The sequence below is a fragment of the Aegilops tauschii genome, chromosome 7 (genome assembly GCF_002575655.3).
Source record: "Aegilops tauschii subsp. strangulata cultivar AL8/78 chromosome 7, Aet v6.0, whole genome shotgun sequence".
NCBI lineage: Eukaryota > Viridiplantae > Streptophyta > Magnoliopsida > Poales > Poaceae > Aegilops > Aegilops tauschii.
This window is the reverse complement of record NC_053041.3, coordinates 67,936,462-68,079,967: the sequence shown is the minus strand read 5'-3', so window position 1 is coordinate 68,079,967 and position 143,506 is coordinate 67,936,462. Positions and strand designations below refer to the sequence as shown.

At 46.0% G+C, this 143,506-nt stretch overlaps 8 protein-coding genes across 12 annotated transcripts; 3 read left to right on the top strand and 5 right to left on the bottom strand.

Moving 5' to 3' along the window:
* Window positions 1-67,592: 67,592 nt before the first annotated feature.
* Window positions 67,593-69,781, top strand: LOC109775801 (taxadien-5-alpha-ol O-acetyltransferase). Its single transcript, XM_020334502.4, has one exon. The coding sequence runs from the start codon at window positions 67,758-67,760 to the stop codon at window positions 69,498-69,500; it is 1,743 nt and encodes a 580-aa protein (XP_020190091.2). The 5' UTR covers window positions 67,593-67,757; the 3' UTR covers window positions 69,501-69,781.
* A 1,738-nt stretch (window positions 69,782-71,519) lies between these two features.
* LOC109775794 (uncharacterized) lies at window positions 71,520-74,407 on the top strand. Its single transcript, XM_020334491.4, has 2 exons — window positions 71,520-72,001; window positions 73,363-74,407. The coding sequence occupies exons 1-2, from the start codon at window positions 71,666-71,668 to the stop codon at window positions 74,314-74,316; spliced, it is 1,290 nt and encodes a 429-aa protein (XP_020190080.1). The 5' UTR covers window positions 71,520-71,665; the 3' UTR covers window positions 74,317-74,407.
* Window positions 74,408-75,233: 826 nt separating this feature from the next.
* Window positions 75,234-78,707, bottom strand: LOC109775800 (uncharacterized). 2 transcript variants are annotated; one of them, XM_040396454.3, is made up of 6 exons: window positions 78,464-78,707; window positions 78,152-78,346; window positions 76,631-76,895; window positions 76,337-76,536; window positions 76,057-76,244; window positions 75,234-75,949 (listed from the first exon to the last, which is right to left on the bottom strand). In XM_040396454.3, the coding sequence occupies exons 2-6, from the start codon at window positions 78,262-78,264 to the stop codon at window positions 75,657-75,659; spliced, it is 1,059 nt and encodes a 352-aa protein (XP_040252388.1). In that variant the 5' UTR covers window positions 78,265-78,346; window positions 78,464-78,707; the 3' UTR covers window positions 75,234-75,656. The 2 variants fall into 2 exon arrangements, with proteins under 2 accessions (XP_040252388.1, XP_020190090.1); XM_020334501.4 differs by having other exon boundaries at window positions 78,152-78,344; window positions 78,429-78,702.
* Window positions 78,708-89,371: 10,664 nt separating this feature from the next.
* LOC109775799 (protein CHAPERONE-LIKE PROTEIN OF POR1, chloroplastic) lies at window positions 89,372-93,002 on the bottom strand. The gene is made up of 5 exons (XM_020334498.3): window positions 92,794-93,002; window positions 92,550-92,692; window positions 90,185-90,567; window positions 89,664-89,740; window positions 89,372-89,574 (listed from the first exon to the last, which is right to left on the bottom strand). The coding sequence occupies exons 1-5, from the start codon at window positions 92,985-92,987 to the stop codon at window positions 89,424-89,426; spliced, it is 948 nt and encodes a 315-aa protein (XP_020190087.2). The 5' UTR covers window positions 92,988-93,002; the 3' UTR covers window positions 89,372-89,423.
* Window positions 93,003-95,275: 2,273 nt separating this feature from the next.
* On the bottom strand, window positions 95,276-99,251 carry LOC109775797 (protein IQ-DOMAIN 9). Of its 4 annotated transcripts, none has more exons than XM_020334496.4 (6): window positions 98,858-99,251; window positions 98,023-98,179; window positions 96,672-96,812; window positions 96,345-96,572; window positions 96,105-96,218; window positions 95,276-95,975 (listed from the first exon to the last, which is right to left on the bottom strand). In XM_020334496.4, the coding sequence occupies exons 2-6, from the start codon at window positions 98,095-98,097 to the stop codon at window positions 95,553-95,555; spliced, it is 981 nt and encodes a 326-aa protein (XP_020190085.1). In that variant the 5' UTR covers window positions 98,098-98,179; window positions 98,858-99,251; the 3' UTR covers window positions 95,276-95,552. The 4 variants fall into 4 exon arrangements, with proteins under 4 accessions (XP_020190085.1, XP_020190084.1, XP_020190083.1 ...); XM_020334495.4 differs by having other exon boundaries at window positions 96,672-96,815; window positions 98,858-99,231; XM_020334494.4 differs by having other exon boundaries at window positions 96,672-96,815; window positions 98,678-99,230.
* A 12,374-nt stretch (window positions 99,252-111,625) lies between these two features.
* Window positions 111,626-115,752, bottom strand: LOC109775796 (E3 ubiquitin-protein ligase GW2). The gene is made up of 8 exons (XM_020334493.4): window positions 115,127-115,752; window positions 114,948-114,999; window positions 114,820-114,865; window positions 114,587-114,668; window positions 114,334-114,490; window positions 114,147-114,240; window positions 112,930-112,996; window positions 111,626-112,393 (listed from the first exon to the last, which is right to left on the bottom strand). Exons 1-8 carry the CDS (start codon window positions 115,322-115,324, stop codon window positions 111,830-111,832), a joined length of 1,260 nt encoding a protein of 419 aa, XP_020190082.1. The 5' UTR covers window positions 115,325-115,752; the 3' UTR covers window positions 111,626-111,829.
* A 1,247-nt stretch (window positions 115,753-116,999) lies between these two features.
* LOC109775793 (ethylene-responsive transcription factor ERN1-like) lies at window positions 117,000-117,491 on the top strand. The gene has a single exon (XM_020334490.1). The coding sequence runs from the start codon at window positions 117,000-117,002 to the stop codon at window positions 117,489-117,491; it is 492 nt and encodes a 163-aa protein (XP_020190079.1).
* Window positions 117,492-130,670: 13,179 nt separating this feature from the next.
* Window positions 130,671-132,680, bottom strand: LOC109777507 (uncharacterized). The gene is made up of 2 exons (XM_020336132.3): window positions 131,785-132,680; window positions 130,671-131,703 (listed from the first exon to the last, which is right to left on the bottom strand). Exons 1-2 carry the CDS (start codon window positions 132,508-132,510, stop codon window positions 130,978-130,980), a joined length of 1,452 nt encoding a protein of 483 aa, XP_020191721.1. The 5' UTR covers window positions 132,511-132,680; the 3' UTR covers window positions 130,671-130,977.
* Between the last annotated feature and the right edge of the window lie 10,826 nt (window positions 132,681-143,506).

Sequence of the window (143,506 nt, the reverse complement as noted above, 5' to 3'; positions counted from 1 at the left end):
TCGATTCTTACAACCATATATTTGTGATCGTGATCATCATGATCTTAGTTTGTGCTCTGGAAAACAATCGTTCAGATGTGTTGCAATGTATCAAAGTGGGGGATGTGTCCCAATTAAGTCTTCACTAGAACGTGCCCTACATCAAGAGTCAGTGGTCCAACCATAGGCCCTTTCCGCCGTGTGGGTTTACCTCGGTTATTAAGATAAATAAGACAAAAACATTGGGCATTTAATGACTACACCTCATGTATCCCCAGTGATTGGATCCATGCTACCATACTAAACTTTATGTTACTTGTGTTTAGAATAGCGGTTTAACTTCTCCCTGCCCTTAGCCTCCTCGTGCCTCGAACTCCATGATCCTAGGTACCTGCAGTGATGAAGAAAATGAGAGAGATAAAAGACAACTATGATGCAATTTTATTTCACACATACATGACGTTAGTTCAAATTCATTCCATCGACCCCTCAAACAAATACATCGAGTTGCAAGGCTATGCCTCAAACCATGACCTTACCAAATTACTCACACATGGCGGATAGATAGCAAGAAGAAATCAATGACTGAACACATCAAGATGAATGCTTTATTGATAATATGTTTTACAATGGTTGTCGGTGCGATACACGGTTACAAGTATAACTAACTTGGAGGTGGTTTGTTGCAGTGGTGAAGATGGTGGTGGCTATGGAGATGAGATGGGAAATAGAGGCAACTAGGGTTGGTGAATGGCTTCTGTTGCAGAGATGAGTTTCTAGTCGATGCTCTATTGCGAATTTGACAAAGGCCCCATTATGATAGTTGTCAGGATAGACCTCCGAGAGCCGCAGGTGTATGGTACGAGCGCTTGTGTGCTTGTACCAGATTTGGGCTTGCGCTCTGGTCCACCTCCCACTTGATATCTCTTACCTCGAGTTTACTCCTTTCCATATATATGCTTGATTTCGTCCATGTTTATCCTAATTTACCATGGAAACAAAACAAGAGAGGAACTTTGAATCCTTTGCATTCATTAATCATTAGTAGCAATATCAGAGCAAATATCTTGGATTTTATGAAATAAATCGGTTTAAACTAGGGTGTGATCAGCATAAAAATAACAATCATCATGAACATTCTTGCATCATACACCCATGCGACCGGTCGTTCGTCAACTCAATGCATATCTAAAAATGCTAATGCTTTTAAATCTTGAGAAGGAAAAGATTTATGCAATTTTTGCCATTTATATATTATTTAAAATATCCTTTAAAAGAGATCAAGACAAGATCAAGACATTAATGTCAACGTTTGACCTTTTATACTATCACATGGCAAGTTGAATAGTGTCCGCAATATTATGACAAACAGTGAGATATGCTTCAATTAGATAGCACTTAATGAGTCATATATGTAACGTAGGTATATATATTTTTGGTGAGGTATATATTACAAATACAAACAAAATATACATTCGTTGTGCACCGAAAGTGCATAGACATATCACTTCTTATTAAATGCATCTATGAATGATAGAATTTTTGGTGCTCTAATGAAGGCAGTAGTAATCCACCATGTGAGTAGTCAACTATAAGAATAGGGGCAACGTCTGTTGACATGTATGCACTAGGTTAAATTGAACCTGCATCTATACTGCACACCATGAGTGTACAAGCTAACCACTACTCTCAAGATGGAAATTGACTTACCATGTGTTAGCAACAACCCTGTCACACTATTATACCGTGGCATACTAGTTAATCATTTTCCAGCACATGTTGCTCATTACACTTATTAATTGCACAAGACTTATGTTTTGATTGTTATTACCAGATATGAAATTGTGAGTCTCGATACGTCATAAATTGGATACGATATTTCATGTAATTGATACTTTTCACTATCATTTATAATATAATTAAGCATGCTTTACCATTACAAGAAGATTTGCTATATGGTGATGCTATAAGTAGCATGGCCCCCTCCTCACCCTCTGCATTCAGACACTCTTTTGGTTTGATACATCTCATAGTTTTATCCAAATCTCAACAGTTTTTCCCTCAAATAACCTCAACTTTCAACCATGAATCCAAGAGTCAACCAGGAGTGGACCCCCTCTGAGGTAGAGGGGGCTAGATCAATCATCGATGGGCTCAACAACAATTACTACAATGATGGCACTAGCCATGGTAAGAACAAGAAGCATGAGATGATGGACAAGCTCCAAACATGGTTCCCTAGGAAGAGCATGCAACAGGTAACAAACTTGTATGTTGATCTTGGTGCAGGGATGCATATGTTGCAGTGTCCAAAGAAGGAGTGCCATGTTACCAATAGTGATCATGGTGTCAATTACACCGTGGATGGCCCAGTGAGTAAAAACTTTGGATTGCAAGAGGAGGCCGCAATGGAAGGAACCGACTTTTTGTTTGGTTGTCCATTGGATATTAGGCAAACCATGGATAGTCAAGAGGAGGTGCCGACGGTGGAGCCGAACAAGGTGGTGTTGGAGAATAAGACGTGCATCCACCAACCAGTGCTTGCACCACGTGCCAAGGGGTTTTGGACCCCTAATGAACATAGGTTATTCATGTTTCATCCTAATTTTCCATGAGACTATTAATATTTTCATTCATTTTGATTATTCGTATGGAGATGTCAGATGTGTTTTGAAACAAAGCATATTAACTAAGCATTATGTGGATTTTCATTCTCATGAGACGGCAGGTTTGTTTTTTATTTACACTGTACTCATAGTGCCTATTTGACATTTACCAGAAGCAATAATACCAGGATGTATATATTTTGTTTGGGAACATCCAAGTTTATTTCACTGTAGTTCTTCCATTAATAAGTGAATACCATTGACTCTTGTCCTTACAACCAAAAGTGATGAAGTTATGATTGCGAGTATTATCATGGGCTATTTATATCTATTATCAACATGACCTTGGTAATTTTGAAGTTCCTTATTCGTCTTTAATCATCTGATGTCACATCTTATACAATAGCACCATAAAAGATAAAACAAACATCATTGTAATGATTAGCATGAGGGCTAATGTTTGGTTAAAGTTTTAATTCTCCAACTATTGCATTTTTATTTTTTACCGATATATTAAATAATCAATGTGTCCTTGGTCAAGAATATAACCTAACTATTCATCTTAAATATGTTTCATGTTTAATCTAGGCTCTTTCTCCATGGCTTGAGCGTATGTGGCCATGGCAAATGGAAGGACATATCAAAGCACTTCGTCACTAGTAGGACTCCGACCCAGATTTCAAGCCATGCACAGAAGTATTTCATGAGGCTAAAGAGCAAAGGGTCAGGAAGCCAACGCTACAGCATCAACGACGTGGAGCTCGATGATGCTAACCCATGGAAAATGGAGAATAGCTTTAACTTCTGCCAAGCACTTGCCTTGCAATCTACAGTTGGTGCTAATAACCAAAATTCAAGCTTCGATTTGCAAACTGCTTCGAGTCCATTTGTCACCATGAACAATATACCCTAGTTTGGAGATGTCGTTGTTGAAGAAATGGATATTGTATTCAGTATGGCGTGAGAATCATATGATGTTGTCCTCACAGTAGGGGCAAGTGAACTTTGTTCCTACTAGTATACAAATATTACTTTAAGTTCCTTCAAAGAATTTGTATGGACCATTTATAAGATGTTATGATTTAAGTTATATTTGCATATGTTTTTGGAGAGTCGATAAATTTTGTATTACTATTTAGAGAAAATTCTATTTTTCAACCCTCAACTATTAAAGAAGTCTAGATTTGGTCCCTCGAATATAAAGCCATAGAATTTGCAGCTTGAACTCTTCAAACCAAACTAGGTTTTTTTTTAGGAAATCAAACTAAACTAGTTTGGCTAAAGCAGATTCTTAGATGATGTGGCATGGTTTTGACTGGGCGTGTCCATGTGGAAATGTATCTATTTTTCCACGGCGTGGTCATTTTGTCAAACACTTGTGCGTGTTATTTGTTGTTGCCTGCGGCACACCACCTCCGTCTTGATTCAATGTTGCACTTGCAGGTCATCGGCGTCGAGTCACGCGACATGGAGTGTCAGTGTGGCAACCGGGCGAGATGGCGTTCACACACACGCCGGCGCACCAGCTCGCACGCAACCAGTCGTGCCAGCTGGGTATAGGGGAGCGTTGTGATCCTGCTCATCATGCAAGTTGGTTCCATGAGGCATGTGGCGGCCTGGGGTGCCGGCACCACCAAACCCAGAGATCTCATGCAGCCCGTGGTGCAGCCAAGCCTTCACGTCGTTGCAGGCACCTTGTCGACATCAGCGTCCACTAGCAGAAAAAGGGCCATTTGTCCCGGTTCGTAAGGCCCATTTGTCCCGGTTGGGGAACCAGGACTAAAGGGTCGGTACTAAAGCCCTATACCTTTAGTCCCGGTTTTTACACCAACCGGGACAGATGGGCCTTCACGTGGCCTCTGTGGTGAGCTCAGGCAGGAGGGCCTTTGGTCCTGGTATTAGCACCAATCGGGACCAAAAGGCATCCACGCGTCAGCAGCTGGCAGGAGCTGAGATTTTTTTGAAAGGGGGTGGGTTTAGGGGGTTTTGAGGGGTTAATTTAGGTGTTTCATATGTTGTGTTAGCTAGCTAATTAATAGAGAGGTGTCCTTTCTTATCTCTGTGCTTGGTCGACGCTATGTACTATACATATAGAGAGGACTCGACACGCTAGCTAGTAAGCAAATGAAGGAAACCATTAAGTACAGAAGATGGTCATGAACATATGCATACAGAGAGAAGTGATATCAACCTCTCCTTCTCCGAGAGATTGGTCAAACAACAAGTTTTCGTATATCTATCCGACGTTACTGGCTACATATATAGAATATAAGATCTCTTACAATATAATCCCCTAATTATATATGAACTCAGGGTCCACATGGTATTCTCCGTCTTTATTGATCACGTGGTCAAGAAAGAATGCCGCCAATTCCTCTTGAATTGCTCGCATGCGATCTGGTGCTAGGAGTTCTTCCCGCATCTGAAACATCTATTAATTTGAAGAAGGGGTCAATGCATATATATGAATTAATGAAACTCAACACAAATGATGGTAATAAAATAAAATTGTGAATATTATTGCTTACGCACTTCATATTGTTTTTTAGAGTATCCCCTCTCACATGTCGTGTGGCGGATGGACTCGCAAACGTAGTATCCACAGTAATTATTCCCAGCTTCCTGCCACAACCACTTTACAAGAAATAGAGGTCAATCAAACTGATAAGCAAGCATACTAAATGGTATTAATGAAACTAGCGCTTGAATCACTAGGAGATGCACGGAACTAGCTAGTAGTACTTACTTTCGGGTGTCTAACTCGCAGCTTCCCCGGCAGTCCCGGAGCTTTTGCGGTGAATTTTTTCCAAACCCTGCCAGACAAAGAAAACAATTACTTGATATCAGGAAGTGAACAAAGTTGCCGATATGGCGCGATAATGATCGATTTAACTTACTTCTCGAGCATTTCAGTCATGTCCGCATACTCCTGGGGATCTTTTCGTCTCGAGTCTAAGATGGTTACTAGTCCCTGCTCAAGCTTAATCTCTAGGAGAATATAGTGGAACCTGCGCACGCATGCATAACTCATCAATTACATTACTATAACCTCAACTAATAAGGAAAACCGAATATGCACAAGACAGTAACACTCACTTGAAGTTGTAAGGAAAGAGTATTATATCTTTGTTTTGATTTATTACCAACGATCGTTGCAAGTTGGCCTCGGTATCTTTGGCTTGAAATTCAACCGTAAATTGATCAATGAGATTTGTGTTAATGAACCCAATATTACCGATTTGTCTTTTCTTCAATTCGGCGATCTTCAATCTGCATAATATAGTGAGGGTAATTATATATACATGCAATGAAAGAGCTGAGCTATATATAGAGACTTAATGACAGTACTTACAGACAGTAGCAAGTGACCGTTAATTTATCAAGGGCCTTTTGATTGAAAAACTGGAAGAACTCCTCAAATGGAACAGAAAACAAATCAATTCCAACGAGGTCATGCTCCTCTTTAACTCTCAGCGTCAAAGTATTCATCCCCCCAGACTCTCTGCAGGTTTTCATGTACCAATCATGGAATCTTCGCATCATCGTTGTTAGAGATCTTTCATCTTTGACGAGAGGCTTCCCGTAATGATATTTGTGTTCGTCCTCCTCCAAGAAATCATAATGTACATCATTGGGCAGGTAATCTCCAAGATTGGTATTGGGCAAAATCTCTGAATGATTAGCGACGATATCTGTCGGTGTACAAAAGTAGGGGCTCTCCTTTTGACCCCTTTACTTGTGCACGGGCAGTCGGAGCCTTGCCCACGGCCACACTTAGCAGGGCAGAGGAGGGAAACCGAAGCGCAAGGCAACCAAAGCAATGCCAAGACCAAGAGACAAAAAGATCAAGAGGGCGAGGTGGACTCCTTCGGCAAGACCCTTGCCAGGGCAGCCTCCACAGCCCCGGCAAGAACCCGGCCGGGGCAACTTGCCTAACGCCAACGGAGCGTGCCTCCCTTGAGCCCGAGCTTTCCAATGCCGCCAACCACATTGGGACCAAGGTTCGGGAGGCACCTCCGTGGTGGCATGCAGATCTTTGTCAAGATCATAAATACACAAGATCAGATGAGGACCAGAAGACAGCGACCCTCAGCGGAATCCTAGCCGAGGAAATCCACAAGACCCCCGGCAAGACCCTTGCCGGGGACGACCACGGTGCCGCGGCAAGACCCTTGCCGGGGCCCCGGCAAGGCCCTTGCCGAGGGCATCAGCGGGACCACCGCCAGGCCCATGCCTGCCAAGACACCACCGCCGTCCCCATGCAGCTGCTAGCTCAACCAGCTGGGCAGGCACCTGCGTGGCGACGAGCGGCCTGTACACCGACTCAGCTAGCACCTGCGTGGTGGCATGCAAATCTTCCTGAAGGCTCCACCACCGCACCAGCCCAGCAGCCAGCCAACGTGGCACAGCTACGCCTCGTCAGCTCGGACGCGCGTCGGAACCAGGCGAGGCGGCGACAGCTGGTACGTGCTTCCTTGCCGTCCCCGATAAAGCAAGAGGGGCACGTCGGCAGCACATTAAATGCATTTGTCCGACGGTGCCATAGGATAGACTCATCCACTGTACACATTTCCACCTCCTGTGTGCCACTGTGGCAACCCCTTTTGTCTATACAAGGAGGCCCGAGGCGTCCAGGAGGAGGATTCGGACCTTTTGGGCGAGTTACACCCCGTAGCTAGCTCAAGAACACAAGAACACTCAAATACATCCACCAAAGCAGGACTAGGGTATTACGCGTCTCCGCGGCCCGAACCTGGGTAAACGATCTGTGTGCTTCCTGTCAGACCCGCTCTTTGCACAACCCCGCGCCCGCCAACCGTAGAAGGGGTCTCAGTGATTCCATAGGTGTCGATTCCCCCGACAGCTTTGGCGTGCCAGGTAGGGGGCGCAGTTGTGAAAATCCGGTCTAGCGGTTAGCCTAGCAGTTCTTCATCACCATGGCTCCCAAGAAGAAGACGATCACGGTGATCGGTTCATCCGAAGCCGGACGGCCCGTACCGGTGCGGGCGAGTAGCGGGCCGCTCGCGGACAGAACCCGAGGCGCGGCCCGCGAGCACCAACATCGCTCTGGCAGTCAGAGCCTGGCGAGCAGCGTCGTTTTGTGCGCAAGATGACGGGCCGCACGTCGCCGAACCCAAGGACGGAGCTGGGCCCCCCGCAGGCGGCGCGGGGCCCTCCAGGGTGGCGCCGTGCCACCTACAGGTGGTGCAGCAACCTCCAAGATGCCTACGTTGGCGCCCACAAAGCGCTCTTCCCAGGGTGTGCGCGACGAGCAGCGTCACCACGCTGGTGACCCCGGACGCCGCCGTGGGAAGAGTCATGTGCATCATTCGCGGAACGAAGGAGGCCAGCATGCCCGCCGAAGTGCTGGCGAAAATGGCGCACAGCCGCCAGGCCGTGATAGAGCTCCTTCTAACGTGGTTAGAAGTCGGAGCGCGTCACGGTCCACGCAACTTTCGCCGCCACCCACGCCAGCAGAAGCTTTGGCGCGCGCGCAGCTGCTCCTCGACTTCCCTCCTGCCGCGGAAAAGCTCGACGAGTGGAGAGCCACCATCCGGAGCCTTGTCGGTGTCGCCAACAAATATGAACCGCGACCGGCGGGGCCCTTGGGCCGACGGTCCGTCGAACCACCGCACGCCAGCGGTGGAGGGGCCGGGGGTGCTGCGGCCACGGTGCACTCTCCTCCTCCACGCCAGCAACCGCGGGTGTTGATCCATCGTGATGACGCTTGTGATAATATTTCCATAGCGTCGTCCGACCCATGGACCCACCGCGACCAGCGCTAAGTTCTTCGGGAGCGAGCCCATGAAGACGCTCGAACCACCATCGAGCGCCGGCGTGATACACGCCACCAGTCGGATAGGCGGGCGGGGCCCGCTATGGACCACCCGGCACCGGGAGGCTCCGGCGGCCTACCTTACGAGGTGGGTTGCCCAGCCTTTACCCGTGAGCTGCGGCAGTTCCAGTGGTCGTCCCACCACACGTTCAAGCCCGGCGTCGGCGAGAAGTACAACGGCAAGACCCACCCGTCGGAGTTCCTCAGCATCTACACCATCGCGATGCAAGCCGCTGGAGCTCGCGACGACAAGGTGCTTGCCAATTACTTCCCGTTGGCCCTGAAACCCAATGTCATGTCCTGGTTGATGCACTTGCCGGCGGATTCCATTTCTTCTTGGTCGGATCTGTGTCATGAGTTCGTTGGTGCCTTCACCGAAGGCCACCAAGCTCATGGCCAGGCGAGCGATTTGCACATCATTCCCCAGAAGGATGGTGAGAACCTGTGCAAGTACATCCAGAGGTTCAGCTAAGTGCAATACAACATCCCAGATGTTCATCCCGCCGCCATGATCAGCGCATTCCATCAGAATGTGCACAACCGCAAGATGCGTGAAGAGTTGGCAATGAACAAGGTCAAGGATGTGGCTGAACTTTATGTTCTGGCCGATAGATGCGCCCGAGCTGAAGAGGGAAGGAAGTACCCCGGCGAGGACACCGGCGCAGAAACCGACTCTACGGACGAAGACACTGCCGCCCCGACGAAGAAGGGCCGGCTCCGCAACTGGAAACGCAAGGGCAAGGCCGTGCTTGCCGTCGAGGGATCCGACGACACCGGCGCCGCCAAGAAGGCCAAGGCAGACGACCCCGGCAAGGAGATTGTCGGGTGCGCCGCTTGCCGGGCCTTGGCGGCTGCCGACAAGCCAGGGGGCTCCGACAAGCAGTATTGCAAGATCCATCGCACCAAGGGCCACGACCTCCAGAACTGCCGACAAGTTGAGCTGCTTGCTGAAAAGCAAAAGGCCGAGTATGAGAGGCGGGACAAGGATAAGGGTCAGGATGGTGCCGAAGGATCCAGCAAGAAGCGTGGTGGCCAAGGAGGCCGCCGTGGCAAGGATAACCAGCAAGAGAGGCCCGCTCGGGGCCGCGACAAGAAGCAGGAAGACGATGATCATGACGAGGATGACGAGTCCGGCGAGCATGAGTTCTAGAAAGCTACGGAGGCCTTGTGCCTCGACAGTGGCGCCTTGCTGCATACCTCTCACCGCCAGCTCAAGCAGTGGGCGCGTGAGATCACAGCGGCGGAGCCATCGTTCGACGCTCAGAAGCCACTGAAGTGGTCCAGCACGCCTATCATCTTTGACACCGAGGACCACCCTGATCGCACAACTGCGTTCGGGTGTTTGCCATTGTTGGTTTCACCAACGATACGCAACCTCAAGGTGACAAAGATGCTAGTTGACGGCGGGGCCGGTCTGAACTTGATGTCGCCCATTGTGATGAAGAGGCTGCAAATTCCTGATGGAGACCTCGAGGAGACGGGCACTTTTCAAGGGGTCAATCCGGGAAGGAGTCAGCCGAAGGGTAAGATCACGCTGTCTGTGACGTTTGGAGGCGAGTGGAACTACAGGACGGAGAGGATTGTCTTCGATGTAGCCGAGATCCCCTTGCCCTACAACGGGATCCTCGGCCACCCGACACTAGCCAAGTTCATGGCGGCGTCACACTACGCCTACAACACGCTGAAGATGCCTGGGTCGATGACCATCATCACCGTCCCCTGCGACAAGAAGGATGCGCTGATCTGCGCCGACCTACTCTACCGGGAAGCAGTTGCAGCGACTGCCGCCAAGGCACTTGCTCCTGCCGCTGAAGCTCCAGGAGGGAAGAAGAAGACTGGCAAGACCTCTCACACCCACTCCGGAAAGCGCACATCTTCGGAGTGTTGTGCTACCGTCGAGGACGTACCAGAGAGCTCCACCGGTAAGAGCAACAAATCCAGAGCTGCACCGCCAGAGACCAAGAAGGTGTCCGTCAAGGAGGATGGCACGGGAGGGGCTTTCACCATAAGCTCCACCCTTGATAGCAAATAGGAAGGCGCGCTCATCACTTTCCTGCGGGCGAATGTCGACGTGTTTGCATGGCAAGCATCCGACATCCCCGGCATTCCCAGGGAAGTGATTGAGCACCATCTTGCTGTCTGTCCTCATGCGCGGCCCGTCAGGCAGAAGGTCAGGAAGAAAGCTCTGGAACGGCAGGAGTTCATCATAGAGGAGATCAGGAAGTTGGAAGTGGCAGGCTTGGTGAGAGGAGTGCTCCATCCGACGTGGTTGGCCAATCCGGTGGTGGTGCGCAAGGCAAATTGGAAGTGGAGGCTGTGTATTGACTACACAGATATCAATAAGGCTTGTCCTAAGGACCCCTTCCCATTGCCGCGCATCGACCTGATTGTTGATGATGACCCACAAGTATAGGGGATCTATCGTAGTCCTTTTGATAAGTAAGAGTGTCGAACCCAACGAGGAGCAAAAGGAAATGATAAGTAGGTAACAGATAGTTTTGTGATAAGATAATTTGTAACAAGCAACAAGTAACAAAAGTAAATAAAGTGCGACAAGCTGGCCCAATCCTTTTTGTAGAAAAGGACAAGCCTGGACAAACTCTTATATAGAGAAAAGCGCTCCCAAGGACACATGGGAATTATCGTCAAGCTAGTTTTCATCACGTTCGTATGATTCGTGTTCGGTACTTTGATAATTTGATATGTGGGTGGATCGGTGCTTGGGTGCTGTCCTTACTTGGACAAGCATCCCACTTATGATTAACTCCTATTGCAAGCATCCGCAACTACAAAAGAAGTATTAAGGTAAACCTAACCATAGCATGAAACATATGGATCCAAATCAGCCCCTTACGAAGCAACGCATAAACTAGGGTTTAAGCTTCTATCACTCTAGCAACCCATCATCTACTTATTACTTCCCAATGCCTTCCTCTAGGCCCAAATAATGGTGAAGTGTCATGTAGTCAACGTTCACATGACACCACTAAAGGAGAGACAACATAGATCTCATCAAAATATCGAACGAATACCAAATTCACATGACTACTAATAGCAAGACTTCTCCCATGTCCTCAGGAACAAACGTAACTACTCACAAAGCATATTCATGTTCATAATCAGAGAAGTATTAATATGCATATAGGATCTGAACATATGATCTTCCACCAAATAAACCAACTAGCATCAACTACAAGGAGTAATCAACACTACTAGCAACCTACAGGTACCAATCTCAGACTTAGAGACAAGAATTGGATACAAGAGATGAACTAGGGTTTGAGAGGAGATGGTGCTGGTGAAGATGTTGATGGAGATTGGCCCCCTCCCGATGAGAGGAGAGTTCGTGATGACGATGGCGATGATTTTCCCCTCCCGGAGGGAAGTGTCCCCGGCAGAACAGCTCCGCCAGAGCCCTAGATTGGTTCCGCCTCGTGGCGGCGGAGTCTCGTCCCGAAAGCTTGCTTATGATTTTTCTTCGGACGAAAGACTTCATATAGCAGAAGATGGGCACCGGAGGCCACCAGGGGGCCCACGAGGAAGGGGGCGCGCCAAGGGGGGTAGGGCGCGCCCCCCACCCTCGTGCCCAGGGTGTGGGTCCCCTCTGGTATTTTCTTCACTCAGTATTTTTATTGTTTCCAAAAATAACTTCCGTGGAGTTCCAGGACTTTTGGAGTTGTGTAGAATAGGTCTCTAATATTTGCTCCTTTTCTAGCCCAGAATTCCAGCTACCGGCATTCTCCCTCTTAATGTAAACCTTGTAAAATAAGAGAGAATAGGCATAAGTATTGTGACATAATGTGTAACAACATCCCATAATGCAATAAATATCGATATAAAAGCATGATGCAAAATGGACGTATCAACTCCCCCAAGCATAGACCTCGCTTGTCCTCAAGCGGAAGCCGATAACGATAAATATGTCCACATGTTTAGAGGTAGAGGTGTCGGTAAAATAAAATACGGACATGAGGGCATCATGATCATTCTTGTAACAGCAACATATATATATATATATATATATATATATATATATATATATATATATATTGTCATATGATTTCTTATGCTCAAGTAATAATCTATTCATAATGTCAAGTATGAATCAGAAACTTTATTGAGAACTAACAAACTGTATTCTCAGTCATTGAGGCAATTGCAATTTATCATAACATCAGAAAGAGTCTATGTAAGAGCTTTTCAGCAAGTTCACATACTCAACTATCATTTAGTCTTTCACAATTGCTAACACTCACGCGATACTTATGGTTACGAAGTTTTAATCGGACACACAAAAAGATAGGGGCTTATAGTTTCGCCTCCCAACCTTTTACCTCAAGGGTAATGTCAACAATAATAGTTCATGCTAACTTACATCTAATTGGATATATATATATATATATATATATATATATATATATATATATATATCAGGATCTTTCCAACGCACTGTGCTTGCCAAAGGATAAAATGAAAAAGAGGAAAGGTGAAGATCACCATGACTCTTTCATAAGGGTAACAGGTAAAAGTAAAAGATAGGCCCTTCGCAAAGGGAAGCAGAGGTTGTCATGCGCTTTCATTGTTGGATGCATGAAATCTTAATGCAAAAGAACGTCACTTTATATTACCACTTGTGATGTGGAGCTTTATTATGCAGTCCGTCGCTTTTATGTCTTCCACATCACAAGATCGTATAAAGCTTATTTTCTCCCACACTAATAAGTCATACATATTTAGAGAGCAATTTTTATTGCTTGCACTGATGACAACTTACTTGAAGGATCTTACTCAATCCATAGGTAGATATGGTGGACTGTTATGGCAAAACTGGGTTTAAGGGTATTTGGAAGCACAAGTAGTATCTCTACTTGGTGCAAATAATTTTGCTAGCATGAGGGAGAAAGGCAAACTCAACATGTTGGATGATCCATGACAATATACTTTATCTCAGATATAAGAAAACGTAACCCATTACGTTGTCTTCCTTGTCCAACATCATCTCTTTAGCATGTCATACTTTAATGAGTGCTCACAATCATAAAAGATGTCCAAGATAGTATATTTATATGTGAAACCTCTCTTTCTTTATCACTTACTATTAATTGCAACGATGACCAAAACTATGTTTGTCAACTCTCAACAACTTTTAATCATCATACTCTTTCTATGTGAAGTCATTACTCTCCATAAGATTAATATGATCTCTTTATTTCTTTTTATTCGTTCTTTCTTCTTTTATTCCCTCAAGATCATAGCAAGATAATCAAGCCCTTGACTCAAAACTAATCTTTATTATATAGTACACGGACTCGATTACAAAAAGGGAGAATAAAGCAAAACTCAAAACTAAATCATACCAAAAACTTTATTCTACTAGATCAAGATATTACTAAAAGGATCGAACTAAGAAAAACTATAAAGATAGGAGTGTGATGGTGATACGATACCGGGCACCTCCCCCAAGCTTGGCAGTTGCCAAGGGGAGTGCCCATACCCATGTGATTATATCTCCTTTGCTGGTGAAGAAGATGGTGGTGATGATGGGTAGTCGCACATCGAGCGTAAGAGATCCTCCAACTTGCCGATAATGCCCTTGAGTGCAACGATATGCTCCTTCAACAAAATATTTTCACGTGTGAGATACTTGTTTTGTATATGAGCTAACTCAATCATCTTGAAAGCTTCGATCTCAGTTGGGGTAAGCAGATCGTGATCAAGTTGAAGGATGTCTTCTGCTGCCGGAACTTGGTCTTCCGTGGCCTTCTTGGTCCCTTCATCCTTGTTGATCTCCATGGGTTCTTCCCTCTTCAGCTCTATCTTCATTAGCCAAGCATCGTTGTCACCATTGTTGGATGAGGGGGACGACATGATGCCTGGCCTTGACAACCCTGACAGAAAATAGCTCGAAACAAGAACAGAGGATAATTGCGTGGTACGGTGGTCAAAACCTTCGGGAGATTATATAATGAATTTTTACCGACCAAAATACGTATCGTGCAAGAAAACAGAGTCTGGAGAGTGCACGAGGTGCCCACAAGGCAGGGGGCGCGCCCTCCACCCTCGTGGAAGCCTCGTGTCCTTCCCGGTCTGCTTCTTATTTTTCTATTTTTCTAAATATTCCAAAATGAAGAAAAATTGCCAGTAGAACTGTTTTGGAGTCGGTTTACTTACCGTACCACATACCTATTCCTTTTCGGAGTCTGAAACGTTCTGGAAAGTGTCCCTTATGTATTCCTCCGGGGTTACGGTTTCAATAATATTAGTTTCAACGATTACAGGATTACTTGAGATATAATGTTTGATTCTTTGATCGTTCACCACCTTCGGATTTGTGCCTTCGAAGTTGTTGATTTTTATGGCACCGGAACGATAGACCTCCTCGATAACGTAAGGACCTTCCCATTTGGAGAGAAGTTTTCCTGCAAAAAATCTTAAACGAGAGTTGTATAATAATACATAATCACCTACATTAAACTCACGCTTTTGTATTCTTTTGTCATGCCATCTTTTAACTTTTTCTTTAAACGGTTTGGCATTCTCATAGGCTTGGGTTCTCCATTCATCAAGTGAGCTAATGTCAAATAACCTCTTCTCACCGGCAAGTTTGAAATCATAGTTGAGCTCTTTAATAGCCCAATATGCCTTATGTTCTAGTTCGAGAGGTAAGTGACATGCTTTTCCATAAACCATTTTATACGGAGACATACCCATAGGATTTTTATATGCAGTTCTATATGCCCATAATGCACCATCAAGTTTCTTGGACCAATTCTTTCTAGATCTATTAACAGTCTTTTGCAAAATTAATTTAAGCTCTCTATTGCTCAATTCTACTTGACCACTAGACTATGGATGATAAGGAGATGCAATTCTATGATTAACATCATACTTAGCAAGCATTTTACGGAATGCACCATGAATAAAATGTGAACCACCATCAGTCATTAAATATCTAGGGACTCCAAACCTTGGGAAAATAACTTCTTTAAGCATCTTAATAGAGGTGTTATGATCAGCACTACTAGTTGGAATAGCTTCTACCCACTTAGTAACGTAATCAACAGCAACTAAAATATGTGTATATCCATTAGAAGCAGGAAACGGTCCCATATAATCAAAGCCCCAAACATCAAATGGTTCAATAACAAGTGAATAATTCATAGGCATTTCCTGACGTCTACTAATATTACCAATTCTTTGACACTCATCACAAGATAAGACAAACTTACGGGCATCCTTGAAGAGAGTAGGCCAATAAAAACCGGATTGCAATACCTTATGTGAAGTTCTATCTCCAGCGTGGTGTCCTCCATAAGCTTCGGAGTGACACTTGCGTAGGATCTGTTCCTGTTCATGCTTAGGTACACAACACCTAATAACACCATCTACTCCTTCTTTATAAAGATGTGGGTCATCCCAAAAGTAATGTCTCAAATCATAGAAAAACTTTTTCTTTTGCTGGTATGTGAAACTAGGTGGTATAAATATAGCAACAATGTAATTAGCATAATCAGCATACCATGGAGCAATACGAGAAGCATTTATGACATTTAATTGTTCATCAGGAAAGCTATCATCAATAGGTAGTGGCTCATCAAGGACATTTTCTAACCTAGACAAGTTGTCTGCAACGGGGTTCTCAGCTCCCTTTCTATCAATAATATGCAAATCAAATTCTTGTAGCAAGAGAACCCATTTAATAAGTCTAGGTTTAGCATCTTTCTTTTCCATAAGATATTTAATAGCAGCATGATCAGTGTGAATAGTTACTTTAGAATCAACAATATAAGGTCTGAACTTATCACAAGCAAATACAACTGCTAAGAATTCCTTTCCAGTAGTGGCATAATTTCTCTGGGCATTGTCTAGAGTTTTACTAGCATATTGAATAACATTTAATTTCTTATCAACTCTTTGCCCTAGAACAGCACCTACAACATAATCACTAGCATCACACATAATTTCAAAGGGTAAATTCCAATCAAGTGGTTGAACGATAGGTGCAGAAATCAACGTGTTCTTAAGTATTTCAAATGCTTCTACACAATCATCATCAAAGACAAAAGGGATATCTTTTTGTAATAGATTAGTCAAAGGCCAAGAAATTTTTGACAAGTCCTTAATGAACCTCCTATAAAAACCGGCATGACCAAGGAAACTTCTTATACCTTTGATGTCTGCTACCTCTTGAGCACTGCGTTGGTTTTCCCTTGAAGAGGAAAGGGTGATGCAGTAAAGCAGCATAAGTATTTCCCTTAGTTTTTGAGAACCAAGGTATCAATCCAGTAGGAGGCCACGCACTAGTCCCTCACATCTACACAAACAAATAAAATCCTCGCAACCAACGCAATAAACAGGTTGTAAATATCTTCACGGTCACTTACGTAAGTGAGATCTGATAGATATGATAAGATAATATTTTTGGTATTTTTATGATAAAGATGCAAAGTGAAATAAAAGGCAATAAAAATAGCTAAGTGTTGGAAGATTATATGATGGAAAATAGACCCGGGGGGCATAGGTTTCACTAGTGGCTTCTCTCGAGACCATAAGTATTACGGTGGGTGAACAAATTACTGTTGAGCAATTGACAGAATTGAGCATAGTTATGAGAATATCTAGGTATGATCATGTATATAGGCATCACGTCCGCGACAAGTAGACCGACTCCTGCCTGCATCTACTACTATTACTCCACACATCGACCGCTATCTAGCATGCATCTAGAGTATTAAGTTCAAAAGAACAGAGTAACGCTTTAAGTAAGATGACATGATGTAGAGAGATAAACTCATGCAATATGATATAAACCCCATCTTGTTATCCTCGATGGCAACAATACAATACGTGCCTTGCTGCCCCTGCTGTCACTGGGAAAGGACACCGCAAGATTGAACCCAAAGCTAAGCACTTCTCCCATTGCAAGAAAGATCAATCTAGTAGGCCAAACCAAACTGATAATTCGAAGAGACTTGCAAAGATAACCAATCATACATAAAAGAATTCAGAGAAGATTCAAATATTGTTCATAGATAAACTTGATCATAAACCCACAATCCATCGGTCTCCACAAACACACCGCAAAAGAAGATTACATCGAATAGATCTCCACGAGGATCGTGGAGAACTTTGTATTGAGAACCAAAGAGAGAGAAGAAGCCATCTAGCTAATAACTATGGACCCGAAGGTCTGAGGTAAACTACTCACACATCATCGGAGAGGCTATGGTGTTGATGTAGAAGCCCTCCGTGATCAATGCCCCCTCCGGCGGAGCTCCGGAAAAGGCCCCAAGATGGGATCTCACGAGTACAGAAGGTTGCGATGGTGGAATTAGGTTTCTGGCTCCGTATCTGGTAGTTTGGGGGTACGTAGGTATATATAGGAGGAAGTACGTCGGTGGAGCAACGTCGGCCCCACAAGGGTGGAGGGCGCGCCCAGGGGGTAGGCGCGCCCCCTACCTCGTGCCTTCCTGGTAGCTTTCTTGACGTAGGGTCCAAGTCCTCTGGATCACGTTCGTTCCAAAAATCATGTTCCCGAAGGTCTCATTCCGTTTGGACTCCGTTTGATATTCTTTTTCTGCGAAACTCTGAATTAGGCAAAAAACAGCAATTCTGGGCTGGGCCTCCGGTTAATAGGTTAGTCCCAAAATAATATAAAAGTGTATAATAAAGCCCATTAAACATCCAAAACAGAATATAATATAGCATGGAACAATAAAAAATTATAGATACGTTGGAGACGTATCAAGCATCCCCAAGCTTAATTCCTTCTCGTCCTCGAGTAGGTAAATGATAAAAACAGAATTTTTTATGTGGAATGCTACTTAGCATAATTTCAATGTAATTCTTCTTATTGTGGCACGAATGTTCAGATTTAATATGATTCAAGATAAAAGTTTAATGTTGACATAAAAACAATAATACTTCAAGCATGCTAACCAAGCAATTATGTCTTATCAAAATAACATAGCCAAAGCAAGTTATCCCTACAAAATCATATAGTCTGGCTATGCTCCATCTTCCCCCACACAAAATATTCAGATCATGTACAACCTTGGTTTTAGCCAAGCAATTGGTTCATACTTTTTAACGCGCTTCAGCCTTTTCAACTCTTACGCAATACATGAGCGCAAGCCATGGATATAGCACTATGGTGGAATAAGGTATAATGATAGGGGTTATGTGGGAAGACAAAAAAGGAGAAATTAAAGTCTCACATCAACGAGGCTAATCAACGGGCTATGCAGATGCCCATCAATTGATGTCAATGCAAGGAGTAGGGATTGCAATGCAACGGATGCACTTAGAGCTATAAGTGTATGAAAGCTCAAACAAAAAGAAACTAAGTGGGTGTGCATCCAACTTGCTTGCTCACGAAGACCTCGGGCATTTGAGGAAGCTCATCATTGGAATATACAAGCCAAGTTCTATAATGAAATTTCCCACTAGTATATGAAAGCGACAAAATGAGAGACTCTCTATCATGAAGATCACGGTGCTACTTTGAAGCACAAGTGTGGTAAAAGGATAGTAACATTGTCCCTTCTCTTATTTTCTCTCTTTTTTTTATTTGGGCCTTTTCTCTTTTTTTGTGGCCTCTTTTTTTTAGTCCGGAGTCTCATCCTGACTTGTGGGGGAATCATAGTCTCCATCATCCTTTCCTCACTTGGGACAATGCTCTAATAATGATGATCATCACACTTTTATTTACTTACAACTCATGAATTACAACTCAATACTTAGAACAAAATATGACTCTATGTGGATGCCTCCGGCGGTGTACCGGGATATGTAATGAATCAAGAGCGACATGTATGAAAGAATTATGAATGGTGGCTTTGCCACAAATACAATGTCAACTACATGATCATGCAAAGCAATATGACAATGATGGAGCGTGTCATGATAAACGAAATGATGGAAAGTTGCATGGCAATATATCTCAGAATGGCTATGGAAATGCCATAATAGGTAGGTATGGTGGCTGTTTTGAGGAAGATATAAGGAGGTTTATGTGTGATAGAGCATATCATATCACGGGGTTTGGATGCACCGGCGAAGTTTGCACCAACTCTCAAGGTGAGAAAGGGCAATGCACGGTACCGCAGAGGCTAGAAAATTGCGGAAAGTTAAGTGTGCGTATAGTCCATGGACTCACATTAGTCATAAAGAACTCATATACTTATTGCAAAAATTTATTAGCCCTCGAAGCAAAGTACTACTACGCATGCTCCTAGGGGAAGGGTTGGTAGGAGTTAACCATCGCGCGATCCTGACCACCACACAAAGGATGACAATCAATAAATACCTCATGCTCCGACTTCGTTACATAACGGTTCACCATACGTGTATGCTACGGGAATCACAAACTCCAACACAAGTATTTTTCAATTCCACAATTACTCAACTAGCACAACTATGATATTACCACCTTTATATCTCAAAACAATTATCAAGCATAAAATTTCTCATGATATTATAATTAAAGAAAATTGCCATGCTATTTTAAGATTCTCAAAATAATATAAGTGAAGCATGAGAGATCAATAGTTTCTATAAAACAAATCCACCGCCACGCTCTAAAAGATATAAGTGAAGCACTAGAGCAAAACTATATAGCTCAAAAAATATAAGTGAAGCACATAGAGTATTCTAATAAGTTCCAATTTATGTGTGGCTCTCTCAAAAAGGTGTGTACAGCAAGGATGATTGTGGTAAACTAAAAAACAAAGACTCAAATAATACAAGACGCTCCAAGCAAAACACATATCATGTGGTGAATAAAAATATAGCCCCAAGTAAAGTTACCGATGGAAGTAGACGAAAGAGGGGATGCCTTCCAGGGCATCCCCAAGCTTAGCCTCTTGCCACTCCTTGTTCCATAATCCATCAAATCTTTCACCCAAAACTTGAAAAATTCACAACACAAAACTCAACAGAAAATCACGTGAGCTCCGTTAGCGAAAGAAAACAAAACACCACTTCAAGGTACTGTAATGAACTCATTATTTATTTATATTGGTGTTAAACCTACTGTATTCCAAATTCTCTCTGGTTTATAAACTATTTTACTAGCCATAGATTCATCAAAATAAGCAAACAACACACGAGAAACAGAATCTGTCAAAAACAGAACAGTCTGTAGTAATCTGTAACTAACGCAAACTTCTGGAACTCCAAAATATTTACCAAAATAGGACGACCTAGACAATTTTTTATTGATCTGCTGCAATTGGAATCAATATTTTATCATGTTCTGGTGATTTTTAACAATTGTTTTTGTGAACAGAAAGTTTCTGGAATTTTCAGCAAGATCAAATAACTATCATCCAAGAAGATCCTATAGGTTAAACTTGGCACAAACACTAATTAAAACATAAAAACAAATCTAACCAGAGGATAGATCAAATATCTATTCCTAAACATAAGCAAAAAGCAAAAAAACTAAAAATAAAATTGGGTTGCCTCCCAACAAGCGCTATAATTTAACGCCCCTAGCTAGGCATAATAGCAAGGATAGATCTAGGTATTGCCATCTTTGGTAGGTAATTCTTCAATAAGACACCTATTACCCTTAGGAGTTTCTTTCTCTTTATTAATTATCAAATTTCTAAGCACAAAATCAAAAAAATCATTTGTAGCAAATGGTTCCTTAATGATAGCAAAAAGATTGGGATGAATACTTATAGATTTGAGATCCGCAGTTTCTTTACTAGAGGATTCACCTTTATTTTTAGGAACATACATAAGCTTGGCAATTTTAGTTGGGGGACTTGGAGTATTTTTTACGGAAGAGAAAGCGGTCCCCAAGTTGGTAATGGTACCCTCAAGTTTATCGATTCTAGTGGAATCCTGATTTATTCTTTCATTAACTATGGGTTCCTTCTCCTTAATATTTTTCAAAGTGACTCCTACTTTACATCCTTATTGGGTAATTTGGTTGTGGATCTTTTTATCAAAATTTTCAATTAACTCTACGGTAGTAACTTTATTTTCAATAACTTCAAGTATGTGCATTACATGCTCCAAAGTTAACATAGTTCCATTAACCAAAAGAGGTGGTGAGCCAAACAAATCTATCATAGCATTATAAAAATCAAAAGTATGGCTACCCAAGAAATTCCCTCCGGTAATGGTATGAAGGATATATCTGTACCAAGGAGTAGCGCCTACATAAAAATTGCGGAGAAGAACGGAAGTAGATTGCTTCCTGGTAGATCTATTTTGAGCATTGCAAATTCTATACCAAGCGTCTTTTAGATTTTCTCCCTCCCTTTTCTTAAAATTAAGAACTTCATTCTCGGGAGACAACGGAGAAGATAGAGGACTAGCCATAACGACAAGCAAGCGAAAAAGAGGCGAACGGAAAAGAGAGGGCGAATAAAATGGCAAGGGTGAAGTGGGGGAGAGGAAAACGAGAGGCAAATGGCAAATAATGTAATGCGGGAGATAAGGGTTTGTGATGGGTACTTGGTATGTTGACTTTTGCGTAGACTCCCCGGCAACGACTCCAGAAATCCTTCTTGCTACCTCTTGAGCACTGCGTTGGTTTTCCCTTGAAGAGGAAAGGGTGATGCAGTAAAGCAGCATAAGTATTTCCCTCAGTTTTTGAGAACCAAGGTATCAATCCAGTAGGAGGCCACGCACTAGTCCCTCGCACCTCCACAAACAAATAAAATCCTCGCAACCAACGCAATAAAGGGGTTGTCAATCCCTTCACGGTCACTTACGAAAGTGAGATCTTATAGATATGATAAGATAATATTTTTGGTATTTTTATGATAAAGATGCAAAGTAAAATAAAAGGCAATAAAAAAAGTTAAGTGTTGGAAGATTAATATGATCGAAAATAGACCCGGGGGCCATAGGTTTCACTAGTGGCTTCTCTCGAGAGCATAAGTATTACGGTGGGTGAACAAATTACTGTTGAGCAATTGACAGAATTGAGCATAGTTATGAGAATATCTAGGTATGATCATGTATATAGGCATCACGTCCGCGACAAGTAGACCGACTCCTGCCTGCATCTACTACTATTACTCCACACATCGACCGCTATCCAGCATGCATCTAGAGTATTAAGTTCAAAAGAACAGAGTAACGCTTTAAGTAAGATGACATGATGTAGAGGGATAAACTCATGCAATATGATATAAACCCCATCTTGTTATCCTCGATGGCAACAATACAATACGTGCCTTGCTGCCCCTGCTGTCACTGGGAAAGGACACCGCAAGATTGAAACCAAAGCTAAGCACTTCTCCCATTGCAAGAAAGATCAATCTAGTAGGCCAAACCAAACTGATAATTCGAAGAGACTTGCAAAGATAACCAATCATACATAAAAGAATTCAGAGAAGATTCAAATATTGTTCATAGATAAACTTGATCATAGACCCACAATTCATCGGTCTCAACAAACACACCGCAAAAGAAGATTACATTGAATAGATCTCCACGAGGATCGTGGAGAACTTTGTATTGAGGACCAAAGAGAGAGAAGAAGCCATCTAGCTAATAACTATGGACCCGTAGGTCTGAGGTAAACTACTCACACATCATCGGAGAGGCTATGGTGTTGATGTAGAAGCCCTCCGTGATCAATGCCCCCTCCGACGGAGCTCCGGAAAAGGCCCCAAGATGGGATCTCACGAGTAAAGAAGGTTGCAGCGGTGGAATTAGGTTTTTGGCTCCGTATCTGGTAGTTTGGGGGTACATAGGTATATATATAGGTGGAAGAAGTACATCGGTGGAGCAACATGGGCCCCACGAGGGTGGAGGGCGCGCCCCCTACCTCGTGCCTTCCTGGTAGCTTTCTTGACGTAGGGTCCAAGTCCTCTGGATCACGTTCGTTCCAAAAATCACGTTCCCGAAGGTTTCATTCCGTTTGGACTCCGTTTGATATTCTTTTTCTGCGAAACTCTGAAATAGGCAAGAAACAGCAATTCTGGGCTGGGCCTCCGGTTAATAGGTTAGTCCCAAAATAATATAAAAGTGTATAATAAAGCCCATTAAACATCCAAAACAGAATATAATATAGCATGGAACAATCAAAAATTATAGATACATTGGAGACGTATCAATGTCCTTGGGACATGGCATCTTTTCAATAGCATCAACTTTAGCTTTATCAACTTCAATACCTCTTTCAGAAATTTTATGCCCCAAGACAATACCTTCATTAACCATAAAGTGGCACTTCTCCCAATTCAAGACAATGTTAGTTTCTTCACATCTCTGCAAAACTCGATCAAGGTTGCTCAAGCAATCATCAAAAGAGGATCCATAAACGGAGAAATCGTCCATGAAAACATCGCAAATCTTTTCACAAAAATCAGAGAATATAGCCATCATGCATCTTTGAAAGGTAGCAGGTGCATTACATAAACCAAAAGGCATACGTCTATAAGCAGAAGTACCGAAAGGGCAAGTAAAAGTGGTCTTAGCTTGATCATCAGCTGACACAGGTATTTGAGAGAAACCAGAGTAACCATCTAGAAAGAAAAAATGTGTATGTTTGGATAATCTTTCTAGCATTTGATCAATAAAAGGTAAGGGGTAATGATCTTTTTAGTAGCCTTATTTAATTTGCGGAAATCAATTACCATCCTATAACCTGTAATAATTCTTTGAGGAATCAATTCATCTTTATCATTAGGGACGACAGTAATACCTCCCTTCTTAGGGACACAATGGACAAGACTTACCCACTAACTATCAGCAACGGGATAAATTATACCTACCTCAAGGAGCTTTAATATTTCCTTTCTTACTACTTCTTTCATCTTAGGATTTAATCGTCGTTGATGATCAATAACTGGTTTGGCGTCTTTCTCCAAATTTATTTTGTGTTGACATAGAGTGGGACTAATGCCCTTAAGATCATCAAGAGTATATCCAATAGCAGCACAGTGCTTCTTCAGAGTTTTCAATAATTTTTCTTCCTCCTTCTCTGAAAGGTTAGCACTAATAATAACAGGATATATCTTCTTTTCATCAAGATAAGCATATTTAAGAGTATTAGGTAAAGGTTTAAGATCAAACACGGGATCACCCTTGGGTGGAGGAGGATCCCCTAGGATTTCAACAGGCAAGTTGTGTTTCAGAATAGGTCCCTGTTTAAGGAATACTTCATCTATTTCCCTTCTTTCATTCATAAACATATCATTTTCATGGTCTAGCAAATATTGTTCTAAAGGATCATTAGGAGGCACAGCAATAGAAGCAAGACCAATAATTTCATCCTTACTAGGCAAATCCTCTTCACGGTGTTGTCTACGAAATTTAGAAAAGTTAAACTCATGAGACATCAACCAAACCAATAGTAACAACATCCCTTTTGCAGTCTATCTTAGCATTAACAGTGTTCAAGAAGGGCCTACCAAATATAATGGGACAAAAGCTATCTTGTGGGGAACCAAGAACTAGGAAATCAGCAGGATATTTAGTTTTCCCACACAAGACTTCAACATCTCTAACAATCCCAATTGGTGAAATAGTATCTCTATTGGCAAGCTTAATTGTGACATCAATATCTTCTAACTCAGCAGGTGCAATATCTTACATAGTTTCATGATATAAAGAGATAGGTATGGCACTAGCACTGGCACCCATATCACATAAGCCATGATAACAATGATCTCCTATTTTAACAGAAATAACAGGCATGCCTACCACAGGTCTATGTTTATCTTTAGCACAAGGTTTAGCAATTCTAGCAGTTTCATCACAGAAATAAATAACATGCCCATCAATATTATCAGCCAAGAGATCCTTAACAATAGCAATATTAGGTTCAACCTTAACTTGCTCGGGAGGTGTATAAGTTCTAATATTGCTTTTACGAACCACAGTTGAAGCTTTAGCATGATCCTTTATTCTAACAGGGAAAGGTGGTTTTTCAACATAAGCAGTAGGAACAATAGGATCATTATAAGTGATAGTCTTTTCTTCAACTTTAATAGGTGCAACTACTTTTACTTCTATGGGAGGATGATATTTAAACCACTTCTCCTTAGGGAGATCAACATGAGTAGCAAAGGATTCACAGAAAGAAGCTACTATCTTAGAGTCAAGTCCATATTTAGTGCTAAATTTACGGAAAATATCGGTATCCATAAAAGATTTAACACAATCAAACTTAGGTGTTATACCTGACTCCTTACCTTCGTCGAGATCCCAATCTTCAGAGTTGCGTTTAATTCTTTCCAATAAATTCCATTTGAATTCAATAGTCTTCATCATAAAGGAACCAGTACAAGAAGTATCGAGCATGGAGCGATTGTTGTCAGAAAGCCGAGCATAAAAATTTTGAATAATCATTTCTCTTGATAGCTCATGATTGGGGCATGAATATAACATTGACTTAAGCCTCCCCCAAGCTTGAGCGATGCTTTCTCCTTTGCGATGCCAAAAATTATATATATAATTACGATCACGATGAACAAGATGCATAGGATAAAACTTTGATGAAATTCCAATTTCAATCGCTTATAGTCCCATGATCCCATATCATCACATAGCCTATACCATGTCAATGCATCTCCCTTCAAAGATAAAGGGAAAATCTTCTTCTTGATAACATCATCGGGCATACCTGCAAGCTTAAATAATCCACAAACTTCATCCACATAGATTAGGTGTAAATCGGGATGCAATGTTCCATCTCCTTCAAAAGGATTAGCTAGCAGTTTCTCTATCATACCAGAAGGAATTTCAAAGTAAACATTTTCATTTTTAGTAGGTTCAGTAGGTTGAGGAGCAACTCTTTGCTCTACTGGTCGGGGTGAAGATACCCCGAACAAGCCCCTCAGAGGATTACTTTCCATAGTAACAAGTGACAGTAAATTTCAGCACACTATATAAATTTTCCTTACCAAATTCCACCTACCAAAGGCGCTTCACTCCCCGGCAACGGCGCCAGAAAAGAGTCTTGATGACCCACAAGTATAGGGGATCTATCGTAGTCCTTTCGATAAGTAAGAGTATCGAACCCTACGAGGAGCAGAAGGAAATGATAAGCAGTTTTTAGCAAGGTATTCTCTGCAAGCACTGAAATTGTAGGTAACAGATAGTTTTGTGATAAGATAATTTGTAACGAGCAACAAGTAACAAAAGTAAATAAAGTGCAGCAACGTGGCCCAATCCTTTTTGTAGAAAAGGACAAGCCTGAACAAACTCTTATATAGAGAAAAGCGCTCCCGAGGACACATGGGAATTATCGTCAAGCTAGTTTCCATCACGTTCATATGATTCGCGTTCGGTACCTTGATAATTTGATATGTGGGTGGACCGGTGCTTGGGTGCTGTCCTTACTTGGACAAGCATCCCACTTATGATTAACTCCTATTGCAAGCATCCGCAACTACAAAAGAAGTATTAAGGTAAACCTAACCATAGCATGAAACATATGGATCCAAATCAGCCCCTTACGAAGCAACGCATAAACTAGGGTTTAAGCTTCTGTCACTCTAGCAACCCATCATCTACTTATTACTTCCCAATGCCTTCCTCTAGGCCCAAATAATGGTGAAGTGTCATGTAGTCGACGTTCACATGACACCACTAAAGGAGAGACAACATACATCTCATCAAAATATCGAACGAATACCAAATTCACATGACTACTAATAGCAAGACTTCTCCCATGTCCTCAGGAACAAACGTAACTACTCACAAAGCATATTCATGTTCATAATCAGAGGAGTATTAATATGCATATAGGATCTGAACATATGATCTTCCACCAAATAAACCAACTAGCATCAACTACAAGGAGTAATCAACACTACTAGCAACCTACAGGTACCAATCTCAGACTTAGAGACAAGAATTGGATACAAGAGATGAACTAGGGTTTGAGAGGAGATGGTGCTGGTGAAGATGTTGATGGAGATTGGCCCCCTCCCGATGAGAGGAGCGTTCGTGATGACGATGGCGATGATTTCCCCCTCCCGGAGGGAAGTGTCCCTGGTAGAACAGCTCCGCCAGAGCCCTAGATTGGTTCCGCCAAGGTTCCGCCTCGTGGCGGCGGAGTCTCGTCCCGAAAGCTTGCTTATGATTTTTCTTCGAACGAAAGACTTCATATAGCAGAAGATGGGCACCGTAGGGCCACCAGGGGGCCCACGAGGCAGGGGGGCACGCCCAGGGGGGTAGGGCGCGCCCCCCACTCTCGTGCCCAGGGTGTGGGTCCCCTCTGGTATTTTCTTCGCTCAGTATTTTTTATTATTTCCAAAAATAACTTCCGTGGAGTTTCAGGACTTTTGGAGTTGTGCAGAATAGGTCTCTAATATTTGCTCCTTTTCCAGCCCAGAATTCCAGCTGCCCGCATTCTCCCTCTTCATGTAAACCTTGTAAAATAAGAGAGAATAGGCATAAGTATTGTGACATAATGTGTAATAACAGCCCATAATGCAATAAATATCGATATAAAAGCTTGATGCAAAATGGACGTATCAGTTGACTCCACGGCCGGGTGTGATCTGTTGTCATTCCTTGACGCCTACTCGAGCTACCACCAGATCTTCATGACAAGATAAGACGAAGAGAAGACAACATTCATCACCCCATGTGGTACGTATTTCTTTTTACGGATGCCTTTCGGGTTTAAGAGTGCTGGCTCAACGTTTGCAAGGGCAGTCCAAATTGGTTTTGAGCCCCTGCTACATAGAAATATGGAAGCTTATATGGATGACATAGTGGTCAAAACCAAGGACAAGGCGACACTTGTACAAGATTTAGAGGAGACGTTTGCAAACCTGTGCAAGATCAACCTCAAGTTGACCCTGAGAAGTGTGTCTTCGGCGTTCTGTCCGGAAAACTTCTCGGGTTCTTTGTGTTACAGTGTGGGATCGAGGCGAATCCAGACAAGATCAAGGCTATTGAGCAGATTGAGGCACCCAAGCGGATCAAGGATGTGCGTCGGCTCGCTGGCTGCATGCGTTGCCGCCATGAGCAGATTCATCTCCAAGTCTGCTGAGCGTGCCCTTCCCTTTTTGAAATCTTGAAAAAGGTGGGCCCAATGGAATGGACCCCAGAGGCCGAAACAGCACTGTAGGATTTGAAGAAATACCTCTCCTCTACACCAATACTAGTTGCGCCCAAACCACAAGAGCCATTGCTGCTGTATCTAGCAGCAACGAATCAAGTGGTCAGCGCTGCACTAGTGGCACAGGGGGAGGTCGATGAAGAGGCAGCGGCAACGGCCGGACTGGCGGATGGCGAGCCAGAGCTCCCCCCGGCAGGGCCTGGCGCCGGCAAGGCAAGGCCCCCGGCAGAGTCTGACGCCATCGGGACAGGGCCCATGCAACCAAACGAAGTGGTGCAAAAGAAGAAGATGATGCAGCACCCGGTTTACTTTGTCAGCTCCCTCTTGCAGGGGGCTAGGTCAAGGTACTCCGGTGTGCAGAAATTGCTCTTTGGCCTCCTTACGGCCTCGAGGAAACTGCGTCATTACTTCCAAGCACACAAAATCACCGTCGTCACCCGTGATACGTCTCCAACGTATCTATAATTTTTGATTGCTCCATGTTATATTATATTCTGTTTTGGACATTATTGGGCTTTATTATACACTTTTATATTATTTTTGGGACTAACCTATTAACCGGAGGCCCAGCCCAGAATTGTTGTTTTTTGCCTATTTCAGAGTTTCGCAGAAAAAGAATATCAAACGGAGTCCAAATGGAATGAAACCTTCGGGAACGTGATTTTAGGAACGAACGTGATCCAGAGGACTTGGACCCTATGTCAAGAAAGCTACCAGGAAGCCACGAGGTAGGGGGGCGCCTACCCCCCTGGGCGCGCCCTCCACCCTCGTGGGCCCCATGTTGCTCCACCGACGTACTCCTTCCTCCTATATATACCTACGTACCCCCAAACTACCAGAAACGGAGCCAAAAACCTAATTCCACCGCCGCAACCTTCTGTACCCGTGAGATCCCATCTTGGGGCCTATTCCGGAGCTCCGTCGGTGGGGGCATCAATCACGGAGGGCTTCTACATCAACACCATAGCCTCTCCGATGATGTGTGAGTAGTTTACCTCAGACCTTCGGGTCCATAGTTATTAGCTAGATGGCTTCCTCTCTCTTTTTGGATCTCAATACAATGTTCTCCCCCTCTCTTGGGGAGATCTATTCGATGTAATCCTCTTTTGCGGTGTGTTTGTTGAGACCGATGAATTGTGGGTTTATGATCAAGTTTATCTATGAACAATATTTGAATCTTCTGAATTCTTTTATGTATGATTGGTTATCTTTGCAAGTCTCTTCGAATTATCAGTTTGGTTTGGCCTACTAGATTGATCTTTCTTGCAATGGGAGAAGTGCTTAGCTTTGGGTTCAATCTTGCGGTGTCCTTTCCCAGTGACAGTAGGGGCAGCAAGGCACGTATTGTATTGTTGCCATCGAGGATAACAAGATGGGGTTTATATCATATTGCATGAGTTTATCCCTCTACATCATGTCATCTTGCTTAAAGCGTTACTCTGTTCTTATGAACTTAATACTCTAGATGCACGCTGGATAGCGGTCGATGTGTGGAGTAATAGTAGTAGATGCAGGCAGGAGTCGGTCTACTTGTCTCGGACGTGATGCCTATATACATGATCATACCTAGATATTCTCATAACTATGCTCAATTCTGTCAATTGCTCAACAGTAATTTGTTCACCCACCGTAAATACTTATGCTCTTGAGAGAAGCCACTAGTGAAACCTATGGCCCCCGGGTCTATTTTCCATCATATTAATCTCCCGACAACAAGCTATTTCCGTTGCCTTTTATTTTGTTTTCTTTACTTTGCATCTTTATCATAAAAATACCAAAAATATTATCTTATCATATCTATCAGCTCTCACTCTCGTAAGTGACCGTGTAGGGATTGACAACCCCTTATCACGTTGGTTGCGAGGATTTATTTGATTGTGTAGGTGCGAGGGACTCATGCGTGGCCTCCTACTGGATTGATACCTTGGTTCTCAAAAACTGAGGGAAATGCTTACGCTACTTTGCTGCATCACCCTTTCCTCTTCAAGGGAAAACCAACGCAGTGCTCAAGAGGTAGCAAGAAGGATTTCTGGCGCCGTTGCCGGGGAGTCTACGCACAAGCCAAGACATACAAGTACCCATCACAAACTCTTATCCCTCGCATTACATTATTTGCCATTTGCCTCTCGTTTTCCTCTCCCCCACTTCACCCTTGCCGTTTTCTTCGCCCTTCTTCCGTTCGTCCTTTTGTTTGCCTGTGTTACCATATACCTTCTTTTTGCTTGCATCTTCGCTTGCTAAAAGTTTATGGATCCTCATCCACTTGCCAATCTCTTTAAGAGATCCAATTATGATGAACCTATTGCTTGTGAGTTGAGTGCACTAGATTATCTTTATGAGGTTTTGCTTGAAATTGGTAAATCTGAAAATTGTGATGAAGTACTTTATGAAGCGATTCACAATAGATCTGTGAATAAAAAGCATGATTGCAATGATTCTACTATAAATTCTATTGATGTCAATTGTGCTAAAAATATGCAAAACCCTAAGCTTGGGGATGCTAGTTTTGCTATGTCCAGTATTTGTTGCAATGATCATGATTGGGGTGATTCTTCTTATGTTCTTGAAAATTTATTTATGCCCCATGATGAATATGAGATTGATAATAGTGTTTGTAGTAATATTGAAAGTGGGGTTGGGAGAGTGTCAACTTTAGATCCCACATATTTGGAGAATGTTCAATCTTATGGTATTTTTTATAAAAGTGGTTTTGGAGAGGTCATGACTTTAGTTAATGATTATCCCACTATTTTGGAAGAGTGTCAACTTCGCATGCATGTGGATCGTGTTGAGAATATGTTATGTGATAGCTATTTTGTTGAATTTGCCTATGATCCTACATGTAATTATTATGAGAGAGGAAAACATGGTGGTAGAAATTTTTATCTTATTAAATTACCTCTCGCCATGTTGAGATTGCTATTGTTTCTTTCCGCTTCCTTGCATATGCTAGTTTTTGCTTGCCTTGATAATTCGTTTTCCTATAAGATGCCTATGCATAGGAAGTATGTTAGACTTAGATGTGTTTGTCACGTGTTTTGTGATGCTCTCTTTGTGCTTCAATTCTTGTCTTTCATGTGAGCATCATTGAAATATCAATGCCTAGCTAGGGGCGTTAAACGATAGCGCTTGTTGGGAGGCAACCCAATTTTATTTTTAGTTTTTTGCTTTTTGCTTCTGTTTAGGAATAAATATTTGCTCTAGCCTCTGGTTAGATGTGTTTTTATGTTTTAATTAGTGTTTGTGCCAAGTTAAGCCTATAAGATCTTCTTGGAGGATAGTTATTTGATCTTGCAGAAAATTCCAGAAACTTTCTGTTCACGAAAATAATTGTTAATAATCACCAGAACGTGATAAAATATTGATTCCAATTTCTTCTGATCAATAAACAAATTGTATAGGTCTTCCTATTTTGGCTGATTTTTTGGAGTTCCAGAAGTTTGCGTTAGTTACAGATTACTACAGACTGTTCTGTTTTTGACAGATTCTGTTTTTCGTGTGTTGTTTGCTTATTTTGATGAATCTATGGCTAGTAAAATAGTTTATAAACCATAGAGAAGTTGGAATACAGTAGGTTTAACACCAATATAAATAAAGAATGAGTTCATTACAGTACTTGAAGTGGTCTTTTGTTTTCTTTCGCTAACGGAGCTCACGAGATTTTCTGCTGAGTTTTGTGTTGTGAAGTTTTCAAGTTTTGGGTGAAAGATTTGATGGATTATGGAACAAGGAGTGGCAAGAGCCTAAGCTTGGGGATGCCCATGGAACCCCCAAGATAATCTAAGGACACCTAAAAGCCAAATCTTGGGGATGCCCCGGAAGGCATCCCCTCTTTCGTCTACTTCCATCGGTAACTTTACTTGGAGCTATATTTTTATTCACCACATGATATGTGTTTTGCTTGGAGCGTCTTGTATTATTTGAGTCTTTATTTGTTAGTTTACCAAAATCTTCTTTTCTGTACACACCTTTTGAGAGAGACACGCATGATTCGGAAATTATTAGAATACTCTATGTGCTTCACTTATATCTTTTGAGTTATATAGTTTTTGCTCTAGTACTTCACTTATATCTTTTAGAGCCCGGTGGTGGATTTGTTTTATAGAAACTATTGATCTCTCATGCTTCACTTAGATTATTTTGAGAGTCTTAAATAGCATGGTAATTTGCTTAAATAATCCTAATATGCTAGGTATTCAAGATTAGTAAAAATTTCTTTTGAGTGTGTTGAATACTAAGAGAAGTTTGATGCTTGATGATTGTTTTGAGACATGGAGGTAGTGATATCAAAGTTGTGCTAGTTGAGTAGTTGTAAATTTGAGAAATACTTGTGTTGAAGTTTGCAAGTCCCGTAGCATGCACGTATGGTAAACGTTATGTAACAAATTTGAAACATGAGGTGTTCTTTGATTGTCCTCCTTATGAGTGGCGGTCGAGGACGAGCGATGGTCTTTTCCTACCAATCTATCCCCCTAGGAGCATGCGCGTAGTGCTTGGTTTTTGATGACTTGTAGATTTTTGCAATAAGTATGTGAGTTCTTTATGACTAATGTTGATTCCATGGATTATACGCACTCTCACCTTTCCATCATTGCTATCTCTTCGGTACCGTGCATTGCCCTTTCTCACATTGAGAGTTGGTGCAAACTTCGCTGGTGCATCCAAACCCCGTGATATGATACGCTCTTTCACACATAAACCTCCTTATATCTTCCTCAAAACAGCCACCATACCTACCTATTATGGCATTTCCATAGCCATTCCGAGATATATTGCCATGCAACTTTCCACCGTTCCGTTTATCATGACACTTTCATCATTGTCATATTGCTTTGCATGATCATGTAGTTGACATAGTATTTGTGGCAAAGCCACCATTCATAATTCTTCCATACATGTCACTCTTGGTTCATTGCATATCCCGGTACACCGCCGGAGGCATTCATAGAGAGTCATACTTTGTTCTAGTATCGAGTTGTACTCATTGAGTTGTAAATAAATAGAAGTGTGATGATCATCATTTTTAGAGCATTGTCCCAAGTGAGGAATAAAAAAAGAGAAAGGCCATAAAAAAAGAGAAGGCCCAAAAAAATGAGAGAAAAAGAGACAAGGGACAATGTTACTATCCTTTTACCACACTTGTGCTTCAAAGTAGCACCATGATCTTCATGATAGAGAGTCTCTTGTTTTGTCATTTTCATATACTAGTGGGAATTTTTCATTATAGAACTTGGCTTGTATATTCCAACAATGGTCCTCCTCAAGTGCCCTAGGTCTTCGTGAGCAAGCAAGTTGCATGCACACCCACTTAGTTTCTTTTGTTGAGCTTTCATATATTTATAGCTCTAGTGCATCCGTTGCATGGCAATCCCTACTCCTTGCATTAACATCAATCGATGGGCATCTCCATATCTCATTGATTAGCCACGTTGATGTGAGACTTTCTCCCTTTTTGTCTTCTCCACATAACCCCCGTCATCATATTCTATTCCACCCATAGTGCTATATCCATGGCTCACGCTCATGTATTGCGTGAAGGTTGAAAAAGTTTGATATTACTAAAGTATGAAACAATTGCTTGGCTTGTCATCGGGGTTGTGCACGATGAGAGTATTCTTGTGTGACGGAAATGGAGCGTGACTAAACTATATGATTTTGTAGGGATGAACTTTCTTTGGCCATGTTATTTTGAGAGGACATAATTGCTTAGTTAGTATGCTTGAAGTATTTTTATTTTTATGTCAATATTGAACTTTTATCTTGAATCTTTCAGATCTGAATATTCATACCACAATTAAGAAGAATTACACTGAAAATTATGCCAAGTAGCATTCCACATCAAGAATTCTGTTTTTATCATTTGCCTACTCGAGGACGAGCAGGAATTAAGCTTGGAGATGCTTGATACGTCTCCTACGTATCTATAATTTTTGATTGATCCATGCTATATTATATTCTGTTTTGGACATTATTGGGCTTTATTATACACTTTTATATTATTTTTGGGACTAACCTATTAACCGGAGGCCCAGCCCAGAATTGCTGTTTTTTGCCTATTTCAGAGTTTCGCAGAAAAAGAATATCAAACGGAGTCCAAACGGAATGAAACCTTCGGGAACGTGATTTTCGGAACAAACGTGATCCAGAGGACTTGGAACCTACGTCAAGAAAGCTACCAGGAAGCCACGAGGTAGGGGGCGCGCCTACCCCCCCCCCCCCCGGGGCGCGCCCTCCACCCTCGTGGGCCCCACGTTGCTCCACCGACGTACTCCTTCCTCCTATATATACCTACGTACCCCCAAACTACCAGAAACGGAGCCAAACCTAATTCCACCGCCGCAACCTTCTGTACCCGTGAGATCCCATCTTGGGGCCTGTTCCGGAGCTCCGTCGGTGGGGGCATCGATCACGGAGGGCTTCTACATCAACACCATAGCCTCTCCAATGATGTGTGAGTAGTTTACCTCAGAACTTCGGGTCCATAGTTATTAGCTAGATGGCTTCCTCTCTCTTTTTGGATCTCAATACAATGTTCTCCCCCTCTCTTGTGGAGATCTATTCGATGTAATCCTCTTTTGCGGTGTGTTTGTTGAGACCGATGAATTGTGGGTTTATGATCAAGTTTATCTATGAACAATATTTGAATCTTCTGAATTCTTTTATGTATGATTGGTTATCTTTGCAAGTCTCTTCGAATTATCAGTTTGGTTTGGCCTACTAGATTGATCTTTCTTGCAATGGGAGAAGTGCTTAGCTTTGGGTTCAATCTTGCGGTGTCCTTTCCCAGTGACAGTAGGGGCAGCAAGGCACGTATTGTATTGTTGCCATCGAGGATAACAAGATGGGGTTTATATCATATTGCATGAGTTTATCCCTCTACATCATGTCATCTTGCTTAAAGCGTTACTCTGTTCTTATGAACTTAATACTCTAGATGCATGTTGGATAGCGGTCGATGCGCGGAGTAATAGTAGTAGATGCAGGCAGGAGTCGGTCTACTTGTCTCGGACGTGATGCCTATATACATGATCATACCTAGATATTCTCATAACTATGCTCAATTCTGTCAATTGCTCAACAGTAATTTGTTCACCCACCGTAAATACTTATGCTCTTGAGAGAAGCCACTAGTGAAACCTATGGCCCCCGGGTCTATTTTCCATCATATTAATCTCCCGACAACAAGCTATTTCCGTTGCCTTTTATTTTGTTTTCTTTACTTTGCATCTTTATCATAAAAATACCAAAAATATTATCTTATCATATCTATCAGATCTCACTCTCGTAAGTGACCGTGTAGGGATTGACAACCCCTTATCACGTTGATTGTGAGGATTTATTTGTTTGTGTAGGTGTGAGGGACTCATGTGTGGCCTCCTACTGGATTGATACCTTGGTTCTCAAAAACTGAGGGAAATACTTACGCTACTTTGCTGGATCACCCTTTCCTCTTCAAGGGAAAACCAACGCAGTGCTCAAGAGGTAGCAACCCGCCTCCCGTTGCAACGGATACTTCATAACCCGGACGCAACCGGGAGGATCATGGAATGGGCCTTGGAGCTGTCGAGCTTTGGTTTGAAGTTTGAAAGTACTTCGATGATCCAGAGCAGAGTCTTGGCGGAGTTCATTGCGGAATGGACCTCAACGCCCGACGAAGAGATCCAGGGGACCACTCTCCCCGGCAAGGAAGCAAGTCGCAACTGGATCATGTACTTTGACGGGGCTTTCTCACTGCAAGGCGCCGGTGCTGGTGTGCTGCTTGTCGCACCCACCGGAGTGCACCTCAAGTATGTAAACCAGATGCGCTTTCCCAGGGAGATGTCCACAAACAACACTGCTGGATACGAGGGGTTGCTTGCCGGTCTCAGGATCGCGACAGACCTTGGGATTAAGAAGCTCATCATCAGGGGTGATTCACAGCTTGTCGTCAGGCAAGTCAACAAAGATTATCAGAGCCCGTTGATGGAGGCCTACGTAGATGAGGTGAGGAAGCTGGAAGAGCGCTTTGACGGTATACAAGCGGAGCACGTTCCCCGAGTGGAGAACGACATCGCCGATGACTTGTCGAAGCGCGCTGCGTTCAAGCTACCTGTGGAACCAGGTAATTTTGTGCTTCGGTTAACTCAACCATCCGTTGAACCATCAACAGAGCAGAACAACCGGAGGAAATCAGGCCCCGGCAAGTACTTACCCGCCGAGCCCCCTGGGGCCACCAGCAAGGATGTTGTCGTGGGTACTGAGCCTGCCAAGGGGCAACTGACTCCGGCAGGGCGTCAAGCCCTGGCCGTAGAGACGGCCGCTCCCATGGCAGAAGAAATGCCTTTAGTCCTTGCCGTCGAGGCCTAGGCTCCGGCATGGGCACAGCATACCGTCCCATTCCTCCAAACAGGGGAGCTTCCTGAGGAGCAGGAAGAAGCGGAGAAAGTAGCCCGTTGGTCTGCTATGTATCAGTTCATCAATGACGTCCTGTACAGGAAAAGGCCGAACGGTGTAAAATTGAAGTGCATTCCCCGGGAGGAAGGACTGGAGCTATTGGCGGAGATACGGAGGCATATGTGGCTCCCACATAGGGTCGAGGGCCCTTGCTGGCAAGGCATTCTGGCAAGGTTTCTTCTGGCCCACTGCCCTCCAGGATGCAACGGCACTAGTAACCAAGTGTGAAGCGTGTCAGTTCCATTCAAAGAAGCTTCATCAACCAGCTCAAGCCCTTCAAACAATTCCTCTCTCCTGGCCATTTTCGGTCTGGGGGCTGGACATACTGGGCCCTTTCCCTCGCGCTGCCGGGGGCTTTGAGTAATTGTACGTTGCAATCGACAAGTTCACAAAGTGGCCGGAGGTGGAAGCAGTGGGGAAGGTGACAGCACAGTCAGCCGTCAAGTTCTTCAAGGGGCTAGTCTCCCGTTTTGGTGTGCCAAACGGAGTCATCACCGACAACGGCACGCAGTTCACGAGCCACACCTTCATGCAATACATCCAAGACCTCGGAAGCAAGGTCTGTTTCGCTTCCGTGGCACACCCACGGAGCAACGGCCAGGCGGAGAGGGAAAATGCTGAAGTACTGTGAGGCCTGAGGACCAAGACTTTTGACAGGCTGCACCATAGTGGAAGGCGATGGACTGATGAGTTGTCGGCGGTTCTTTGGTCAATCAGAACAATGCCAAATCGAGCCACCGGCCAGACACCCTTTGCCCTGGTATACGAGGCAGAAGCAGTTCTCCCCATGGAACTCACATACGGGTCACCTCGAGTGCTCGCTTATGACGAGCTTGAGCAAGAGCAATTGCGGCAAGATGACGCAACGCTCCTCGAGGAAGATCGTCTTCGGGCGGCTGTGAGAGCAGCGCGCTACCAGCAAGCCTTGCGCCGCTACCATAGCCACAAGGTTCATGCCCGAAGCTTTGAGGAAGGCGACCTTGTTCTTCGGCGCGTTCAATCGGCCAAGAATTCCAACAAGTTGACGCCAAAGTGGGAAGGCCCTTATCGGGTAATACGAGTCACCACGCCCGGTGCAGTCCGCCTGGAGACCGAAGATGCTATTCCAGTGAGCAACTCCTGGAACATTGAACATCTTTGCAAGTTTTACCCATAAGGCGCGGTTGCCGGGCCCCCCGGCAAACCACCTTTTGTACAAGCCTTGCCGGCAAGGCATGTAACCCTTTGTACAAAGCCAGGCGCAGACCCTGAGCATAAATAAATGAAGCGCTGGCGCCCTAAGTTTTAGCATGCATGCTAGGTTAAGTCTCTCCCTCGGTTAGGGTTGATAGTGCTTAGCGGCGACTAACCCCTAGCATAGAGGTTGAGTGTGTGTTTCTTTGTTCCTTTCCGTCCTCTTTGGTTCGCAGGGTACATGGACGTTTCTGCTGAGCTGTTTGGAAGAAAGAGAACGAGCCGGCGCTCCGGCCTCGGCAAGCCAAGGTTGCCGGGGGCTACAGATACAAGAATCCAACCACGGCAAGCCAAGGCTGCCGGGGGCTGCAGATTCGGATAAGTTTTTTATCCTCTATTGTGCATTTCCGTATGAAGTTGGGACATATGAAACCTCGTTTTGCTCCTAGACCACCGTGCTCCCCCTTTTTTCCTGTACCCAAGTCCCCGGGTCGTAGTCGCGGTGGCAAGGAAATAAACGAAGGGCCTAACTCTACTTCGCCCCTGCCTCCGCCAAGAGCGTAAGAATGGTCGACTGAAGTAAGGGGACGGCAAGGCCTGTTGCCGGGCGATAATGTTTATCTTAAAAATAACTAGGATTCATTCCTTGGCATGGGCCTTGCTCACGCACAAAGAACCCGGCAAGCACCCTTTTTCATTAAAAACATCCCATACAGGTACAGTTCATACGGAATAAAAAACATGAGCAAGGGGATTACAAGTCTTAAAATTAACAAGTGCCCGCAGGCTTACAAACTAAAAAGAGATAAGATGCCCGTAATCCCTTTCTTGTCCCTCTCTTCAGAAGGTGGAACAAGATAGCAGGAGGGCAAAAAGAGCGCCTAGGCAAGGTGCGAGGAGCAGAAGGCACCAAGAGAACATCCCGGTGCCGGGAGGGGAGCTGGAAGATGACCAGCGGGCCGACAATACGCGACTAAGGCATCGGTACCCGCGTACTCCGACTTGACGGACGCCACACCCGCCTTCTTCGCCTTCTCTGACCCTCCTACGCCAGCCGCCCAAGGAGGCGACGGGGAACGCACCGATGGAGAGCTTGACGAGGAAGGCCCTCGGCAGGGCACGTGGCCGAGGGGGGGACAACACGGTCAGTCGGAGTCGAGATCAGCGTCCCGCCACTCGAAGCCCTCGTCGTCGCTGTCGCTGTCCTCCTCGTCACTCCCGCTTGAGGAGGAATCTTCATCGTCGGAGGAGCTCTCCACGCGGCACTTTAGGCGAGTTCCAAGATCTCCAAAAACCTTGACGGAGAGCAGGCCGTTCTCCATTAACTTGAAGTAGAGGATGAGCCCTGCCGTCAGGCTATGGACACGAGCGAATGTCTTCCATCCGCGACGGAGGTACATGACATGAGGAGCGGGGAAGTCAACATTGACCCGCGTGCCGCCATTCCCGCGGCCCCTCATGTGCAGCCTGAGGGTCTGGGGCGGATGGATCTCCATCTCCCGAGCAAATGGGGTAGGGAGACGAAGACGACGGCGCAGTGGCCGGCGCAGCCTGATGAAGAACTCATGAGGCTGGTCCCCAACGTGGCCCTCCGTTGGGAGAGGCATCACCGGCGGAGGCAAGGCCGGTGCGCCGCCCCGTCCCCCCCTTCCCCGAGCGCCACGGCGGCCTCGGCCTTGCCCCCTCCCCCTTCCTCTCGTGGCCGGCTCCGCCGCTGTGAGCTCTTGGGGAGGAGGGACGCGCTGTCGAGCAGAGACCCTCGCCACCACCGTCGAAGGGCCGGCGCCTCCTCTCGCCATGGCAGATGGAAGAAAGAAGCCGAAGTGAATGGAGGCGGATGATGAAAGGATGTGGGATGCCATCCCCCTCCCCCTTCTTATAAAGGGGTGGGGTCGGGGCTCGGCCGCCCCACTCGACCAATCCGGCCATCGGGGGCGGGGAATCGAGACCGACCCGCTGCCCCCATCAGTGACGGCCCGGTTTCCCGCTTCCACCGCCTGCCACCTGCATGGGAGACACGTGGCGAGCAAGCAGAATCGAGGGGACGGGTGAGGCGACCGTTCCCCACCCCATGATCGTGGGGCGCGGACGCCTTGAAGACCACGACCCGAGTCCACTTAGTAAATGAGCCGTGCCTCTGCGTCTCCCTCTTTTTATGGGAAAGGCGCGAGCCACCTCTTTACCACGATGTGACGCATGCGTACGGAAACCATCCCACGCATGACCCCCACGTCACGCACGACCCTCCACGTCGCGCATTCAACGCGGGTCGTGGGGAAGCGCAGCGGATGAAGAAGTTACTGTGGTAAAAAAATCCGCCCCACCTGCCCGCGCACCGTTCTGGGCCTAGCCCAACAACGCGTCGCGCTTATGTGTGGCCCAGGCCCGGGGGCTCCTGTCGGTGTACAAAAGTAGGGGCTCTCCTTTTGATCCCTTTACTTGTGCACGGGCAGTCGGAGCCGCGCCCACGGCCACACTTAGCAGGGCAGAGGAGGGAAGCCGAAGCGCAAGGCAACCAAAGCAACGCCAAGACCAAGAGACAAAAAGAGCAAGAGGGCGAGGTGGACTCCCCCGGCAAGACCCTTGCCGGGGCAGCCTCCGCAGCCCCGGCAACTTGCCTGACGCCAACGGAGCGCGCCTCCCTTGAGCCCAAGGTTTCCAACACCGTCAACCACATTGGGACCAAGGCTCGGGAGGCACCTCCGTGGTGGCATGCAGATCTTTGTCAAGATCATAAATACACAAGATCAGATGAGGACCAAAAGACGGCGACCCTCGGCAGAATCCTAGCCGAGGAAATCCACAAGACCCCCGGCAAGACCCTTGCCGGGGACGACCACGGTGCCGCGCCAAGACCCTTGCTGGGGCCCCGGCAAGGCCCTTGCCGAGGGCATCAGCAGGACCACAGCCAGGCCCACGCCTGCCAAGACACCACCGCCGTCCCCATGCAGCAGCTAGCTCAACCAGCTGGGCAGGCACCTGTGTGGCGACGAGCCGCCTCTACACCGACTCAGCAAGCACCTGCGTGGTGGCATGCTAAATCTTCCTGAAGGCTCCACCACCGCACCAGCCCAGCAGCCAGCCAACATGGCACAGCAACGCCTCGTCAGCTCGGACGCGCGTCGAAACCAGGCGAGGCGGCGACGCTGGGACGTGCTTCCTTGCCATCCCCGATAAAGCGAGAGGGGCACGTCGGCAGCGTATTAAATGTGTTTGTCCGACGTTGCCAGAGGATAGACTCATCCACTGTACACGTTTCCACCTCCTGTGTGCCACTGTGGCAACCCCTTTTGTCTATAAAAGGAGGCCTGATGCGTCCAGGAGGAGGAGGAGGATCTTTTGGGCGAGTTACACCCCGTAGCTAGCTCAAGAACACAAGAACACTCAAATACATCCACCAAAGCAGGACTAGGGTATTACGCGTCTCCGCGGCCCAAACCTGGGTAAACGATCTGTGTGCTTCCTGTCAGACCCGCTCTTTGCACAACCCCGCGCCCGCAAACCGTAGAAGGGATCTCAGTGATTCCATAGGTGTCGATTCCCCTGACAATATCGCTAGACACCTTGAGCGGGGGGGCACGATTGGTTTGCTTGTTCGCCGAGCTTGGCAATTTTTTTCCCAGCTCGTCGTTCTGCTAACCTTTGATCATTGATAGTACTTCCCGACCGCTCCGCTTCGATATATGACCTTTGAATAATGCGATCATAGTTGGATTGCGGCGGAGAAGGTGGTGCTCGCTTTAGGGAATCGATAGTGCGCTTTGCTTTTACCGGATCTATCTTCTCCTTTGGAGGAGGATGTTTCTTTGCTTTCACCCCTTGAAAGTAGTCCCTCACTTCGGCTTCCACGATCTTCTTGTTTTCCTCCACGGTCATCTCGTATGGTAACTTCTCTAGAGGCTTGAGAGATGGACCGAATCTGTATTGCCTCCCGCCTCTGGCTGTATGATACGTCTCCAACGTATCTATAATTTATGAAGTATTCATGCTATTATATTATCCATCTTAGATGTTTTATATGCATTTATATGATATTTTATATGATTTTTCGGACTAACCTATTAACCTAGAGACCAGTGCCAGTTTCTGTTTTTTCCTTGTTTTTGAGTTTTACGGAAAAGGAATACCAAACGGAGTCCAATTGACGTGCCAATTTTTGATGATTTTTTATGGACCAAAAGAATCCCCTGGAATAAAAGAGTTGGGCCAGAAGAGTCCCGGACTGTCCATGAGGGTGGGGGGCGCGCCCACCCCCTGGGCATGGGCCCCTGCCTCGCGGACGACTCGAAGATCCCCCTGACATGAAACCAACGCCAAAAATTCCTATAAATACAGAAACCCCCAGAAAATAACCTAGATCGGAAGTTCCGCCGCCGCAAGCCTCTGTAGGCACGAGAAATCAATCTAGGCCCTCTCTGGCACCCTGCCGGAGGTGGCCATCATCACCGGAGGCCATGGAGGAGGATCCCGGAGGGGCCATCATCGCCATGAAGGCCAAGGACCAGAGGGAGAACCTCTCCCCATCTAGGGGGAGGCCATGGAGGAGGAAGCATAAGGGAAGAACCTCTCCTCCTCTCTCTCTATGGCGCCGGAGTGCCATCGGGAGGGGAATCATCGCTGCGGTGATTGTCTTCATCAACATCACCATCATCATCACCATCCTCATCTCATTTATGCGGTCCACTCTCCCGCACCCCGCTGTAATCCCTACTTGAACATGGTGCTTTATGCCACATATTATGATCCAATGATGTGTTGCCATCTTATGATGTTTTGAGTAGATATCTTTTGTCCTTGGGTTGATTGATGATCTAGATTGGTACGAGTTGTATGTTTTATTTTGGTGGCGTCCTATTGTGCCCTCCGTGTCGCGCAAGCTAGAGGGATTCCCGTTGTAGGGTGTTGCAATACGTTCATAATTCGCTTATAGTGGGTTGCTTGAGTGACAGAAGCATAAACCCGAGTAAGGGGGTTGTTGCGTATGGGATAAAGGGGACTTGATATGTTAATGCTATGGTTGGGTTTTACATTAATGATCTTTAATAGTTGCGGATGCTTGCTAGAGTTCCAATCATAAGTGCATATGATCCAAGAAGAGAAAGTATGTTAGCTCATGCCTCTCCCTCATATGAAATTGCAATGACGACTACCGGTCTTGTTAACGATTGCCTAGGATAATTCCGCACACCGACCCATCATTATTCCACACTCGCTATTTATAATATTTAGTAATATATTCTAACTTTATGATAACAGCACCTACTTTTATATTTTAGCTCTCCGATATCATGCAAAGTTATCCTCTTCATACCCACAACGTAGTTTTATTTCTCGTTTCTAGTTGGAAGCAAACGTTTGGTGTACGTAGAGTCGTATCAGTGGCAGATAGGACTTGAGAGAATATTGATCTTACCTTTAGCCCCTTGTGGGTTTGACACTCCATAGTTATCACTTCCACCATTGGGAATTGCTACGATGATTCCCTGCACTTGGGGATTATCACTGTACTGCTAGACGCGGGAGCAGACGGAGCGGCTGCAGCTGTCTTCTTTCCTTGCTTACAAGGCGGAGGAGAAGGACTACGACACGCTGGAGCAGCCGGAGCTGCGGAGGGTCTCTTCCGCCCTTGCTGACGAGGCGGAGAAGGAGGAGGCTGGCTGCTCGGGCGCGCCGGCGCAGGCGGAGTGCCGCCAAGCGCCGGAGAAGGAGGCTGAGTGCCCTAATCACTCGCCGGAGGAGGAGGCGGAGTGCCCTGACTCGCCGGAGGAAGAGGAGGAGGCGGAGGCGTCCAGTTCGGAAGGTTGATGAGCTCCTTCCGCCATAGGCATGGAGTCTTCAGAGCAGAACCCAGCCGAGTCTCCCCTTCACCGGTAGGGTGGTCAAGCTCGAGGTCCTCAAATCCCTCCGTTATTTCGTCCACCGTCACCCTAGCATATCCTTCTGGAATTACGGCACTAAAAAGTTGCATCGGGTTCAGGAGGTCGAACAGAGCCGACAGCCGCCTTGACTTTGAAGTTCTGCCATTGCGTCAGAAGGTGGCAATGTTGAGACTCCGTAATTGTGACGCCCTCGATTCAATCGTACATTAATCATACACGCAAATGTGTACGATCAAGATCAAGGTCTCACGGGAAGATATCACAACACAACTCTAGACACAAATTAAAATAATACAAGCTTTATATTACAAACCAGGGGCCTCGAGGGCTCGAATACATAAGCTCGAAAACACAAGAGTCAGCGGAAGCAACAATATCTGAGTACAGACATAAGTTAGACAAGTTTGCCTTAGGAAGGCTAGCACAAAAGTAGCAACGATCGAAAAGGCAAGGCCTCCTGCCTGGGAGCCTCCTAACTACTCCTGGTCGTCGGTGGTCTCCACGTAGTAGTAGGCACCCTCAGTGTAGTAGCAGTCAATGTCGAAGGTGGCGTCTGGATCCTGGGCTCCCCCATCTGGTTGCGACAACCAGAAAGAAGAAAGAAGGGGAAAAGTGGGAGCAAAGCAACCGTGAGTACTCATCCAAAGTACTCGCAAGCAAGGATCTACACTACATATGCAACATTATCAAAGGAAGGCTGTATATGTGGACTGGGCTGCAGAAATGCCAGAATAGAGGGGAGAGCCTAGTCCTATCGAAGACTAGCATCTTCTGGAAACCACCATCTTGCAGCAACAGGAGGGAGTAGAGTAGCATAAAGTAAAGTAGTAGCAGTGTTATCAACCTTGGCCAGAGATCCTTTCTCGACTCCCTGCGAGAAAGCAATCCCAGAGCCATACTATCCATTTCTCATATCCATGTCTCATCTCAAGTATCCAGTTCTAGTTGTATCGATCGGGATACAACTCCAAGTGTCCGTTGTCGTAGGACAGGCTATCGATATATGTTTTCTTCCCTGCAGGGGTGCACCAACTTACCCACCATGCTCGATTAACTCCGGCCGGACACACTTTCCTGGGTCATGCCCGGCCTCGGCCAAACAATACACCGCAACCCGACCTAGGCTTAATAGAGAGGTCAGCACGCCGGACTAAACCTATGCCCCCAGGGGTCATGGGCCATCGCCCCGGGAACTCCTGCACGTTGCGAGGGCGGCCGGTGAGCAGACCTGGCTACCTCCTTCAAAAAGGCAGGTGCTTACGCAGTCCAACCCGGCGCGCGTCGCTCAGTCGCTGACGTCTATTAAGCTTCGGCTGATGCATAAGACGCAGAACGCCCATACTATGCCCACGTGATGGTTAGTGCTATCAGGCCAGAGGCCCCTCGGATCAAATATCCAAATCGTAGTGGATTAGGAGCACGCGGTAACAAGCAGAGACTCACGAAAGATGTGACCCCGTTGCCCCATCTCGAGGACTTGCGGCAAGGGCTGGGAATGCCCGGCCACGCCTCGTAATTATCTTGCGGGCACCCTCCAGGTCAACCCGTCTCCACATCACTCGCGGGTACCCCTCAGGGTCGACCCGCCTTTCCAAGTAACAGTTGTAAAGTCCAAGTATCCGTGTGTCCAAACATCAGGGGGAAAACCCGAGGGATCACCCCCGGTGAATTCCACTCGATGTAATCATCAAGGTGAACGTAAGAGGATCCACCCTCGAGGTTCACACTTGAGGGGTTGCACGACAGAGCCGTATCGGAAGTGGTTAAGGAGGAAATCACCCTCGATGATCACGACCGAATAGCTACACTACAGGGTTACCATCAGAAGTGCTGATGAGTTCTCACCCTCGGTACTCGATAGTAACCCAGTAGTGTCGAGCAACTAAGGGGAAAGTGATGTGCGGTGTCGGGGCCTGGTCTTCGATCCCGTTGATCAGGTCTTCGATGATGAAGCAAGGGCAACAAGGACAAGGTGGGGGTCACTGATGGATCACTAACCAACCTATACTAAGCAGGTAGGTAACAATAAGCAGGTTACAAAAGCAGGCTATGCATCAGAATATGAGCAAACAATAACAATAGCAAAATCTAATGCAAGCATGAGGGAATGGAATGGGCGATATCGGGATGATCAAAGAGGGGGCTTGTCTGGTTGCTCTGGCAAGGAGGGGTCGTCGTCCACGTAGTCGAACACAGGGGCAGCACCGGTCTCGGGGTCTACCGCAGAGAAGAGGGGGAAGAAACAATAAATATAAAGCAAGCAAAGCATAACATGACAACGGGTACAGCTAGACATGTTCTAACGCAGTGCTACACGATATAGGTGGAGGGGAAACATCCGGGAATGTTTTCCCGAAGTTTGGCATTTTCGGACAAACGAAACGAAAGGGGAAGGTTGCATGTTCGCTATGATAGGGACGTGAGGCGGACGAACAGACTGTGTATGCAGATTCGTCTCGTCGTTCTGAGCAACTTTCATGTATAAAGTTTTTCGATCCGAGCTATGGTTTATTTTCTATGAATTTCTAAAGTTTTAGAAAATTTCTGAAATTACTATTAATTATTAAATCCGACAGAAAATGAAAGATGATGTCAGCATGAGGTCAGAGTGATGTCAGCAGCCAACTTGACCTATTGACCAGTCAAACTGACAGGGGGGGTCCCACTATCATAGACTACTTAACTAATCAGGTTTAATTAGACTAATACGTTCGTTAGGTTAATTAAACAAAGTTAATTAATTAATTAATTAACCAATTAATTTTAATGCATATATTTTTATACACATTTTTAACAACACAGGGGGTGGGCCCCGGCTGCCCGTGGCGGGCGTTTAATGGGCGCGACTGGGACGTGCCCGTCGGGGCGGATAGGGGCGACAGGCCCTGGCCCCGGGCGCCGGCCGGGGCGGCCAGAGGTCGCCGGGCGGGGGCCACGGGGGGAGGGGGCTGCCGGAGTGAGGCGAAGCGGAGCTGCGGGTGACGGGTGGCGGGGATGCGGTAGCGCGGGCGCGACGACGGACGGCACATGGGCCGGCGAGCAATAGGGGCATGCGGAGGCGCCGGCGAAGCGAGCGGCAGGCGACGAAGGAGGAGGTGTGCAGGCGAGGGAGGTAGCGGGTGCGCGCGTGGTCGAGCGCGGCCCAGTGCGAGCAGGCGGTAGCAGCAGCGGGCATGCGGGGGGAGGTAGGAGCGGCAGGGAGCGTAGGCAGCAACGGCGGAAGTGGGCCTGGGCGCGGTCGGGCGCAACGGTGGGGCGGTGACGCACAGCGGGGTGAGGCGGCCGCCGGAGCTTGTACGCAGGTGGCGCGAGGGTGGGGACTGGCGTGGTCAGATTCATCGACGGCGTCGGGTTCCGAGGCGGTGCTCACGCGAGTTCGGCGGGAAAGGCGCTACGATGACTAGATCGAGCAACGGGGAGAGAGGGAAAACGAACGGCTGCTCACAGCGGTGCTCGCAGCCGACTTGGGGAGGCCGAGGTGCAGCGACGGTGGCGGATCGACGGGGCAGAGGTAGATGACGACGAGGATCCGGCGATGGAGTGGCCTCCGGCTGGTTCTCGTCAGTGTAGAGGACGTAGCAGAGCACAGCGGGCTGTGGGGCATGGTCCCCAGGTATGAGAACGACGTAGAGCGCGCGGGTGAGGTGAGGCATGTCGACGGCGGCTTGGCCTTGCGCGAGGAGGAGAGAGCGGCGCGAGGTGGGAGAGGGAGAGGGGGATTAGGGTTCCAGAGGGGTCGAGGGCGGTTCAAGTAGGCGCCGGGGAGGGTTGGATGCTCGGCACGTGGCCATCCATGGCCACGGACGAGCGCGCGGCGTCCACCGAGTCTCTGGTGAACAGGGGAGGAAGAAAACAGGGGAGTCCAGCTGGGCTCCACTGTTCACTGGGACGGTTAAGTGCACAGTGCAGTTTAGTTGGGCCATTTTCTATTTTCCCTTTTATGTATTTCAGTTAGCCACTGTTCATATTTATTTGAGTGACAAAAATGAATTTAGTCAAACTTGAAACTTGGCACACAATTCGAGAACAACATTGTGGTGTTGCATAAAATGTTTTAGAGCAATGTAATTGTTCAAGCACTTTTAGAAATTGAATAGGTCAATTAATATGTTGTTGGGCCACTTATATTTTCCTAGGGATTAAAGGGAGAGCCAAATGATGTTAGTCGCCACCTTATAATTAGCTAGTGAATATTTGCAACCCAACGAACATTTTTGTTTTGACATTTGAAAACTTTATTTGTTTGACTTTGTTTTAAAATTTGAACTGGGTTTTCGAACCGACGCAAGTTTAACAACAGTAACCACGGTGACGTGGCATCATTAGCAGAGGATTATTGTAGCTTAATCATCCGGGCGTCACAGTGATACCATCCACGGGGTAGCTAGCAGGAACCGTGAAGACAGGCTCCAGCTGAAGCAAGTCGGTGGAAGCCACGCCGCTTCTCCGCTGAGATGGCGGGGTAGCTTCGGCAGGTCGCTTTTTGCGAACTGCTTCTCGTTCCTCTAGCCCTTGTACCCTTGTGTGCAGCGCCTGGAGTTGGGTCTGCTCCACTTTCTTCCTCCTCTCCTGGCATTTGTAACCACCTGCGTCCGGAAACCCAGCCTTCCACAGAACGGAGCTTGGCGTGCCTCGTGTCCGTCCAGGGTGCTCAGGATTCCCGAGGGCCATTGTGAGCTCGTCGTTCTCTCTGTCTAGAACGAATGTCCCTTGCTGCGCTACATCGATATACTGCTGAAGCTTCTTGACGGGTATGTTAAGTTGGTCGTTCGTCCAAACGCACTTCCCTGATACAGGGTCCAAGGTTCCACCAACCCCGACGAATCAAGTCCGGCAACGGTCTGGCCAGTTCAATGTCGCTGGTTCGACCCCTTTATCAAGCAGGTCATTCTCAGCCTTGGCCCACAACGACCGGGCTTTGAGGTAGACACCTGACCCCGTGCGATGGTCAAGCTGCTTCTTCGCAGCATTTTTCTTGTTTGTCGTTGACATCTTCTTACTCTTGTCCGATGTCTTGTGGGCCAATATTGCGGGCCAGTGATCTCTGATCTTCTCATACCGGCCGGTGAATTCTGGTGTCTTTTCTTGGTCGACAAATGATGTTTTTAGCTCATTCTTCCACCTCCTGAATAGATCTGCCATCTTCTTAAGAGCATGAGACTTGATCAATTGCTCTTTAACTGGCTTCTCCGGATCCTCCTCTGGCGGTATGGTGAAATTTGCCTTCAGTGCGGTCCAAAGATCATCTTTCTGCATATCGTTGACATAAGACACCTCAGGGTCTTCCTTCTTAGGCTTAAACCATTGATGGATGCTGATCGGGATCTTGTCCCTAACAAGAACCCCGCACTGAGCAGAAAATGCATCCTTGGTCCGGATGGATTCAATCGGTTGGCCATCGCGCGCAATTGCTGTGATCTCAAACCTTTCATCCGAGCGCAACTTTTTCTTCGGGCCTCGTTTCTTTACCGAAGTTGTGCTCGATCCGGAGGGCTAGAAAAAAGAAGAAAGACGAGAGTTAATTAATATGTGTACATACCAAAACAATGAATGCATCAATTAGCTAGTCAGCACAGGCTTAATTAATATATATACCTGGTCGGACTCTATTCGGTCACCGGAGCCGCCATCACGGTCTCCTTCTTGCACCGGCATTCGGTCACCGGAGCCATCATAATCATGTCTTTCCTCCTTCATTATTCGATCACCGTAGCCTGCTTCTTCACCCTGTCCTTCCAGACCATCATTGTCATTAAGATACGACAAGACATCAGCTCCAGCTAAGATTTTGTCCCCCAACACCTCTTCTGCTGCCTCATCTCGTCCGTGCTTCATTGTTTCTGCAAATATTACAACATGGCAATTATTATACAAACATGACAGCAGGTGGATATATTAGTGGCAAACATAGACCTAGCTACCTAATCACAACAAGGAATCATATTAGTGGCCTCGACGCTTCTCTAGGGTTTGGGGTGGCCTCGGCAACGCTTCAAGGGTTTGGGTGGCCTCGACGACAACGCTCTTTTAGCTTGGTAAATTTGGGTGGCCTCGGCAACGCTTCAAGGGTTCATATGCAAAAGCCATGGATTTCTTCAATACTTTGACACTAGTTAGGCAACCTCTCGACCCCTCGGGCCCTCGACAACCCTCGACCCTGTCGGGGATATACCCCGCGGCGTAAACCGGCCGGAAGTATAACCCGGCCGGACTTGGCGGTTTATTTGAGATCCTGCTGACACTTGGCGATTCACTGGCGACCCGCCCTGACCTGGCGGTTTACAAGCAACCTTCCTGGACATTATGATTCACTGGTAACCCGGCGGGCGGGACAGACGGTGACAAGGCCCAAGGCCCAGAAGGCCGGTTCATGATTATGGTGGGCCGGTTTAAGAGGAAAGGCGTGAGGAATATTTTACCTTACAAGGAGTTAAGACCAGGACTTGTATCCGGTTTCTATTAGAGATAGACTAGTCCTAATCCTAATAGGACTCCACATGTAACCCGCCCCTTCAACATATATAAGGAGGGGCAGGGCTCCCCAAAGAGGGACAGGCAACAATCAATAATCTCTAGGGCTAGACACAATTAGAGGAGAGCCGGTTTACGGCGACTCCCTCATGAGCGTAATGAGATCTAGCCTCAAACAGCATGTAGGGTTATTACCGGATGATGTTTCCCGGGGCCCGAAGCTGTCTAAATCCTCGTCTTGTGTTGCGTCTCTCGATTCCGCTCAACCACTCTCAAGCTACTACATAGATGCGTTGGCCTCACGACTAAGTCCTCACCCTAGGACATCTGCCGTGACAATTCCACGACAGTTGGCACCCACCGTGGGGCTGGCGCACGGTGGTGTTGAGATCTTGGAGGGATCTCTTCAGGGATTGAGAAGTTCGTGATTTGCTGGATGGAAAAGAACCGGCGCAGAAGTTTACATCGTCGACGAACAGTCAAACGGTATACTCGAGATTCAAGATCAAGAGAACATTAGGGCTGGATCGTTGCTACGGCCATAACTCGCCGAGATCAAGAGAAGGAATTATTCTCGTCGAAACCAAAACTACCGCTACAAGAGCTGTCAGCGGAGAATCGGCGAGCGGGTCCGATGACTACTGTGTCGGGCGTCTGTCCGATCGGCCACGTACGAGTGATTGCTGTCCACGAAGATTTCAATATCCCAAGAAAGTCCGACACGGTTCGTGGAATACGATTGAAAGTGGCCAAAGATTGCAGCGTTTTCCTTAATTAGTGTGGAGGGACCCGCACCGGGAAAACCGTCACTCACGTAGGCATCAAATCCCCTCATCAGAAATTACCAAGGCAACGTTTTCACCGCCGGGTCAACCCTGGTTGAACGGCCGCACCAAGCCACCATCGTTTCCCTGCAGTTTCGTCTGAACCGCTGGTCTGTTCTGAGTCAACTTCGCGTTTTTAAACCGGACCAACTCCGAGTCGCTGCTGCTCTACGTCCACAAATCCCAGGCCGTAGCAATCAACAATGTGCTGCTACCTTTTCCTCTGCTACGAAGGCACTACAGATCACAGCAAAAGACAGTCTATCACATCAAGCCAACATGGCACCAGATATTGTTGCTAGTACACAAGGAGTCAAAGGGCAAAATACTATGGATCAGCGGCAGTCATCTACATCTAAGAAAAAAGGCTGCAGCCTGACCGCTGTCCCATGTCTCCATGGCAGTTACTTTCCAAAGACTTGCTACTAGTGCTAATTGAAACAGAACTACAATGGCACAATCTCCAAGAAGGAACATCATCCATCACGTGAAAGACAAGACTAGTTAAAGTGATGAATCAATTACTCCATTACTGCTACACAGCTATGACGCTAAACTTGTTATGGTCAGACGTCGTTCCTGCTGTCCGATGAACGCGTGAAGGGCCTGACAGTTTGCAGTCCAACATACGTTGACGCTGGAGGCCGTACCATGCCAGGCTACCGGAAAATTCATCCAACACCAGCATCCTTGTTTATTTGACAAAAATGTCAGGTGCTATTTATCTTATTTATTTTTAAGCACATATTAATTCATCCGAAATAAAACTACTTTGCCCTGCTATATTTTATATGTAGGAGAATTATCTATTACAAAGTGATATTACGCCGACATCATTTTCAGCGCAGATGGTCGTCATTACTCAACGGATTCCCGCACCGGTTTACAACGCCGTGGCCGTCTGACGTGGCCGACCCGCCTGTGAGCGATTTCAACTTCACCTAGTGATCATCAATTTCATGGCGGATTATTTCCGGCCTGGCACATCAGGTGATATCCATCTAAAATATATTTTATTGGCACATATTATTTTTGTCAAAAGAGCAGTTTATCGTTGCCTTGGTCTGCAATATTGTATGCAGGACAATTATTCACTGCAATAATAAGGATCATGGATATATGACTCGTGCTACTATTATGATGCGCTATCATCTGGTCCAAGACCTATATATGTGCATGCCGCCGCTTCTTCGGCCCAATTTATATCAACACGACATGGCTGACTCGCCCGTACGGTTTACCGCGTTCGCGATTGACTTGCCCGTCCACGCTGGCTTACAATGGCGCGGCCGATTCATCTGTCCGAGCTGTCTCTGATACTACGGTCGTCTTTTCTGTCCGTCTCTCGCGGCCTGGTCTACATCAACATACCGGGCCGCACCTGTCTGCATGAGCTGTTTATTGAGTATGAGCGAGTCGCAGCTTGGGTAGCCCGGTTTTCTTTCAAATTGGAGGCAAATTATCAACCACCATTTGCACTGGATGGCTCAATGGGCAGGCGCACAAGTCGCCGCCACTATAGTTTTGGTTAACTTCAAATCGCCAGTTGGAAGGAACCATTGGCCGAGTTGCTGACACGGCTCATACGGGATCATTTATAACCCGCCACAGTCACCTCAAATTTCTGAGGATTCACATCGCGTTATCAACATCAATGATATACACCTTCTGCTATGGTCAAACACGGAGAATCTCAAGCCAACTCCTCAAGTCACCATGAGACACGGGGGCTACAATGATATGATTCAGCTATCTGCTGGTTTTCAGTGAAGTCAAGAACCCCAGGATGTTGGAGGGAAAGATAACCCGGTCCCGGTGGCTACTGTTATATTGATGAAAATTTAAAGGCCGTCAGAAAATTTCCGACTTAGAAAGTATATGACAATTACAAAATCCCGTTTCAATGAAGAAGTTCCGGGTCATCAGAAAGGATTCCGGTTCAAGAGACATCTCTCTCTCCCATAAAGCGTTGAAGCTCTCGAATATCCGGTTTAAAGTCCAGATCAAGGGACGTTAGTCTTATTGAAGCTCTGAAATATCCGATTTACAATCCGGTTCAAGGGAAATCTGTCTCTTGCAAGGCTCTCAAGCTCTCAAATCCGGTTTAAGAATTTCCGGTTCAAAAAGAATTAATCTCTCGCAAGTTCGAGTTTAAAGGCCGTCAGAAAAATTCCGGCTGAAAATAAAGATTCCGGTTCAAGATCCGGTTCAAGGGAAAGATGTCTCCCACAAAGCTTTGAAGCTCTCAGAATCCGGTTTAACATCCGGTTCAAGAAGAATTTATCTCTTGCAAAAAGTTAAAGGTTGCCGAAGAGGACCTGTTGCCATGATGCACGGTTCAAACATGGGTATCCTGCCTTATTGGCTTATCATATTATTGATCACTTGGGGCTTGGTCATATCCGAACCATAGCTACACCTCTTGATCGGCGCGATGACATAGCATCACTTGGGGGCTTGGTCGTATCCGAACCATAGCCACGCCTCTTGATCGGCGTAATGCCACAGCATCATTTGGGAGCATGGTCGAACCCGAACCATGGCTACGCCTCTTGATCGGCGTAAAGCCACAGCATCACTTGGGGGCTTGGTCGTATCCGAACCATAGCCACGCCTCTTGATCGGCGTAATGCCACAGCATCATTTGGGAGCATGGTCGAACCCGAACCATGGCTACGCCTCTTGATCGGCGTAAAGCCACAGCATCACTTGGGGGCTTGGTCGAACCCGAACCATAGCAATGCCTCTTGATCGGTGTAAGGCCACAGCATCACTTGGGGGCTTGGTCGAACCCGAACCATAGCAACACCTCTTGATCAAATTTGGGACCTGGCAGCCCGTGAAAAGCCTCGACTACAACGGTTTTATTTGCCTTTTGCTAAGTTTCTTTTCCCTTTTGTTAAGATTTGTGATGTTTTCAAACCGGTGTTTATCAACCCGGTTAGGCTGTCAACTACAAGTTGTCAGTACACGATCAAATTATAATCCGGAGACTATCAGCCCGGCCTGGTTTGACTACAAGTCGCCAGTATTATATATGGTTAATCCGGTGTTTATCACAACCCGGCACGGTTTTATCATAAACCGGCACAATATGGAAGGAGTTATCAGTACTCAAGATTGGGGTTATCACCCTTACTACAAAAAGTTGGTAAACCAACAATGTGATTCAATGTCACAGGTATGATATATTTCATATTTGATTATTCTTAAGTGCAGCCTTGGTTATAAACCTGGGTTATATGTTGGGCATTATGACCCGTCCGGCGGTAAACCGCCAGGACACTTTAAATTTGTTGTATGCAGAAACAGGTTGAATAAAGCATGATGATAAATTATCCAGTGTTTGTTAACCCGGCCTGGCTTTGGACTATAAGTCGCCAGTGTATATTTGGATTGCGCCATTGGAATCATGCGCTTATAAATCATTGGGTTATATTATTCAAATAGCCAAACTTGGCTGAATTTTCATTATGATATTGAATGAATAAGGTTTTCATACCGGATTATATTATCTTGAATAGCCAACATGGCTGGATTTTTATGGTTATTAATAATCGGTATTATTGAGGTTTTCAAAGTCGCTTTAGCGCAATGGCTATTATTTTATCAAAGGATATGATTTATTCTACAATGGAAGGAATAGTCCCGAGTTGCTGCAGGCTTACAACCCGGCACTTGGGGGCTACATTATTCAAATTGAGATTACATGCAAGTCTCATGTCGCTGCAAGCATGCACCATGACACTTGGGGGCTAATGCAAAGTCATTTTTACTAGTCTTATTGAAGACCCGACTCATCACATTGTAAGGAGCCGGCCCTTAGGGGCTACACATCACTGCTCAAGTCTACATGATTATATTTACAAAGTCCCTGCTCATTATTGCATAATGACCCGGCCCTTGGGGGATACACTGATTGAAGTTTTTATAAGCAATTACAAGTCCCAGGTTGCTGCAAGCATGACAACCCGGCACTTGGGGGCTACATATATGGAGTATTCAGTTTATATGATTGAGATGAACAAACCGGATTTCTTCATGGTTGAAAACACTTATTGGAGCAAGTCTTAAGTTATCACTATGTTCTCCTCTTAAGACTTGGGGGCTACAAGTATTATGCATATAAAGGAGGAACGTCTTCAGTTTATCAGTTTTGAGCAAATCAGGAAGATCAATTACATGACCCGGTGTCGACAACAATTATGACCCGGTGCCATCAATATTTATAAACCGGCAATTTTGGTAATATTAAACCGGCAAGTTTTACATCTTCAAACCGGCTGAATATCAGATAAGTATTTCAAGACCCATATTTCTTAAACCGGCGCTTTGGAAGCCGACTCAAGTGGATTATTCTTCACAATATTTCTCTGTGAGAAACCAATGTCAGCAAATTGAGTATGAAGCTGGCTTGTTGACCCGGATTTTCTAGAAGGAGGAAATGACAAGGACTTAAGGATGATCAGATGCCGGTTTACAAGAATTCTTAACCCGGAGCATAATTTGTCAAATTTGTTCTTGTGTTTGTTTTACAGGATCAGTTTAACATGGATAAATCCAAATTAAACTAGGGGCTAATGTCAGGGATATACCCCGCGGCGTAAACCGGTCGGAAGTATAACCCGGCCGGACTTGGCGGTTTATTTGAGATCCTGCTGACACTTGGCGATTCACTGGCGACCCGCCCTGACCTGGCGGTTTACAAGCAACCTTCCTGGACATTATGATTCACTGGTAACCCGGCGGGCGGGACAGACGGTGACAAGGCCCAAGGCCCAGAAGGCCGGTTCATGATTATGGTGGGCCGGTTTAAGAGGAAAGGCGTGAGGAATATTTTACCTTACAAGGAGTTAAGACCAGGACTTGTATCCGGTTTCTATTAGAGATAGACTAGTCCTAATCCTAATAGGACTCCACATGTAACCCGCCCCTTCAACATATATAAGGAGGGGCAGGGCTCCCCAAAGAGGGACATGCAACAATCACTAATCTCTAGGACTAGACACAATTAGAGGAGAGCCGGTTTACGGCGACTCCCTCATGAGCGTAATGAGATCTAGCCTCAAACAGCATGTAGGGTTATTACCGGATGATGTTTCCCGGGGCCCGAAGCTGTCTAAATCCTCGTCTTGTGTTGCGTCTCTCGATTCCGCTCAACCCCTCTCAAGCTACTACATAGATGCGTTGGCCTCACAACTAAGTCCTCACCCTAGGACATCTGTCGTGGCAATTCCACGACAGACCCCTTGACTCTCGAACCCTCGATCCTCGACCCTCGGCCCCTCGACGACCCTCGAACCCTTGAACCTCGACCCCTCGACCCTCGAACCCTCGGCGACCCTCGACCCTCAACCCTAGCTAGTTCCCGACCCTCGCCCCCTCGAACCCTCGTCGACTTCCTCCCCCCCTCATGTCGAAGTTATCGAGGAGGGGGTATATCGACCCCCCCTCATGTTGAAGTTATCGGGGGAGTATATCGACAACGACATACCTGATAAAAAATAAGAAGACGAAGAAAAAAAAGAGGAGAATAAGAAAGGAATAGAGGAGAAGATCAAAGAAAAAAAGAGGAGAAGAAGAAAGGAATAGAGGAGAAGAAGAAAAAATAGTTTCTGTTTTTTCTTCTTCTCCTCTATTCCTTTCTTCTTCTCCTCTTCTTTTTCTTCTTTTTTCCTCTTCTTATTTATTTCTCATCTTCTTCCTCTCCTCTTCTTTTCCTTCTTCTTCTCCTTCTTCCTCTTCTTATTTTCCTTTTTCCTCTCCTTCTTTTTCTTCTTCCTTCTTCCTAGATAAAACATTTCTAAAAATGTAACTTTTGCATATATAAAAGTTTTTCTTCTTCTTCTTCCTTCTTCCTAGCTAGATATATAAAACTTTTCTAAAAATGTAACTTTTGCATATATAAAACTTTTTCTTCTTCTAACTTTTGCATACATAGATAAAAACTTTTCTAAAAATCTAACTTTTGCATATATGAACATATATACACAGAGAACATACATACATATATACATTTTTATAAAAATGCAAAAAAACATAAATAAAATACATTTTATACACATACACACACACATATACACATACGCACACATATACACACAAAAATACATGTATGGAAAAAATGCAGGGCAGGGGCGGCGGGGCGACGCACGGGGCGGCGCGGCGCCAGCGCAGGGCAGGGGCGGCGGCACGGTAGCCGCGGAGGGCAGGGGCGGCGCGCGGCGGCAGCGAAGGGCAGGGGCGGCGGTGCAGCGGCGACGGCGGCCAGTACAGGGAGGAGGAGGGGGGGATCGTGGCGGCGCTCACAGCGAGGTGGCGTCGACGACGAGGAGCGTGCTCGGGGGTAGCGGACGGCGAAGGCGCGCTCGGGGGACAGGGGCAGGGGCGCGCGGGCTCGGGGACGACGTCGGCAACGGCGACGGAGACGGCGACGACGAGGCACGGGCGACGGTAGGGCGGCGGACGGCGTCGGGGCAGCCTGGCGGCATCGAGGAGGTCAGCGTCGTCGGGGGCAACTGGCGATGAAAACCAAAATTTTCACAAGTGTTTCTTATATAGCAAAGCCTTTAGTCTCGGTTGGTGGCACCAACCGGGACCAATGCCCCCTTTGGTCCCGGTTCGTGCCACCAACCGGGACCAAAGGTCTCTTGTCCCGGTTGGTGGCACGAACCGGGACCAAAGGGGGGTAGTCGTATCGGTTCGTCCCACCAACCGGGACCAAAGGGGTGCATTGGTCCCGGTTGGTGCCACCAACCGGGACCAAAAGGTGGCACAGCAGTGGTGAGGTGGGGGTTTAGTCCCACCTCGCTAGCTGAGAGAGCTCAGCACCTGTTTATAAGTTGCGTTGCGGCTCAGGTGCTGAGCTCCTCTCTAATATGCAGGCAGTACTTGCCTACCCTTGTTTGTCAGGACCGGATTTTCGGGATATTAATTTCCCAGAAAGTGGCCTTTGTGCTCACCAGCCCCAGGATTACTGTTAGCTGATGAGGCACCAACTTGATACAAGAATTCCAAGCAAAGTACAAAATATGTAGTACAAGACCATTGTGGCCTAGGAGTACAACACTTGATTTCTAGTGGTTGATGGCGGAAGCGGTTTGTGGTTCATCTGGGTCTATGGGACTCCATTTCCCACAAGAACAGCTGACCAGGATAACTCCTATCTTCGCGAGGCTGCTATCATCATAGCGTAGGTTCCGGGGCTGTCATCGCAACGCTCTCCTCCGCGCAAGAAATCTGGCCAAGACAATAGCCAGGGACAAGCCAGTGAGTACGTTTGAATGTACTCGCAAACATCAAGAACACGGGTATAATATGACAAGGGGCAATCATGCTCCGAAATATTTTTACGAAGATAACGTCTGTCACGAAATAAACGAAATCCGTGATGCACGCAAGCAGGTAAAATATAAACGTGCAATATGGAAGTGGAAAAAGAATAGAATGCACTGATCGAGTGTCTGAAGTGACTCCTCGAAAGGTTGCAAATAAATTAACAATGCCTCAGTCGGGCGTCTGAGCGACGCCACAAAAAGGGCTTATAAATAATAAAGAAATGACAAACATGCCGCAGTCTGGCGTCTGAGCGACGCCACATAAAGGGCTTATAAAGGATAAATAAACAACAAGCATGCCGCAGTCGGGCGTCTGAGCGACGCCACATAAAGGGCTTATAAAGGATAAATAAACAACAAGCATGCCGCAGTCGGGCGTCTGAGCGACGCCATAGAGAGGGCTTATATAAGAATAATCACAATGAATATCCAGGAGGTAGAACCGTCCCAGGGATACTCAATAATTCAAATAAGGTAAGTGGTTAGTCCAAAATAATAAACATAATCCTCGTATGTCATAGGTCATAAACAAAAATCTAGTCTAGCCGTTTCTCCATCCGAAGACCGTCATTATGTTCTAGTTTAGCCGTTTCTCCATCCGAAAACCGTCACCTAGACCCATCTCAGACTGAAGTCCTTACCCATGAACATGGCTATCAGAATAGATATGACCTCTGCAGAGGGTGTACTCTTTACCCATGAGTAACGGATTTATTTAGTCCATCGGGACTAATTCCGCCTACGGCCTTTTAATTGAAAACACGCCTGACCTGCACACACCAGCTTAACTTACCGGTGTCTGGAATCACCCACAACACCTATCAAGCCAAACTCTAAGTGGGGAGGCTACAACCTCGACGTAGCATGGGATCAAATTTATATCGCGCGCTCTAAGGGGTGCCCCCCTCTCGGTCCCAACCGGAAACACCCATGCCCCCGGACCAGGTGGCATGCCTACCGGATGCATCCGGTATCTTCCACCATGGCCTCTCTGTACGGTGTGTGCCTTGGTAAGGGGTTGACAACTTACTGAACCGTACCCTACCTGCGGCAGGGACAAGTGGTAGTACAAACCAAGTAGGGGAAGTTACTGAACAAGACTCGACCTACGGCCGACTCAGGAGGTCCAAGTATTTTCCGAATGGCTAGCATAACCAAAATGTTTCCATTGACAGACAGAGTCATCGCTCATCAAATCTCATCATGCCATACCGGACACACTCGTCCCGATGAGGAACTAGGGACAAGCTCGTGTCTACCCAAGACCACTACTTTCCCGGCTTCCTGCCGGTATGCATGAAAAGCTCGCGAGGATGATCATTATCACCAGCATATCCATTTATAACAGCAAGGAAATCTCCAATATGCACTCATGCGTGTGACTTTACCGTTACATAAAAATAACGTATGCTCCAATTCAAAGTGGTGTTGTAACCGTATCAAAACACCTCACGAAAATATTATGCCAGAGTTCAGAATGCTTGCCTTCAAGAGTATGCAAGTGGGTGCACTTTTTGAAAGTTTTCCTCTCTCTCCATTTCCCTATTTTGAAAAATATTCAAATAAAAAATATTTTAAAAACAGTACAAAAAGTTGTCCCAAATAATTTTGAAATAAATCTTAAAATAAACTAGATGAAATTTGAGAGGGGTAGGAAAAAGAATCAACTCATTTGGAGTTTTATTTTAAAAGATATAGCCAGTCAAAGTTCTGTTTTTAATAAAACCAGGAAAAGGAAAACGCTTCGATATAGAATACGCTTTCGGGGTAGGGGATACGTACTCGAGGACATACGCCTCCACTTAAGCGAGCGCGGGTGGCGCGGGGGTCACTGACAGTGGGTCCAGGGGGCCCACTGGTCAGGTTTGACTATTCCCCCCTCTCCCTCCTCTTCTCTGCCCGAACGGGAGCGGGACTCCGTCGATCGCTGTCGACGAACGGCGGCTCCTCGAGCGTACCTGAGGGCAGGGATGGACCCGCCAGACCGGGGCGGTCCTCCCGGTGGTCGTTGGGTCGACGGTGGTGGGAGGAGTCGCCGGCGGCGAGCTCCGCGGCGGAGGGGGCTACGGGAGTGAAAGGGGGTTTGGGCTCCGGTGGCTTCCGACCGAGGCTGAGGCGCTGGGCAGCTCCGCAAGAACAAGGGGAAGCGGGAGGTGGCGTTGGATGGGCGGGGGATTGCCTGGTTGCGACGAATGGCACCGGAAGGCAGCGGCGGCCGAACCGGCCGGAGGTGGGGGTGATGGCCCCTTCCGGTCAATCCACTGCTTGGGGAGCTCTAGGGGGAAGGCTTGAGGTCGCCTGAGCGCTCGGAGGGGCTCGGGGCCTCCTTTTATAGGCGTTCGAGGCTGGTCCCGCGGCGGCCGTGGATAAGAACGCCGGCGACCGCCGTGCTGTAGCCGTAGGGCGACGTGGCAGCGACGAGCGCGTGCCGACGGGCTCCAGGATAAGCTCGAGCTGTTCCAGGGGGCAGCTGGCGCGCTGGTGTGGCTTGGGCGGCGCCGTCCGTGGCAGGAGCTCACTGCCGACGCCGGCGTGCCGCCAAAATCTCTGACGGCGGCGCTGTAGGGTGCCAGGAGTGGCGTGGAGAGTGGGCGAGGGTAGTGCGTGTCTCTGCAGGCGAGCAAGGGCCAGGGGCGGGACCCGGCGAGGGCGGCAGTGCGACGCGGCGACTCGGTGCGCGCGCGTGCAAAACGTGCGCTCTGGGCGCGCCCAGAGCACGCACGGGACGTGTTCGACGAAATGCCAGGGCAGCCTAGAGTGCGAGAGGGAGGTGGGCAATTAACAGGACTAGGTTAGGAGTAGCTAGGATCTTAGTGGACAAGGTTGCTGGGCCAGAGGATCAAGTACACAGTGCAAACAACAACTTATGTCAAAACAGATTGTGCACACCAAGTGTTCGACAGAATGCTAAGTGCATCTAGGCAACTCTTGGAGTGGCCACAAGCTCCAGATCAGGGTCTCCCTGGATGTAGGTGATGACGGCAAGATCATTTGGGCAAAACCAGAAACTTGCTAGTGCAAGTTTTGCAAAACTACAGTTTTGGACAGAAAGAAAAAGGTCTCATTGCATGCACTTCAAATCCTCCAATGGGACCACTCTCCTGGACTTAAGGCTTTTGCAGGAAAGGCTACAAGCAGGAAAAGGCTCATGGGCACTAGAGCAAAATAAAATAGGGTTGCAGTACAAATCACCAAACTGGACCAGAATGAAAAAGAGGTTGATTCACTCAAATCTTTCAAAGAACATCACTGGGTTTTAGCATAAAGTTGAATTATATGCATCTACTGACATCTCCAAACACTTGGAAGAATTTTTAAAGGAATATTTAAATAGGGTGTAGTGCAAAGATGCCTATTGGACCAGATTTGAAAAGTTGATGTGGAGCTCAAAATCTCCAATAACCAAAAGATATTTTTGCATAAAAGTGATGTGGAGACATCACATGACATCCCCAAATTTTGGTGGAAATTTTAAATGCATTTGCCAAATGGTTGCAGTGCAAAACAGGCTCCAAATTTATGAAAGATCATTTTAAAAGAGTAAAGCTCAAGAAAAAGCAAACCTTGCAATTAAATCCACTGATAAAGAATTGTTTCATAGAGAGAGCATACAAGTCCAATAATACTTTTGGAAAGTTTCCACTTGAGGTAAAAACTCACAATATTAAAAGGAAAAATCTAGACAAATGGAAAAGTTCACTTCCCTAGCAAAATTCTAATTTATAAAACAAGGTCAAAATTTTGGGGTGTCACATTGTTACTGCCATGTTGGCTTATTGGGCCTATGGGCCTGCATCCTGGCCCATGTACAGATGGATTTCTAATCGTATGCAGGCCGTGTGGCCCAGTAGACGGCATTTTTTATTTTTTCTAGTATTTTTTTGTTTTTTGAATTATTTATTTTCTTTTGATTTTTGTTTTTTTATTCTTTTTGCTTTTAGGTCAGAATAATTATAAACTTTCTGTTAGTGCCATTAGTTTCCAAATTTGAATAGTTTAAATTTGAATTCATTGAAATTTGTGTGAATCACTAGCTTGTGAATAACTTCACTATAAAAATATATTTTGAGTGATTCTTTTTCCTGCTATTTAATATTAATGCGTTTTATCATTATATTCAAAAATAGATTTTGTTATTTTAGTTTCTATCAAAAAAATCTTTATGAAAATTCTTTTTGCTACTAAAGTTTCTAACAAAAAATTCTTTATGATAACTCTTTCTGCTCTTCATGTTTTGAACAGAAAATACTTTGATAATTTTAGTTGCATAAATTTTATATAATTTTAGTTTAAAAAATAATAGAGGTTTATAAAAGCTTTTTAGTTGATTCCTTTTGCTATTAGAGTTTTATAAAAGTTTTTTAGTTGATTTTCTTTTTGCTATTGAAGAATATTATAGCTTTGTTTTAGTTGATCATAACAGAATATTTTAATTGATTATTTTTAGTTCATTCTTTTAGCTATTAGTTCATTTTTTGCTATTAGTTCATTTTTTATATTAGTTCATTCTTTGAGCTAAATGACCCTGAAATTGTGATCAACATTTTCTCAAATACTTGTTCAACATCTTTCAAATACTTGTATTGTTTTCTTTTTTCTTCTCCATTTTTGTTTTTTCTTACGTTTGTTTTCGTTTTCAATATAAATTTTTGTATATGTCAAAAACAGTTTTTTTTATAAGTGATCAACATTATTTGTACACAAGTTCAACATTCTCCGAACTCTTATTCAACATTTTTCAAATAATTGCTCAACATTTTAATACTTATTCAACATTTTTAAATATTTACTCAACATTTTTCAAATACTTGATCAACATTTGAAATACTTCTTCAACATTTTTCAAATTCTTGTGCAACATTTTTTAATACTTATTCAACAATTTTCTAATACTTGTTCAATATTTTCCAAATGTATTTTTGAAGAGTGTTTTTTGTAATATATATATATATATATATATATATATATATATATATATAATAAAGCATAAACAAAAGTAAAAAACAAAAACGTGAAAAAAAAAACAAAACAGAAAACAGGCTTGTGTATCCCGAGTGCGTGGGCCGGCCCAAGTGGCGTTTGCCTTCAACTAGGGTTTCGCTCCTATCTCGCTTAATGTGAGACATGGGGCACGCCAGCGGGCTGTGGCTGCTCTTTGCTCCACGAGATGAAGAGAGAGGGTGGGGGATGGGCTCGAAATCACTAATTGATGGGTACTCCTTGCAAAGATCACTCCCACCTTCCCAGATTGTGACAAGGGGCGTGCTGCATGTGCGCCACTTATCGCAACCTGTAAGTTTTTTTCTTTTTATTCATAGATCCGTATATTCAAAACATTTTATCTCTTAAATTGTGCGTCCAAATCTCGAACCGTTTTCACCGTTGGATTTCTCGCGTCGAGAACTTCAAAACTAGATCCCATGTTAATAGGTTTAGACGAACTTTTTTCACGAAAATAGACAAAAAACCGCACGAAAAAACCGAACCAGGAGCACGGTTTTTTCCTTTCTGAAAGAGGCACGGTCGTGCCTCGTACGGAAGCATAACCGTGCCTCTCGCGGAAGGAAAAAAAACAGAAAACACATTTTTTTCGTTTCCGAGAGGCATGGCTGTGCCTCCTGCAAAAGCACAACCATGCCTCTCGCGGAAGTAAAACCGTGCCTCTCGTGGAAGTAAAAAACAGAAAACGCATTTCTTTTCCATTTCCGAGAGGCACGATAGTGCCTTTTAAGAAAGCACAACCGTGCCTCTCGCAGAAGCAAAACCGTGTCTTTCGCGGAAGCAAAAAAACAAAAAAAAAATTTTGTTTCAGAGAGGCACGGCCGTGCCTCTCGTGAAAGCAAAACCGTGCCTCTCGCGGAAGAAAAAACACATTTTTTCATTTTTGAGAGGCATGGTTGTGCCTCTCCCAAAGCAAAACCGTGCCTCTCACGAAAAAACGTGTTTTTCGCGCAAAATAATAGTTTTTTTTAAATATTGATCTAAAAGCTAAGGAAGACCGGTGAAAAATCAACAAGTCAAAAAACAGGAAAAAGCCGTTTAAAGAGCCGAAAACGCGTGCGGAAATATAAAAAAACAAAACCCAAATGGAGCGCCCAGAGCACGACACGTGGCGCGCTCTTAGCCTACCCGCAAGTGATCGTTGCGAGGTTCCCGAAGGAGCGCTCGTCAACTAGGTGCTCTCGGATGGGCTGCCTACCTAAGAGGATGCATTGGTTAATGGGCTATGCTGGTGGCCTGGGGCGGGAAGATGTGCATAGGTAAAAGAAGGTAAAATTACTGGGAGGGCCATGGCCCGGTTTGGCCCCTACATAGCTCCACTCGTCAAGCACTTTCAACCGACATACTCGACGATTCGCCCAACGTTCACTAATAAAAAAATCGGGAGCAACTAATCAAGGAGCACTCGTTCGGGAACCCCTTAAGGGTCACATAGCCATCACATGTCGCGCTCTGGGCATTCCTATTGGGAAACGTTGCATCAAAAACAAAAAAAATTACGCACACGCAAAGATCTATCCATGGAGATGCATAGCAACGAGGCGAAGAGTTTGTCGACGTACCCTCGTAGACCGTAAGCGAAAGCGTTTCTCAACGCGGTTGATGTAGTCGAACCTCTACGCGCTTCAACCGATCAAGGACCGAACGCACGGCACCTCCGCGTTCTGCACACGTTCAGCTCGGTGATGTCTCTCGCCCTCTTGATCCAGCAAGACGTCGAGGAAGTAGATGATTTCCGTCAGCACGACGGCGTGGTGACGGTGATGGTGAAGTGATCCTCGCAGGGCTTCGCCTAAGCACTACGAAAATATGACCGGGGGTGTAAATGGTGGAGGGGGGCGCCGCACACGGCTAAACAATTGTCTGGGGTGTGCTAGGTGCCCCCCACCTGATATATATAGGTGGGACGGAGAGGGGAGAGGCCAAGGGGCGCCCCAAGTAGGTCTGAATCTTACTTGGGCTCCTGCCCTTGCCCCCCCCCCCCCCGCCTGCCATGTTTGTCGGAGGGGGAAGGAAAGAGGGGGAAAGGGAAGGAAGTGGGAATCCCAACCCACACTTACCTTTCCTTTCTCCCCTTTCCTTCTCCTCCTTAGGCCGGCCCATACGGGGGGCGCACCAGCCCCTTGTGGCTGGTGCATTTCCCCTCTTGGCCCATAAGGCCCATATCTTTTGCCGGGGGTGTCCGGAACCCCTTCCGGTGACCCGATAAGTACCCGGTAACCCCCGAAACACTTCCGGTGTCCGAATACTATCGTCCTATATATCAATCTTTACCTCTCGACCATTTTGAGACTCCTCGTCATGTCTGTGATATCATCCGGGACTCCGAACAACATTTGGTCACCAAATCACATAACTCATATAATACTATATCGTCATCGAACGTTAAGCGTGCGGACCCTACGGGTTCGAGAACTATGTAGACATGACGAGACACCTCTCCGGTCAATAACCAATAACGGAACCTGGATGCCCATATTGGCTCCTACATATTCTACAAAGATCATTATCGGTCGAACCGTTATGACAACATATGTAATTCCCTTTGTCCATTGGTATGTTACTTGCCCGAGATTCGATCGTCGGTATCTTCATACCTAGTTCAATCTCGTTACCGGCAAGTCTCTTTACTTGTTCCGTAATGCATCACCTCATGACCAACTCCTTAGTCGTTTGCTTGCAAGCTTATGATGTGTATTAACGAGAGGGCTATGAGATACCTCTCCAATACTCGGAGTGACAAATCCTAATCTCGATCTATGCCAACTCAACAAACACCTTCGGAGATATCTGTAGAGCATCTTTATAATCACCCAGTTACGTTGTGACGTTTGATAGCACACAAGGCATTCCTCCGGTATCCGGGAGTTGCATAATCTCATAGTCGAAGGAATATATATTTAACATGAAGAAAGCAATGGCAATAAAACTGAATGATCATTATGCTAAGCTAACGGATGGGTCTTGTCCATCACGTCATTCTCCTAATAATGTGATCCCGTTATCAAATGACAACTCATGTCAATGGTTAGGAAACCTTAACCATCTTTGATCAACGAGCTAGTCTAGTAGAGGCTCACTAGGGACAGAGTGTTTGTTTATGTATTCACACATGTATTAAGGTTTCCAATCAATACAATTCTAGCATGAATAATAAACCTTTATCATAAATAAGGAAATATAAAATAACAACTTTATTATTGCCTTTAGGGCATATTTCCTTCAGTTCCCTCCAGATTTTTTTTCTTTTTTTTTCTAACGCGTTTTCGGCTTTTTGGATGGTTATTTTTTGGCTTTTCGGTTTTCCACCGGTCTTCCTTAGCATTTTGACAAAAAATTGCAAAAAAAAAACATGTTTTCTTTTTTTTGCTTACGCAAGAGGCATGGTTTTGCTTTCGCTAGATGAACGGATTTGCTTCCGCGAAAGGCACGACCGTGCCTCTCAAAAACGAAAAAACACGTTTTCCTTTTTTTTTCTTCCGCGAGATGCACGGTTGTGCCTCTCGGAAATAAAAAAAGACGTGTTTTCTTTTTTTTTCTTCCGTGAGAGGCATGGCCGTGCCTCTCAGAAATGAAATGCGTTTTTTCCGCGAGATGCACGGCTGTGCCTCTCGGGAACAGAAAAAAGTTGTGTTTTCTTTTTTTTTCCTTCCTTGAGAGGCATGGCCGTGCCTTTCGGAAACGGAAAAAACGCGTTATTTTTTCCTTCCGCGGGAAGCACGGATTTGCTTTCACGAGAGGCATGGCCGTGCCTCCCAGAAACAGAAAAAAATGCGTTTTTTTTTACTTCCGCGAGAGGCACGGCCTTGCCTCTAGGAAATGAAAAAAAACGTGTTTTATTTTCTTCTTTTTCCAACCACGAGAGGTACAGTTTTGCTTCCGTGTGTCCCGAGATGAAATTTGCCCCAGACTCTTAGATTTCCCTCAGGATATTACTCGGGACATAATTCTGGCAAGTTGCTAGAGTAGTACGATTGTGTGCACTTATCAATGTAGATGATGTAGAGGCCGAAGGTTTGTCCTCTTTTCGGAGAAAAAAAAGGAACACATTAAACTGTGTGAGATTTGCCGACTCGTATGGATGTAAACGTGCGACTGTTTGGATTTATATAGTGGTGTCTTTTTAAATCCTGTAGAGATACAGCTGTTTCCCTTGAAGTTTCTGAAAACCATGCACCAAAACAGTGTTGCATGCAGAATCCGCCGGACTGAGAAATTGAAATGGTGTCGGCGCCACCGCACTACTGGCGCCCGGCGCTCCCACGTCGCCATTCCTCGTCCTGGAAACACCTCGCACAAGTTTGTTCCACCAACCGCGTCGCCATCGGTCTGCCGTGACGGGCCAGTTCTGTCTGCCGTGCCACGGCCACCTACTCCGACCCACCCAAACAAACTTCCCCGGGTTTTAAGCGCGCGCGAGCTCTTTCCTTCCTTCCCTCCCACCGCCGGCCGCCGCGACAGCGCGGGCTCCCCTTCCGGCCGGGTGCCACCCGCAAGCGCGGCCGTCCGCATGGAGCCGCCGGCGCCTCCGCCCCCGCCGCCGCCGCAGCTGCACCTGCGGGTCCTGGACACCGTCAGGCTCTCGCCGGCGCCGCAGCCTCCGGCGTCGTCCCTGCCGCTCTCCGGCCTCGACGCCGACCGCAACGCCCTCGACGTCTCCTTCCGCACCGTCCGCTTCTTCCCCGCCCACCCGGTCTCCCTCGACCCGCTCGACGTCCTGCAGGCCGCGTTCGCCGACGCGCTCGGCCTCTTCCCGCAGCTCGCCGGCTCCCTCCTCCGCGACGACGGCCGCGTCGTGCTCTCCGGGGCCGGCGACGACGCCGTGACCCTCGTCCTCGCGGCGACGGAACTGTCGGTGGCCGACGTCGACGCGGACAGGCCGGACTCGCCGCTGCTCGACCGCCTCGCGCCGGGCGACGGCGGGCCGGCAGCGCTTGCGCTCCAGGTCACGCGGTTCACGTGCGGCGGCGTCGCGCTGGGGATGCGGGTGGCGCACGCGCTCTGCGACGGCGCGGGCTCCACCAAGTTCCTCGTCGCCGCGGCGCGGTTCGCGCGGGGGCTGGAGCCGGAGGCCGCGGCGGAGCCGCTGTGGGACCGGCGGGAGCTCCTCGGCCCGAGGAACCCGCCGCGGGTGGTGACGCCGTTCGACGCCGTCCTCGTGACCGACGACGACGTCGCGCGGCTTGGCCCGTACGGCGCGGCGAGCGACGGACACGGACACGAGCGGCTCGCCAGGGAGTGCTTCCACGTCAGCGACGCGCGCGTGGAGGCGATCAGGGCGCGGCTCGCCGCCGACGCCGGCGTCAAGTTCACGACCTTCGAGGTTCTCGCCGCCTTCATCTGGCGCGCCAAGGTGAAGGCCAACCGAACCACCCCCGACGAGACCGTGAAGATGGTGTACTCCATGAACATCAGCGGGCTCCTCGACCCGCCGCTGCCGGATGGGTACTGGGGCAACGTGTGCGTGCCGGTGTACGTGGCGCTCCCGGCCGGCGACCTCGTCGGGCGGCCGCTGGCGGAGACGGCATCCCAGGTCAGGAAGAGCAAGCGGGGGGTGGACGAGGAGTACGTGCGGTCCTACGTCGACCTGCAGGAGCTGCGGCGCGGGGAGGGCGGCGTCACGGCGGGGCGGCGCGGCGTGAGCGCGTTCACGGACTGGCGGCGGCTGGGGCACTCGGAGGTGGACTTCGGGTGGGGCGCGCCCGACGCCGTGCTGCCGCTCTCGTGGCGGCTGCTCGGGAGCACGCAGCCGTGCTTCCTGCTGCCGTACGGCGCCGGGGACGAGAGGCGGCGGCGAGGGTTCAAGGTGTTCGTCGCGGTGCCGGAGGAGGCGGTGCCCCGGTTCAGAGAGGAGATGGACGAGATACTGTGGCAGGACGAGCACACTGGCTGCACCTCAGTGGGGAAACTGTAAATTTGGGGGTCGCTAGAAATTCGTCCGGGAATGTTTATCTTCGCAGATCTTCTGGCCCACGTTTGCACCGCGAGGTCCACGAGAAATTGGGTAAATTCCATCATGTCGTATATATTGAAATACAACTTTAGAGATACTACCTCTGTCCCATGTATAAGATATTTTTGCAGTTCAATTTATACTGAAAAACATCTTATATTATAGGACGGAGGGAGTAGATCGCAACCTAGTCTAATATGCTATGAAAATTCAGTTTATAACACAAACATTTCGGAAACAAAGTCCTCTATTTATGTCCAGATAATCTAAGTAGGTTAAGGATTTTTAAGTTGAGACCCGCTATGACGGTTGCCTAAATTTAAAATTTGGGTTAGTTGATTTTTCATCCGCCCTTAAATTTTGATCAAACCGACACAAAACAACCATATACTTAGTTGATTTCCCTCACACGGCCCAACATATGCATTTGATCACAAGACGACCAAAACACCAATTGGGTTGAAGCAGCCTACAACCGGCTAACCTGATATAACAAAATAAAAAAGGCACCTTTTGTCTGACGAAGATTCGGCTCCAGAGCTCATCTGCTCCCTTTGCGTCAGTGAATTAAGAAATACTATCAAATTTCTTTTAAGAATCCAATTTTTTTTTTGTCATGGAAGATGTTCGAGTGCGTGATGTCCGTGACAAATTTGGTGGTGTTTGGACGTCTGAGTAGCTCTTAGCAAAAAACAAAATTAGGGTATGTGTGAAAGTTTACAGTTCAGACCGATTTTGTTTGTTTTTGCCACAAGCTCCTCAGATGTCTGAACACGATGAAATATTGCTCGGATATCACGCATTTGAGTGTATTGGTTGACAAAAAAATCAGATTTATTTCAATTTTCGGGTATTTTTGATTTTACTATTCACCTGGAGCAGAGAAGCATGGGTTCAGAAATGAATATTCACCTTTGTCGTCTTACAAAAAAACAACATTTGCCTGATAGAAAATTTGAACAAAGGAAAAACATAAGAATAACAAATTTCTTTGTATGCAAATATGGATCATGGGAGTGGATTAATCCTAAATTAAGCAAATCCAAATTAAAACAGAAATTAATATGCAACTATGTGTAACAGAATAGAAGAATATACTTTCTCTAGCATTTTTATTCCACCTATAGTCCTATACTGATATACGGTACTAAAATTAAAACTAAAAGTAAAATAAAAAATAAAAAGAAATTTTCTAAGAAAGAATAAATTGCACACAATTAGTGCCATTGGTTTAACCTAAATGAAGAAGGAGAATGAATATATTTAAAACAAATAATGACAAAAATTACAAATAATTTACATAAAAATTTGTGTTTTTTTAATATGGAAGAGTAAGCATATAATAGGAAAAAAATCACAAACAATTTTTTTAAGAAGGAATTAAATAGTGGCATTGATATAACAATAATCAAAGGGAAAATGAAAAATGAAAAACTATGACAAAAGTTAAAAATGGTTTTCTAAGAAAAAATAAATCAGTGACATTGATATTACCCTTTCGGAAGAAATAAAATAAAATAAGAACTTAAAATACTCACACACAACTTAGGAGCGTAATGTATAGATAGTATCCATCCGTCCGAAAATACTTGTCATCAAAATGAATAAACGGGGATGCATTAGTGAGTCTCACAATATGATGTGGCATGTATCAAGTACCTAAGTACTCCCTCCGTTCGAAAATACTTATCAGCAAAATAGATGTATCTAGACGTATTTTAGTTCTTAGATACATCCATTTTTATCTATTCATGCGACAAGTATTTCCGGACGGAGGGAGTAATTAGGTTTTTTGAAAGACAAAAAAAAGATGATGAACAGTACCGGTTTCTCTTTTTTTAGGGGTAGTACCGATTCTCGGAGGCCGGCGCTCTACAGTGGGCTCAGCCCTCGAAAAGATCTAGGCCTTAGACGGGCCTTCTTTGTAGAGCCATCTACGAAGTCCGAACTGGCCCAGCGCTCCAAACCCTGGCTCCCAACCTTTCTTCGCTGTCCCCTTTCTCTTCTCTCGCTCCGGCCGACGCCGCCGCCAGGACGGCGTCTCCTTCACCACCTTCCGGCGCCAACGCACCCCCCCCCCCCCCCCCCCCCGCCACACATACAAATTCCTCTCATCTCTCTCCCACATGGAGCCGATCAAACCCACGGTCGCCCCATCAAGCAAGACGCTTCTCCAGCACGAACCCGCCGACGGCGGAGATGCCGCGAGCGGCACCATCGGCGGCCTCCCTTTCCACCTCACGGAGAGCATCCTCCGCCGCATCAGCCCGCTCGGGTCGGCGTCCTTCGCCGCCGTCTGCAAGTCCTGGGCGACGACCATCTCCGAGCGGCTGGCGACACCCACCCCGCACCTGTTCGCGCTCGAGGTCCTCGACGAGGACGAGTACTTCCTCGATCTCCTGTTCCTGCCCGACTTAGAGCGCCGCCGTGGCGCCATCTTCTCCGAGCCGGTCGACGACGAGGCACTAGTGCAGAACAGGCCTTTATCACCGGTTGTAAGGGCCTTTAGTGCCGGTTCTACAATCGGCACTATGGAGTGGAGACTAAAGGCCTCCTTTTAGTACCGGTTCGGCACGAACCACCACTAAAGGCCCACCACGTGACGTGAGCTCGCGCTGTGGTATGGGGGACCTTTAGTACCGGTACTAAAGGTTTTCTTTTTAAAAAAATTGGAAAAAAATTTGATTTTTTTATTTTCAATTTTCTAAATTATTTGATGATTTAGTCTCTAATCACCCCTCTTAACTACTCAAGTATGCATCACTCATTCCAAATCGTCTAACTTCCCGGCCGATCACCCATCCTCTCACTCCTCTAGCCTGAGCACGCTTAACTTCGGAGTTCTATTCCCTCTACTTTCCAAGTCTACACTTATTGTTTTCCTGACTAAGATGTCAATCCTATTAACCCTCAGTAATTTAGCTTGAGCATGAAGTCACACATTTCACTGTTTGAGTTTGAAAGTATTGTTTTAAAAAACAATAATTATTTAGTAACACTAATATTTTTTGAATAATTAGTTTGACCACAGTTTGACTAGATTTGACCAAAATTCAAAAAAACTGAAATAATTAGTTAGTAACACTAATATTATAGAATAATTAGTTTGACCACGGTTTGACCAAATTTGACCAAGTTTGAAATTTTTTCCATTTTTTTCCACTCTAGATCTTAAAAGCCCCATACCTTTTTTTCTGTTAGGTTTTTGAGGATTTTGAAAATGTTTAACGGGGTTCCCCCGTTAAATTTGGATGTAACTTTTCGAGTTGATGATTTTTCATATAAAAAACTTTTTAATCCGAGTTCGTATGCAAAAGTTATGCCAATTTTACAAATTCCAGAGAGATTTTGCAAATAAAGTCGAAATTCATATTTGTAAATTTTCCCAACAACTAGACCACATATCACATAGGAAACTTATTTTATTTTATTTTTTTGACATTTCCATCATTTTCTTTTGTTTTTTCTAAAACTGAAAAGGCGGTCCACAGGGGTAGAGTTTGAAAATTGCCCTATAGTCCCGGTTTGTGTCTCCAACCGGGACTATAGGTCAAACCCCTTTAGTCCCGGTTCATGGCACGAACCGGTACTAAAGGTTAGCCCTTTAATACCGGTTTGTGCCACGAACCGGTACTAAAGGTGATCGTGGGGCCCCGGCCTGACGCCAGTCTGCCACCATCCCTTTAGTACCGGTTCGTGGCCCGAACCGGTATTAAAGGTTCAACACGAACCGGCATTAATGCATAGCCGTTCGAACCGGCACTAATGCATACATTATTGCCGGCTCAAAAGCTTAGTGCTTGACATTTGACCGTTTTTCTAGGGCTCGCCGGCGCCGGTGATCCCCGCCCGGCTGCCGGCCATGGTCAGCCACGCGAAAGATGACAACATAAAGTTATCTGGCGCCTTGCCCTGCGGCGGCCTCTCCTTCGCGGAAGACAACCGCGTCGTCCTCGTCAACCCCGTCACCGGCGCGTTCCAGAGCATCGAGATGTACCCGCCCCGGCACAGGCTTCTCATTCAACCGACGGTCAGGGCCGTGGCCGGCGCCGATGCGTTCTTCGTTAGCCAGTATTTCGAGCGGACCGTCACTCTCCGGTGGCGCGAGGAGGAGTGGTCCGAGCAGAATCTGCTCCTGCCGGAAGAGTTCACAAGGAGCGATGCCATCGACCTGGTGGCCTACAGCGGCGGCATCTTCTACGCCATGGAGTTCTTCGGCTTCACCCACACCGTGGACACGCGTGCGCCGCCGCCGTGGCGCCTGACGAGGCTCCGTGCGCCGAGCATTCTCGAGCAGTACTCCCCGATCTGCCGGTACCGCTACCTCCGGAACTCTCACCTGCTCGAGTCAGAAGGGAAGGTCATGTTTGTGGGTCCGGTGCTCACACCAGATGAACCCCTTTGCCCCAAGACTATCAGAGGCTTCGAGGTGTACAAGCTTGATCTTGAGCTGTCACGATGGGTGAAAGTGAAGAGGCTCGCCGATGACCGGGCGCTGTTCGTGAGCCAGCAGTCGTCGTTCTCAGTGCGTGCATCGGAGACGCCGGGGTGCAGGGGCAACTGCATCTACTTTGTGAGCGAATTCGACGAAACCTACATCCAGGACACTTGGGGTGTGTACTCCATGGAGGAGCAGAAGGTGCTGTTTCAAGGCCCCGTCGGTGGTTCGCCGGGAAAGTACAAAGCTGCGCGGTGGTTCTTCCCTAGGGTCGGTGCATCACCAGTGCGCACAAACTGTGCAAACTCTGGAAAGAAGAGAAATTTCCAAATGCTCTAGGTATGTACAATCAGATTTTGAGTGTAAGTTGCAGTTCGATGTGTCTTCCGTTTCTCTATGCACAAGAGTTGTGTTGCTTGTCAAAGGTTTATGAGCGAAATCCTGTGCCCGGGCATTGCATTGCTCCATCGGAAGGGTGGTTTATTGGAACAAATTTGCATGATGAACATGGTCTGGCAAGTTGAAACAGCTTCAGATGCTCGTGTCCCCTTACCAGCTTGATGTGTACTAACCATTCATGGCCAGGATTCCAGCGGCCAAACCTCTCTCAAAGCATGAAAAAAGCTTCAGCCTTAACACCATACAATGGGCATAGTGCTAGCACCTCAAGATTTCTCTCTTCTTTAGATTTGTTGCAAGTTTACTTGAGATTATCTCCAACGCCTGCCTAACCGGAGTGCTGCTATACACACGATATATTATGGACGATTGCCGGACGATGCGGCACATCAAACCATCCATGCGTTGGGCAAAAGTGAGCAACGCCGTTGAATACTCCATCGTGCAGAGTTCGGCCGGCTACTGTCGTCCACGGAGCAGTTTCGGCCTAACACCGCCCACGACCCCGACCACCGCCATCACTGTTTTAAACAGCAAATGCGATGATGATACTATGTTTTGGCGGTGCAACATTGTGATGAGTTGGGGAACTCAGCTCTTGTCACTGTTTTCAGTTCATTCGCTAATGCTAGTTATCGTGGTTATAAAAGGAAAACAATTATGTGCTGTTGTGGTTCACACAGGAAAGGAAATTGCAATTTTGTGAATGACGTGGAAATCAGAATCATAGAAGACAGTAGTATATGAGTCCGTGGAAGTTTGAATAATTGGAGCTAATGTGTAGCCATTTTGTTCCCTTAATAAAAATGGTGTGTGGCTCCCAAATACGATGATGCAATACGATGAACCAACTGTCATGAACTGGGAGACTCAAATACTACCTTTTTGCCAGTTTGTGAGATATAAAAGTGTCATAGAAACAAGCAGTCCTATGAAGAAATCAGCACACATTCCCTACAAATATCTCATCATCTCTGACGGCTCATTCTGCAATGCTTAGCTTCATATAAGCTTCTATTGAAACTCGCAGGCTCAACTGTCTCAACAGGCACGGAAAAAGATAATGTCATTTTTTCTTCTACACAACTATTCCTCATATCGATCAAAACAAAAGTCTGGAGGGCTAGAGCCGCAGAAACGAGAAGCTGAGTTTGCAGACCAAAACCGTGACACCCAAAGACGAATGATTTGTCGTCCTGATCGAACCCAGGGAATACTGAGCATACCGAGCTTTTGCTTGTGTTGCCTTGAGAGAACCGAACAACATAATGACCTTTAATTCACCTGGCCTTCTTAACCAGTGTGAGTGTGGAGGTGCGGAACTGTGCATCATCTTTAATGAAGCTCCACCAAAGATAGGTGAGGGGAACGGTGCTCGCGTGCCACAGCGAGTGCGCATCGGCATACCCCTTGTATGGAGGAAAGTCAAACACCTCAAGAAGCATAGCTAGAGCTCCTCCAAACACAACGACCCAAAGCTTCAACCGTGACGGATGATGGGTCACACCAGCCCAGATTGCCCATGCGACAATTTGAACCACTCCCATCGCCACACAAACTTTCATGTTCCATCCTGAAGAAAAGGCAGGCATATAAACACAGAAGATGCTCATGAATTAATCTGTTTGTGCAACTGTATGCAAGGTAAAAATACTCTAGGAGATGCAAAAGGAACTTCACCGTAGTCAAGCTCGTAGAAGTTTAGATACAAGATGTGTGTTGTGACAAATGCTAGAATAGGTGCAGCAAACATCACCCTGGTAGCCCCCTCCTTGACATTAAAAATTCTTAGCAGTGTAAGGATTAAAGAGTAGCCAAGTACGGCCACAGCTGAAGAGTAATCCAATTTCTCAGTCAAGTCAATATCCCTACAAAATGAAGAATGAATGATGCTGATCAAGATATTAAATATATTCTCGTGACAGCAGCATGCCCAAGCTTTGATTGAGCAAATGTGCACCTGGTATGGAATACAGAGCTCCAGATCCATGCATTCATTGATAATATTGCATAGATATGCCATAAGCCAGTGTATTCGTAGTACGTCTTCTTCGTCTGAGGTCTAAGAGGTAATCTGTATTTCACTAGCAGGAAGAACGAAAGCCAGCCAGTGAAGTGCATCAATAGGTTGAGAGCAGACAGTGCAGCTGAAAGGGGTTCCTGATAATAAATGCCAAACAAGTTATTAGTAGTAGTCATCATGGTGAAATACTAGTCTCACTACTCATCAACATACAAGCCAAATGTTACATGCCTGGAAGACAGAAACACGTTTGAAGGGCCATTTTCCGTGATATTGAACAGGGCTCAGCCCACCTAATCGCCGTTCCTCTTCTCTTCGCATCATGCAGTAGTAGCGGCAGTCTGTCATACAGTTTAGTTGCTTCCACTGCACGCGAAGAGCCTCCTGTGTGTACCAAGAACTTCCAGCAGATATGCTGTCGTTCTCTCGGGACTGACAGTGACTGATGATGTTGCCTCCAATAATCCCCGTATTCTGACACTCCCCCACACAAGTTCTGCAGGTCAATCACGACGCAAGTTACCAGAAACTTCTAAACAATGTGACATCATAATGAAGTACAGCCCCTAACACAATGCATAACTCCTAACAAATGGTTCTACGATATGTCACACAAATCAAGACCAATAAAAAGAAAAAATTCCAACAATAACTGAGGCAACGATGTGACAATAGTTAGCTAAAGGTGGCCAGTAGATGCACAGCAACTGCTGCAAAAATTAGTTTGTTATAATTTTCATAATCAAACAATCGTGTAAAAAGACATACTATGTCTTTTTTCGGATACAAATTTAATGGTTCAATTTTTGTGACATATAACCCACATTTTATTAGTTCAATCATCATGGTCAAACTTGACTTCCAAAAAGAGTGTGTGCCTTCTTTTGGAGTAGGAGGGAAGTGCTAACCCAATATTTCAGTCAAGTCGGCAAGAAACAAAAACATATGTCACAAGTCACAATGAAGTAACAAGAAAGGATCAATTATAGTGTAACAACCAACAACCATTATAGCAATTCTTAACATAAATAATTTCAGTCAAGTCAGCACGAGAACAAAAACATACTGTATTTCACAATGAAGAAACGCGAAAGGATGAAACATATAGTAACAACCACTACCAACATATGTATGATATGTTTATACACTTTTAAATTGCTCTTAAGTAGGTGCGGTAGTATAGTAACCAAAGTTGCATCTAACCTCTAGCTAGTGCTCCTCTGAATCTAATAGTAAATTGTCTGACCTGCAGTCTCTCTGTCCATCTAATAAGTATGACGGACTAATTTGCCATGGCAAGAATACCAATCATGTATCACCACTTAATCTTTGTGCATCTAATCTAATCTAAAGGTTCATCTGTCGGCCAATTTAACTGAATCCACCTTTGTACCAATTTAGTAATTACTTGCGCTAGAAAGTAGAGCGTGGTAGCTGAAACTTGATTAATTGTTCATCTGTCAGCCAGGAATACAAATTGTGTTTCTATTCTAAAAACAATGCGTCCACAATACTTTAATGTTCTATATCATTCCATTGTCAAGGCGAAGTCAAACAATAACCATGTTAGATCCACGGTCTCCAGTTTTCCAGTTCATATATTTGGAATCAAACTGCAGGATAGTGAATTATGGATTCCAGTACCAATAAGGCTAAGATATGACAATTTGGAGATAGAAAAGGAGATTTAATATTTTTAACCAACTGCAACAGGAGATGAGTCAAGAAGTGTGTGTGTGTGTGTCACCTCACCTGTAGTGCGGATCAGCATCTCCCCGGCTGGCCTCGACGGAGACGGAGACGAATATCCCAGGGAGTGCAAGAAGGGAAGCCAATCCAACTACCCACAGGCCGCTTCCGGCCATCCCTCACGGCAAGCAGCAGATATGGATTCGTTCGTTACTGGTCAAAGGGATCTTCACTACACCTACACGGCAGTCCAGTCCTAAAATGCACCGACACAGATATGTAAATTCGCCATTTTGGAAAAGCAGAAACGCATACGAGCTAGCTAGGAACAGCGGATTACCTTCTTCTTCTTCTTCTTCTTCTTCTTCTTCTTCTTCTTCTTCTTCTTCTTGTTTGCTCTCCCGAGGATGCCCGCGAGTGCGAAGTGGAGATCTTGACCGGCGAGCGAGGAAGGAGAGGACGACTTGGACCTCCAGGAATGGAATGATGCAGAGGAGAGAGCGACGAAACGAAGGTGCCCCGCCGCCTGGAGGTCCTCCGCGGCTACGCTATGCCCAAGCTAGATGCAGCCTGCAGCGACCGACCGCCGCCGGCAGAATCGGAGGTCGAGTGGGTGGGTGGCTAGGTTAGATTTTTCTTCTTTTCTTTTCTTTTCTTTTCTTTGTGGGCCGGGCCGGGCTATTTTCAGGCTGGAAACACAAGTCCAAGCCCAGCCAAAAAATGCAGTAAATCAAGGCCGGACAACCCCTCAAAAAGAAATTCAAGGCTACGCGCCGGCCGGCTGATCTTTTGAATAGATTAACCGGCTCGCAAGCCGTTCGATCCACCATGGGATAGTCGTTCGATCCGACTAACAAGGCTTGCACCATGGGTCGTGTTGTGCTTGGTCCAATCCAATTGATGAGGTTTGCACCATGGGTCATGTTGTCCTCAGAGGTTTACCAAATGGATCACGTTGTGCGTGAAGGTTTGCACGACGAGTGCTTGGCCCGTGTGGCACTCGAAGGTTTGGAACCGGTCATTTGCAACATAAGACATGATGCCACCGCAACATGCCCTCCTTAGCCAACGAAGATGCGAGTGAAGACACAAAGAAACCCAAACAGAAATAATAAAAGAAACAAAAAAAAATGAGACAAAACTAGTACAATGACTGAACAAAATCACAAGTGTCGGTAGCGAAACATAGCGGACGAAAAAGAACACGAAAAATGGGTCGGCGCAATAGCTACATGGGGAAGGGGGATTTTTCAGGCGAGAGACATGCTATACTCCCCATAAGCGAGATGTAATCTTCGCGCAGGGCGTACACCCCCGCTCACAAGATCTAAGTATGGTGCGGCCCAATATCTCTCCTCCCAATGGTTTGGGCTGGGTTTTCTATGGTCTTTCTTTCATCATTTTTTCGTTTTGTTGTTTCTTTTCTTTTTTAAAAATATTATGAAATTTCTTATATCTTGAACTTTTAAAAAATCGCTATTTTTTTCACTTTTTGTGCCAATTTAAAATATGTGAACTTTTTTCAAATTCATGAACAATTTTTAAAGACGTTAACACTTTTCAAATTCATGAATATTTTTTTCTTCATTTTTTAAATGAAGATTTATTCGGATTCAAGAACATTTTTCAAATTCTTGAACTTTAAAAAAATTGTAAAAAAAAATCAACTCCATGTTTTTACCAACTTCATAATTTTTCCCCAAAATTCAATGGTCAACAGCCATCGTCAGCGGTCAATGCTTGGATGCCAAGGGTGAATAGTCAATGGTCACCGGTCAAATAGTCTCGTGGGCCGCAACCCTAGTGCGGCTGCACAAGAAGCCTAGCGGGCGCTTATTTCTTTTTTGTGTTTCTTTTTTATCCTTAGCATCTAGCCAAGTTTTGATGGGCTGAAATAATGAAATTCAAGGCTACGCGCCTTTGGTTGATTGTGATTTCAAGCATAAAGTTGTTTGCGTTGTTATTTATTTGTTGTCGAAAGGCGCGTTGTCAAACTGCATGTGTCAGTATGAGTGTTTTTTTAACTTAAGAAACCATAGGGGTGCACCTCAAAGTCTTAATATGTGAGCTTTGTTAGAAGTTTCAGTTTAAACCACGTTGTAATCTCAAGCTCCCTTATCTCTATTCCCTTCCGTATCCCTCTCGTTCTCTTCATGTACTGCTGTATCCTAGCGATCGGCATCACCGTGTACGCCACGAACAGGGGGCTTTTCTTGATCCATATAAATAAACACCACACGGCTCCTTACGAGGAGTAGGAACGCTTCCATCGATTCTTACATGGTATACAGAGCCACCTCTTCCAAACGAATCTAGCGTCCAACACAAATCGATCTCGCCATGTCTTCCGCCTCTGCACCGGTCGTCCTCAACCTTGGGCAGCCGCCAACGGAGAAGCTATCAAGGGGGAACTTCCTCCTCTGGAAGGCCCAGGTCATGCCGGCCCTGCGAGGAGCGCAAGTCACCGGTCTCCTGGACGGGACCGATGCAGCGCCCCCGAAGACGGTGGAGCAGCAGCAGTCGGATAAGAGCGTTGCCATCGCGCCGAACCCGCTCTATGGACCATGGCTGTCCAAAGATCAGCAAGTCTTAAGCTACCTGCTGAACTCTCTCTCAAAAGAGATATTGTCGCAAGTCATCGGTAAGGATAGTACCTTTGATTTGTGGACTGCACTTACGACTTTGTTCGCCTCGCAGTCGCAGTCTCGGATCACGAATCTGAGAATTGCCATAGCCAACACAAAAAAGGCACCATGCCGAGCACCCTGTTCATGGCCAAGATGAAGAGCCTAGGAGATGAATTAGCTGCTGCTGGTCGTCCAGTTTCTGATCCAGAGATGGTCGATTACATCCTTGCTGGACTTGATCATGATTATGATCCAGTAGTTGCAGCCATCGGCGCCATCAAAAACACCATATCTGTTGATGATCTTTGCGCAGATTGCCTCCTTTGATCAAAGGATGGAGATGCTAGGAGATGGATCCACCGCGGGCTTTCATAGTTCTGCTAACGCAGCCTACAGAGGGCGCGGGCGCGGACAGACTCGCGGCAGGGGTCAACGTGGCCGAGGAAATAGAGGACGTGGTCGTGGAGATCGCGCCTCTTCTTCATCTGCGCGTGGTAGTGGCGGTGGCTACCATCAGCACCCACGGCAGCAGCAACAACAACAACAAGATCGAGACTATCCAGAATGCCAGATATGCTATAAGCATCACCCCGGAGGTGCTAGGGCGTGTTGGCACCGTTATGATGAGGATGAACATGAAGAGAAGAGGGCAAACGCAGTCACAAACTCCTATGGCATTGACACTAATTGGTATGCAGATTTCGGCGCCACCGAACACATTACAGGGGAGCTCAACAAGCTGACAATGCGAGAAAAATATCACGGAGGCGACCAAGTGCACACGGCAAGCAGTTCTGGTATGAATATTGCCCATATTGGTAATTCAATTGTTAAAACCCCCTTAAAGAATTTACATCTAAATAATGTCTTACATAGCCCTCAAGCATCAAAAAATCTTGTCTCCGTTCATGGTTTTACTCTTGACAACAATGTTCTTATCATATTTTATCCCCTTTCTTTTGTGATTAAGGATTTGGCAACGAGGAGAGTCATCCTTAGAGGAAAGTGTGAAGGAGGTCTCTATCCACTCATATCATCATCATCGTCATGGTCAAATAAACAAGCATGGAGTGTCACCAAGCTATCTTCAGCAAAGTGGCATAGTCGCTTAGGTCATCCGTCTTCACCTATTGTTCATTATGTCCTTAGTAAAAATAAACTTTCGTATGAGTCTAGTGTTGAGTCAGTTTGTGATTCATGTCAACAAGCTAAAAGTCATCAATTACCATACCCTGTGTCTACTAGTGTATCCACTGCTCCTTTGCAACTTATATTCTCAGATGTGTGGGGGCAGCCCCTACTTCAGTTGGTAGATTCTCATACTATGTAACCTTTATTGATGACTATAGTAAATTTACTTGGATTTATCTATTAAAGAAATGATCCGATGTATTCCAAGTCTTCAGCAATTTTCAAAATCTTGTTGAACGTCAACTAAACTCCAAATTTTTTGCTATGCAAATAGACTGGGGTGGTGAGTATGAGAAACTTAATTCTTTTTTCCAAAAGATTGGAATTTCACATCATGTTTCTTGCCCCCATGCTCACCAACAGAATGGTTCTGCTGAACGAAAGCATCGCCATGTTGTTCAAGTAGGACTAGCACTGCTAGCTAATGCATCCATGCCTCTCAAATTATGGGATGAAGCTTTTTTGACTGCTACATATCTCATCAATATTCGTCCCAGTAAAGTCATCAAATTTGAAAATCCCATCACATGACTTTTTGGTGTCACTCCAGACTATACATCTCTCCGTATCTTCGGTTGTGCATGTTGGCCAAATCTTAGACCATACAATACACGCAAACTTGCGTTTCGTTCCAAAAAATGTGTCTTTTTAGGCTATAGCCCCATGCACAAAGGGGTCAAATGTCTTGATGTTTCTACTGGCAGGGTCTACATATCTAGAGATGTTGTCTTCGACGAGTCAGTTTTCCCATTTGAGTCTCTTCATCCAAATGCCGGTGCTCTTCTCCGCAAAGAAATCCTTCTCCTTCCATCAAATCTTCAGGATTTTGATCACGGGGGTGACAACGATTGTACTAACCAATATGGTAATAATTCTGCTAGTTCTACTCCTGGTCTTATGTCTGTGCAGGTACCTGAAGAAAATGGTGAACAAAATGATCAAAATCATGAAAATCAGGCCCAAATGAAGCATTATTTCATGCAAATGGAGAAGAAGCAGCTGGCGCGGACCTCGAGGAAGATGCGGCGGCGCCTGGCACTCCTACACGCCCGCCCTGCTCGGATCGAGGGCGTGCGTCAGTGTGGGATCACGCGCCTGGCAGCAGCCAGGGGGATCCTGGCTCGGCAAGCCAGCCCACGGGTGTCGCGTCATCACGCGGTGGCGTCCCGCGATTCACCTGCATGCAGCCCACAGCAGGCGCACCAGCCCGCATGCAGCCATCTGGATCTTCTGCAGCGACCAGCCCCGTGGTCTCCAGCAACTTCAGCTCGGACACAGCCACACGAATGACCACAGGATCTTCTGTATCGACCCAATCAGCACAGTTGGAAGAATCCCCTGGATCTTCTGTGACTACTCAGATCGTGTATCCTCCTGTACAGCCTACTACCACTTCAAGGGTTATGACCTGGCTACAAAAAGGTATTAGAAATCCGAAAATAAGAAAAGATGGTACTGTACCGTATGGCATGCTGTGTATTTCAGGTGAACCAACAAGGTTGGATGATGCACTTGGAGTTCCTAGATGGAAAACGGCGATGGATGAAGAATATGCTGCACTCATGAAGAATAACACATGGCACCTGGTACCAAATCAGAGAGGTAAAAATATCATTGATTGCAAATGGCTATATAGAATCAAAAAGAAGGCAGATGGCTCCATTGACAGATACAAAGCACGTCTAGTTGCAAAAGGTTTTAAACAACGCTATGGCATTGACTATGAGGATACCTTTAGCCCTGTTGTAAAAGCTGCAACTATAAGACTTGTGCTAGCTATTACTGTATCCAGGGGATGGAGTCTGAGACAGCTAGATGTATAGAACGCGTTTTTGCATGGTGTTCTGGAAGAGGAGGTCTATATGAGGCAACCACCAGGATATGAAAATAAACAAACACCTCACTATGTGTGCAAGCTGGACAAAGCTCTTTATGGTCTGAAGCAAGCGCCTAGAGCATGGTACTCAAGGTTAAGTTCACAACTGAAGCATCTTGGGTTCATTTCATCTAAAGCTGACACATCTCTCTTTATTTACAACAAGGCAAATACTATCTAAAAAAAATATGTTGATAACATTATAGTTGCAAGTTCTTCACAGAATGCCACGAGTGCTCTTCTACATGATTTAAGCTCGGGATTTGCTTTGAAAGATCTTGGTGACTTACATTTCTTCCTGGGCATCGAAGTTAAGAAGGTTAAAGATGGCATAGTGTTGAATCAGGAAAAATATGCCACTGAACTTCTAGCTCGCATGGGAATGAAGGACTGCAAGCCTTCACCCACACCATTGTCCTCTTCAGAACAACTTTCAGCATATGAAGGGGAGCCACTTAAGGAAGAAGAAAACACCAAATATAGAAGTGTTGTTGGAGCCTTGCAGTACTTGACTCTGACACGACCAGATATTTCATTTGTTGTTAATAAGGTTTGCCAATATTTGCATGCTCCTACCTCCACTCACTGGACAGGTGTAAAAAGAATTATAAGGTATATCAAGCACACAGTAGCATTGGGACTTCAATTCAGACGTTCTAACTCTACTCTTGTTAGTGCTTTTTCTGATGCTGACTGGGCAGGCTGTAGTGATGACAAAAAATCAACTGGAGGTTTTGCAGTCTTTTTTGGCTCTAATCTTATTTCTTGGAGTGCTAGAAAACAGGCAACTGTGTCAAGATGAAGCACAGAAGCTGAATATAAGTCACTGCTACTGCTGAGATCATTTGGGTGGAGTCTTTGCTTGAAGAACTGGGAATAAAGCAACAACGCACTTCATGTTTATGGTGTGATAATCTCGGTGCTACCTATCCGTCAGCTAACCCTGTTTTTCATGCTAGAACCAAACACATTGAGATAGACTTTCATTTTGTACGAGAAAGTGTTGCAGAAAAGAAGTTGGAGATACGTTTTATTCCATCCAAGGATCAACTGGCAGACGGCTTCACCAAAGCTCTTCCAGCAAGGCCATTTGAGGAGTTCAAGAGAAACTTAAATATAGGGTAGTTTAGATTAAGAGAGGGTGTTAGAAGTTTCAGTTTAAATCACGTTGTAATCTCAAACTCCCTTATCTCTATTCCCTTCCGTATCCCTCTCGTTCTCTTCATGTATTGCTGTATCCTAGCAACCGGCATCACCGTGTACGCCACAAACAGGGGGCTTTTCATGATCCATATAAATAAACACCACGCGGCTCCTTACGAGGAGTGGGAACGCTTCCATCGATTCTTACAAGCTTATATAACCATAATTGTTTGCATGGGTTATGCTATATAATACTGGACATGATGTTGTCAGTACAACTAAAGCACGCATGATTGGTTGTCGAGCATATCCCAAACATTAATTGGTTAAAAATAATGATAAGGTAATGCATCGTATACCATATCTTTTTAGCTTCTCTACATGTTGTGTGGTACATAAGGAAATACCGGCTTATCAATGATTGCACATTTCCTTAGAACGGCATGACCCCTCGGTCCCTCGTTGCAAACAATGCAGTCCTGGTTGTTCTCAGTCCGGATAACATGGCGAACTGTTCTTTTTTACTATGGATGACAAGGTGCAATTTGTGGAATACTATACCCAGGACAGAATTAGCGACAATTAAATAAAATGACAAAATTAATAGGATTTTGACAATTAAAATACTATTCCTTTTCTTTTAAAAATCACAGCTGAATATACAAGGGGTGTTTGTTAGGAGTGCAGCGATTCGGTGCTCAGACTCATCTGCACCCGGTCAGAAACAAATTCAAAGAAATACTAAAAAATTTCAAAAAAATCCCAATTTTTTTCCATGGTAGACAATTTATTGCGTGAGGTCCGCTCCAAATATTAGCTCATAAGGACATCTGAGTAGCTCTGAGCAAGAAAGACAAATCGGGTCAAAACTGTACATGCACAGTAAACTGTTTTACTGACCCCGAATTTGTCTTTTTGCCGAGAGTTGCTCAGTTGTCCAAATGATTTAAAAATTGGGACGGACCTCACGCATCAAATTGTCTACCATGGAAAAAACAATTAGATTTTTTTGAATTTTTCTAGTATCTGTTTTATTTTTTTATTCAATACAGGTGCGGATGAGCCCGGACTCAGAAAAGGATTTCCGTGTTTATTAGCTTCAAAGAGAAAAGAAGAGCCCAGCTAGGCAACAGCAGCCTTCTTCACGTGGCCACTCAAAAAAAGTTGTTCTGCTGATCTAAATGAATTTACATTGTACAATCCCTAGAGTTTTTCTTAACACAATGCTCATACATACGTGCATACACCCGCTCCTATGAATGTACACACGCGTAACCTATCCATATGAACACCTTTGAGAGACTTAACTGACGTATTATCTTGAGATTTACGAAGTCACCGTAGGCGCCTCGTCGTTGACGAGAACGTCTCCTCACACTGAAAGCACGTCGCCGGAAATCCTGAGTAAATACAGAACTAATGTGAGCACCAGGAATTGAACGCTGGTGGGATGGAGATACCATTGTCCCTCTAACCATCCAATCACAAGTTGGTTCGCAATCCCTAGACTTTGTGCCGCCGTAGAGATACACCTATCCCTTCGCGTTAGGGTTTCTCCTTCCTCTCGGCAACTTTGTGATCAGGCCCTGTTGTTTGGCCTCACCCAGGCACACAGCGAATGCAATGTGGCCGCGCATGAGCTAGCTGCCTTTGCTAGGGTGAACGGTGATTTTTTTTTTATTCTAGCTGATGTGCCACAGGGTCTGATGCATGTAATTGTCTCTGGATGTAAACCAGGTTAAGTGTTTTAATGAGATTTCCTTTATCCTGAAAAAAAGATACTCCAGTATTTACTCAAGGGCCAAGCAGCTGCTCAATTGCGGCGAGTGCGTGGCCTCGCCCCCTTTCACCGTCCAAGGCCACGACTGGGTCCTCAGGTACTACCCCAACGGCCGCTTGGCAACAGCTGCTGCAGGTTACCTGTCCCTGGTTCTTGACACCGCCGACGGCAAGGATGTCACCGTGAAAGCCAGGAACATCAGCGTGCTTGACAAGAATGGCCTGCCAGGCCACTACTACGGCACCATGTTTGAGATGCCCGTCTCCTTCACCAGCAGAAACTCGTATATGTGCCTCATGGTCAGGAAGGCAGGTTTGGAGGTTGGAGCACTCAGGGGACATAATATATGATACGCCCATGCGTATTCATGATGTAATGTAACTGTGGAGGGCTCTCCCTCTTTCTTCTTTAATATATGATACACACACTCATGCTTATTTGAGAAAAGGCTTGGAGCACTCAGGGGACACAATAGAGGACTCTTTCAGCATCAGATGTGACCTCACTCTCAAGGATGTCGGCGAGCAGTTTGTCGTGGTCCCTCCGAGCGACATGCATGGTTCTCGGCTCATCGGCTCGTGCTCGCTGCCAGGTTGTCCGTGTTCAGGGCGGAGCTCCTCGGCGCCATGAAGGAGAACCAGCTAGTTTTTATGCCGCTGCTTTTGGTTGAGCTTTCTCATTGTAGATGGCAACATATGATCCTGTTTGTTCTGCCTGACTTTGGGAGTGACGATAACCTTTGAATTTGGAGTGTTTATGCAGTTGCTTTCGGGTGAGCTCCTCATTGTACAAGGCAACAGTTTCATCATATAATAAATCCCTGTTTGTTCTGGACGGCTAGGATGGCGATTGATTGCACACCTGCAACTGTAATAGTCATGTACAGTACGTATTTTACTGTGGGTAGGTACAAGAGCATGCCCAAGCTGCCTACAACACTGATCAGTATAAGCTACAGCAGACTATAGACAACAATAATACCTCATATGGGATCTGAACAATATCAGGGCCGAGCTTCAGAGTGTGAATCAGCCTGTGTTTACGCTGTTGCTTTTTGGACTGCATAAGTTTGGGCAGGCTCCTTGACGTTTTGTTGTGAAACTTTTTTCTCTACCGTGGCACAGCAAAGATCCGACAAGCACCACATATTCATAGTACTCCCTCCGTAAACTAATATAAGAGCATTTAGATCACTACTTTAGTAATCTAAACGCTCTTATATTAGTTTACAGAGGGAGTACATGAGAAACCAAAACGTCGGCTCCAGACAGCAGCTGATGGAAATCACCGCGTTATCCGCGGAGATGTGATTAGTAGCAAAGTAAAAACATTTTGATGCAACTGCACTGCAACACAGGTGAACAAATCTCACAACAAACACACGCTGGATGCCCGCCCGTGAAATCACAAGCACAAACAAGCGATAAGCACATTTGCAACTGTTTATTATAGTTACAACAGTAGCAAGCCCAAGCACTCTAGAACTAGCAGCAGCTTGCAGAAACTGCCTACAAAACAATACAATACAATACTGATCAATATAAGCTCGCTTAGACTAGAGATAACAACACCACCTCACGGGATCTGAACAATAGTGGGCCAAGTTTCGGGAAGTGCATCGCTGCACGCAGCGGCAGCTGCACGCACGGCATCTACGGTGCGCGTCCCTTCACGATTCGCATCAGCACAACGTGCTAGTTAGAGTATAGCGGGACGTTGGAGTTTGGTTTGCATCGTATATGCGTATTCAAAGGACCGATCTGACATCACGATCTGACACAAGGCTGGCACGCGCTCCTGACGCACCATGCACCCTGATCGATCACGCTCACACGTCGTAGGACAGCATTGACCAGTTCCACTAGCTGTTTCAACTGAACACAAGCGGCCCGTTTGTTCTAATCCACCGTGGTTGTGCCAGGATGCCCCAGAGTTCGTCCTCTGCTCGCCGTCTCCGGACAGCTCCACCACGGCTGCCATTGATCTTGTGGCCAAGGTGCCCCGGGGCCAGGAGAAGGTGGTTTCTGCCCGGGACAGACCGGAGCCCCTGCATCCGGTTTTACAAATGCCCGAACCAGGCAGTGAGTTGCACTGAACAAGCATCCGGTTCCACAAGGCAAAAGGTCTTAGTTAAAAATATGAGAATGGTGTGCACTCAGTAGGCAGCGACTAGCTTGTTGTATCGTTGGGCAAGAGGACGAATGCAATCCCATTTGGGAAATTAGCTTTTCAATCAATAAATCCGTCCACATGTTGTCATACATCAATCACCGACTAGCTGCAAGACATGCACTTGCGTCTTGGCTGTGGACGCGCGGTCAAAAAGCCCCACGACAGCGTGTCAGAACAGCAGCTTCACATGCGAGCGTGGACAACGTATTCAAACCAGAGTCGGGCCCGCAGCGTAAAAAAAGTCTCGCCCAGGCCTGGTCCTTTCCGTCAGATGTGTACCCTGACGAGCCCACATAGCCAACGTGAACACGGTATTCATAAGTAGGCAACGATGTATGATGCATTTTCCCATTTCCACAGATGTTTACTGCACGGATCACCTCGCAGTGGCATACGGCTGGATAACTGCGTGCAGCTGCCTGCCGCTGCGTGCAGGACGTCCTCACTCGCCAAGTTTCGGTTTGTCAAAAGGGTGAACTGAGGGAGTTGCGACGTCAGCAACAGAAAATCTCGCAGAAACAACAACGGTTTCAAGTGTCACAGATTTCACTTGACGAGAGTGCAACCCAAGAATAGAAATACATAAGCGACCAGCGAAGTAAGGAGCTCCAGACACCAAGTACGCGGGAAAACAAATGCCGGGATCACTGGGACTACCAGCGAACCTACTATCCAGCCACCCGCAAAGAGTCCAAGCCTGCAAGTACGGAGGAGGATTAAAAGCCCTATATGTGTGCGACTGATAACGGCCAAGGGAGTACTCGTATTATGCAGGTGCTAACTAACCCTGTAGCAGACGCCCTGGCAAGGTTTTTCATCTTGTCGTTGAGAAAGTATATGCATGACACGAGTGCCAGTGCAAGCTGCAAGAGAAAACCATCAATGTTAAAAAGATTGTTAGAACCAGCAAGACCTATAATTGGTATAATAGGAGGCTTAATCTATCTTATAGGTAGGCCAAGTGTTCTTAAAACAAAACTCGAAGTGCACACTTCGGAGCACGGTCTTCCGTTAGGTCCTTTACGGACGACGAAAGCCCCTTGGCTATACTCTACTCTCCGCCTCCGGCTGTTCTGTGCTTTTCTTTTCGCTCGGCGGAGCTGAGCTGGGTTCCATTACACTCTGTAGGAAATGCATAGACAGTCCACGCAGCAAACCGAGGATATTTTCTGCCTAATGGTTCCAATCCCCAACCGCAAGAGAAATAAACAACAGTCTTAGGCTGTAAGTAATCTCTAACAGGTTCAATGCTTAGGAAAAAAGGATTATTGAATCAGTTGTGAGAATCATTAAAAGCATATATATACCTGGAAGGTAGGTCCAGTCTCAGCAGAAGTTGCGATGCTCCACCCAGCAATAAATCCGAAAAGAGCAAATCTTTTTGACACAACATCCATCGATGGCACCTCAAAGTGTCCAAGCAGTGACTTAACCCATGATGGGGATTCTTCCACTTGCTTAATTAATTTCCTTTTCAGGTTGATTTTGGACTTCTTACGGTGTGAGTAGCTCTTCATCATTATCTTATCATAGGCACCTTCAATTGCCTCTTCGTTTTCTTCATACCCAGCGTATTGTTGAAGGAGGAAGTTTCTTGCACTATTGATCTCTTCTTCAGATGCATCATGGTCAACACCAAGAAGCTTGTAAGGATCCCATGTTTTTTGTCTTGGGAATACAAGGACATGCTCTACAAAGAAAAAATCATGAAGTGACATAAGAGCAGTGAGCAAGAAAAGTATTCGGCACCCAAGGAAATGATAAAAGGCACGAGTTCCAGGTTCATTCACGACAAGTTACGCTATACTTTGAGAATTCAATCTCTACCACTAGCAATTGGGCAAAAGGCAGGCTTCAATTGCAAAATTTGCAAATAATAACTCAACAAGAGTCTGTTGCAGCTAAATAAATGAAATGACCATTTAATTTCTTGTTTCAACCACTGGTTCAGCAATACATAACACATAATGATAAACAAATCTAGGGCAGCCCGGTGCACGTAGCTCCCGCTTGAGCAGGGTCCGGGGAAGGGTCCGACCACTTTGGGTCTATAGTACGCAGCCTTTTAATGATAAACAAATCTACTCCCTCCGTCCCATAATATAAGAGCGTTTTTGACACTAGTATATAGTGTCAAAAACGCTCTTATATTATGGGACGGAGGGAGTAGAAGACAAAAATAATTTACAAATCCAGTTTACTATCTGTGGTTCTTGAAACGCAGAATGATTAAAAATTAAAGGAAATTACATTCAAAGTCACAATATTTTTTTTTTAAAAAAACAAGACCAGCCAGGAGACCTTGGCATTGGCGGCATCTTTTTTTGATAGAAGAAACAACCTGGGCGCCTTGTGGAGTCCGATACTCGATAACTCGACCATGCACCTGGACAGCTTATCAACAGAGCGACGGCTCTGATCTCAAAGTCTCACAATATGAAAAGTGGATTTCGTACCTAGAATCGACCTATGTTTATCTCGGTAGGTCAACGAAGCTAGGCAATAGCTTTGCGCAACCAGTTTCTGGATACATAGCAAGGACTGAATTAAGCAGATATGGCTGGTTTATGCCCAATACAGACAGGGAATATGTGTTGATTAATTTCACCGGACAGGACTGCTTGTTTCTATGACACTTTTATTTATCTCACAAACAAAATGGCAAAAAGGTACTATTTGATTCTCCCAAACCTTGCTTACAAATAAGAAAACTCGTCTGGTTAATGACATTTGATTCCAGATATGCAGGTCAAGAACAGATACCGCAAACAATTAAGAGCAGCATGGCAACTTCCAAGCCGAGACTCACCAGTACTGTAAATTAATACAGCAAACATGGAAGTGACTTCCTATTGCATCAATATCACCCTTGGTACTGCCGCTTGCACGAATTGCTTCTGCTACTTGTTTTAGTACTGAAATCTCCGTATTTGGGAGCCATTCACCATTTGTAAGGGAAGGACTGCCCACTAGGTCCCATTATTCAAACTTGCACGCAGTCCTGTATTCCCATATACCGTCTTTCCTGAAGGCCAGGATTTTGATTTCCACATCATTCACAAACATGCAAATTTCTTTCGCGCGTGAACTATGAAGTATGAACACACGGAATTGTTCTTTTTAACCACGGTAAGCCGATAACTGGCATTAGCGAATGAACTGAAACAGTGATAAGAAGTGATTCCTCTGACACATCACAATATCGTACCGCCAGACCATATTATTATCGCATTTGCTATTTAACAGCGATGGCCGGGGGGGGTGGCGGCGGCGCTAGGCGGTTAGGCAGGTGTCGGAGGGCAGAAGGCAGTTAGGCAGGGCGGGTGGGAGAAAGAAGAAGGCTACGGGGGGGGGGGGGGGGGGGGGGGGGGGGGGGGGGATTCCAGTAAAACAGAATTTGTTTTCAGTTAGTAACTGACGCATATACAGGTGCTCCTTAATAGTATTATCTCAAATTTTAGCCTTGGCCTAGTAACTGATTCCACTTATCTTGGCACTGTCAAAACTTTTATAATCTGATCTGAAAAGTTTGCCCTTGCCTGAAGGGGGTAAATCTGCAAAGGTACCCTCTCCAGCCTAGCTTCCAAAGCAATCGGCCAGGGGGGTCTTGTTACCTTACCACGGGTAAAGTAACACAAACATGGTAAACCAACATGAGGTGGGGGTTGTTACCACTGCCGGCGCCGGCGCCGGTACCGACGGGTAGGCTCGAGGAGCAACAGGCGCGCCGCAGCCGCAGCCGCGGGAGCGGGAGCGGGAGCGACACGCCTCGTCGTCCTAGCAGCAGCACACCATCATCCGGCTCCGGCCCGCCGCTGCGGAATTCCTCCACCGACCACATGCAGATGCAGGGGTCAAGAAGGCAAAGATGGAGCCATGGAATTGAGGCGAGAGGAATCGAGTGGAAGATACGTACGCGTAGTAGTAAGGCCTTGGGAGCCGCCGGACGAGAAGGGACGCCTGGCTCTGGCTCAAGGCGACGGCGGCCTGCATCGCCGACGGATGGATAGAGCAAGGCGGCGGAGACGACGACGTAGGTGGTGGGTTGCCGTGTTGCTTTACGGGCCAGGCCGGTCTCACCTTGTGGGCTGCCGCCGACTGGCGGGCCATCACGGCATCCCCACCAAGTTGACTCAAAAATAATTCATCTAAAAAAAAAAAGACTCAAATAATAATCAAAAATAAATACACCGACAAGTTGGGTCTGAAGCACAAAACAGTCCTTGTACTAAAACAAACGCTCAAAATAACATAAGACGACGTGACGTGATTGTACGATCACTATTGCACATATAGCACTCGTATGAGCCACGTTTGACCATTCCACGTAGCTAGGTACTCCCTCCGTTCCTAAATATTTGTCTTTCTAGAGATTTCAACAAATGACAACATACGGAGTAAAGTGAGTGAATCTACACTCTAAAATATGTCTATATACATCCGTATGTGGTAGTCCATTTGATATCTCTAAAAAGACAAATATTTAGAAACGGAGGGAATAGTTGTGATTCAGTGAGACTTGCAAGGGGTGATTAGTGTGAAAATTGCCAAAACCCCTCCCCACCCCAAATTTCTTATCCCACCTCAAAATCCCTTGCATGCGACGCAACCATCCACCGTCCTCATACTCGCCTCCCTCATTCTCGCCGAAAAAAGGCCTCTGCTGCGCCCCGCTAGCTCCCCTCTCTCTGCTTTCTGACGTACGGCATTCCCGGTGCCCTTGATCTGCTACGTCGACTACCGGAAGAAGTTAAAGATGTAGCGTGTCAGCGATGGAGAATCAAGAAGGGTGGTTCTTGTACAAATGCGTGGCACATGGGGTTATCATTGAATTTCAACCCGATTTCCGTTGATTTTGGTGGTTTTTGACAGAAAAGGTGACATTTTAACCCTTGCATATGTTGTTGATTTCTGGCACTATGATTGGGGCCGAAACGACTTCCTAGCGATCCTGTCCATCTACCTTGACCAAGTATGACCCTCTCTCATCTATACTTGGTTGGTTGGTTCGTTATACTTTGGTTCTTTTTGTTTATTTTCTTCGTATTCCTCGTTTTCTTTGCTTTTCATTTTTGTTTCTTTGTTGGTATTAACCGGTTCCTTTTTTTCACATGTCTACCTTTTGTGAGTACACAATGTGCATTCTTAACGTACACGCGAAACATTTTGTTTTTCTACACTTTGAACATTTTCAAGTACATGATGTACATTTTTAAATACATGTTTCGAACACCTTTTTGGATAGACGGTAATATTTTTCAAATACATGCTGTATAGTGTTTTAGTGTCAATAAGAATTTTTTTTAAACTACACAAACATTTTTTACTGAAAATAAGCATTTTTTTAACCTACAGGAACATCCATATACATTGTATATACATTTTTTTAAATGTGACGCGTGTTTTTTTGAATTGCTTGAATTTTTGCTCTAAAATGCTGCGTACATTTCTTAATGGCACGAAACAATTGCTTGAAGATGCCAACGCGTTGTTCGTTACCGAGTGTCTTGGGAGCGTCTCTCTGCTGTGGTGCGAGGAGGAGCGGTGGTTCGAGGAGAAGCTCCTCCGGCCCGAAGTGTTCAGAGCTTGCGACGGCTTTGTGGCCTACGCCGGCGGCATCTTCTACGCCATGCATTACAACGGCTTCACCTACATTGTCGACCGGCGTGGGCCGCTGCCATGGGGGCCGAAGAGGCTCCGTGCGCCAAGCATTCTCGAGCAGTACTCCCCGATCCCTGGGTACAGCTGCCTCCGCCTCCCCTACGCCCACCTGCTCGTGTCAGAAGGGGAGGTCATGTTCGTCGGTCTGGTGCTCGCAGCACAAGAACCCGGACGCCCCAAATCCATCGGTGGCTTCGAGGTGTACACGCTGGATCTCAAGGTGACACGGTGGGTGAAAGTGGAGAGGCTCGCCGATGACCGGGCGCTGTTCGTGAGCGAGCAATCATCGTTCACGGTGCGCGCATCAGAGACACCGGGGTGCAGGGCCAACTGCATCTACTTTGTGACCGAGCTCGACAAGCATTCCTACAGCAACAGCATTTGGGGCGTGTATTCCATGGAGGAGCAGAAGGTGCTGTTTCAACGCCCCGTCGGTGGTTCGCCGGGGAAGTACAAAGCTGCGCGGTGGTTCTTCCCTGGGGTCGGTGCGTCACCGGCGCGCTCTGGAAACTGTGCAAACTGTGGAAAGAAGAGAAACTGTCCAAATGCTCTAGGTATACACAAGCTGGTTTAATCAGATTATATGAGAATGTAAGTAGATGCAGTTTGAATTTGAAGACTTGTGTTGCTTAGCAAAGGTTTATCAGCAAAATCATGTCCCCGGCACCTTCAGTCCTTTGTCTGATATATGGTCACCTACAACAATATCAGTTAAAATTTTGTCATGAACAGAGATGGAACTTGAATTTTTGTTCCAACAGAACCATTTTAGCCCAGCAGACAGAGATATTACACACCCGCACACAATGCGCACAGTAGAGATCCTAGCCCTAACCAAAAACCACTCTCATTAGGTATGTGTGCAATCGCGCAAACCAAACACATTCTACATTGGTCACTTCTTGGTCCAGTAAAACAGCAATGTAAGAGACAAACCACATAAGAGTGTAAAAGAAAGAGAAACTTCACAGGATGTATCATACAACGTCTCCGGTAACCTTTTCGCCGCGGGTTTCAAGCAGTGATGGCAGGAACCGCGGGTTGTTGCTGCTTCTCCTGGTTCCTCTTCATGTCCTTTGGCTTCGCCTTGGGAGGGCCGGCCGCCTTTGGTTTCTGCTCTGTTTTCGCTACTGGTTTCTGCTCCGTTTTCGCTGCCGGTTTCTTCTTGTCAGGAGATGGGGATGACTTTTTCTTGGGAACTTTCCGGTCACTGGTGTTGTTGCTTAGACTGATTGCACCTTGCAGCTTCAGAGCTGACTGGTTTGTGCTGGTGTTGTCTTTCTTTGATTGTCCCTTCTTCGGGTTTTCAGGGGTGACCATGGATCGGGGCTCCCATGGCCGTGCAGCGATCCAGCGGTCCATCCAGCTCCAGCCCCAGCCACCGTTCCCGACCCCATAGTTGAAGTTTCCTTGGCTTGTGGCAGACTTTGCCCTCCACTGCAAAATTAAGAGTGCGACATATGGTTTATAATCAATGAGATACAGATAGAGAAGCTGCTACAACCTTTAGGCATGAACTGTTGCAAAATAATGAGCTGCGATGTGAGATTAGTAGCCAGTCTGAACCTGATGGTTAAACGCATACGCCATGGCTCGCTCACGCTTTACTGCTGCTTCTTCCCTTAGATGTATCCTGGCAACTATTTCATCCATGGTGTTCGAGCCTCCATTCCATGCAACCTGATAAAAACATGCCGACGAGCAAAATAAAATGTCAAGGAACTCTTACTCTTGTCTCTAGTGAAGTTAGGCAGTGAGAGTAACTTTCTGATGACAAAACAGAGTCAGCCCAAGGAAGAGAATTACCTGCAGATTCTGGAGTTTCGCGTCAAGTTTGACCTGATTCTCTTGCTTCTTCTTCCTGTTACGCCCTTCTGTGACCATGAAAGCACGCCGGTTTCTTAGCTCAGCCTGTAACTTGTTCCAAGACTGTATGTAGCTCAATGTGGCACTAGTCTGCTTGGTAACTGGATTGCTCTGCCCAACAATGCGCAGTCTTTTAACTCCCCTCAGGCAACGGAGAGTCCTCCTTGCCTGCATTAAAGTGATGATTACTTAGGGAAAATGCAATATGTACCTACCGCTCGATCAAACAGTAGAAATGAAGTTGTTGCGGTAAATTGTCGATGTTACCTTGTGGCGCCGAAACGCGTTCTGGATCCGGGTAGCTGCCCAATCTTCGAGTGCTGCATTGTCTTCAGGGTCGCTGCTGGAAGAAGGAGCGTTGCTAGGCTTTTGCTGCGGCAGGTTGGCTCCGTTGCGTTGCGCAGCAACCTTCTATGTAAAAGGAAGCATGTCAGGATGAATGCAATTTAATCTTTTGTAAATGTGTTTGATGGCTTAATTCATCCAAGGATGTTCAGATGTCCAGGTGAAAACATATAACAGGACTGTAGCTGGCATGACAAGAAGAGCAGCAACAAAAGTTTCATTGTCAATGTTGACCACAATGGAATGTAGTCAGTAGCGATTACCAGAACAGCAAGTTTGTGCCAGAGTTGATTCTAATTTAGGCCACCTATTTTGCACCACAACTCCACAAGGAAGGAGTCAAGGGATGTTAGGCCAGTCGGCATATCGAATCGACGCGGCAGAAAAAGGAAGTTATAGAGGACCAATTCAACAGTCAAGTATTTTTTTCCTGGACCCATTTCAGCAGTCAGGTTACTTTCACAGACCAGTCCAATGACCATGTCCAAAAATGAGATTTGTACACACACACCGTAATTCACGGGGCTTTTTTTCCGAAGGAACATAAGTGTTTGAATTCAGTAACTTATTCTGACCCAAACTGTTGTTGATTGCATAGCAAAGAATGGTCATGGTTTTCAGTTTTCCCCAACCACGCCACACAAAAGATCAAACACAGATGACATAACTCGGCCACCAAAGAGAAATAAATACTTCGATGTTTATCACAGAATCCAACACCCAAGCTGACGATTTCAGACGTCCTGAAGCCAGCGGGTAAGGTCAGATACAGATATCAGTAGCTGACCAAAACTCCACAAGACACGCAGGCAAGCAAGCAGGGGGTTCCCATCCCAGAATCCAAGCCAACACCCACCTCGACAGACAAACTGTGCTACGAGTCAGCATCGATGACACCTTTCCCATTATTGCCATCGGCAAACAAACCAAAGCTTTCTTACTTTCCTCCATTATGATGGCCACAGCGACAAGTCACCAAGTTACAGCAGCACAAAGCGGTGTAGTTTGTCTGTCCTGCCCCTCGCTACTGAATAATGATGGAATATGATGTGGAATGAAACCGATGGCATCTTTTTCTTTCATCCCAGGTTGCTTAGAAGGCATGCAAGGGGGTGAGTCAGGGTGTGGTGTGCAGGACTTGGAAGTTTGGGGTAAAGGGAGGTTTGAAGATCGATGGTGGTAATATTTTTCTCTTTGGGTTCTCGAGAGTGGTATGGTAAAGAAAAGAAAAGGGCCATCCATGTTGATGTGGGTGGAGGCATGGAGGGGGTACCTTTGCGTGCTTTGACTTGCCCCGTTTCGACTTCTTCTTGCTGATGATGGTCTTGAACCAGTCCCCGGACCCCATGGCTGCTTCTTCGTCGACCAGGAGTTCACCTCAGGAGACGAAGTTTGCGTTCTTCAGATTCCTCCTTTGAAAATTCCCTTGCCTGGATCACATGAAAGGGAAAGGAGAGTAAATTATATATACAGGATTTATTTGGGGTGAGACAAAAAAGTCACAGCGTCTCCAAGATGGTGCAACATGGGCTTGAATAGGTATTCACTTATTCTATTGTAGGAAGACAAACATGGCTTGGATGGAAACTGCTAGTACAGCTGATGAACAAGTTCAGTGTCCTGTTCTGAATCTCTCTGAGACTCATGCATAAATTCAGGAGTAGACCGGAAAAATCGCAGGGTTTCTGAATTACTAGAAGCAGAAACATGAGAAACAGAGAAAGTTGAACCCTTTAATTCTCTAAAATCTCAAGAAAACTGTAGTAGTGCTCAAAAGTCGAACGAGGATGGCGGGTCAACTCGTCGAATAAAACAATTAACAGGGGCAGCAAATCAGAGCAGAAGTGCAGAACCCGAGAAGAACCCACCCACCCACGGAAATCCCTCGGGCCGTGCAGGAAAGATCGGGGCTTTCTTCTTCCTCTCACCTGACCAAGCTCTCCAGAACCAAATCACATCAAATCGGACGCATGGCTCCGCCAGCCCGCCGCTCCCCCATTCGCACGCACGCACGCAGGGGCAGAGACCACCAAACAAACAGCCCGAGAGGCAGGGCAAAGAACAGAGGAGCGGGGAGCGGAGCAGGAACTAAGTAGTCGCAGTGGTACCTGCGGCAGGTGGTGGTGGCCGTCGCGGACCAGCGGCAGCAGTCGACCCCCGAATCCGATCAGGCGTTGCTTTCAGGGACGGACGGACGGCGGGCGCGGTGGAGGCCACGGAGCGGAGGCGGCCGTCGGAAGCAACGGACGGATCCCGTCCTGCACCTCGTGCGGTCGCGTGGGAGAGGGAAGGTGGAAAGGTGCAGGGTTCTCTTCTCCTTCTCTGTTCTGCCCCTTGCCTTGGGGTTGGCGTTGGGTGTAAGTTGAGATCGAAAGGAGGGAGGGAGGGTCTCTGATCCTTGGCTGGCTGCCAGTGTGCTCCACCACCTCCACCGTCGTCGCCACGCCCACGCCCCGGCCCCCTTTGATGGCTCTGCTGACTTGCTTCTCTTTTTCGGGGAGTATTTTTATCACGGTGTGAAATGCCTTTATTGCGGTGGAGTTTATCACCCTGCTGCTACTAGTTTTAAATATTTTTCTTGTCCTGGTCTAGTGATCTTGCTGTCAGTGAGAGTGGGGGACAAGGGGTAACTTTCGTGCTGACTTTGAAGGCCGGGGATCCACTTCACCGGAGGAGAACAGCCATGGATCTTCTGCGGTTATATATATGTTCTCCGGCGCGTGTAACACTATAAATTTTCTGTGCACGCACGCGCGCGCGCACACACACGCCCTGGAAACTTCGACTGAGGGAGAAGATCTCCCCCCGCCGCCCTAATTTGCGAAAGTGAGGATGAAAATTGCGCGGTCATCCTATTCTTGTAAACGTAATTTAATAGTAACTTTATATTTAAATCGATCTTCACTGTTATATTCATGTGGTAGAGAATAGCGGTCAAAGTTGTATGAGGGGATAAAAGAAACAAATTGACGGATCCAAGGTGGAAAATCCAGCTCGGAGCAAGTTGTTTGTTTGGAGCTATCTCACACACACACACACACACAAGACTGCCCTTTTCCATAGGTTACCATGCTATGTGATTCTTTTTTCTCTTTAGTTGTAGTAGGATCCTATGCTAGTGTTTGGCAGGAGGAAGTATGTAGGGTGGATAAGATGAGGAGAGCTGAGCACGTTGGATCCCTCCCAACGGTTGGTACGTTTACGTTGCTCTCCCTCCCTCTCTCCTACCGTGCGTGGTGGCGTGGCTTGGCTTGGCGTGGCTTGCCTTGCCTGGCTCCAAAAGCGACCGGGGAGCCGATCCGGACGGGACGGACGGTCTCACCGCGCCTCCGGATGAGATGCGTGGTTGGTCGCACGTTTGCCATGCTACCCTCCGGTATACACCTATTTTACTCCATCCGTTTCAAACTTGTACTATAAAAATCATACTATTTCTTTTGCGGAAAAAAAATCATGATTTTCAAGAGACTACGGCTAATTTTCTTGTGTCTAGCAATGCCTGTTTTGCATGCAAAGTGCGCCTCCCAATGCATAATGATATCTGATTTTGCTGGGGGGTTTTCTTCTCCTTTTTTGCGGTTTTGCGAACCCGGCGTTGTTTTAGTGATTTTCGAAGAAATGACACGACAACCGCAAGAGTTCATACAAATGTGTCTTGTGGGGACGCGAATAGTAAGACATAAATGTGAAAAAAGGTTGTGCGGTTTACAAAGGTATTCTTTTTTTACGCATGTCTTTTCTAGGTGAAATTTTATATGGTGTTTGAACATATATTGTTGTTAATCGAGCGAATAAAGTGACATTTATAATTTTGGTTTACTATTTTATTGGATTTTACTCTTCATGCGGTGATTTGAGCTCGGGAACAGAAAATCCAACTAAACTTTTACATACACAAAACCAACACTTTTACACACACAAAAATAAACTAGAGTCTAAAAGGTATGCTACCTCCTCCCGCTAGTGTCGCCGTCGATCTGCCCCACCTCTGATGGCCTTTGGTCCATGAAGGTGTGGAAGATCACGGCCCCCCGCTGGCGGGAGGGACCCCTTTCTTGTTTTTGTTAGGTTCAACGTCTTGGTTGTGGCTGTGTGGCGTTGACGATGTCCCTCGGTAGGAAGAATGTCTCCCACGTCCTATCTCCGTCTTGATGGTGCGAATAGCATCGTCGAAGGATGTGCGGAGACGTGTCTCCGCCGGATCACACGGGATTTTGTCGGTGCTGGTCTTCGGTGGATGCATTTGGATTCAGTTTTGTTCGTCTTCATTCGTGTGGTTACAGGTTTAATCTTTCCGATCTACAGCTCTCTTCATCAGCGATGGTTGCTGCTCTGGTGCGTTGATCCTTTGGGACCTTAGCACGACGACTTCCCGACTGTCTACTACAACAAGGTTTGCCCCGCTCCGGTGAGCGAGGGGCGATAACCACAGCGCGCCTTCGACTCGCTCCGGTGTTTGTAGTCATTGCTAGGTGGTCCATGGACCTGGTTGTAATTTTTATTACCTCTAATGTTATCTGTATTGCCATGATTGATGAATAGATTAGAAATTTCTATCGCAAAAAATAATAATTAAGAGCCTCTTAAAGAGTGCTTGAGGGAGGCGTGGCAATTGTCCGCAACTGTTGAACACAAAATTACTAGACGATGATTTGAGACGACTAAGATCTAAAATATCCTGACCAACTCATGTTGTTCATACCAGTATAGACAGGTCGTATGTAGGGTTAAGATGTCTATACATTAATCGATGCAAGTAATGCCAGTAGACCTGTCGGATTGTACGCGTTGGTTAATTACTAGACAAGACTGTCCTTCATGAAATTGGTGTCGAAGCGCTGGGGCTAAAGTTTCAGAAAGCGAAGTGAGAAAAAAATGGCAATGTAGCATACGTGACAGGACAGCGTGCAAAGCACTAGGTCTATGCACGGTTTTGGCGCTTTTTTGTGTACTGATTGTTCTTACTTAAAGCTAGAGAGAAGGAGATCGAATTATTTCTAGCGATTGATTGCTCCATATCGTACTGCATGCTTTGGACGAGTAAGCAATAAGTGTCTCCGTTTCCTCCCTTTCGTTGTAGGTCGATCTTTGTGGCCTCACTAGTCTCCTTTTCAAAATATTTGTCCATGCAGAATTTCCACTTTCTTACCTGCTACTCCGTTCGTCCGAAAAAGTCTGTCCCTCAAATGGATGTATTTAGTACCAAGTTAGTGCTACATACATCCATTTGAGGGACAAATTTTTTCGGATGGAGGGAGTACTTACAATGATTGTGCCAAACTTTTTTGTGAAAAGGGTCCGTATCTATTATAAAGGTTCGTGTGAACTGAGCGTAACTCAGATGGTTTAAGTGGCGCTTACAGTGAGTTCATCAATCTTAAAATGTTGTGTCGGCTGAGTATTTCGGATGTGCTCACAGGGTGTGCGTGTGTGCGTTCATGGGGTGCGTGTATGTAATCAGCTGTGGTTGTACTGTATTAGAAAAAGGTTCGTCGAAATTGAAATCACTCCAAACATAATGAAAATTACATCGAGATCCATGAATCATGAACGAGCTCCCGAAGCGCCACTGTCTCCCCTCCCATATCGAAGCCGCCTGATCTTGTCGATGACAGTCGGGAAGTCTCCATGCACGTGCCCCTAAGGCCAATGCCCTGGAGCCACAATTGTCACCTTTGAACCTTTGAATAAATATTTGAAGAACCTGAAACCAAATCGCATCGTGGCGTACGCACGAGAAGAAACCCTAATCTCGCCACCCCGAGGAGCCGACAGGAATATATGCCAGAGCTCCGTTCAGTCCATCCCGACGAACAACTCAAGGAGGACGAAACACCGAAGATTTACTCGAAGATGAAGCGTCGCCATCTGCCAGAGCACTGCCCCTGCAAGACTAAAACCCTAACCTATCTACTCCCTCTGTTCCTAAATATTTGTCTTTTTAGAGATTTCAAATGGACTACCACATACGGATTGTGCTCATTTTGCTTCATATGTAGCACTTGTTGAAATCTCTAGAAAGACAAATATTTAGGGACGGAGAGAGTACTAGCTAGAGCGAGGCAACAAAACTCCCCTCCCCGCTACCGGCCGCCAGAGCGGCTAGCAGAGGGGAAGCGAATCCATGGGCTCACAGACGGAGATTAAGAGGGGCAAGGCTTTGCGAGAGAACATTTGTAACAATATTATATTCAACTACAAAATGTTTGCCATATTTTACCCCTTATTAGTGACAATGTGGAGTATTTTTTTACTCAATGTCACTTTCTTCCTTAAATGAAAACTGGATTAACTTAGATAGCTTGAATGAATACTCGTTAAGGGTATGTATACACTAATTCATGTCAGATTTAATCAAATTCACTACTCCCTTCATTCCCTTATACAAGGCCACTTCTTTGTTCATGTCAAATTTTGACTTGTAATTTTGGTCAACAAAATATGGATTATATGTCATAAAAAATATATCATCAGAAAGTTCTTTGAACCGTGCATCCAGTGACATACATTTTGTGGCATATAACTCATTTTTTATTGGTAAAATTAGTGATCAAAGTTAGATATAAAAATATGAAGTGGCTTTGTATAAGGGAATGGAGGGAGTAAAAAATGTGTCAATTTTGGCAAACCAGTGCGGTTAGCTGCACCACACTATTCCTGCCAGCGAATACGGGCTTGAGTTCTATGCCTAGTCAGCTGCCGGGTAATTCTCACGCGTGGGTCCACTTTGTTTGGTTTGCAGAATTTCTTTGATAAAACTGATAGAAGCCGTACGTCAAAAGGTCACACCAAGTGATGGTGTGCATTTTTTTTGTAATTTGGTAAACATTGTCACAAGTTAACACCGGGGAAGTGAAATTTACTCAAAAGTATTTGCTCAGGAAATTAAATAAGTGGCAACCAACTAACAAGTGGAGTATTATTTTACGCAAAAAAAACTAACAAGTATTATATTCTAAAAAAAACTACTCCCTCCGATTTTAAATATAAGACATTTTAGAGATTTCAAATACAGACTATGGTCCATATTGAAATCTCTAAAAGGGCTTATGTTTAAGAACAGAGGGAGAGAGTAATTAACAACTCTATGCTATGTACACTTTCTGTATATTCTGTTGAGTAATTAAATTAAACTCAAATGCAACCCAAGTTACAGCTTACGACGAAATAAATATCCAAACCAGTTTGCGCCTACTAGCTAACTTGGCTGCATGATTTGCTGCTGGTGGCTGCTTGCCATCGTGGAGACAGGCCGTCGGGGTCAGCCGCGTGTACAATGATTGTTATGGGCGATGATTGCTGCGTTTCAATTCATATGTCATACATGTGTGTAGTGCAATGCAAGGTAATGCGAGATTGTCTGATAGATGTGTACGCGCGTACTCACCTGAATGCAACGCATCGAATGATCAAGGTGCCCATTAGGATCAGTCGGGGAGACTGACGGGTCCAATCAAGAAGATGTTTTTTTAGAGCACCTAAACATCATTAATCCGATGTGTTTTTTCCTTCCAAAAACGTCAAGTAGACGCACAATAATAATACTGTAATACACTGTTTGCTTCGAATTTGTCAATTAATTTGATCTAGTTGCGCACTGATTGAATTCAACTGTGCATGCATTGCACTTTTCGGCTGGGTTTTTCTGAACCGGTCCACGTCGTGAGGTGGATAACGGGAACAGCCCACCATCTGATCATTTGCCAGCTTGATCGAAGGCCATGTCACCCGATTTCGTGTCGTCTGCAACAACTGGGGCTCGGATAGTATCGAAACCACGGGTCATATTATAGAACTGTTCGATGATGACCTGGATTATGATCGAACAGACGGCTAATCGCCGTCGAGATCTTTGCTGCCGAACCTGCTCCGGATTTGCGTGCTTGCACGTCGGCGTGCGCCGTCGGTTGATGGGCTTGCAACTAGTAATTGATAATTGCATGAGCAACCATTGCTTAATTAACATCCAACTATGATACTAATTAGTGTATACACACATCTCGCAGAAAAGAAAGTGTATACACACAATAATTTGATTGGTATAACCGATTGCCGTTCGTCTTAATAAATGACGCTGCAACCAATCATTTTCTTAAGATGCTACGGGATCAATGGATGCACTGGAAGCCGCCTGATCTTGTCGATGACAGTCGGGAAGTCTCCATGCACGTGCCCCTAAGGCCAATGCCCTGGAGCCACAATTGTCACCTTTGAACCTTTGAATAAATATTTGAAGAACCTGAAACCAAATCGCATCGTGGCGTACGCACGAGAAGAAACCCTAATCTCGCCACCCCGAGGAGCCGACAGGAATATATGCCAGAGCTCCGTTCAGTCCATCCCGACGAACAACTCAAGGAGGACGAAACACCGAAGATTTACTCGAAGATGAAGCGTCGCCATCTGCCAGAGCACTGCCCCTGCAAGACTAAAACCCTAACCTATCTACTCCCTCTGTTCCTAAATATTTGTCTTTTTAGAGATTTCAAATGGACTACCACATACGGATTGTGCTCATTTTGCTTCATATGTAGCACTTGTTGAAATCTCTAGAAAGACAAATATTTAGGGACGGAGAGAGTACTAGCTAGAGCGAGGCAACAAAACTCCCCTCCCCGCTACCGGCCGCCAGAGCGGCTAGCAGAGGGGAAGCGAATCCATGGGCTCACAGACGGAGATTAAGAGGGGCAAGGCTTTGCGAGAGAACATTTGTAACAATATTATATTCAACTACAAAATGTTTGCCATATTTTACCCCTTATTAGTGACAATGTGGAGTATTTTTTTACTCAATGTCACTTTCTTCCTTAAATGAAAACTGGATTAACTTAGATAGCTTGAATGAATACTCGTTAAGGGTATGTATACACTAATTCATGTCAGATTTAATCAAATTCACTACTCCCTTCATTCCCTTATACAAGGCCACTTCTTTGTTCATGTCAAATTTTGACTTGTAATTTTGGTCAACAAAATATGGATTATATGTCATAAAAAATATATCATCAGAAAGTTCTTTGAACCGTGCATCCAGTGACATACATTTTGTGGCATATAACTCATTTTTTATTGGTAAAATTAGTGATCAAAGTTAGATATAAAAATATGAAGTGGCTTTGTATAAGGGAATGGAGGGAGTAAAAAATGTGTCAATTTTGGCAAACCAGTGCGGTTAGCTGCACCACACTATTCCTGCCAGCGAATACGGGCTTGAGTTCTATGCCTAGTCAGCTGCCGGGTAATTCTCACGCGTGGGTCCACTTTGTTTGGTTTGCAGAATTTCTTTGATAAAACTGATAGAAGCCGTACGTCAAAAGGTCACACCAAGTGATGGTGTGCATTTTTTTTGTAATTTGGTAAACATTGTCACAAGTTAACACCGGGGAAGTGAAATTTACTCAAAAGTATTTGCTCAGGAAATTAAATAAGTGGCAACCAACTAACAAGTGGAGTATTATTTTACGCAAAAAAAACTAACAAGTATTATATTCTAAAAAAAACTACTCCCTCCGATTTTAAATATAAGACATTTTAGAGATTTCAAATACAGACTATGGTCCATATTGAAATCTCTAAAAGGGCTTATGTTTAAGAACAGAGGGAGAGAGTAATTAACAACTCTATGCTATGTACACTTTCTGTATATTCTGTTGAGTAATTAAATTAAACTCAAATGCAACCCAAGTTACAGCTTACGACGAAATAAATATCCAAACCAGTTTGCGCCTACTAGCTAACTTGGCTGCATGATTTGCTGCTGGTGGCTGCTTGCCATCGTGGAGACAGGCCGTCGGGGTCAGCCGCGTGTACAATGATTGTTATGGGCGATGATTGCTGCGTTTCAATTCATATGTCATACATGTGTGTAGTGCAATGCAAGGTAATGCGAGATTGTCTGATAGATGTGTACGCGCGTACTCACCTGAATGCAACGCATCGAATGATCAAGGTGCCCATTAGGATCAGTCGGGGAGACTGACGGGTCCAATCAAGAAGATGTTTTTTTAGAGCACCTAAACATCATTAATCCGATGTGTTTTTTCCTTCCAAAAACGTCAAGTAGACGCACAATAATAATACTGTAATACACTGTTTGCTTCGAATTTGTCAATTAATTTGATCTAGTTGCGCACTGATTGAATTCAACTGTGCATGCATTGCACTTTTCGGCTGGGTTTTTCTGAACCGGTCCACGTCGTGAGGTGGATAACGGGAACAGCCCACCATCTGATCATTTGCCAGCTTGATCGAAGGCCATGTCACCCGATTTCGTGTCGTCTGCAACAACTGGGGCTCGGATAGTATCGAAACCACGGGTCATATTATAGAACTGTTCGATGATGACCTGGATTATGATCGAACAGACGGCTAATCGCCGTCGAGATCTTTGCTGCCGAACCTGCTCCGGATTTGCGTGCTTGCACGTCGGCGTGCGCCGTCGGTTGATGGGCTTGCAACTAGTAATTGATAATTGCATGAGCAACCATTGCTTAATTAACATCCAACTATGATACTAATTAGTGTATACACACATCTCGCAGAAAAGAAAGTGTATACACACAATAATTTGATTGGTATAACCGATTGCCGTTCGTCTTAATAAATGACGCTGCAACCAATCATTTTCTTAAGATGCTACGGGATCAATGGATGCACTGGAAGCCGCCTGATCTTGTCGATGACAGTCGGGAAGTCTCCATGCACGTGCCCCTAAGGCCAATGCCCTGGAGCCACAATTGTCACCTTTGAACCTTTGAATAAATATTTGAAGAACCTGAAACCAAATCGCATCGTGGCGTACGCACGAGAAGAAACCCTAATCTCGCCACCCCGAGGAGCCGACAGGAATATATGCCAGAGCTCCGTTCAGTCCATCCCGACGAACAACTCAAGGAGGACGAAACACCGAAGATTTACTCGAAGATGAAGCGTCGCCATCTGCCAGAGCACTGCCCCTGCAAGACTAAAACCCTAACCTATCTACTCCCTCTGTTCCTAAATATTTGTCTTTTTAGAGATTTCAAATGGACTACCACATACGGATTGTGCTCATTTTGCTTCATATGTAGCACTTGTTGAAATCTCTAGAAAGACAAATATTTAGGGACGGAGAGAGTACTAGCTAGAGCGAGGCAACAAAACTCCCCTCCCCGCTACCGGCCGCCAGAGCGGCTAGCAGAGGGGAAGCGAATCCATGGGCTCACAGACGGAGATTAAGAGGGGCAAGGCTTTGCGAGAGAACATTTGTAACAATATTATATTCAACTACAAAATGTTTGCCATATTTTACCCCTTATTAGTGACAATGTGGAGTATTTTTTTACTCAATGTCACTTTCTTCCTTAAATGAAAACTGGATTAACTTAGATAGCTTGAATGAATACTCGTTAAGGGTATGTATACACTAATTCATGTCAGATTTAATCAAATTCACTACTCCCTTCATTCCCTTATACAAGGCCACTTCTTTGTTCATGTCAAATTTTGACTTGTAATTTTGGTCAACAAAATATGGATTATATGTCATAAAAAATATATCATCAGAAAGTTCTTTGAACCGTGCATCCAGTGACATACATTTTGTGGCATATAACTCATTTTTTATTGGTAAAATTAGTGATCAAAGTTAGATATAAAAATATGAAGTGGCTTTGTATAAGGGAATGGAGGGAGTAAAAAATGTGTCAATTTTGGCAAACCAGTGCGGTTAGCTGCACCACACTATTCCTGCCAGCGAATACGGGCTTGAGTTCTATGCCTAGTCAGCTGCCGGGTAATTCTCACGCGTGGGTCCACTTTGTTTGGTTTGCAGAATTTCTTTGATAAAACTGATAGAAGCCGTACGTCAAAAGGTCACACCAAGTGATGGTGTGCATTTTTTTTGTAATTTGGTAAACATTGTCACAAGTTAACACCGGGGAAGTGAAATTTACTCAAAAGTATTTGCTCAGGAAATTAAATAAGTGGCAACCAACTAACAAGTGGAGTATTATTTTACGCAAAAAAAACTAACAAGTATTATATTCTAAAAAAAACTACTCCCTCCGATTTTAAATATAAGACATTTTAGAGATTTCAAATACAGACTATGGTCCATATTGAAATCTCTAAAAGGGCTTATGTTTAAGAACAGAGGGAGAGAGTAATTAACAACTCTATGCTATGTACACTTTCTGTATATTCTGTTGAGTAATTAAATTAAACTCAAATGCAACCCAAGTTACAGCTTACGACGAAATAAATATCCAAACCAGTTTGCGCCTACTAGCTAACTTGGCTGCATGATTTGCTGCTGGTGGCTGCTTGCCATCGTGGAGACAGGCCGTCGGGGTCAGCCGCGTGTACAATGATTGTTATGGGCGATGATTGCTGCGTTTCAATTCATATGTCATACATGTGTGTAGTGCAATGCAAGGTAATGCGAGATTGTCTGATAGATGTGTACGCGCGTACTCACCTGAATGCAACGCATCGAATGATCAAGGTGCCCATTAGGATCAGTCGGGGAGACTGACGGGTCCAATCAAGAAGATGTTTTTTTAGAGCACCTAAACATCATTAATCCGATGTGTTTTTTCCTTCCAAAAACGTCAAGTAGACGCACAATAATAATACTGTAATACACTGTTTGCTTCGAATTTGTCAATTAATTTGATCTAGTTGCGCACTGATTGAATTCAACTGTGCATGCATTGCACTTTTCGGCTGGGTTTTTCTGAACCGGTCCACGTCGTGAGGTGGATAACGGGAACAGCCCACCATCTGATCATTTGCCAGCTTGATCGAAGGCCATGTCACCCGATTTCGTGTCGTCTGCAACAACTGGGGCTCGGATAGTATCGAAACCACGGGTCATATTATAGAACTGTTCGATGATGACCTGGATTATGATCGAACAGACGGCTAATCGCCGTCGAGATCTTTGCTGCCGAACCTGCTCCGGATTTGCGTGCTTGCACGTCGGCGTGCGCCGTCGGTTGATGGGCTTGCAACTAGTAATTGATAATTGCATGAGCAACCATTGCTTAATTAACATCCAACTATGATACTAATTAGTGTATACACACATCTCGCAGAAAAGAAAGTGTATACACACAATAATTTGATTGGTATAACCGATTGCCGTTCGTCTTAATAAATGACGCTGCAACCAATCATTTTCTTAAGATGCTACGGGATCAATGGATGCACTGGATATTTATTCGGATTGGCTAGCTGTTGCTACCTCAAACTAATCATGGCGACAAGTCGACCGTTACATACATGAACTGGAAAGATATATATGCAGATACTACTTGCAACAGAATATTCATCAAAAGAAAACGGAGCGAGCGCGGCGACAGGCCAGCATGACGACGCGCGTAGCAGCAGCTCGAGATTTATTTACAAAAATGTATGATGGCTTTATATGATGGTTTGATTAATCATATTGGATGTACCTTCATTGCGATTGCGAATCATGTGGGCGTGAGTGGCAATATAGAACGCGGAATTCAAATGATATACTAGTACTTCTGTCAGGGTATGAAATGATATAGTACCTGAGAGAGGGAAAGGTTGGGTAGAGACGATTCATCTGTCGGCCGCACAACCGAATAAAACGCGTTGCTTGCTCCTCCTGGACAGTGTTGATTAATTTTTGGTTCCTGAACAGCTTTGATGATATTGTTCTTTATCGCCAGATAATAGAATGGAACCCAATGCGTATGGTCAAATATCGAGAAAATATAAATGTCCCCCGTCCGTCAAACTTGAGTGTGGGATTCCATTGTAATTTTATGGGAAGTTGATTTTGGTAGGTACGTATACGGGTGGAGTGGGTGGCCAAGGATTCAGCATGAATGTCGGCTTGGTTTTCGGATCGGGTCTTCATCGCTCTTTCATTTTCATTTTTATTTTTTTGCGGGTCCAGAGATCATCCTCATTATGTTATGCAGAGGTTCGAACGTATACTCTTTACGGTTCTTAGTACAAGTTTTATGTCAATAAACGCCTACCTCATATTTGGTGTCTCGGGTCTAACTTTTCAACCGCACTCCATCCAGCGAAACCGGAATTCATGTGGTTCTTCATCCCACGTAGGGATGGAAGGGAGGCCAAGGACAACGAGTGGATACCACGAGGCAGATGGAATTTGGAGGAGAGAATATAGAGATTCTGGGTTTGCGCATCCTCCAATTCAACGCGCTTCATATGCGGAGTTGCTCTTAGCAGATTGGGCTAGAATAGAAAGAAATCCAGACTGCAAGGTCCGGCCTGGTCTGGCCCAAAGCGTACACACCAGCGTACGTGCGTGCTCTGGATTTCCTCTCCCGAGCTGAGGTGCAAATGCCAGTGATCCGGTGTTGCAGACAGAAATGCAGCTGCTGATCGGTTGTCAACTTGTGATGCGTGCCGTTCCATGCTGAACAGCTGGTCTGACCGACTGCACGGCGCGGGCCTGACTGAGCCCGTCCACATCCTAGTACAAGCCGCCTCAGTTTCTATGGGCTCTGGCACGGGCGGCGCCAGCCGTTAAGATCCCGCTCTACTGGAGGCTTGGCATGCTCGAAAAGAAAAAAAGATTCCGCCATGGTAGGGAACCTCCAGTTTCAGCTCAGCACATGGGAGGAAATGATACAGTAACAAGCACTGACAGCCTAAAAAAAGTAATAAGCACTGACGTAGCATGTGACCTCCCCGAGTAATTTAGCCTTCAGACAGTAATGTAGACCACCCACAGCGTGAGAAGAGAGACACTTTCTCCATTTACACAATTTCTGCATCGTCAACGGCACACACAATCTAGCTATGCAGGCAGGCACAAGGTCTGCCTGACAGGCTGACAAAACCCACTTTCTACATTTAACAAGAAACAAAAAAGAAAAGAACAGAAATAGCCAAGCACTATGGCACTATCTGCAAATATGCAGATTTATCCCACCACTCACTATTCACAGTTTCACAGCATCCAATTCCAACAGCCAATCTTCGTTTACCCGCCCCCACCTAAATCCTATGCTTTTTATGTCACACAAGAGGAAACCTAGGAAGAACAACACCAGCCAGCCCAAGCGAATAAATAGGAGGGGGCAAAGCGCCTACCGCCAAGCTATCCCTGGAGGAGAGCCTCCGACCCCCCGGGCATCGACCAGCGAGAGGGCCATGGCCAGCATCATCTGCTCCTCAAAGCTGTCGGGGACGTTGCCCGAACCGACGCTAGACACGTCCGAAGCAGCAGCCGCCACACTGGCGGCCCCGGCCTCTACCGTGATGTCGGAGCCGGCGCAGCTGGTGCTGGCCTCGGCCGCCTCCGACCACCCGTCGTTGTTGGAGTAATCCGCGCCGTCTCTTGCCTGCGGCGTTCTGCCGTTTGATGGTTCCTCGACCCTGGTGGCCGAGGAACTGCTCCCGGCTATGCTCAGGTCCTCTGTGAAGGACCTCTGTGACCTGCTCAGAATGTCGTGTCTCGATGCTTGGCAGGTGGCTGCGCTGGAAGGGTCTCCAAGCATGTGCTGTTGCTCCGCTAGAGCCGCGACCGCGCAGGCGAATCCACCGGGTGGAGCTGCTTCCGCTGAAGCGGCCCCAGACGCATCGTAGCATCTTAGAGGAAGTGTTGGTGGCACGGCACCTATGCTCCCTGGATTTCCTAAGGCTTCCTGATCCTGTTCATGGTAATTTTAGTAAGATGATTAGTACTGTCCTTTCTCCCATTAAAATACAGGCAGTGTCTAAGAATCACTCTAATGGTGTTTTGTTCCTCGAAAACTCTACAATTCTACTGATGAAAACCACCTAACCTGGCTACCCGCAGACATGACAACGATCAGCATGCATATCAGGTGATGAGCAACAAATTCAGATTTAAGTGAATCAGCAAATTCTAAGTTAATTCGCATGTAACTCAAAAGGATATTGAACCGACTGATGACCAATGATAGGACGTATGAAAGCAGCTATTATGTGAATCAGGATGCTAGACATCAAAACATGTACACTAGTACGGGGAAACTGTATTATTAAAAATTCACACGATCATCATGCTTATAAACTATGCTAAAAAAATCAATTTATGTGATGTGGCAGCAAAATGAGACCTATCTCTGTATAGTCCTTTTTGAACTCTTTAACAGAAGAAAGAAAAAAAAGTTATACAGATCAACTATGTTGGAAAATTAAGTTCAGCAATATCTTAACATACTTGTACTGAAAGCCAAATCGCTTCCATAAGCATAACTTCTTCAAGATCCATGTCAAAATTATTATCCCTGCATTTTAAGGAATTCATCAGTACTAACAATACCAAATTACCAATAACTGCGATATAGACAAATATAGTTAATAAGAGGAAAGGGGTGACAGCAAGTGTATTTTCACTAGCACATCTTTTCTTATGGTTGAAGGCAGGAACAAGCTTAGATGGCTTAGATTGTACTGTAACTTCTCTATGACAAAAGAGATAATGAAATCTAAAGCAAAACAACTAGAATGCTCAGAAAAGGAATAAACTGCATCGACTCTGTTTTCAAGCTGTACCTATTGATCCTTAAAGCAGGTGCATTTGAAACTCAACAGAACTTTCGTGGGAAAGGAAGACTTCCAAGAAATAGATACTTCCATGATATTTACATAGAGAGCCCTCAGAAAAGAACAAGTTAAAAGCGAAAAATAGTCAAACCTTTTTTTGTTCAAGATGGATGGCATATGTGATTATATTGCCGAGTTATGAAATCCACTGAACATAATATGTAGGTAGAGATTCACATTTTGTTTTTACAATTAAACTGAAGGTCTTCTAGAAAAGTCCAAGTCAGCATATACAGTGGTTAGCTAACAAGAGTTGGGTGTATTAATTGATCATGCAACAACCATTTAGCTTCAAGTAAAGGCCAGCACGATCAAGGTGTCAGGGGCATTTCCAAATATGTTCAACTAACTAATACAGAAAAGAGCAGACAGAAACCTTTAACTGGTAGCAACATTGTCTCCATGGTACTGCCAAGACCTTACTTGACAACAAACATGACAACATATAAGTATCTAGCTGACACATCCTGTTACTTATTAATTGTGAGACAGATCATTACTTTTGCAGCAGGTGGAGAGAATGCACAAAATTCTATCAGAAATTACATATAGTAAGCCGTCACATTTTCTAATGGGGAATAAGTAAGGACACTTTGATTACAGACAAGTACAGGTGGTAAGCTATCGAATTCCCCAATTAGGTGCAACTGAGGATTAATCACTTTGCGCACAAAACTTTCAGCGAGGGTCCAAACCACCGAAGCAACAATAATTACAGTACTTCAACCGAGTTTTATCTAGAGAGCACAAGCAATCCACAATAGATTGATGCAACCATAGTCACGCGACTTGAGCAGGATAGAAGGCAGAAAATGGTTAACCATTACATACCGCAACTGCCTTAAGCGTTCAGCATTCTTCAATAGCAGCTCCGAATGCTGTACTTGACCTGAGACCGCATCGTTGCCTTGGGCATCGCTTGCAGCTATCAACAATATGAACATCGCCAGTCAGGAATTGCTTCGCAACAAACAAAAAACAGAGAGAGAAGCAGATAGCCCTATGGCAATCTACACACCTGGGGTGGATGTGCCACCAGTATCACAAGGTTCGACTCGTGCTATTGCTACTTCATCGGTTGAAGCAGCAACCTGCTTGTTCTTGAGCCGCTCGGCGTCGTCCTGGAGTTCCTGGTGCCGCATCCTGATCTGCGCCTCGATCACCCTCTGCTCCTCCTACACACGATTTCCCAGCACCGCCCAATTATAGCAAAACTAGCATAGAAACGAAAGCAGACACCACTGGACAACAGTTTTACTGCGGGCACTCACAATCTGCTCGACGCCCTTCTCCTCTTTCGTCTTGACGCCGCGGTACTCCACGGCGTAGTTCAGCATCTTGCAGTACGGACACCTTATTTAGAAGTTAAGGAACGACAACTGAACAAGAATTTGGCATCGGGTGTGGTGTGGTGCACATGACTGTGACACCAGAACAAAAAACAGCCCTGGACAGCATGTACGTACTATCCTAGGAAGAACCGATGGGAAGTGAGGTAGGATACTGTGTCGGCCGGCAGGAGGTGGGCGACTTCATCTGGAGGAAGCACTCTGCACGCAGGCAGGAAGCAGAGCAGGTCAAACAACCATGCGAATTGTCAAGGAAGAAGACATCCGTCTGAAATTAACTCACCGGTGCAAATCCCCTTGGCGCAGCACTTGGAGCGGTTCAAGCTTGGATAAAACTGCAGGCGCAGGAGGGGGGGAGGAGCGCTAGTCAGAATTCTGCATCTATCTATCATCTATGGATCCACTGGAGGAAGAAGAAGCTCGGGGGAGATTGGGAAAGGGGGGACTAAAAGGAGGACTGACCAGGAAGCAGATTGGGCACTCGTCGAGGTCGGGCCTGGGGTCGTCGGCGCCCGGGTGGCAGGGCGCGAGCTTGGCCTCGAGGATGAGGCGGCGCAGCTTCTTGAGGTCGATGTCCGGGTGCGGGTAGAGCCCCTGCGGCGCCGTGTAGCGCTCGTCCACCGGCGGGCGCCGCCGCCGGCCCCCGACCCGGTTCCCCATCCCCCCCCCTCCCTCCCTCCTCAGCAAGCCAAGCCAAGGCAGGCGGGCGGGCGGCGACCCGTGGACTAATAAATAGTAAAACCGCAACAGCAGCCGGCCGCGCCCGACCGTACCTACCCACCCCCTTCCGGCCTTAACCCCCGCAGCGGGGGAGGAGGATGGAGAGAAGCGGCGCCGACGAGGAGGACGGAGACGACAGAGAAGAAAGATTTGTCGCCTGTCGTGGTACGACGATCTGCCTGGGCGGGCTGGGTTTGTCTCAGTCAGGAGGAAGGGAAGGGAAGGGAAGGCGCACGCATATGCGCGGCCAAAAGCGGATTCTTCCACGCTCCCTCCCTCCCTGATCCGGGTGGATGGATGGATGGATGGATTAGGTTCCTGCCTACGTACACAACATCTCTCTCTATCTATGACTCTTATCTGTCTCTGAGACTTGTGCGTCTCTCTCTGCTGCTGCTTTTATCGGGTCAAACACTCCAACGAACCCCCTGCTACTAATCCCGTCGTGTATTGTTAAACCTCGCTGCGGGTGGGGCCGACCAAGTATCTCATCTCCAGCGGCTGATTCGGCGACGCGCGACGCGACGGTTGGAAGCGTACAGCGGCGAGGTTCCACCGGCCACCGGGGCAGATCGCGACCGGCGACGGGTTGGGAGGGAGAACCAACCCCGCAAGCGATTGATTGATTGTTAATCAAGTCGGGTCGCGTCGCGCCGGGGGAGTTGTGTGCTCCACCGGCTGCCGATGCCGTTTGATTAGGTTTCGACGGGTGGGTGGGCCACCGGCCCGCTCGCTCCGTCCGTCGGGGTCTAGCAGTTCCGGTTAACTTGCTTAGGCCCTGATTGCTACAGCCTTTTCACTTTGACCCAAAAATCGTAAGAGCATCTCCAATAGATGGTCTAAATGTAAAAATAACTAATTTTTAAACCGTCTGAGGCAAAAACGCAGCTCCAACAGACGGTTCATATGTAAAAAAATTGGACCGCGGCCTCCTCGTGATGTAAAATACAACACTCACAATGCAAATATACATCACGAGATGCATCTGGTCCAAAACCAGCCGCCACCCGCGACCTCCCGCCCGTCCGCCGCCACACCGCCGCCTCCACACCCCGTCCGTCGCCGCCCCGACGCCGCCCGCATCAGATCCGGCGCCGCCCCGTCCCCCGCCGTTGTTTCCACGCCGCCCCGCCGCTCGCCCGCCCGCCGTAGCTCCGTCCGCCACCGCCCCGCCCGCCCCGCAGCTCCGTCCGCCACCCCGCAGCTCCGCCCTGCCCGGCTCCGTCCCGCCCGGCTCCGTCCGTCACCGCCCCGCAGCTCCGCCCCGCCGCCCGCCCGCCCGCCCGCCGTAGCTCCGTCCGCCACCGCCCCGCCCGCCCCGCAGCTCCGTCCGCCACCCCGCAGCTCCGCCCCGCCCGGCTCCGTCCGCCACCGCCCCGCAGCTACGCCCCGCCCGGCTCCGTCTGCCACCGCCCCGCACGCTGCCGCCGCCCCGCAGCTCCGCCCCGCCCGGCTCCGTCTGCCATCGCCCCGCATGCCGCCGCCCCGCAGATCCGCCCCGCCCGGCTCCGTCTGCCACCGCCCCGCACGCCCCCGCCTCCCCGCAGATCCGGCCCGCCCGGCTCCGTCCGCCACCCGCCCCAGCCGCACGCCGCCGCCGCTCCACCGCTCTCCAATGGCGCCGAAGAAGACGTCGAAGGGCAAGTCGGGCTTCTTCGGCGTGAGGCAGAAGCCCTCCGAAAACTGGGGTGTGGAGTTCTCCGACGCCGGAAGGCGTTGGTGGATCGACACGTACCCCTCCGCCCACGAGGCCACGCGTGCCTACGATGTGGTGGTGAGGCGTGCCAAGAGGCCTCGGTCGCACCTCAACTTCCCAGAGATCAAGACTCGGGCGGAAGCGGAGATGCTTGTGCCGCAGGGCATCAACATGAAGGAGATCACGACGAAGAAGAAGAAGACGAAGAAGCTGTCGGTTGTCGTCAGTGCTGGCGAGACCGACGAGGAGGCGATGGCGAGGTTTGCTCGGGAGCATCCGGAGTACGTCCAGGTCGACCTAGAGTACTACTGGAAGCGTGAGGCGGAGCAGAAGAAGAAGGGGCTGAAGAAGGAGGACGAGGCCGGTCCCTCGACGGTGATCCCCATCGAGTCCTCTTCCGAGGAGGACTAGGCAGACTTCTCGGACGAGGAGGAGGAGGAGGAGGGGTGCGACGACCCGATGAAGGAGGAGTTCTGGGCGCAGTTCCGCAGCTCCGACGATGAGGAGTAGTTTATCTAGTAGTTTGAATAAGTAGTAGTTGAAGTTCATGTATGAAACTATGTTGAATTTGATGTTTGAACTATGTTGAATGGACTAGTAGTATGTCGTTTTAAGAAATTTACATCTTTATTTCGGACCATCTATTAGAGTTGCTCTTTTGGACCATCTGTTGGAGTTGAGCTTTTTTCGAAACTCCAAAACTCACTTTTTGGCGGTTCAAATTTTATATCTTCAGTTTTGGACCGCCAAATTTTGAACCATTTATTGGAGATGCTCTAAAAGCTTCTAAATAGACGCTTTTGAAACTTTTATGGCTTTTGATGAAGAAGTTTTTGTATGGCTTTTTGACCAAAGCGAAAGAGCTGCAAAAGCAGAAAAAAAGGCCAAACAAACATGGCCTTAACCGCCAGGCCGCACGGCTTTACTTTAATTCGCAGTACTAGTAGTAGCAGTGGTTTTTTTTTTCCGGTGGAGCGGATGCGAGCGTGTTCGACCGTGCATGGCCACCGCACCGTGCAAGCATGGCAATTTCTAACATTTTTGCTGCGAGATTTGCCGTGTTTGCGTGAAGACATTGTCATGTTCCCGCAGCATAAAGTGTCGTAAGAGAAACATAACCAAACGCCATGCTTCCCAAAAAATACGCCCGCTCGCTATTGCGGTCCAAATAGAAAGATGGTGTTTTGGGCTCCTGATCGCAGCACCTTCGGTTGTCCGGCCGTTAAAATGTGTAGGGGTCTATGTCACTCATTTCTTGAGAAATATGAAGAAGCATATACGTGTATAATTCAAGAACGATGGTTCCCATGGATACATGATATGTCTCATCCCAGCTCCGCAATTCTCCGTTGATCTCTCTCTCTCTTTCTCTCTCTCTCTCTCTCTCTCTCTCTCTCTCTCTCTCTCTCTCTCGGGACGACAATGAGCCGATGACATGGGAACAATACAAAGTATGTCATGATTCATGATCTCACTCGAGTTTTCCAAGCAGAGACCACATATTTGCATCCTCCCTCTAGTCTAGCGGCCAATGCATGCGAATCCATGACGTACCTCAAGTCCGACAAACCGATGATACACCATTCAAGGGCACCTCAACAAGTATAGCGACCCATACAAAACAAGTGCAATACCGGTGACAATCACAAACCTCGTAAGTGTTGTGGCTTGTTGCTCTATGTGTTGGTCATTTCATTGATCTGCTCAATTTTGCAACTTAGTTGCCCATCCATTGTCTTCCTTTCCTAGCTTGGGTGTGCATGCGCGTTATACTACAAGACAAAGAAGATGCACTTCATCTGTATGCATTGTTGGACGTAGTTGAATGGGCAAAACAAGTGGCTCACTGCTATTGACAATACCATCAAGACTGCCATAACCAATGAAGATGAAGGTGGTGATCCAACCGTTCCAAAGACACAAGGACTTGCTCAGGCATAGAAGGTGATTAGGAATCAAGGGAGGAAGTGGGAGTAGAAAAGGAGAAGCGAGAAGGGGCGATGAACAAAATGACGAAGAAGTTCGAGGATATCATGATAAAGGAGAAGGCATGTGTCAAGCACCATGGGGTGAAGGAGTCAAAGATGGCGGAGATGTTTATCAAGTTCATATAGATGCAGGAGAAGAAGCTCAAGCTCCAAGAGAATAATCTTGAGATCAAAGTCGCTTTGGAGGACTTTAAGATGTTGTTTACGAAGATGTCGGAGTTGAATCTTGATGCACGAAGATTGTCCTAGCCTATCGTGCAAGCTTGTTGAAGCGCTCGGCAAAATTGAGGGTGCCAAAGAGTGAGCCTTTGCCACGGGCGGCCGTTAGACCGGAAGTCAAAGAAAGACAACTTTGACATGAACAACCGAACTAAGAGCATCTATAACCGCGATGGGAAAATCCGGGCCCTCAAATGCCCACGGACGCGTTCGCGGGCACTGACCAAGCACACCTCATTTGTTGGCTTGTATACCCACATCCCTCATATCTAAAATGTCAAAGCCATACAAAAGCATGCAAGGCTACATAAAAGACGATCATCACACGCAGTTTATCAGATCACCATTTGAAAGAACATGCGGTGCCTCCATGTCTGTTTTTGTTAATTGATAACAATCTCTATGGACTGATGGTTGCCTTGAGTTATACTTGAAGGATTTGTCCATAGGTTTTTCTTGAAGTCCATGTGTTGGTTTCAAGGAGTTTATGAGTTAACCAAGGTGTTGTTCAAGGAATTATCCAATGATTGGTCATGTGAGAGTTGAGCTTATTGCAAGCATATCTTGAAGAAGTAGATTGTGTGGACATTCATGTTTACCTTCACGACATCATCCTAATGAAGAGAGTTAGAAAGATTCAAGGTTGATCAAGACTAAGTACAATGAGTGATTCAAGTCGATCAACACACAAAACGTACAAGATGTACCAAGTGGGATCAAGTGATCCCATGGTATGGTAAGCATTGTCCATTGCGCTTTGTGTACTAACCCATGGTCTATGTGAGAGTTCTATGTGGGGTTAGGTATGTTTCCATGGGCTTGCGTCAAGAGGAAGATATCATACAACCCATGGAGAGGATGACATCAAGTGGTGATTGTCATCAAGATCGCGGTGTGCAAATTCAAGTGGAGCATCACAAAGAGATCAACTGCTTGAAGCTTGCCGTCCATTGTAGTGTCAATGGACTTGTGAAGATGTGCCGAAGAGTGGCTCACCCATAGTGGAGTATGGGGGAGCAATCTACTAGTCTTGATCAAGCCAACACAATCAGGAAAGGTGGTCCAACTTGAGGGAGTCAAGATCGTCATCATCTAACTCAAGTGGACTATGTGGAAAGCAAATGTTTGACCTTGATAGGTTTTCTATTTTACCGGTCTCATGGTGGTAGTTGGGAGACCGGGTTATAGGATCGATTGCCGTACTATTAAGGGGGCTCTCGATGAGTAGCTTGATCGTATCGTTCGTAGAGAGCTCAAACCATTGCATATTTGCATCATCTTTCTTGGTTCTTGTTTGGTGTTTCTCTTTGTGAGTTTTAGAGCTTATGGTCATCTTCATGACAAGCTCGAGTTCATCGAAAACGGAGTTCATGCATCTTCTATGATGTTTTCGATGTTGGAGGTTATGCCGGTTCTTCTCTATTGGAGGTTTCACTCGTTTTGGACTCACTCGTTTTTGAAAAGATTGAGACATGTGAACCATGTCTATTAGTATATATGGATGAAGAAAGTCCATACAGATGGATCATTTGGACTCACTAGATTTTGAATCACTTGAGACATGCAAATCATACCACATGGGCAAGATGACTGAAAGGCCTCGTTTTCAGTAAGATGGAACAAGAGAGCAACTTGTTGGAAGTAATACATTTGATGTGTGCAGTCCAATGAGTGCTGACGCACGCAGTGGATATCGTTATGTTCTTACTTCACAGATGATTTGAGTAGATGCTGAGAATATTTACTTGATGAAACACAAGTCTGAATTATTGAAAGGTTCAAGTAATTTCAGAGTGAAGTTGAAGATCGTCGTGACAAGAGGATAAAATGTCTGTGATATGATCATAGAGATGAATATCTGAGTTACGAGTTTGGCACACAATTAAGAAATTGTGGAAATTGTTTCACGACTAATACCGCCTGGAACACCATATTGTGATGGTGTGTCCGAACATCATAACTGCACCCTATTGGATATGGTGCATACCATGATGTCTCTTATCGAATTACAACTATCGTTTATGGGTTAGGCATTAGAGACAACCGCATTCACTTTAAATAGGGCACCACGCAATTCCGTTGAGACGACACCGTATGAACTATGGTTTAGAGAAACCTAAGCTGTCGTTTCTTAAAAGTTTGGGGCTGCGACGCTTATGTGAAAAAGTTTCAGGCTGATAAGCTCGAACCCAAAGCGGATAAATGCATCTTCATAGAATACCCAAAACAGTTGGGTATACCTCCTATTTCAGATCTGGAAGCAAAAGTGATTGTTTCTAGAAATGGGTCCTTTCTCGAGGAAAAGTTTCTCTCTAAAGAATTGAGTGGCAGGATGGTGGAGACTTGATGAGGTCACTGAACCGTCACTTCAACTAATGTGTAGCAGGGCACAGGAAGTTGTTCCTGTGGCACCTACACCAATTGAAGTGGAAGCTTATGATAGTGATCATGAAACTTCAGATCAAGTCACTACCAAACCTCATAGGACGACAAGGATGCGTACTACTTCAGAGTGGTACGTAATCCTGTCTTGGAAGTCAAGTTGCTAGACAACAATGAACCTACGAGCTATGGAGAAGCGATGGTGGGCCTGGATTCCGACGAATGGCTCGAGGCCATAAAATCCGAGAGGATCCATGTATGAAAACAAAGTATAGACTTTGAAAGAACTACTTGATGGTCGTAAGGCTGTTGGGTACAGATGGATTTTAAAGGGAAGACAGACAATGATGGTAAGTGTCACCATTAAGAAAGCTCGACTTGTCGTTAAGATGTTTTCCGGCAAGTTCAAGGAGTTGACTGCGATGAGACTTTCTCACTCGTAGCGATGCTAAGAGTCTGTTAGAATTATATTAGCAGTTACTGCATTATTTATGAAATCTTACAGATAGGATGTCAAAACATTGTTTCCTCGATGATTTTCTTGAGGAAAGGTTGTATGTGATACAACCAGAAGGTTTTGTCAATCCTGAAAGATGCTAACAAGTATGCAAAGCTCCAACAATCCTTCTAAGGATTGGAGTAAGCATCTCGGAGTTGGAATGAACGCTTTGATGAGATGATCAAAGATTTTGGGTTTATACAAAGTTCATGAGAAACTTGTATTTCCAAAGAAGTGAGTGGGAGCACTATAGAATTTTTGATGAGTATATGTTGTTAACATATTGTTGATCAGAAATGATGTAGAATTTCTGGAAAGCATCCAGGGTTATTTGAAAAGTGTTTTTAATGGAAAACCTGGATTAAGCTACTTGAACATTGAGCATCAAGATCTATAAGGATAGATCAAAAACGCTTAATAGTACTTTCAAATGAATACATACCGTGACAAGATTCTGAAGGAGTTCAAAATAGATCAGCAAAGAAGGAGTTCTTGGCTGTGTTACAAGGTGTGAGTATTGAGTAAGACTCAAGACCTGACCACGGCAGAAGAAAGAGAAAGGACGAAGGTCGTCCCCTATGCTTTAGACGTAGGCTCTACAATATGCTATGCTGTGTACCGCACCTGAAGTGTGCCTTGCCATGAGTTAGTCAAGGGGTACAATAGTGATCCAGGAAGAGATCACATGACAGCGGTCGAACTTATCCTTAGTATCTAGTGGACTAAGGAATTTTCTCGATTATGGAGGTGGAAAGGGGGTTCGTCGTAAAGGGTTACGTCGATGCAAACTTTGACACTAATCCGGATGACTCTGAGTAGTGAACCGGATTCGTATAGTAGAGCAGTTATTTGGAATAGCTCCAAGTAGCGCGTGGTAGCTGTATCTACAAGATGACATAGAGATTTGTAAAGCACACACGGATCTGAATGTTGCAGACCCGTTGACTAAAACCTCTCTCGTAAGCATAACATGATCAAACCCTAGAACTCATTGAGTGTTAATCACATGGTGATGTGAACTAGATTATTGACTCTAGTAAACTCTTGGGTATTAGTCACATGGCGATGTGAACTTTGAGTGTTAATCACATGGTGATGTGAACTAGATTATTGACTCTAGTGCAAGTGGGAGACTGTTGGAAATATGCCCTAGAGGCAATAATAAAATGGTTATTATTGTATTTCCTTGTTCATGATAATTGTCTGTTGTTCATGCTATAATTGTATTAACTGGAAACCGTAATACATGTGTGAATACATAGACCACAACATGTCCCTAGTAAGCCTCTAGTTGACTAGCTCGTTTATCAATAGGTGGTTATGGTTTCCTGACCATGGACATTGGATGTCATTGATAACGAGATCACATCATTAGCAGAATGATGTGATGGACAAGACCCAATCCTAAGCATAGCACAAGATCGTGTAGTTCGTTTGCTAGAGCTTTTCTAATGTCAAGTATCATTTCCTTAGACCATGAGATTGTGCAACTCCCGGATACCGTAGGAATGCTTTGGGTGTACCAAACGTCACAACGTAACTAGGTGGCTATAAAGGTGCACTACAGGTATCTCCGAAAGTGTCTGTTGGGTTGGCACGAATCAAGACTGGGATTTGTCACTCCGTATGACGGAGAGGTATCTCTGGGCCCACTCGGTAATGCATCATCATAATGAGCTCAATGTGACTAAGGAGTTAGCCACGGGATCATGCGTTACGGTACGAGTAAAGTGACTTGCCGGTAACGAGATTGAACAAGGTATTGGGATACCGACGATCGAATCTCGGGCAAGGAACATACCGATTGACAAAGGGAATTGTATACGGGATTGATTGAATCCTCGACATCGTGGTTCATCCGATGAGATCATCGTGGAACATGTGGGAGCCAACATGGGTATCCAGATCCCGCTGTTGGTTATTGACCGGAGGGTCGTGTTGGTCATGTCTGCATGTCTCCCGAACCTGTAGGGTCTACACACTTAAGGTTCGGTGACGCTAGAGTTGTAGAGATATTAGTATGCGGTTAACCGAAAGTTGTTCGGAGTCCCGGATGAGATCCCGGACGTCACGAGGAGTTCCGGAATGGTCTGGAGGTAAAGATTTATATATGGGAAGTCCTATTTTGGCCACCGGAAAATGTTCGGGATTTTTCGGTATTGTACCGGGAAGGTTCTAGAAGGTTCCAAAGTGGGGCCCACCTGCATGGGGGGACCCACATGAACGTGGGTAGTGGGGGCAAGGCCCCACACCCCTGGTCAAGGCGCACCAAGATCCCACCTTAGAAGGAATAAGATCATATCCCGAAGGGATAAGATCAAGATCCCTAAAAAGGGGGAATAACAATCGGTGGGGAAGGGAAATGATGGGATTTCTTTCCCCCACCTTTGCCAACGCCCCAATGGACTTGGAGGGCAAGAAACCAGCCCCCTCCACCCTATATATAGTGGGGAGGCGCATGGGAGCAGCACCCCAAGCCCTGGCGCCTCCCTCCCGTGACACCTCTTCCTCCCCACTTGCGCTTGGCGAAGCCCTGCCGGGATCCCGCTACTACCACCACCACGCCGTCGTGCTGCTGGATCTCCATCAACTTCTCTTCCCCCCTTGCTGGATCAAGAAGGAGGAGACGTCCCCGCTCCGTACGTGTGTTGAACGCGGAGGTGCCGTCCGTTCGGCGCTAGGATCATCGGTGATTTGGATCACGACGAGTACGACTCCATCAACCCCATTCTATTGAACGCTTCCGCCCGCGATCTACAAGGGTATGTAGATTCACTCCCCTCTCTCTCGTTGCTAGATGACTCCATAGATTGATCTTGGTGATACGTAGAAAATTTTAAATTTCTGCTACGTTCCCCAACAGTTCGATGACGCTAGGGTTATAAGGAAGGTTTGTATGTGATTACCGAATGTTGTTCGGAGTCCCGGATGAGATCCCGGACGTCACGAGGAGTTCCGGAATGGTCCGGAGGTAAAGATTTATATATGGGAAGTCACCATACGGTCACCGGAAATATTCGGGGGTATACCGGTATTGTACCGGGACCACCGGAGGGGTTCCGGGGGTCCACCTGCCCCGGAGGGCCTTATGAGCTATAGGTGGAAGGGAACCAGCCCTTAGTGGGCTGGGCGCCAACCCCCTAGGGCCCATGCGCCTAGGGTTTGGGGGGAACCTTAAAGGGGGGGCGCCCCCCTTGCTTGGGGGGCAAGCTCCCTCCCCCCTTGGCCGCCGCCCCCCTCTAGATCTCATAGAGGGCCCGGCCCCCTTCCCCCTTCTCCCTATAAATAGAGGGGTGAGGGGAGGGCTGCAGTACCACATATAAGGCGCAGCCCCTCCCCTCCCCAACACCTCTCCTCCTCCGCGTGTGCTTGGCGAAGCCCTGCCGGAGAACTGTCACTCCACCACCACCACGCCGTCGTGCTGCTGTTGGAGCCTTCTTCCTCAACCTTTCCCTCCTCCTTGCTGGATCAAGGCGTGGGAGACGTCACCGCTCTGTACGTGTGTTGAACGCGGAGGTGCCGTCCGTTCGGCGCTTGGATCATCGGTGATTTGGATCACGACGAGTACGACTCCATCAACCCCGTTCTCTTGAACGCTTCCGCTATGATCCCCAACAAGGCATTCAAAGAAGATTTCTTTCTCTTCTTTCGTAATAGCGTAGCTGGCAGGACCTTCATACTGCTTCGGAGGCATGCCGTGTTTTTCGTGCAAACGTTGCAGGTCCTCCCATGCCTCAGGTGTATCTTTTGTCTTCCCATACACGCCCAAGAAGCCTAGCAGGTTCACACAAAGGTTCTTCATCACGTGCATCACGTCGATTGAAGAGCGGACCTCTAGGTCTTTCCAGTAGGGTAGGTCCCAAAATATAGATTTCTTCTTCCACATGGGTGCGTGTCCCTCAGCGTCATTCGGAACAGCTAGTCCGCCGGGACCCTTTCCAAAGATTACGTTTAAGTCATTAACCATATCAAGAACGCGATCACCGGTACGCATGGCGGGCTTCTTCCGGTGATCTGCCTCGCCTTTGAAATGCTTGCCTTTCTTTCAACATTGATGGTTGGTCGGAAGAAATCGACGATGGCCCAGGTACACATTCTTCTTGCATTTGTCCAGGTATATACTTTCAGTGTCATCTAAACAGTGCGTGCATGCGTGGTATCCCTTGTTTGTCTGTCCTGAAAGGTTACTGAGAGCGGGCCAATCGTTGATGGTTACAAACAGCAACGCGTGCAGGTTAAATTCCTCCTGTTTGTGCTCATCCCACGTACGTACGGCTGTAAAAGTTCTTCAACTAATGGCCTTAGGTACACATCAATGTCGTTGCCGGGTTGCTTAGGGCCTTGGATGAGAACTGGCATCATAATGAACTTCCGCTTCATGCACATCCAAGGAGGAAGGTTATACATACATAGAGTCACGGACCAGGTGCTGTGATTGCTGCTCTGCTCCCCGAAAGGATTAATGCCGTCCGCGCTTAAACCAAACCATACGTTCCTTGGGTCACCTGCAAACTCAGCCCAGTACTTTCTCTTGATTTTTCTCCACTACGACCCGTCAGCGGGTGCTCTCTACTTCCCGTCTTTCTTACGGTCCTCACTGTGCCATCGCATCAACTTTGCATGCTCTTCGTTTCTGAACAGACGTTTCAACCGTGGTATTATAGGAGCATACCACATCACCTTCGCAGGAACCCTCTTCCTGGGGGGTCGCCGTCAACATCACCAGGGTCATCTCGTCTGATCTTATACCGCAATGCACCACATACCGGGCATGCGTTCAGATCCTTGTACGCACCGCGGTAGAGGATGCAGTCATTAGGGCATGCATGTATCTTCTGCACCTCCAATCCTAGAGGGCATACGACCTTCTTTGCTGCGTATGTACTGTCGGGCAATTCGTTATCCTTTGGAAGCTTCTTCTTCAATATTTTCAATAGCTTCTCAAATCCTTTGTCAGGCACAACATTCTCTGCCTTCCACTGCAGCAATTCCAGTACGGTACCGAGCTTTGTGTTGCCGTCTTCGCAATTGGGGTACAACCCTTTTTTGTGATCCTCTAACATGCGATCGAACTTCAGCTTCTCCTTTTGACTTTCGCATTGCGTCCTTGCATCGACAATGACCCGGCGGAGATCATCATCATCGGGCACTGGTTCCTCTTGATCTTCAGCAGCTTCCCCCGTTGCAGCATCATTGGGCACATCGTCTGGTTCCTCTTGATCTTTAGCGGCTTCCCCCGTTGCAGCATCACTGTATTCAGGGGCACATAGTTGTCATCGTCCTCTTCTTGTTCGCCGTCTTCCATCATAACCCCTATTTCTCCGTGCCTCGTCCAAACATTATAGTGTGGCATGAAATCCTTGTAAAGCAGGTGGGTGTGAAGGATTTTTCGGTCAGAGTAAGACTTCGTATTCCCACATTTAGGGCATGGACAACACATAAAACCATTCTGCTTGTTTGCCTCAGCCACTTCGAGAAAATCATGCACGCCCTTAATGTACTCGGAGGTGTGTCTGTCACCGTACATCCATCGCCGGTTCATCTGCGTGCATTATATATAATTAAGTGTGTCAAAAACCATTACAGAACATCATGAATAGATAATTAAGTGACCAAATTAATAGAAATTCATCATCACATTAAAACCAAAGTACATACATAGTTCTCATCTAACAACATATAGCTCTCCAGAGCATCTAATTAATTAAAGCATACATTGAAACTATGTAAAACATTTCAATGCGAAAACAAATGCGATCATAATCGCAACCAAGGTAACAATTGATCCAACGGCATAATTATACCAAGCCTCGATATGAATGGCATATTTTCTAATCTTTCTAATCTTCAAGCGCATTGCATCCATCTTGATCTTGTGATCATCGACGACATCCGCAACATGCAACTCCAATATCATCTTCTCCTCCTCAATTTTTTTATTTTTTTCTTCAATAAGTTGTTTTCTTCTTCAACTAAATTTAACCTCTCGACAATAGGGTCGGTTGGAATTTCCGGTTCACATACCTCCTAGATAAATAAAATCTATGTCACGTTGGTCGGCATAATTTTCATAAACAATAAATGAACCAATAGTTATAAAGATAATATATACCACATCCGAATCATAGACAGGACGAGGGCCGACGGGGGCGGATACCAAAACCATCGCACTATATAATAACAAGCAATAAAATAGTAAGAAAATTAGACAAGTATCTATCTAAAGTAAGAATTTTTTTCTTTCGGAAAGAAGATAAGAACAAGAGGCTCACCACGGTGGTGTCGGCGACGAGATCGGTGCGGGCGATCGACGGCGGTGAAGACGGGAATGGGACGTGACGGGCCGCTAAACCTAGACAAATCTCGAGGAAAATGGAGCTTTGAGGTCGAGCTTCGAGACGAGAAAGCTTAACTAGTGTGGCTCGGGCATTTCATCGAACACCTCATGTGCATAGGAGGTGAGGTAGAGCACCACAAAGCCCTCCCCTCGCCGGCCAGAGAAAAACAGAGCACTTGAGTGCTCTGCTCGCGGGCGAGGGGTATATGTAGGCACCTCATTGGTCCCGGTTCGTGGCATGAACCGGGACTAAAGGGCAGCCTGTGGTCCCGGTTCAAGCCACCAACCGGGACCAATGGTGGTGGGCCAGGAGCGAGGCCCATTGGTCCCGGTTCGTCCCATCAACCGGGACCAAAGGAGCCAGACGAACCGGGACCAATGCCCCCACGAGGCCCGGCAGGCCCCTGGCCTCACGAACCGGGACCAGTGCCCCCATGGGTCCCGGTTCTGGACTGAACCGGGACTAATGGGCTGACTCGGCCTGAACCAAAGCCCTCTTTTCTACTAGTGGTACATCAGCAGTAATCTGGAGCTAAAATGCGAACCTACAATCGGGTTTAATAAATTGATGGCATCTAGCCCTGCATGCGTATCTCTGAACATTGCCTGGATGGACACGGTTCACATGCACCACCTATTTTTTATTTCTCATGCCCCTTCCTTGGTCCATCTACACCCAATCCATCCAGATACGCAGATTCTGGGTCAGTTTGGTTCCCTTCCTCACCTCCATGCCTGGATAAAACACTAGCCTGGCCTCGGCCTGAGAAACTCAGAAAAGCTGCCTGACGAGGCTAGACGTGTTTGGATCATGTCCTCTGCCTGGCCAGCTGTAACTACCTGTATCAATCTATAAACTATTGTTGGCCCACATCTATACATAGCTAGCCCCACAAAAAGGTGTCATTAGCACCCCAGGCCAGCACCCAGGCTAGCACCAGGCGTCCAATTCTCGGCGCCTGGGCCAGGCTAATGACTATGCCTGGTGACCCGCCAGGCTAATCAAGATGGCAGATGCTCCAGGCCAGGCTATCATCCATTACCCAGGACATTATCCAAACAACGTCCAGGCCAGAATCAGGCAAGCTCCAGGCCAGGCATAAAAACATGAGGAAGCGAACCAAACTGACCCTCTGTCTGGCAGGGAGACAGCAAGTCCAGTGCTGCAACGTTGCCTCGGGCTTACGCGAAAAAATGAAGTTCTGATGGATGTTTCGGTTCCTGTGAAATTAGAGGAAGTGGTGGCCTTTTCTTTGATTTACTGTTCAAGTTTTCCTGTGTACCGAACGCTGCTACAGGGCAAAAAACTGCAGGATACTCAAATCCTCCACTTTTCCTACGGTTTGGGCCTTACTGTTCTATGCATGCATACGTTTCTATCCCAAACAAATGACACGTACCTGATACTATCCAAGAACTAGGCTCCTAGCCCATGCAGCTTAGGAAAGATAAATCACCTCATGCAAGAATATCTACTTTCTTATATGGTAGTACGGTGTAGTACAAGGGCTAGCCGGCCTTTGGTTGAAGAAAATGGAGCTAACCATGAGCTGGTACGCACGCTACATGCATTGACGCAACGAGTAGACAAGACGGATGTTGTATGCATGCCGTGCTTTGATGCATGCATGTAAGGGTCCGTGAGCACTTAAAATAAATGTAGTACTCCATCATCTCCTAAGCTAGCTTATGCAAAAAAAGCCTGCTAATGATTTGCATTCACGGGTCTTAAGATATTAATAAAACAAAGAGTACTATTAGCATGCCCGACCTCCCAAACAAATTGATAGTTGGTAGTATGTTGATCTCTACCCCCTTCCTCTCTGAAAAGAACGGCTACATGTTTTTTTTGCCAAAGTCAAACGGTATAAAATTTGACCAAGTTCATAGCAAAAACTATCAAGACCTATGATGCCAAATCAACATCATCAGATACATGCATGAAGTACTATAACTATTTAAGATTACAAACTTGGTTAAACTATGCATCATTTGACTTCACACATGCATTACAGGGCTTCTTGAGGGAGTATTTCCATTTTGGGTGTTTGTGCAAGGTTTGTTGGTTCACGTTCATACAAACATGATCAAACTCTTTACATTTTTTTTTCGCGGGGATCAAACTCTTTACATGATTCTTGTCACATCTTAGTAAACTATAGGAGTACGATCTTATAATTTTTGGAGACGAAATTTAAGTATTCTGTACACTGATTACCTAAGCTAGACTTCAGAAGCCAACACAAGCAACCACAAGTGCCAAATCCACTCCGCCAAACACTGCTGCGCACTCCAACACTAATAACAAGTTCATACTGGGTTTTTCCCATACATTAGCTCATGCCGGGGTTCATGTACAGCCAAAACAGAGCAAAATGATGTAGTAGCTAGCGTAACTACGGTGAGATCAAACTCCCAGCATATATATGGTGAGCAAGGAGTGATCAAATCAGAGAAGCCTGGCTAATTCATTCATGGGAATCTGGTTATACGGAGGCGCAGATGAACCTCGCCGGACTCTCCGTGCAGCATGTTGGGGTTGACATGCGCATGGAGCCAGCCCTGTTCCATGTCCACCTCGCCCGGGACGGAGCAGCTCGCCACGTCCCCTTTCACCTGGACGCTGCCCCTAAGATGGCCCGCGGTGGCCGGAGGACCATCCACCCAGAGCACGCCCGTGTACAGCGGCCTCGAGTCGGCGTCGGCGTTGCCCCTGACGCACACGACGTTGACGGGGCGGCGCCCAGCCGGGCCCCTGCCGGCGCCCACGGCCAGGAGGAACACGCTGCCGTCCTCCGCGAGCAGCAGGCAGCGGTAATCCCCCGACGGCGCCTGCACGACGAGCGGGTGGCTAGACTCGTATTTGATCTTGTCCGTGAGCCAGGAGTGTTTGCCGGACGGCGCCGTGAGGTGTCGCAGGAGTTCCGCTGGCGAGCCCTCGAACGGGGGCATGCACTCGAAGCAGTAGCAGGGCGCGTGCGCGCACTTGGCCTTGTGGTCCGCCGCCGCGTGGTACACGATGGAGCTCGCGCAGCCGTGCTGCTTGTACGGGCACGGCACCTTGTAGGCGCCGACCACGCCGTCCATGAACTCGGAGTGGGTGTAGGAGACGTCATGCCCGCATGGACCGCAGTGCCTGTTCGCTCTGCCGTCTCCGCCGCCGCCGCAAGCGCAGCACACGAAATGCTCCTTTTCGCACTGCAATCCCAAAGTTCATCCATCATTTTTCACGCTGATTTCAGGAGCTAATTCGAATGTACTAGTAGGAGGAGTGAGTACCTTGAACACCGGAGGCTTGAGGGGGGCACGACAGGCCGCGCAGTGAAACAATTTCTTGGGCAAGTCCAAATTGGCAGGCTCCTCCTCTTCCGCCGCCAGGGCCAGCATTGCGCCACCATTGTGTTCCGCGCCTTCTTCATCCCGCTTCACCACGGCAGCCGGCTTCGCAGTGGCCACTGGACTGGGTGTCGGCGTCTTCGTGGCCACCGGACTCTGTGCCTCGAGCGCCCTCGTTGCCGCTGGACTGGGCGCCGATGGCATGGCGGTCACCGGACTGGTCACTGCCACCGTCGCCACTGGACTGGGCGTCGGCGTCTTCGTGGCCGCCGGACTCTGTGCCGCGAGCACCCTCGTTGCCGCTGGACTGGGCGCCGGTGGCGTGGCGGCCACCGGACTGGTCACCGCCACTGTGGCGGCTGACTTCGGGATGGGAACGGGATTGAGCTCGGCCAGTGTCCGCGTCTTCGTGGCCACCGGACTCGGCACCGGCAGCGCCGGTGGCTTGAAGGCGAGAGGACTGGTGACCGGCTGCGCCTTTGCAACGGGGCTGGGCGAGGACAGCGCCGCCCTCCTCGGGGCCACCGGACTCGGCACCGCGAGCTCCGCCGGTGACACTGTGGTCACCGCCACGGCGCTGGACTTCTTGGCGCCGCTGCCCTCGGCCTTCTCGGAGAACCGCGGTCTCTTCTTGTCCTGCTCCCCCGACTTCTTCCCCTGCTCCGCCATAGGGCCAGATTCCCGCTTTCCCTGTGCCGAAGAAGCTACCTATGGCTATGGAGGGAGGGCGCCTGGGACTGGGAGAAGATGGGGATTGCGCCTTTTCTTTGAGAGAGTGGGAGTGAGCTGCTACTGCTATGCTAGGCCCTCTGGCTACTGCTTGGTTCAGTACAACTTGACGTCCCAAGCTCCAAGTTCCAACAAGGTCTTGTCTTATCAACTGCTACATCAAGGGTCTTCCTGCTTGTCTGAAAAAGAGGGCTTCTTTCTGCGGGTACAAGATTTTGTAGAGATTTTGGTGTGTTTTATATGCTATCTTCTTTTAATTTTGTTCATGCAGTTTGTTTGATTTGTACAATCAAGCTTTTGAAAAACTGACCTTACTGAGTCTAATTCACAAGTTTAATACACATACTCTATCTTCAGGATAAAAATATTGTGTTTTTATCAAAACAATTTGTAATGCACATACTCTATCTTCAGTTTCGACTGAATTTAGCAAGGCCATGGAACTCAACTCCTGCATTCCCTTTTTTTTAACTCTGTATTCATGTGTTGATGAAATGAGGAAAGCCAAAGAGGCCCTAAGAAAATTTGTTAATTATGAAATGTTAACAAAATTTTGAAATTAGCTTTCATTCACAATATATGCAATATTATATCTTTTACTTGACTAGTATACAACGCGAGTCAGATTTTCCAAAGTTTGATTACATGTACAATTTCATAACTCGACTATTTAGAGACGATATTAAAAAAAAACAATACTACACAGCTACCTACAACATCTCACAACGATTTGACACTTTGTACCATTGGATCTGCTCATTGAACGCTCTGGATGGTTTGGTCATCGATCACAGTTTCACCACATATTTGGTGAAACTTTGAACCAGTGTAAGCTATTTTAAAATATCTTACTCAGTCCAACTTCACAAATCTATTTTTCTTTTGCGAGAACAAAAATCTTATACTCTGCGTCATTTAATTCTGATCGCTGGGAGTATTTATTTCAGAATAAAAATATTGTGTGTTTTTTATGGTGCGGTCAAAAAACTAGTACTGCACGGCATCATATGTTCTTAGTTTCTTCAGAGTTTACTAATGTCGTGGCACTCAATTCCTACATTCTTTGTTTTTATTCTTTTTGTTTGCGTTTTTTTGGTTAGTATTCATGTATGTGTGAAATTTGGCAAGACAAAGATGCCCTAACAAAATTTTATTATTATGAAATGACAACAAAAATCTTGAAACTATTTTTCGTTCACAATATATGCAATGTTATATCTTTACTTGACCATTATAATATTTCCCCTTCACAACCTTTGATTGGTTGATTTTTCTTTTGTGAAACGCACTTGTTAAATTTATTGAACATAACTTAGTTTCCTTTTGCGAGGTTAAACACATACGAACTTAAATGATATTCCCTCGGTTCTCAAATATAAGTTTTTGAGCCTAAATGATATTCCCTCGGTTCTCAAATATAAGATGTCGTTTTGGATATTTTAAAGTGGAATACATACGAACTTAAATGAGTGAACAAACACACTAGAACGTGTCTATATACATCTGGTGCAGAAAAGTTCTAGAACATCTTGATTCATAGGATTCTGAAAACGCGAGAATTAAAAATTATAAGGTTGGAATGGCATGCCCACTTGAATCCTACGGAAGCAGTAAGGGGTGTTTGATGTCACGAAATAACAAAGTAATTGTAAAAAAAGAGTTGGAGTGGATGTTAGATTTCCTATGAAACGTAGTACAAAAGATTTCATAGGAAAACTTGTATGGGATTGAATCAACCAAGTTGGAAAATTTTCCAAGGATTTCAAACAATCTATAGAATTCCTTTGAATCAAAGGAGCCATTACATTTGTGAACGGAGGGAATATTTTCCTTGACGTTTCTGGTACATTCAAGAGTGAATTTATGTTTTAGCTTTCTTTTTGCATGGTAATACGTGTCTCATTTATATAGAATAAAGATCCAAGTTACAAGGCACGTAAGCACCGACCATACATAACTGGAAAGATAGGAAAATCCTATGCAGAATACCAACGCCTATTCCTTTCCTTCGACACCATCGAAGCGACCACCAAAGGATAAAAAGACAAATCACCTCTTCACCCAAGCTCGATGCGGCTCCATCGCTGATCAGCAGCTTTACGGACCTCCAAAGTAGTTTGCTAGAAGCAAAACCATAGCCGTTGAAAGAATCAGACCGGGGCAACATGTCCCCGGACACGCCATCGAACTTCAGAACTGACACCCCCGCATGACGACGACGTCGGAGGAGGAAACCAGAACTGTCAGCCTTCGACCACAGACCCAACACAAGATACTCCATCTTCCGGCTGTCACTTGCGTAGACAACCGCCTGCGCGTACTCCTGAACAACAAAAACTCCCTGCTCCACCATGACGTCGGAGACAACACCGCAGCAACGGGGACAAAGTAGAAGGAGAGACACACCTGATGGAGTCGTCGCCGCCGGCGCGCTTTGCCGCGCCCCGTCCATTTTAGGAAAAATAAAAATATTAAATGTTGAAGAAAAGTTGGACAATAGCCATTTTCATAAATTCTGAATATTTGAATTACAATGGGTCGATATAGATGGTAGCACCTCTCACAAAATAGTCAGAACTAATGTACTAACATAATTGCTTTAGCTTTTTGCATTTTCTCTACATCGCATTCATAGAAGAAGATGTCGAAAAAGTACCGAGTGAATAATTATAACACTATATCCTATAATGTCTACCATCCTCTAGTTTTGGCAGAATTCAACCATAATAGGAATGTCAAGCTCTCAAAGTAATTCGACACTTTGCATCTATAGACTTGGCTATCTCATCAAGTTTGTACAAATTAAACCTTCATATTTTTAAACCATCTGTGTTTGATATATTATGATCATGGTAAAAAAGAAAATAAAAAATACAAAACTGCATTTAATCAAGCTGAGAGCAGACAAATTAACTATTAAACCAACCATATGAATGCCTCTCCACCAAAGAAGTGAATTTCCTTTCTGCAAGGAAAACACATTTTATGGAAAAAGAAATCAATGCAAACCGTTTGTAACTAAACAAAGGAACTGCTAAAATTTCGGAAAAACTATGGACAAAAATAAGATGAGCAACAATCTTGACAAAAAGATGAACAATTATCTCTTGCAGGATAACGGTTGATATCTCGATGAACTTATCAATGTCATGCCCTAGCATGCTGAATCATATGACTGTTCTTAAGAAGGTGATAAACAACGAACACTTTTATATCCTCAATTTCAAAAGGAGATGCAATAGAAAATTAGTTTCTTGTAAAAAAGATACGTGGATGGTATTAGCATAGCTGCACACGAGAGGAACAATGTGCAAATTTAGTACCGACCCAAACAAAGTAGAAACAACAAATCTGTAACTGTTAGCAAACTAAGAAGGAGAATAAACAGAGGACTTGTCTTCCTGCCGAAGTGGATGCTCTACGTGCAAGGGCATGAGTGGCGAGAAGAGGATCATGGTGGGGGAGGTTGCTGCCAAGAGGGGAGGAGAGCCAGAGGGAGTTGAACCCCTGCTGCCTGATATAAGTTTCCTCACTTCGGGTACGAAGCGGTTGCGGGCTGCAACACACACCATGTCCTCTTCGACCTTGGATGCTTGCCCCAGCCCACATAGTATGGAGCAACGAAGCAACAACTGAAAAAATGCAAACGGGGAATAACGAACCTCCACCAGAGGATGGGAATCGTCGCAGGACTGCCTCGCCATTCTGCCGCCGCTGCCAGAGGATGAGCACACGCAGCGTCGGCGGAAATCGATCGATCGAGAAAGAGAGACCATGGGGCAGGCCTCGTTTACCATTCACGATTGGTCGGCCCAATCAAGGAGAGAGTACCCAGGTCAACCTGCGGAGTAGCGGCCTGATTACGGGGTGAAAACGTGGAGACCGGAGTGGTGGGATGGACGAAGAGATCTGGACCGTTCTTAGGTGTTATCGAACGGTTAAGTGTGTCAAATCGCCGTGGAGGCTCATAGCTAGCTGTGTTATACTTTTTTTAATGTCTACATCCTACCTGCGTAGTCACCACATCGTCTGTCGTCGCGCCGCTTCCTATAATCTACTTCCACCCGTGCAATGCATCAGGGACGCCTTCTTCGTTCTAGGAGCGATATAAGAGCATCTCTGACCGCTTCTTTAAAAACTGGAGGAGTATCCGGCTGAGCAAATTTAGTAAACTATTTATAGTTTATTATTTTTTGTAGGATCTAACCGATCTCCTAAATTTAATGGAGTAACTTTTTTTTGTCAAATTCATTTCATTTTCGGCCACCGAAACTAATTTCGCTACTTCTTTATTTTATTGAACGACATCTTGATACATCGAGTATATAATTCACCAATTTTTCGATATGAGAGTTAATAAGAATCACAATTAGACACTTTAATAGAAATCTAACTTTCATAACTGCTCCCACTAGTTGGATTAGTATTTCCCTATGTGTCGTGGACTTAACACGGCAGATTCACTAGCAAAATGACTTAGGTGTGGAGCCATCGCAACTAGATTAGCTTGAAGGGGTTGAACGGGACAAAAGGACACAGAGAATTTACCCAGGTTCGGTCCCTCTCAACGAGGTAAAAGCCTACTCCTGCTTTAGGTTGTATTGCTTGGGTTTTGATTACCAGGGAGCGAGTATGCTTGACCTAGTTCTCGATCAGTTGTTTCTTGAGTTAACCCGCCGTCGGGTCACCCCTTTATATACATGTTGATGCCCGACGGCGTACAAAGTCCCGTCCGGCTCACACAAACGTGACCGGTCGGTTTCTAACTAAGCTTGCCTTACAGTACAAGTTGAACATATGGCGGCTCATCCCTTTGGGCCTCAAGTCGCCTATGGGTCTTGGGCCTTCAATAAGCTTGCCTCTTGAACCGCCATCTTCATATCTTCTTGGACCTTAACGGGCCTCTTCATCTTGAAGTTGCCAATGGCATTGACCCGACCCCTCCTGGGCGGGTCATATCTAGTAGTCATATCCCCAACATTAGGCCCCAGGTTGATTTGAACTTGTTCACATCAATCTTCAACATTTGACTTAGCAGAATCTTCCATCATCAATTCCTCATCGACTCGCCGTAACCCACCATGATGTCACATCACAGAACCGCAGTAAACTGCCATGACATCATGCGCATTAACTTTGCACAAAGCCCAGGATATCTTAACAGATCCTTATCTTAATAGACCTCCCGAAAATCGAGGCGTCCATGTAGCCACATAATCATTTTTCGGCCTACTCGATTCCCGCACACGCCGTCTAGTCACTTCCTTATAAATAGGGACAGGGGTCTTTCCTTTCACTTTTTACTTGCCCCCTCGTCTTCGTCTTCCTCCTTGCACCGCCTCCGCAAACCCGATCTCTGCCACCGCCGTCTTCCTCCAGCGTCACCAACTTCGGCTGCTGCATCGACCTGAACGGACCAGAGAGACGCAGCGCACTTCCGTTGTTCATCAACATGAACAGGTACCCATTTTGCTTCACATCAGATCTGCACTAGGGTTTGCTCAATTCATCGGAGCTCTTCACTGTTCTTCATTTTTCTCTTTAGATCGTGTATTTGGATCTGAACACAACAGTAAAATTGCGCGGTAGTAGTTTTAGCCCTTTCCAATCGCAGAAGATACCTCCTCTGTACAATATCCCATCTAAGCACATGAGTTCTTCTGCTGCCGCCACCTTAGGTTTAGGATTTATTTTATTTTCCGAACTGTTGTAGATCCAAAATAGTAGAACTGATCTGTGCAACCTGTTTGTTCAGCGCTTAGCAAAATTTCACCCATAGGTCTACAGATACTTCCGAACTGCAGCCGTGCGGGCGTCTTATAAGATAGGCCGTAACCCGCCAGACACCATTAGCCCCTCTTTAAGCCGTCAGTATATGTTCAAATCTGCATAACCCGACATCATCTTCCGATTTTATCATGCCAATCTTTATAACCGGTATTCTCTACATACGAATTGGCCTTGCAAAACACACTTATTTGTTGATCACTGGATGGCTTAATAGCATAACCTTAATCCGGCAATATTTTCCTTTCTAGGCTTTCATCAACAGAATGACCAAGACTGTCACTTCATGCAACTGGGTCGTTTCCACTGTTACGGAGGAAACGCTCAATGAATATGTTAAGGAAGGCATCTTAGCTGCAAAAGATGTGATCCACTAGAGGGCTCTGGGTCAAGAGTCCATACCCGCCCCTCTGGAAGGCGAAATCATAGTTTTTACTGACCATATGCTCCGGGGGTTACCCCACCCGGCTCAAAGTTCTTTCGTGATGTGCTGCATTTCTTTCAACTTCATCCTCAAGACATCGGGCCCAATTCTATTTCAAACATTTGCAACTTTCAAGTCTTCTGCAAAGTGTACCTTTAACAGGAACCCACCGTAGAATTGTTCAGAGAATTTTATTACTTGAACCGCCAGACTGAGTTCACAAATGGGCCCAGCCTAGAACTAGGTGGCATTTCAATTCAGAGGCGGAAAGAAGCAACTTTTCCTACCACCGCACTTTCCAGCCATCCCAAGGACTGGAACCATACTTGGTTTTACTGCAAAGACACGTCTCTAGAAGGCAAAAATCCTCTGCCAGGTTACCGCGAGAACCGTCTTAGCAACAGGCACCATCTTCTAGAACGGACCAGCATAGAAGAACGGGCCAAATATATGCCCATTTTTTCAAAGATCAAAGCCTTAATGGCCAATGGCTTGACTGGAGTCGATCTAATTCAATGTTGGGTTGCATGGAGGATCTCACCCTTGAGCCGCCGGCCTACCTTAATGTGTAAATATACCTGAGACATCAAAGATCCACAACGTTATAGCCAGGTACGATTGGACGATAATAAGATCAACAGGATGACCAAGACATTGCTGAACGAAAGCCTGGCAACTTGTAGCAAGGTGGGGCTGAACCCCTTTTGCACTCTTAACCCGGCTCCAGCTGTAAGTACTTCACACTTTTTTTCTTTTTATCATCTTATTTTTCTCATAGATTGTCTTCTCACCACTATCCGCCTTTCCAGGCCAATGATCCTTTTTGGAATAGAAAACTTCAGGATAAACCAGCCAAGAAGGTCAGGGCCAAGAGCAAGGCTAAGAAGCCTGCCAAGAAGAAGACAGACGCAATTGACCCATTTACTCTTGATGATGACTCAGAGGTAGAACTTGAATCCCTTGTCTCCTTCTTTGTTCATCTTATTGACATTGATTACTATCAGGATGACGCGGAGGCCAGCCACGCAGACGGTGAAGAGGTGACTATCCTTTCCTCTGACTCAGAACCTCTGCCAAGACAGGAAGTTCGACAAGCGAGCCGGAAAGTAAGGTTTTCTCACCCTTTAGCTTATCTGGATCCCAACTTTATTTTGAAGAAACAGTAGCACGAAGTTCGCCACACAACCCGGAATAGCAAAGGTGGAGAACTTTCCTTCGGCTTACCGAACACGCCGGCTCCTCGCAAGCGCCGAGCAGAGGTTTCACAGATTTCCGACTTAGCTTTTCCAAAGGCGGGTCTTATTCGACAACCCCTTAACCTTTCTGATTCAAACTATCAGGGAACTTCTCACTCTTCATTCAGTAAATCAACTGGAACTCAGATTCCTTTATTCAAAACCGTACCCAGGTGAGAACATTAAGCTTGTTTGCTTTAACACTTACTCAATTGATATATTAATCCCATCATGTGTCTTAATTTCAGTGCTATAGCCAAACCCAGCAAGAAACTGAAGGTGAATAAATCGGCTGAAGATCCCAAGGTTGGTGACCCGGAAAAACAGACAATGTCTGAATCTTTACATCAAAAACTTCTGAAGCAGCTATTGATGATCCGCCGCCAAAAGAGCACAATGTCATAATTGACTCCGTGGATGTTAACCCGGCCAACGCTAAGCCGCCAAGTCCCATTAAACCTACTGAAAAAGAGGCTGAAGATGTTATCAACACCGGGACTAGTTATGCAGAGTCGGGCAACCCCACAGTCTTAGCAAAACATAGTGCCAAAGAGGAATTTTCAGCTGTTGACAAGGCAAATGGAAGCTGGACTTGGAGAGTTATGCCCAGTTCAATGCTCATGAGATTCATGCGGGTTATTTAAACCGCCTTCATACTAGCCGTGATTTCAAAGCCGGCTTAGTCAATCTGATGAAGGAGCGCTTTGAGGTAAACCCTGAAAAACTCTTCTCATATATATAACTTAGTCGGGTCATTAAAGATTTTTCTTCAAAAGAGCAACATACATTAGCCCCCAAGTGCCAAGTAAAATACTTGTATTATGCTTGGGACTTCAAATAAGATGATTATCATAACCACATACTGCCTTTCTTTGTATATGGCAGGCTGAATTGAATATGAAGGAATCTCAAGTCACCAATCTGCGGCAAAACATCCAATCCCAACAATCAGAGACTTCAAAGGCCAAATCAGAGCTGAAAACCACCTTAGAAGAGATTGAAAGGTTAAAAAGGGATTTCAACGCTGAGAAAACCGGCTAGGACACCGAGAAGGCAGCTCTGTTGAAAAGAGCGGAAGATGCTGAAGCTGCTCTGAAGCCGGTGACTGACGAGTTATCCGGCTTGAAACATCAAATCAATAGCATGACAGCTGCCATCTTTGGTAAGTAATATAGTACTTCAATCTTTCACCATCAATGTATAACAATCATTAGCCGGTTTATCAACATCTTTACTAATGCAGGCTCCAGAATTTCCAACCTTGGCCCAGACATGCGCGTGAAGCTTAAAGCTGCATACACCCTTGGGGAGCAGTTATACACCGGCGCTCAACGAGCTATAACTGTCGTCTCTCATACTAAACAGCCACCTTCACTCATCAGAGAAACATTGGACAAACTGTCCGTCGTACCCCAAAGGGTGGAGGAGATAAAGCGGTCAGCCGCCAGAGCTAGTGCCATCACTGCCCTGAGCCGGGCCAAGGCATGGCAGGCAGAGCTTGACCCGGAGGAATTGGCCACTGGCTGTCCAAGCTTAAAAGAAGATGGGTCTCCCTTCAGTGCAGATGACTTCACCAAAATTGTAAGGGAAATGCGTCCTTTGGCAAGCAAGCTGGTTGAGGAGGCCGATCTCTCCAAGTATCAGGCGGCTTATACTATTGAAAACGCAAAAGTGAAAGTGCTGGATAATCCAGTTATGGATCTTATTCCACCAACACGTAAGCACACTTTTGCTCCTGATATTGATCCATCCACTCTCATAGATGATGAGGCTATATTCAAAGTCGTAACTGGCGTCAATTGGACATCACCTGATTTCTATCCAGTGGAGGAAGAAGAAGAACCGGCGCTGGATAACCCGGAAGCTTCAACTTGCCAAGACCAGGGCAACTGAACCACAAGGCGGTTCTTAGACTACAACCCGGTGTATTTTGTTCTGAAAAACATTCAGTCAATTGGGTTCCAGAAAGCCTTGTAATAGTTTGGTGTAAAACAATGATCTTGTCATGCCATCGTGCATGTTTATCTGCATAATTTTTAAACCGCTGATCTAATGTTGAAGATCTGCTGCTTATGCTCATAATATTATCAATCATGTAGGTCATATTATCATATTCCCTGCACACAAGTAAATAACATGTACCCTATGAGATTGGTTCATACTGCCGGCTTACAGCGCCATATGCAGTAAGGGTAACAGCCCAAAAACTTAGAGCGCATAACTCCAAGTGCACAATCAATGTATACTGGCGACTTATCGTCCAAAGCCAGACCGGGTTATCAAAACCCTAGATATGCTCAAATATGAGTCATAAGGATTAAGGCTACATGACCTGAATCATTTTAAACCATACGGAGTGTCCAATCTTTATAGCATTGAATCGATATTGTACCTTTGGCCACGATACGAAGTAGATATTGATTTATGTTCAAGCGATGCACGTCCACGATCGCTAGATAGTGATACATGAATGAATTGTGCATATAAGTGGTGGCTGCACGTTAAGAATAAATTTTTTATCGCACAAAAACAAATTACAACTATATAACAAAAGGAAGGTTGGCATAAAACTTAACAGTCTAGCAGATAAATGCACCACCAGAAGTTCAGAAGCTCAGTTCATTTGACCTGACTGTTACGTTTTCATGCTGTATTGTCTGATGGAGCACCATAACCCTCGCCTTCATTTCCCCTAGGCTCCTGAACAACATAGCAAATGTCTGATAGTCGAGTTTCAAAACCATGCATATCTTGATGACATTGAGCAATGTTTCTCCTTGTTTCACAAAGGGTCTCTGTTAGGGAATGGACTTGTGTCTGGAGCGCAGATACAACATTGCTTTGAGCTTGCATATCTTGATCATGAGGCCGTTTGGACAATATTGCCTTAACAACCAACCCCGTATTACGCAGGAACGTGCTTTTAGCATTGTCAGTGGACAAGTACTGACCCACTGCAGCAAGAGCTGACATTGCGGTTATAGTTGCCTCGCCACCTTCAGAAGGTGGCGGTTCCACCATTTTGTCCATAGCTCGCTGAAAAGTTGAGGTTTTACATTAGTAGTACCAGAACAAAAGATATTAAGGAGGCAGCAAAACCAAACAAAATAGCTTTGGTCTATATACAGAACTTATTCTGGTGAACCTATGTAAAATATTAGTTGTATTTTATTGCAAAGTACATAATAAAACCAGGTTTCAAACATATGACCATGTACCATTGCCAATGTATTGTCTATTTCTTCACATTGTATTGAGGGCTAAGGATAAAGAGGCGAAGTTTATAATACGGTAAACATAGTATGACATCATTCATATCACAAAACAACTGAGAACAGACAAACAGGCAATTGTAACGTTGTGTGGGCAAGTCCAGCACGAAACTAGATTACGGGTCAAGATCAAAGGAACATCACTCCTCTCTTTTAAACCTTGTAAGGTGCGATGATACGCTAAGACAATTGTGTATAAAATTGAAAAGAGTAATACA

Bases quoted from the DNA above. Each gene is read 5' to 3' on its own strand.
- LOC109775801 (XM_020334502.4), top strand. From the start codon at position 67,758: ATGCACCAAAACAGTGTTGCATGCAGAATCCGCCGGACTGAGAAATTG.
- LOC109775794 (XM_020334491.4), top strand. From the start codon at position 71,666: ATGGAGCCGATCAAACCCACGGTCGCCCCATCAAGCAAGACGCTTCTC. The intron at 72,002-73,362 runs GCACTAGTGCAG...CCGTTTTTCTAG, and splicing joins CCGAGCCGGTCGACGACGAG to GGCTCGCCGGCGCCGGTGAT.
- LOC109775800 (XM_040396454.3), bottom strand. From the start codon at position 78,264: ATGGCCGGAAGCGGCCTGTGGGTAGTTGGATTGGCTTCCCTTCTTGCA. The intron at 76,896-78,151 runs GTGAGGTGACAC...ATTGACCTGCAG, and splicing joins GATGCTGATCCGCACTACAG to AACTTGTGTGGGGGAGTGTC. The intron at 76,537-76,630 runs GCATGTAACATT...ATTTATTATCAG, and splicing joins AACGTGTTTCTGTCTTCCAG to GAACCCCTTTCAGCTGCACT.
- LOC109775799 (XM_020334498.3), bottom strand. From the start codon at position 92,987: ATGGCCCGCCAGTCGGCGGCAGCCCACAAGGTGAGACCGGCCTGGCCC. The intron at 92,693-92,793 runs GTACGTATCTTC...GGAATTCCGCAG, and splicing joins CCAAGGCCTTACTACTACGC to CGGCGGGCCGGAGCCGGATG. The intron at 90,568-92,549 runs GTAACAACCCCC...TTTTCTTTGTAG, and splicing joins CGGCGCCGGCGCCGGCAGTG to AGCATGTCCTTGTATTCCCA.
- LOC109775797 (XM_020334495.4), bottom strand. From the start codon at position 98,097: ATGGGGTCCGGGGACTGGTTCAAGACCATCATCAGCAAGAAGAAGTCG. The intron at 96,816-98,022 runs GTACCCCCTCCA...CCTTTTACATAG, and splicing joins GCAAGTCAAAGCACGCAAAG to AAGGTTGCTGCGCAACGCAA. The intron at 96,573-96,671 runs GTAACATCGACA...ACTTTAATGCAG, and splicing joins ACGCGTTTCGGCGCCACAAG to GCAAGGAGGACTCTCCGTTG.
- LOC109775796 (XM_020334493.4), bottom strand. From the start codon at position 115,324: ATGGGGAACCGGGTCGGGGGCCGGCGGCGGCGCCCGCCGGTGGACGAG. The intron at 112,997-114,146 runs GTATGTAATGGT...CTTAAAATGCAG, and splicing joins GAACGCTTAAGGCAGTTGCG to GGATAATAATTTTGACATGG. The intron at 112,394-112,929 runs GTATGTTAAGAT...TACCATGAACAG, and splicing joins CGATTTGGCTTTCAGTACAA to GATCAGGAAGCCTTAGGAAA.
- LOC109775793 (XM_020334490.1), top strand. From the start codon at position 117,000: ATGGCGCCGAAGAAGACGTCGAAGGGCAAGTCGGGCTTCTTCGGCGTG.
- LOC109777507 (XM_020336132.3), bottom strand. From the start codon at position 132,510: ATGGCGGAGCAGGGGAAGAAGTCGGGGGAGCAGGACAAGAAGAGACCG. The intron at 131,704-131,784 runs GTACTCACTCCT...TTGGGATTGCAG, and splicing joins TCAAGCCTCCGGTGTTCAAG to TGCGAAAAGGAGCATTTCGT.